The following is a 120,530-nucleotide window of genomic DNA, read 5'->3' as shown; positions in this document are numbered from 1 at the left end:
ACTCACGCAAAGCGCGTCCTGGCCTACCATGACCCAACCATCAGCGCTGTCTGTGTCCGCTCACCACTGTGAACTCCTCAACCCAGCCGATGAGGCACGCAAGCCCGCTCATCTGCAGCCAAAGACCTGCGTCCCAGTGAGTGTGTGTGTGTGTTTGCAGCACACTGTGTGGACTGCAGCTTGTTTTGAAGGGCACAGATCACAGATTGATGGTGACTTCTGGTTATCCAAACAAAAGCTCACAGCAGGCAGCCCAGAGGAGAACCTGTTTACCTGAAGAGCTCTGTTTATTATTCTGGCTTCATTAGTTATCCTGAGTACAGTGAGGCAACAAAAACACACTTTGATTTCATCTTTTTACATCTTCAACTTTTTTAAGTCATCACTGTGAGACTGAAGACTTTGCTGAAAGGTCAGATTACTGAAGTCACACCTCCAGGATGATGATTCTGGTTCTGATTCACACATTTGGCGCCTCTAGCTTAACTCAAGAGTAACTTTTTTTAAAGTAATTTTTAATAGCAAAACATCTTTAAATTTGGACGTTTTTCCTTCAGTCTACAGTATTTCTCCTTATGTAAACCTCCTGAAAGTTTCCTCCACACATCAGCAGATTTAGAATAAAATTTATCTCCTGCTTGCTTCAATCCAGTGTAGTACATTTGTCTCGGTTTAGTTCCATTGTACCGTTGCATGTTTATTTATTTTACTCATAAAATTGATTCATGTTACAAACAGTCAATGATAACTTCTTGGCTATTTCAGCAACACAGTTGATTTTTGATCCAAGCCTCAACTGTAAATTCAGTCATAAATGTGACAAGCGGCACAACAAAGCAGCTCAGTGTTTCAGCAGAGAAGAAACACATTTATAAAACTTTTATGACTTTGTTTTCCACCTGGATGAAAAAAAGATCCTTAAAGTTGAAGAGTGACATTCCTAAATTCTCCTCAGTCTGTCTCTCCTGTTTCTGCCCAGTGGACCCCCCTGCCCCCCACCACCAAACCCCTCTGAATCTGCCTGGTTCACATACACAAGATTAAGTAGCAAAAGTGACATCCAAGACCAATCGGGCCACCCAAGAGAACCGCAACCAGCGGAGCGGCTGTCAGAGCCCCCTTTTGCAACATTAATCTTCAAGCCTCTCCTGCGCTGCCAACTCACATCTCCTTCAAACGGGACAGGGAGGTACGAGACTGAACTTTTCCTTCCCTCAAGGTTTCCTCCTCTCCATCAATTCACCCTTTGGGGGACAATTCATCGTCACCCGCCATGTGCCAGACAACTTCAAACACTGGCACAATGAATTACTTTTCCAGACTTCTCTGAAACTCGCCTTTAATTTAGAAACAAGGAGATTAGCGTGGACGTTAGCTCGATTTGTAATCATGCTAAATGGCTTAAAATGACATGTGAGGCAGAAAAGACCCTAAAAAGAGAGTTATGTCTGAGAGAAATGCATTAAACATGTCTGCTCCTGACATTAATAAGATGTTAACATTCAGCAGTGAATTTATCTTAAATGTCAGAGGGCTGTTAAAATAGACATCCAGGGATCAGCGGGCTAACCGAGGTTCTTCAGCCACCTCAGCTCACCCCTTTGTCTTCCACGCTGACCAAGAGCATCTTTGATCTCTTTCAGGAGGATAACTCTACGCTCCTTATGTGTGTGTGAGAGTGTGTGTGTGTTCAGTGGGGGTTCTCCTGACCTCCTGAGGGGGTGGTGTCACATCCAACCTGATAGCGGTGTGAATGGGAAAACAGCAAAGATGAATACAGCAATTGCTAACTAGCGGAACATGAGTGTGTTATGCTGTGGATGCCTTCAGTCCCAGGAGAGGGCCTTCCTAACCCCGGCCTTTCTTCTCCTCGAGACCTGAGAAGCAAAGGGGGGACGTCGCGCCATCTAACAGTTCTCCTTTGAAGAGAGCAGCGCTGGAATCAAGCGGCATGCCTCGAATACTTTCTGCTGGTTTTCAGGGAGACTTTTCGCACATGGCGGGGAACTTAATCTATCAAAATATGTCCCCTTTAGAGGAGAAGTCTGCTGATATGTTCTGTTTCATTTGTGTCGACATAAAAAGGTCAAAAAGCAATGAATGGATTTGACGATGGAGTAACTTTAGAGTTTCCAAAGCCTGATACAACCTGTCCTTTGACCATTAAATAAATAAAAGAAAACACATCAAGACTGGGAATGGGTGAGAAACGATACCAGGTATCAGTATTAGGCCGATACCAACCTTAATTTAAGGTAACAGTACTAGTCCTCCTCAGTAGTTGGCGCTACATTGCAGCGGTTTGACACCATGGCACATGTGCGCCAGGTCCTGTTCACACAATATGAATAAACCAGGGAGAATTACAGTTAAACAGTTTGATTTTGCTCTTTAGTACATTTTTTAAAACTACTAAAACTCTGACAGCTGTAAGGTTTTATCATAGACTGTATAAAACATGGGCGTAGTCTCGCCGACTTCACCCGTCTGTTTCTGAAACTGAAAATGAAGCACATCGGCTATAGCAGCCATATTGGTAGTGGCAAGGGCTTCGCCTACAGCCATAGGGCGCCTATCAGTCACATGACCCTCAGCTGTGCCTCTTACTAAGGGAGCTCGGGATCTTAATATCCTCTGAACCGCCGAGTTAGAAAAAAATTCACCCCCTTACAGTGGGTGCCGATAGTAAAATTAGCAACTCAGACAGGAGACGTTTTTTGAACCAGGCTGTAAATAGGTTAATTTCTGCTTTGAAAATGGCTTTTTTTGGCTTGTTGTGTATGTGACTTCCAGTACTTCCAGAGCCAGCCTCAAGCGAACACTAGAGAAACAGCAGATATCAGCACTTCTGCATTGTCTCATATTCTTAGACCAGAAGTTGCCGCTTGGGTTTTATGCACCTTTGTTAATTTATCTAAAAATAGAAAAGATCGTAATCTCGGGGACAGTTCTATGTGTTTTATTTTGACTTAATGGCAGAGCAACTGTGCTGCTTTTGCTTAAAACGATCTGTCACTAATATTTAAAACTTTATGTATCAAAAGTATGAGTGGTAACAGTGAATTCTCAAGAGAGGATTCTTGTACTGGCATTGGTCTGAAAAAGTGGTATCAAACATCCCTAGTCAAGACACTAAATTTTCAACATAGAAGCTAAAATGAGTTTAGCCAGTTTTTTTTTTTACTTTGCAGTATGGATAATGTTGTCATTTTAGTGATGTCATTGCTCTGGGTATGGTTACTCTTTTTTTTCAGTATGGTGGCAGGAATTAGAACAAAGGCAGAGCAGAATCTCAGAGTCGGAGCTCAGGTATTTTTGTTGACCGTCACTTTTTACTGTCATGTTCATCTTTTTCACCTTGGTTCTACCATCATTATTTGTTAAGTTTTCATCCAGTGTTATTTTCACATTTTTTCCCTGATTTTCATGTTGACTCGTTTTGGATTTGATTCAAACTGATCACTGGAGTTTTGTTGAACTTTTTTTAACGCGCCACAAAAAGAAGAGCTTCACCCAGCAGCTAAACAATTGCAAGACAGCCGCAGTTATAGTAAATGTGCAATTTGTTAAATAAATACAGCTGAATCTACTGTTAAATTAAAGGTCCTGTGAGGAACTTTTGATATAGTGTTGATTTTGGCGCCCCCAGTGGACAAACGATACCTCAGGTCTCCTCGCTGATTTTTTCAGAGAGTGAGTGATTTTTAAAACTTATAGCTGAAATGTTTCACTGAAAAAAAAATGTGTGTAGAGCGGTCTCTGCAGCCTGCGGCTTATCGGTTTTGTCTGGCACAAACTTCCAAAATACATTTCTGAGGAAACAGAAATAATTCATCTTCATGCTGTTGTTGGTTTTGTGGCCTATTTTTAGCTCCTCCAGAGGCATCTTTCTTAATTCAGCCGGTTTTATAGGCAGCTAAAACCTCCTCACAGGAGCTTTAAAGTCTATTTCAGTCACTGGTCTTCATAGATTTATGTCTTAAGGAGAAACTCTGGCTGTTGAAGCTGACTCACACAGACAGCACAGAGAGGTCAGGAAGCATCAAGAGAAGGACAAACATATTGTTCCTTTCGCTCTCTTTACTGGATTTGTTGAGAACAAGAACAATCTGAAATATCTCGAGCCTGATCCAAACATCTGCTGAAATGCTTCTTCACCCAAATTACTGACAATGTTTGTTTGTTTTTTTATTCATATCTGGCTGAGCAGATGGGTTTCAGTTTTATTTTCCCAGGATGTGTACTGTCACTTCAGCACAACGCAGGTCAAAGGGGTTTTCTTTGTGGTGCTCAAACCTTCAAATAACTTTTTAAAATGCAAAATACATCAGTTTTTTTTTTCTTCCAGACACTGTCCCAAATGTTGGCGGTAATCCTCAGACCTCGCTGTGAACCGTTTCATTGGCACACCAAAGACACTCTGCAAACAAAAACTGTTGGCACTGAGTCATGGAAGTGGGTCGCTTTGTTGTAATGGAGTCTTTAATAACAGAGATAAATGGCAATGATAGGTACTGATGCAGTTTTATTATTTCTGGTTTGATTTGACTGACAGCACAGGTATCATACATCGGAGGGAAGTGATAGTTAACCGTGGTGGAGGCTGAACTAAAACACCCCTTAAATCAGCGAAAAAGTACGGCTTGTTTCCTTTTATAGCTGTGAGTAATTCCTAATTCCACATGTTTCAAGTAAAATTTAAGAAATCAAAGCTGTTTTCTGTTGTTGGTAAAATAATGCTTTAAATCACCTTGAAATCTTTTATTGTAGGAACAAAAATGAAGCCATAATGAATCTTTATTAAAGTCATTTTCTAAAAGATAGTGATCGCTAACGACGGTGTTCAAAGAAGCAGAAACTGATGTTGGGTTTAACTCAAACTTGTTATGACTGCGTGGTTAGACATATTTCCCTCTGCTGGATTTCTCCTATCGGCTAATCCCATTAGAGGATGTTTAGGCCTAATCCTGTGGACGACTGTAAACAGAGAGGAGGGAGCGCCATGTGATCCCAAAACACCAGTCAGGAGGCACTTCACAGCTTAAAACATTGGAGAAGTCTGGTTTTATTTCCACGTTTGTTATCAGGCGGTGGCTTTATTTTGTCCTGTTCACTTTGTTCCAGATTTGAAGAGATGTCTTTAATAAATCTGAGGACAGTCTGTTTTTCTTAAAACATAATCATCCAGACTCTGAATTTACTTCTTAATTTTAAAATATTGGACTAATCTAAATTAAAAACTCATCCCAGCTCAGTTTATTCTTAATCCCCTCAGTATGAAAAGTTAGTGTAAAACTCTCTGGACTCTGGCTGCCAGTAGACCTCTGTAAGCCAATCTAAACTGGTCTCTTTCTTAACCTTTCTGACATTTAACCCTAATCCCCGACACCTTAAACACTATTTCTGTCTCCAGCGCTAAGCTTATTCCCACTACCTCCTCGTGTTTGTGTGTGCAGCCGGCAACTCCTGCAGAGCTGAATCATCTCAGCACCACGCTGTTTACCTTCTCCTCTCCCTCTGATGTTCCCTCTCCTCTTATTTGTGACTGACTTTGCAGTTTCCTGCCTGACTCAGGCTGCGTTTCGTCACAGCAGTAGGGGCAACATCAAATTAGTCCTGAACCAAATATGGCCCCGGCAGTGATCAAACTGATGCGTGCCAGGACTTTGGTAAAACACAGGTGTTCTCTCTCTGCACAGCGCCCGTGTTTACTAGATTGTTCCAGTGAAAGACTCACTTTTTCTCCTCTTTTTGGCTTTCACACGGAACGTTTGTATTTGGAGAGCTGCAAGCTGCCCACATAGTGTCGTCACTGGAGCTGCTTTCCCCGTAAACAGTTTGGATTCAATGAGCTAATCCACCTCCAGAGTTTGGCTCGGTGCCATGCAGCTCACTAAACAGACTCTAATGTCTAAGCGGGCAAATTTATGGGCAACTGTTAAATATTTACTGCAGATTAGCGGCTGATTAATCACCTGTTGCTCCTTAAGGAACATGCACAGTGCCGGCTTGTTGTTGGAGTTTTCAGAGGCTGACACTCATGAAAGCTGCGACTGAAGACGGTCACTGGAGGAACTGTCACTTTTGTTTTGTTGCTGTTGAAGTAACGCCACTTTAGGGAAAGATCTAGTTTAGTATTTCTGCGTGTGTCGTAGAAAACTTCTCCCTGATGCTTGCACCTCATGTTGACATGAGTTGAGTCTGCCTACAGAAAGCCTCAACACCTTCTGAGAAAGCAGCCAAGCCACAGCTGTACTCTGCACATGTCCATAGACTCTCCTGCTGAGAGAGAAGCAGTGCACTCAGAGCCCCCTCCACCCCCGTTATCCCTGTTTTTCTGAGCCGTGACAGTAAATTCTACAAAGTCCACAACAAGGACGGTCAATGCCTCACGTCTGTTGGTCTTCAAAGAGTTATGACGAGAGAGAATAACGAGTAAGAAGGGAAAAGTCTGATAGCCATCAGTAAGACGGGGGACTCTAGTAAACACAGCACTGAGTCTAGACCACTCGAGACGGGCATGTTAAGGTCATGCTCATAAAAGTTCCCATAGACACGGTGCTCCTTACAGGCCTGCAGGGGAAGAGCCGGAGCAGGAGTCACCTGCATGGATGGGTCAGGAACTGCTCCACTGAGAGCTGCTACTGGGCCCCCATCACACGGCTGGACACAGCAATGGGTTTCATATGTGGCACATCGTGAATCAGGCTCAGCTTCAAATAACCCTGCAGACTAAACCAGGCTGTGTGCGGTAGGTGTGTAGAGCGGGCTGGGCTGCGGTGTGACAGAGGTGACGTCATGTAGACAGAGGAGAGGAAACCGTGGCTGGTTTTGTGCCAAACTGAAGATTTTTAGATTCTTAAACTTGCAACCCGCCCCGGCCACCACTAATTGACCTCTGCAAGGAATGCAACGCCTCCTCCATGACTGACATTTGCTTTTAGCGGCTCCTGTGGGATGGGGCGGTGGGCCGGTGGAAGGCGATAGCGGGGGGAGATCCTCTGGAGATAAACCGCCATGCCCCCTGTCCCTCAGACAACAAAGAAAGTGAGTGATGTTTGTCTGAAAACCAAGAGGCTGCGATCTCCCCCCTTGTTTTGATGTGCGGGCCACCTGGGATGCGGGTTTCCATCAGCACTCGGGCCGAGGAGAGAGGAAGAGAAACAGGACTCACACAGATCTCGTCCCCAGGAAAAACAATGTGAGTGACAAGCCGGCTGGAATCCCACGGAAGTCACCCAACAGACGAGGCATTCAAAGACGCAGGAAAAACAAGAGGCGTTTAGGTGGCCACAAAGGGCCCGAGGAGAATCGCACAGCGTGGCCTCCTCACTTTCTCCAGGACAGAAGTGGATGTCATTAACGTCCTGAGAGGAGTTTATAGCTGGTGATGAAACAGACGCAGAAGTAGAGACATGTAGATTGTTATTTTGGATACCTGTGACTGAGCTGGTGTCAGATGAAGTGATTTACAGTAAGAAGAAGGGATGTGCCTTTATTTACAGTTCCAGCTGAAGGGAGTCCTCCTGAGTGATACATGTGATAGAAGACAGAGAGAGGGCTCCTTTCTTCTCAAATACAGCACCCACATGTACGAGGTGGGATCAACAAAGACATAAGAGAAAGTGCTTTTGTCCCCAGCAAAATACATAAAAGTTCTTTAAAGAAGCTTTAAATCTGCAAAATTTAGCTCAATACTCACAAAAATATTGATGATCAACAAATAATCTGGACTATTTCAACCTGCAAATCCTTCAGATTTACCTGCAGTTGATGGTTTTATCGAAAAGTAAGTAGAGTCTGCTCCAGAAACTCAGATTTCCTCATGTTCTGTGTCTTTCCCTGAATAAATTCTGGGTTAAAGGATGAAAATAAAGTCTGAGTGAGAAAGTCTGAGCCTCCAGTCATCCCAGACTCACAGCACTGATTGGAAAGAAATGACTCTAACAGCTGTCTGGTTCACCGTCCAATATCCTCAATGCCCACGTCTGATTACATTACCTCAGTGTACTCAGACTAATTTAATAGACTCAGATTTGCTTGTGTTTCATGATTCTTAAATCTAATGTAATGAAAGTTTGCAGGGTCAAGTAGACATCAAAGGAAGTGAAGGAAATCTAGTTTTAATTCTTGGTTTCAATCTAATTATGCTCTCATCTTCAGGTCTGTAAGAAAAGGAATCAAAGAGACTTTATGGAGTGAATCAAGCTGGAATACATCAGTGAGAATGATGAGGAGAGTATTTTACTGCTAAGTGTATTCATTTCTGCAAAGATGTGACTTTTTTAAGTTCTAAAACATTATTCTTTATATTCATTTTTTCTTTCTTTCTTTCTTTTTTTTTTGCATTAATCAAGAGACCAAGAAGGTTGAGCAGACATTGTGGTTTCCAGAGGATTTACTCAAACGTCTTTGTGATCCCTTTACATCAGCAGTAACAGGTCAAGTCCTCAGTGGGGAAAAAAAAACTCATCAAGAAAAATTTAAAAAACTTGATATGAGCCACATTCAACTGGTCAGTCCAGAAAAATGTCTTGTTTTAAGTTATTCAAAGACAAATATTAGGTCTGAATTGCTTGTAAGTCGAAAAAATCTGCCAATGGAAGAAGAAAAATTTGCTCAAAAATTGGCTTGAAACTAGAATAATGTCTTAATACGAGTAACTTTTCCATTGGCTGATTTTTTAAAAAAAAATTTATGAGCAATTCAGACATCATTTTAGTCTTTAAATAACATAAAATAAGACATTTTCTGGCCTAATCAGATGAATGTGGCGCATATTAAGTCTAAAAAGACGTTTTCTTCGTAAAAGAAGGCAAAAAAAAATAAAAAAACACTTTATGCTGTGAAATTTCTTAACTCAAAGAAACTTGCTGTTTATGACTTTTTCTTACACAGAGGATAAATCATGGTCACTCAGTAGAATAGCTGTGACCACAACAACAGTATAAAGTCTTTATGTTTAACTCCATCTTTGGTTGATCAAGGTTATAATAGTTTTGGATTTGTCGTAATAGTTTAGTTTTAGTTAGTTTTGACATTTTTTTTCCATTACAGTTTAGTTCTAATTAGTTTTAGAGCAGGCATTCCAGTTTTTATTTAGTTTTGATTTTTGCAACAAGGCTTAGTTTGAGTTTAGTTTTAGTTTTTTCATACCTTATTAACCAGGTGCAGGATTCAAAAAGGTCAGAGTAAATATTTTGTCATACTGTTTATTTTCATGTCCAACATAGTGCTCACTGCTCAGTCAATGTTGATACTGAACTGTTGGCTGCTGCCTTAAACACAATAAAATAGTATAAACTTAATATAAAATGTATAGACATAAATTATGTACAAATAATGTTAACATAGATTAAATAAAAATGATATAAACAAAAATTATATAAAACAATATGATATGAGCTTTAATCAGAGACTTGGACTCTGTAACAATAAAGGCAGACTCAAATTAAACTATTACAGATGCTCTGATTCATTGCTCCACTATGTTTCGTCCCAGCACAGCGCACAGCCAGTCAGTGCAGTAAACAAGCACTTGCCAGTATGTCGCTATGATGGTGCCGTACGGCACTGACAACTGCCAAAAACTGTTGTAAAATTGGTTGGGAAAATGTGTCGGAGTAATTTCAATCCTAAAGGCTATTAATCTTGTCAAAAACAATAACTTAAGACATTTTGTTTATAATTTTGGCTAGTTTCAGTTAGTTTTGTGAACACAAGATACAGTTTTAGTTTATTTATCGTTTTTGTTTTCTTTTCTAGTTTTTATTAGTTTGAGTTAACTGCAATGTATTTTAAATTTTAGTTTTCATTTTTAGTTTCGTTTTAGTTAACTATTATAACCTTGTGGTTGATGCAACTGGAATATGTATATGAAATTAAAGCAACTGTAAGGGGTTTTAACTCACTCTTATACTGAAGCTTTTTAAACTGTATACTAAAATGAGGTTGTTGCTAACAGGATTGGTTAATGTTGACTCTGAGTGCCTGTGATCTGATTAGATCTTCAGTGAAAGATTGAGAGCTCAGAGAAGGATATGCAGTGAAGTGCCACTAACCTGCTGCATCACATGAACTACAGACTGCATCCTCTACCTTCTCACCAAGAGTCCTAGGAGCTCAGCTCAAAAGAATCTCCTGCAGCACATATAAAAAAAGGCACAGTTGCAAAAAATTACCACAACAAAACTTTTTCAGATAACTGCATAAATTAAAAAAAAAGTGTTTTTGTGGGGAGAAAAGACATGTGGTGAAACTTTTTATCTTTAAACCTGTTACTCATTAGCTCACTTATTAGCTGTTTATTTGGCTCTATGCAATGTTTTATGAATCACTGGTTCATGCCACAGTCTGTATGACTTTATTTTGAAAGTAACAGGCCTTAACACATACATGAATAATTTACAGACAAAATCCTTATTTTACAATCTTTTACCCGTAGATTATGAAAACAATCGACATTCAAATATTTCTCCATTACTTCAGTGGATTTTTTTGCTTTGTCACTTCGAGTTGAAAATATGCTTCATGGTTAGGTATTTCAAATTCTAGTGTTTGGTAGAAAAAGTATACAAAAGAAGTTCGCTTTTATTTACAATAACCTGCACAAGTCTTTTTTGCTTGAATGGTCTGTTTTAATCACATGCTGCTTCATTGAGAGGAGAAAATAAATTTCATTACTGTTTCACATGCTTTCCATCCAATCCAAATAAAACAGCAACTGAAGAGGCTTGAGTTCTCACACAAATCAAGCTCAGAGAGCAGATCTGTTGAAATAAATCAAAACTTGTTGAGTGACACCTCAGGGTGTCAAAGAGCTAAAGTGGTGTCTCTTTGGAGCCATCACCTCGTGTCTGGAAATGATTACTCGCTCCAGGAAACATTTCCTCACTAGCTTACATCATGTCAATGCATTTCCGTCACTTGTGTTTGTTATTCAAAGGTGTGTGTGCGTGTGTGTGGTTGTGTGTGTGTGTGGGTGAGAGTCATGAAGGCAGCAGAGTGTTGAAACAAAGAGGAAACACCTCGGATGAACCCGGAGGTCACATGTACACACATGAAACATGAATGAAAGCAGCATCTCGGCCGCTCTCAGTGCTGTGTCACTGCTCCAGGAGCCCGACGAGGGGAGCAGCCCCCCGGCTGTGAAGGGCTGGGAATGTGGGGTGTCCTGCGTGGAGCGTCGGCTGTGGGAGGCAGAGCAGGGGTACAAGGCCCAGATGGATGTCTGGGGCAACATCTGTTCTACCTCCCGGCTGGGTCTTATCAGCAGAAAGGCCGCCACGCACTGGACGGGAGAAGAAGACGGAGAGAGAAGGGCATTCTTTGAGGAGTTTAAGAAAACATGCCTGCTTTTGTTTGTCTTGTAAACGAAAGTTAGGTTCCCTGTCGGGTCATGCATTTGCATTTCGCTAAGCTCAGAGGCTTTATTTTGTCATGGGTGAGACCGCATTTGTTTTCACTTCTGATGGGTTGATACATCGTCCTGCTCTCAGAATTATCCTGCAGACGGCAAGATACATTAGTCCAATAAATTCAGTTAACATTCATGTATTAAACCTCAAAGGGTTGGTTAATTCTTATATTATTTATTTTCTAATTCTTATAACTAATTTCTATAGTTTTTCTTGATGCTTTAAATTCAGTCACATTTAAAAAAGTAATGAAATGAAGCCTTAAATGATGTTACCTTTATAAGACTTAATTCAGACTTGAGTTCTGCAAGCTGAAAAAAACAAAAACCTGTCATTATTTCAAGCTAAAGCCTTTATAATCATAATAATCAAGCAAGTTAAAGTGATAGACTCAAAAAATGTAAGAAAAATACTCAAAAAAAAAAAAAAGAGCAGACTCCTTCGTTAATTTTTCCCTTGTCAGTACAATCTTCATTTTCGATGATGTGTGGATTCATCAGACACTGATCGATGTTTCTCTCTTTGATTTTGCAGAAAAAAACACCAACTTGATGCACACAGATCTCTTTCTGTGATCTTAGCAGGAAACAAGTTTGATCAGCTCACTCTGTCAGCTACTGCTTTGAGGTTTGAGGACTCGCGCTGAGGCTGCGGCTGTGGCTGAAAGAAATCAAATGTTTGAAATGGTTGAGAATAATATTTTCAAAAAAACACACATGGTTTCATTCATGATGTGGCCAGTTCACTTCCTCCTCAGTGAAAAAATCACGAGTGTTGATTCACACTCCTTTAGTGTTAAAATAAACGCAGCCTATATTTAAATCAAATCCACACCTGATGGAGGATTTCCTGTTCACAGTCACTGTAACGTGTGTGTACTGAACACGCTGTTACCAGGCTGTGCAAACAGAGACGAGGAGTGCTGACGTGAATGCTTCGCTCTTTTAAAGTAAAAAAATCAAAAACAAAGGACAGATAATTAATAAAGCAGTGATGAACACCATTCTGCTCATGAAGCTCTGTCCTCACTGCATGCTGCGCTCTTTCACACATTGGCTTTAAACTTCTGCTAAAATTCAGACCTGCTTCAGTTGGTTTGAGTTTCCTCCCTTCAAGGCAGCTGTTAATTAGTGTTCAGTTTAGTGAGTTACAGAAATCAACTTGCAGAGACTTGAAAGTTTCTGCAGATACTGTATCCATCTGAGTAAACATCACATTCATGTTATTGTTGCTTGGTAATGCAACCATGAACACAGACTGATTAAAGTCTGGACTGTGTTACCACAAAACAACAACAACCACAAAAAAAAGTCAGCAGCTTTTCTCTGAAAGCCACATCCACGGTCTGCGGTCAGGAAATCAAACTCCTCTAACAGAGGAGGGAGATATGGAGGAGATAAAGAGAGAGCAGGTAAAGGTTCAGAGAGGGAGGAGAGGAGCAGCTGCATCTCTTCAGAGGAGTAAAACCAACTCTTCGACAGAGAAAGTCTTCCTTTTTTTTTTCCTCAGGAGGGCTGCTTCTCTGAGGTCCTGGCCTCTTCCCTTCCTAGATGCCCATGCTGAGGGAGGGCTGCTTTGGCGTGACCAAAGAGAAGCAGAGAGAAGGAGGAGAGGGAGGGAGGGGAAAAGGGAGAACCTGCTAAATGAAAATAAATAAGAAGAGCGAGATGGTGAGGACTCAAAAAAGAAAAAAACAGAGAGAAAGTGAGAGCGACAGGAAGAAGAGGGGGGAGTGCGACGAGCGCAGCAGCCCATGGTGTGTCTCTGGGCTGCAGCAGCTTCCAGAGCCGGTGTGCAGCAGACTGAAGAGAAGCACGTCTGCCCCAGAGGCAGAGACTGGAAAACAGGATCAAAGAGTCGCCAGGGCAACCTGCATGACACACATTGTATTAAAGCCACACGGTTAATTTGAAAGAGATGGAAGAAGGGCAAAAGGAGAAGAAAAGGGGAGGCAGAGGTAGCACAGAGCAGAGTGTATTTATCAGGAACTCCTGTCTCACTCGGTTAACTCTGCTCTCCAAACTTTCTTCAGCGGCTCGCTCTGACTTTTAGAGATTCAACCTTCACTGGCTCATCTGAGTTTTCAACATCAGCATATGGTGTGTCCAATTTCCACGGGTAACCTTGGATCACAAAGAAAAGACATTATAAAAGAATTTATGTTCCCACTGAGAATGTTACCACATGCAAATATCTGATTAACAAAGAGTTAATCAACAAGTTCAGACCTGGCTACATGGAAACAGGACAAACAGGAGCCAAACAATATCCATCCTGTGAGGAGGCAGAAAATATTCATGCTGTCCACACGAGGAGACACATTAAATACAGACATGAGGCACTTCATGTTTCTCTCACAATGACAATCTAATCATTCAATCATTCATAGTCATTCAAATGTAAATAAAGACAAAGACAAAAGTTCAAATTTTAAAACTTTAATTGCCATATCAGACAAGAAGTTTGATTGGAAAAAACAAAAATACAAAACAAACAAAAAACAGACAGACTTCAGTGAAGGTGTGAGCAGATGATATGCAAAAAGCAACATTTGTTTAACCCCTTGTCCTCAGGTTTGTTTTGCATTCATGTGACTGAATGCAGATCCTTCCAGACTGATTAAAGCTACCTGGCAGACCTCAGCCAGGTAAACAAAGTGATTGAAATCTGGACAAAACACTGAACAAAACAACAACAAAAACAAAACAAAATAAAAATGAAGCACAAAGGGAGGCGATTTGATCTTTTTCATTACTGCAAACATCAGGGGAAACCTGCGGCACGATCAATGCGACTCTTTGAGGTGTGGAGTCCACACGGGGGCAGCCGGGATGAAAACCCCAAAGAGCGCTGAGGAGGACGAGTGGAGCTGCAGTGGAGGGGCAGAGTGGGTTGGGGTCTACGATAAACAGCAGACAGGGAGGGGTCTTCACAGACAGTTGGAAGGCATTAGGGTGTCGGACAGGGACTTGTCAGATGCAGCTGTTGCTGCGGCTGATTGATAGAGTTTGTATTCCACCCTGATGGGAGGCTGGAGCTGCTCGCCGGGGCAGAAAGGGATTATGTCAGTTAGAAAGGAAAAAAAATACAGTAAAAATGTAGAAAAAAAAACATAGCATAATGTTTGTTTAACACTGAAAGGAAAATAAATCCATCACATTTTTCTTTCCTGTGGCTGCAGAGCCCGGTCAATCACGGCCGACGTTTTTGTTCTTTTTGATTTTCTTTGATTTAAAAGAATTCATACGTGCGTGTGTGTGTGCGTGTGTGTGATATATAAAAATCTGAAGGTAGCTCTACAAGGTTAACATACAGAGCTGTAAAATAGATCCTAAGTTGCACATTTATAAAAGCATTCAGACTTGTTTCCGCCTCACGTCTCAGTAAAGTAAGCACTTAGTCACATGATTAGTAGTACTGGTGTATGGCTGCACAGGAAGGTACACAGCAATATGCTCGTTTGCATGTACATAATACTCCATGAGATACTCAGACTACACTATTCAGATTAGATATGTAACTACCGTACATAACACAAGCCTTTGGACTACGCACTCCAATCACACAACAACATTTGTTGTTAGCAGGTCAAAGGAGAATCACACCGACAGCCATACAGTACTTCTGAGTGAAAACATCGACAGTGCCCACCCACACATCCTGTAAAGTCATTACTGGAGATGTTAAACATATCTACAGAGGACCCAGGCTCACTTTGTGTGTGTTTGTGTGTGTAAGACTGAGAGAGAGTGTGTGTGTGTGTGTGTGCGTGTGTGTGTGTTAGTGTCCGATGATGACTGAAGGAATGCCATGTGTCCCACATGCCGCTGGTCTAATCCCAATGGCACAGACAGTAGTAAACAAGATTTCCATTTCTGGCAGAGTTCAGTGATTTTCCTGGATAAACTGCTTTACATCAGCTGGTTACATGGCAGCTCTCCTCGCTCAGGTTGTAGTGGCTGACTGCTCGTGCACGATCCCTTCCAGCTTGAAAAATGAGAGCCCAGTGAAAGGTGGAGAACATACAATACACTTCTCAAGGAGAGAGGCCAGCTTCTTGGGCTCTATTATCTTGTGTGTACATGTGTGTGTCTGTGCGTGTGTGTGTGCATGGGCACCAGCAGCATGTGGTGGTCTTCTTTCATCGTCAGCCGCCAACGTCTCCTTGCATTAGCAGCAGAATCGTCATATCCTTGCAGGTTCTGTGTCTTTGTCCTCCAACAGGCAAATGAACTGACCGAAGATCTCTTTCACGGCCTCCATGTTGTCGGTGGAGCTGCCCTCTAAGATCCAGCGCTTCCCTCTGGCCAGCGGCTCCAGCTCAAAGTATTTCTTAATCTGTGGACACAAACAGAGTGTGATCAGTCAAAACATTCAGGTTTTTGGATCCTCTTTAATCATATAAACATCAAAATCTTTTAAATACTGACGTGTAAAGAAAAGGCAGACAAACACAACAGCAGAGGTTTAAATCAAACATTTCCCCACGTGAGAAAAGGAAGCACGTCCTACTTTGAGCTTAGGTAGCTGGCTGTAATAATATTGCCCCTGCACTGCAGAGCTTAGGGATGTTTTCAGACCCTTACACGGTCTGTTTGAGTTAATTTAAAGGAAATCTGACTCCAGTGTATGGAGTATGGGGTTTTATTTTTGAATTTTTGTTTTCAGAGACCACAAAACTTCAGAAAGAAGAAAGCAGGAACCCTTTGTCTCTGACTTCATTTCAATTACATGCCCAATGTGTCTTCTCCACATAATCATGAACATGAAGCTGTGTGCACCCAAAGTTTAGGGGTAAACAAATAAATAAAAAGGAGTACATGTCATGGAGATAAATGAAATAAAACAGGCTTCTTCTTTGAGAAATGTGTGGCTTGTTGGCTTGGCACTGCTCTTCGTAGGAGCTGATTATAAAATTCAGATGCTGGCTTTCTGCAGCTCATGACAGTGGGGGTGCGGTGAGTTTGGTGGTAGAACCAGAACCAGCTGTTGGGTAGAAAAACAAATCCAGCAAAGGGAAACAATGACTTAGACCTCCACCGAGAGTACTGCAGGTTGTTAGGGATCCTGACATTTTCAAGCCGAATGGAAGTAATTTAGTTTGCCCGGTGTGAACGGAGTCCAGCCATCTCCTCCTGTTTGTCTGATAGGCATCGAAGAATTCACACAGACAAATGTGACCTGTCAGCAGCTCTGAGAACCAAACCTCAATAACGCTTTTGTCATAGATTCAATCTGTCTGTCTGTTTTCAGCTAAGTTTCTTTAGTTTTAAAAAGATGGGGTGTTTATCACAAAATCAGTTGCATTTAGTTTCCTGCACGGATTAGTTTGATCTGATTTTTAGCTCTGGTGTTTCTAAAAGGAGCAGACAGGAAAGGAGACGTTCATCAGTCTGCAGGGATACCAAACCTGTGACCCTGACTGAACATAACACACCTTAAAAGGCTTATATCATATTCTTAGTATTCAGATAGCATCTGTTCAGATTCCTGGATGACTAAGCTCTGATTTTAACACAGCAGAAGACTGCAGCATATGAAGAGTCCTTTTTAAATCCAAGAGGAAGAAAAAACATAAAGCACTCCGTAAACGCCGCACAGGTGCCCGTCACAGACTCAAATGACTTTTCAACTTCAAGTGAAATTGCTTTTGTCTAGACCGTGCTGGGCTGTCTAGCTGTGCCATGGTGTGTGGCATGAAGAGGATGGGGAGGAGGAGGAGGAGGAGGAGGAGGAGGAGGAGGGGAGGAGGGGGAGGTGGGGGTATTCTTTGTGTCTGCTCAAATCCAGCCAGCCATGCCAGTGAGTGGGAGAGCGAGCGCTGTCTCTGCCCCTGAGCCGAGTCTCTGTCCGGGTGTAATGTGAGTTTAATGACAGATTAAGTCACCTCAGCCGCGTTTGGCTCAGAGGCCTGGCTAGAAAGCTGAGCGGACCCAAACAGTGTTAACAAATCTGTCTGGGTAACTCGAGCTGCCCTAGTCCAGGCTCTCGCACCAGACCTGGACTGCAGACGTTGCGGCTGGCTGCCTGTCTGGCTGGCTGGCTCACTTGTCTGCCTGTAGCCATGGCCCTCTTCTGGAAGACTCTGGCCCCTGCACTGGCAGACAGTCAAAAGGGCAGCAGTGACCTCTGTGCAAGTGCAGACAGGCTCAAGCTTCTCTCACTTCCCCTCCTTCCCTCTCGGGCCAACAGAACACAACCAGGGGCATCTCACAGTGCGGCAGATGCCTTTAATCGTTTGTAACATCAGACAGCTGATCTCACAAACCCGACACCAGATGACTGATCGAGTTTTCAGTGCGGCATTACAGTTGTGCAGTCATGAAATGCCAAAGAATCCTCCTTTTATTTAATACCTAGTTGGTATGAACACCGACTTAAGATGCCACATTTCATGGACGGGGCACAGAGGTTTTACAAACACACAACAGCAGGCAGCCAGGATACGTCGCCAAAACACCGTCTCAGTGTTACATGACCGAAAGAACCCCATGACCTGCAGTAACAGACGGGCGCATCCACACTGGCAGTCGACAGTGTGGCCCAAACCAGTTTCCCTGAGATTAAGTCCTCCTAAGCACACTTATGCTTGCTTAAGGAATTGCGTGAGGCAGTGGGAAGGGTAAGCCACACAAGACGTGGGTTGCCAGATGGCTTCTAGGATGACCAGTGGGTCACCCAGTCTAGCTTCTTCTAGGTCATACAGACCCAGGGCCTCGCCTTGTGCATTGGAAAAGCGGCTTATACATGCATAAGGTGTCAAAAATCTATAATCACCTGTATGTGTGTAAACTGTCTCCCTGTGGCAGTAACTCAGACACAGAGCTCCTCAGTCACAAGCCTGAGGAGGAGGAGTAATGGTTGGTTGGTGAACTAGTTAGGCAGACTAGAAGGTTCTATGATGGGGTTACATGAGCTTGATTTCAAATTCAAATCTTTGGACAACATTTTATCAACAAAGCAAATCAAGAATTTATTTACACTTGTAGAATTTAAACTGAGACTGTACTCATTAAACAATACTACATGTTCAGCAGGCACTGCTGTAAACTCAGGGGGTTAGACTTCCACTTGATTTATGATGTGACAAATGGTCGAAGAACAGTAACTACTGAAGTCAGATGGTCAGGGTCAACACATCTCTTATGATGCATGTAACCTGTTTCTCACAACACCAATGCACTTTAAATGGCGCATTTCAGTTCAAAAAGTCCCCAAGGTGAGTCAAACCTTAACCTAACCACTTTGTGTCAAACAGAAGAAAAGGATCACCTGAGTACTTCAAGTTTGCACCACCACCTACATGCTTAAGCATACAACAAGAGCACTTCAGTGGAGTGTGTGGATGTGGCTCTTTGGAGCTGTCGCCCACAGACCACGGTGAAGCAGCATTTATTTGAATGACGCATCTAGAAGTTACACGTCATAAGGTCTGATTCATGGCATTTGTTGATTCTCAAATCATGAACTGGTTAGATTTGCTTTATGTTGTTAGGATGAACTTAAAAAGTGTTTTCAAATTAAAAAATAATGGAGTTACAATCAAAATTGAGAGCTCTATAATGTCAGCGTAACACTAAGTAAATGCTTTGGTATTGATCATGAACGATGGCTTAAAGTCATTAATCACTTGAACTAGAAGCATGTTGGTTACATTTAGGGATGGCTACCGAAATAGGTACTAATATAGTTACCGACCGAATCCTTGAAAAGAACCGAGTACCGATTCAGTACCGGAACCTAAATGCATCCTTGTGGCTATGAGGGACTGAAAGAGTAGGTGATTTTCCATGCTGGACATCGAAACAGCATTGCAAGTCTATATATTGAAGAAAAAACATGTTGGATTTAAAAAAAAACGAGATTATATTGTTTTAAAAATGATCAGTACTGTATCGTTTCAAATGTGAAAGGTACCCATCCCTAGTTGCATTTGATGATAAAATGATAGATGGAGCCGACCGAGTCTTCCAGAACGCTATTCATTAGATGACAGATTTAGAGTTGAGGGACAACTTGGACAGGGTAGGAGAATGTATATAGAGGATTTTTTTCTAGGGAGGTTTTTTAATGGCTATTGAGAGTCAGTATCTAAGCTATTTGTGGGACAGAGACCAAAATAAACTTGGCGAGCAGAACTGTATGCTTCCTCTGGAAATACTTCATTCTTTCCAACGTTTTTTGAAATTTCACATGTTGATTAAAGGAGACAATGCACCAATTACTGTTTGGAAAACAGGTCTTGAAGTTATGTGACTTTATAAGTGATAGGCTGTTAGGTTTGACCCTATATGACCCAGTGCCTGCAGGGAGAGGCTGCACAGCTAGTCAGCTAAGCTTAAGCTCCAAACCTGGCAAGCCAACTTCATGCTCTTTAAGATAGCGGACTGGCATGTATGGCACGTGCACCCAGCTGCTCCCTGACCCATCTGCCAGATTACTACATTCGATAGTCACTGTTGGCGTTATGTCAAATCAAGAGGATATCCTGGTAGAATAAGAAGAGCTTTGGCAGCTGTCTGCTGTCGGCAAGGTCCTGCTCTGGCCTCCTGACCAACTAAACACACCAGGGAGGCAGACAGAGGCGAAAGAAAGAGACAGGCTGGACGAGCGGGAGGGAGGGGAGAAAAATGCCTGAAGCCAAGTCTAGTCATGGAGGTGCATAAACTTGGCTGCTGAGAATATATGTGAGAAAAGCCCCTGACAAATTTATGTCCTTCACAAATTTATATCCACTGTTGTGCAGTGGTGTTTGGTTAAAAAATAAAATTGCGGGTCCAAACTAGAAAGCAGCTGGTATTGTGCAGTACATCATTCGGCAGTGACTCTGACTGGGACTTGGAGGGTGGCCCAGTTAGGTCCAGCGCTGATCATCGAATGGAGTGGAAGGAGGAGAGGGTCCAGTTTGTCTCTGGGCACTGGCAAGTTGCCTTTGAGAAAGGCACTGAACGCTGGTTGTAGTGCCAAGTTTGAGGCGTCCCAAACACTCTGGCTCAATAAATGTGTTTCAGCATTTCTGTGTTCATTTTGGGTCCATATGTGAATAATATCAACAATGATGTACAAATAGATTAGATTATCCCAGAAGAGGGACAAACAATGTCATATTTTTCATTCTTTTATTTCTTCCAAACACCTCTCTTCCTCCAACAACTCATTTTTGTTGTCATGAACAAAAATCCAAAAATGAAAAACAGCTTTTTCTTTAAATAGTTTGTGTTTTGGTAATGCAAGAGGAACAACATGCTTGAGAGAAAGTGACTTCATGGTTACATACGCTGAACAAAGTACTTTTGTTAAACAATGTTCCAGTGCACAGGCAGCTGAGAAACAACAGCCTGCAGACTTCATACGAGGCACCTTGGTTGTGTCTGAAACAGCGATTTATCAACTTCACAATTGCTCATTTTTCATGGCGAGTACAGAGTTTTATCTTTATTCTGTGTTTCTCCTGTGGTCATTTTGGCAGTTTGGACTAATTTATTCAAATTAAATGCTTTTCTTAAAGTTGCATTGGATGAGGGCCAAAGCAGCACATTACACTCAGTTCAAAGCCACGTTAAGGATTATCTGATCGTAAGACTTGCTTTGGTTCACTTGTCTTGCGCCTACACAAAGGTTTTTGGGAAATCTCAAGTCAGTTCAAGCACTTTCACAGAAGTTAACAGGAAAGCCAGATGGTACAGACGCAGGTTTTTGGCAAGACTCCTACAGAAAGTTAAACGACCTGCACTGTCAACTCTCAATTTCTCATCTACAGCAAGTTTTTTTGTCAAGTCTGGCTTATGCAGTCGCCTCCGGATCCAAAAGTCTGAGAAAAATATTGAAAGTAAATTCAATAATATCAAATAATGCTAATAATCTCTTACTGTTGAAGTAATTTGATCATAAAGGGAAGAACAGGAAATGTTCATTCGAGAAGAGTTTGCCTTTCAGCCATGTTTACAAAAGCCAAAACCTAAATAGAAGCCGATAAAGACTCACCTAAACAGATAAGTTATCCTTCAAACACTGCTTTCCTGCAGGCAACTATCAAAACTTCTCTGCAGAGCAAGGAGGGCTTTACTTAATAAACTCTGTCAAGAACTGGTGAATTCAGCCTTGAGGTTTTCCTTTGGACAAACTTCAGCAGGGATCCTTTTTCAGCAGGAATAACATCCGTTGATCAAACACTACTTGGGAACATGTGTGCATGAAATGACCACCGGTAGAGGCAGCAGAAGCATCAGACACTTATGGAGGACATTTCCTTTATTACAGGCTTAAAAAAACCTCTCAGCCGCTCAGAGGAGGATATGGCCTCCAATGCCCTTGTGCTGATATATACCATGACCACATGTCTATCCTGCTTCACCGCCTAGTGTCAAACCCTCACCACACAAGCAAGCTGTATAACTGGAGAGGGAAGCATTAGGGGGTCTGTGAACCGGGGAAAGTGGCATACTCAAATATCCAAGACAATCAATTACACCATCCCTTGACATGTTGGCCCCTGTGAAAATATCAGTCACTTGGAAAGTGGCCCACACTGGCGACTGCATTGAAATGGGAGGGTAATGGGAGATCCACTTACCATATAATAGATACGTCTTTGTTTGCTTTTCCGGCTCACCTAAAGAGCCTTAAAGACATGAGAGAGCCTGGAGGTACCAAAGAGAGAACACACTTGCAAAGCCTGTGAAAAAACAAACACTGCACCACAAACTGTGGGAGGTGTCAGATGAGACAACCTGCTGGCCCGTGAGTGAAACCTGAAGGCTATTTAAGCCCGGCTGTGACACCTTGGGCAACGGACCCACGCTTTGGCTAGGGGATTACTGTCCCCAAGCCATACCAAAGGTAGATAATGACCTGATCATCTGTTAAGTGAAAGTATGAGCTGTACACGAGGCACCTGACACAACAATCTCTATTTCCAGAAGATACTGCAGAAGAACTTTGGAACCCCTCTGATTCTTGTTGGGACAACAAACAGACCACCCAGCACAGAAAGAGAACTATGACCTATGCATGGACCCTGAATCCAACACTGCCCATTAAGGATGGACTAACTGACCAATATCAACTTTCAGATCAGAGCCGACTGGCTATAATGCCAGCAGTGGAGTTTGGAGCTGTGGATGCCTGTATGTTTGTGCACATTGAATGTAAATTTTAATAATTTCCTTGAACATTTTTATGATGTGACATATTTTCCGTTACAAAATCCTATGAATTAACTCTGTGCCAAACAAACCCTGGTCATTACATGAAATGACAAATATTCTTGAGAAAGTGAAAATGTTAAAATTAACAAGGAAAGGATGGTTGAACTTATTAATTTGGGAAAACCAGCCCATCTCCATGGTAGAGAATGCATATTTCCACTTATTTGGAGCTTTTAGGTCCACAGTATGTCCTGCCTTCTCAACTGTACGTTTCAGACACAGCCTCCCTAAAATCAGGACAGGATCAGGGGCCAAAAACATGTCAGTAAACTTAATTCCCACTCTTATCTCTTGCAAAGGTGGTGCATGGCGCCACTTTCATTGTGGTACTTTGATGGTTTGTCAGGGAGAATAAAAAACCACAAGGAACATTTAAGCAGTGCTTAGAGCAGAATGCATGTTAACACATATAAAATCAAAAAAGACTAAGGGAGCCATAACCTAAAAGTCCAAGCATCAGAAGAGGGAGTTGCAGAAAAACAGAAGGATATGGACTTTCAGTTTAGTCATTCTTTGCTGTGGAAACGATCCAGGCCGAGCCAGCACGTAAAAGCGTTAAGGCCACCCTGGAACCAGGCCATAGTTGTAGAACTGTTGGACCAGGGGCTTCAACAGGCAACAAATTAAGACTTAAGTCCTTATGTCATGGTACAAAAACTGAGCTGCCTTTAGATTTACTGTCCTGTTCCACTCAGGTGGGACTGTGGGTCTCCCTGAGGCTCAGTGCAGCGCAGGTTCAAAGTGATTCACTCGCGGTGCACTTCTCTTCAAAGCCAACTGACCACTGCCAGATCAGAGCTGTCCTCAGAGGTGCTGTAAATCCAAAGTAAGACTGCACAGGGAACATTCTTCCCAGCCCTTTCAGTTACACAGAGGTATTTATTTTGATTTTTCTTGCAGCAGATCAGATGACTTCCAAAAACACTGGCTGCTGTTACCTGGATAAATGACCCGTGCTTCAAGTCTGGTAGTGGCAACAACAGATGCACAAGTGTTTGCAGAACACAGTCAAGCAATCTTAAACACTGGTGATTAGGGCTGGGCCATAGTTTGATAACGTTAATTCACTATCAACAGAGTTGTAAGATGATAACGAGGAGGATGATGATTAGGATGATATTACGTTAACATCTAGATTACATTCTTATCAGTGTGAAGACAAATGTTTCAAGCAGACAGCTATCTCTACAGAAAACAGACAAAGCAGTATCAAAACAGTCTAGTATCAGAGCAACTGGACTCTTACGCATAAGACAGGCAAACTCAGTCAACATTATTGCCCCTGATAGACGTATAAATGCTTCGAGTTTCTGTTACATCACAGAATCTTTGGTTCTGGTACCTGGAAGAGATCAAGGACTGAAGGTCAGTAAACCTGGTCGTGTTACAGTCCAGGAAGATAAATATCATTTTCTGTGGTTAGAGGGCAAGCTTAAGGCAGAGGGGGGAAAACATCCGTCCTCTTGTATAAGTTAGGAAGTAATTGGCAGGTTCAGTAGCTGGAACATGGCCCCTTCACCAGGGGTTGACCTGCAGGACACTAAGAAAGTCTGTGAGGGCAGAGTATTTGGGCTGTGAGTAGTGGGGGAGCTGGGGTGCCCATGTTTTCCTTGCTTTATTACAGATTTACAGTAACTCAATTTATTAAAGGCCAAGAGCTCCCTGACAAGGAACATCTGGTCTGTGGAACTTGAACGGGTGAGCTGGCATCCTGCCCATGCTCCCTGCTGCAGGGGGCCAATGTGCCAGCACCTTCCCTCGAGCCCGCCCTCCCACTCTCTGAGCTTCTTGTGAAAAGAGCCGCCTTGCTGTAGCAGCCCACACAGAGGGCCCTCAAAGCCCAGGAGGTCCGTTACAAGCCACCCCTCCTCCTGCAGGACCCCCCTATTGGGACCCTCCACCCCTTTCACTTTGGGGGCCCCCTTTCACGCTCCAGTCCTGACAGTTGACCGGCTTTAATGCTGCAGCAGGCCCCCGCTTTAGCACACAGCACGCGGCATTACAATCAAAGTGCTCTCCTTCTGCAAAAGATTTAAACCATGCGTCAAGTTGGAGTCTGCACACACACTCACACACAACACTCTCTCATGTTCACAAACACTCTCACATGCCACCGAGCCATCATCTTTCAAATTACCGGATCCTGGCTTTTCTTATTCCATCTTGGCACACATTCTTCTGCTTATAATCACGACCACATCTTCAGCTCCAGAATGTTTTTGTATGTTATTGCTTATGTACATATTTGTGTGTGTGTGCTCTGTGAATGACTTACAGAAGTTTCTTACAGTTTATGACAACACAAAATGAAATTCAGAAATCAAAATAAACTCTAATATTGAAGAAACACAATGAAACCAAGGTTGGTTTGTGTTAAATGGATATATACTGACACCTTTTCCAGCTGTGCCACATCTGTATCCACAGTATCTTTCACTTCTCTTTAAAGTTGTATCTGAAGTAACAGTGCATCCTGAGCTCAGTACACAATGGTAAATGTGATGTTATTCTAACTGTACAGTGTGTCTATTTTTATTTACTATTAGATTTCTCGTTTGAAGAAATAGTTTGAATCATGAAATCAGGAGAAAATGCTGCAAAACGACTCTAATAAACGCAGTCTGAGCTTGAAAAACACGACTGTGGATTAAAGTTGCGCTCCTTTTCCTGGCAATTGGGCATTTAAATTCAAGAACACTGGGGTATTTAACAGGTGAAGACTGAAGGATAAATTCTTCCCAGCCCCTGAATAGCCTGGATTAAACTTTTCCCGGAGTTCCAGATTTGTAAAACATTGTTGTGCCATCAAGGAAACTTTTAGAAAAAATCATTAGTCATTTGGAGTTTTTTCAAAAGGGTAAGTTTCAATGGATGAAAAACCTCCATGGAGGAGAACCCCCAGAGATTCCCAGCGTTTGATCCCTGTGAGTCAGCAATGGAACCCGGGGGTCAAATCACATGCTGAATAGGCTTTTCGGAAGTCTTGTCCTGGCTAGTGGCGGCCGGTCGTCCGACCCCGCTTGACCAGCAGACAAAGGCAGGGCACTGACCACAATTGGGATGGGTGGGGGGGTTTCTCCTCCAATGGAAAGCCCAGTCCTGAATAGGGTCTGGCTGGCTGAATTGCGTTCCACTCTGATTTTGAGAGTGAGGACCCATTGGGGTCAGGGTTCAGCAGCATTTGACGTGGGCTGTGGGAAAAGCCGAGCACGGTGCCCGCACAACCTGCCGACTGCCCTCTCACCCACGGTGCCCCTTAACCTCCCAAAGGGACGGACCACCAGCCCAGGGATGACAGCACGAGAAAGGCTGTATGGGTGGGAAAAGGAAAGAAAGCAGAGACGAAGGTGGGCGGAGGGCTGGACATACAAAGATGTAAGAGAGATAAACCATCAAAGAAACCCAAAGTTTCTAAGTAGCTTCACATATTGTGCTTCAAGGGTCTAGCACACACTCTCCAGAGGGTAATCAATACGGACTGCTTCAGTGCTTTCCCAGCCCTCGCCTTCAAGGTGGGATGGATGACACACCGAGTAGGTGACTGGAAGATCTCTCCTGACACTGAGGGGCCATAGTCCATGTATGTGCAATCACTCACACACTGTGGGTGCCACGGAAATATATGTTACAGTACCCTAAAGGTGGCATACTGTATATAAAAGAGTCGGATATATTTACCAGCAAAAACATCTGGAGAGAACTTTCTTTGGCATTGCTGTCTGACATGAGGCCACCTAGTAAGACTGCTCAGTAAAAAACATTTCTCTGCCAAATATGTTGCCCCCCCAACACTGTGACTCTATCCTGTTTTCAATTTAATGATCAGTGATGACAGTTACTAACACTTTCTGCTCCCCATCAGGGCAACAAACTACCTTTCTGTTTCTTCATTTAGTTTCACTAACTGTGACGACACACGATAACACTCACTTTGCTCCTCATGCAAAATGCCAAGGTGTCATTCCCTCCCTTCTCCACAGTGAAACTCTTACTTGTCAGAGAGATAGAGACTTTCACACAGATCACACGCTTTGTGGGATGGGAAACTCATTACCTGAGCCTCCACAATCTCTGTGTTTTAACTTCACATGAGCAAGGAATACTCCTGATACCTGTGCCTCAAGGTTACAGAAATTACCAAGGAAACCCAACAGGCTGGAGCAGCTTTCAAACATCTCTGCATCGAGTTACATTATTTAGAGATTAAATCACACAATCAAGAGCAATGACAAGAGTGTAACATAATCAGTACAACAATCTGTGTTGGAAAATTAAGCTGTCAATGTTTTATTTTACCAGGGACGCTGGAGTTGTCTTACTGCACATGGCAGAGTCACTGACAGACTGGAGACACCTCTTAAAAAAATATCACACGCTGCTTTGTATGAATGTCACTTCAGGGCACTCAACAGTACACCTTATTAACTGATAGAAGAGAACTACACTGGATCAATTGTAGGTTGTGTTAATGGTTGGATTAACGTTGGAGATAAATGTAATGTTCGGTTTGATTTGTATGTTTGTATAACTTTCAGTTTGAACAGAAAATATTAATTCCACAGGAACATCTCAGTATATTTTGTTGACAATGTGCTTCATAAATATCCTCATGTTTTGTGTTTATAAAAGAAGCGAGTTAGGGGTTTCAAACTTCTTCAAGCAGATTCACACTGTATGTTTTCTACTAAATGGTTTGTTTGTGCGCTGTGAAAGAAGACAAGTTCCATAATCATGACGAGCGTGCGTTAGGCAAATCAGTAGGTTGCTACCGGCATCCCAATCAGGAAGTTAAAAATTACTCGTAAACCTGAACATCAAAAGAGTAAGAGGGAAGTGCACTCTGGCACTGGCGTTTGTATTGTATTTTATCTGAAGAGTGTAGCCTCATTTAAACCGCTCACACCTTGTAAAGAAAAAAAAAAAAAGGAAAAAAGCTTGAGTAATTTACCATGATGGGGTGTAAACAGTCGCACAATGCTACGCTTCTTAGGTTCATAATCTGTATGATTATTTCATGATTTTAGAGGAGGAGCTGAGCACAGAGAGACATGTAGCGACACATCCACCACCATGTCAAGTGCAGCTTTCAGAGTATTGTTTCTGGTTAGTCAATATGTTTATATAATCTGTCTATAGAGCAGCTTTGCACTTGGTTACAAATGAGGGACAAAGCTCAGCAAGGTCACCTGCTCCTCATCCGTTTTTCCACTGTAGCCAGCGACTCACAAGTCGGGGGCTGGGGAGGGGAGTGGGGGTGGGGAGGGCTGGTTGCTGACCGGCTTCAGTCTAGACGGCTCAATACGCAGTTGACTTTTTAAACCCGCTTGTCTGGAAAAAGAGCAGACGTGAGGTAAGAGGGGGTGAGCTGCAGCAGAGAGGTGGTGGTGCATTTTGACTGGGCTGGGCTCATTGAGAGCAGGCAGAAAGAGAAAGAGGGAGAGGATGGGAGAAAAAAAAAGGGAGGGAGAGAAAAGAGAGAGCTCAGAGAGGGAGGAGAGAGTGAGAGACGCAATCGGAGAGAGCTATCCGAGTTGCTGGCTGTGGCTCCATTGTCAAGGTCAGTGAGCCACGGAGTAAAAAGTCACGCCACCTGACCCCCTCCCTCTCCGCCTGTCTGCTTTCCTGCTGTTCATCCCCTGTCCTCTCCCTCGCTACCTCCGTCAGCCTCGTCTGCACACTCAGCATACACCGGGAGAAAATCTGATCGCAGAGTGCAAAGACATTTACAGCTATAACCAAAGTATACAAGACGTGTCGAGTAATTTTATTTATCAGTGTTGCTTGGAAAAGAAATTACAACATATGCAAACTTAAAGACGACAAATCAGCTGCATTTGATGTTGTAAAACTAAGACGATAGTTTGTTAGTCTTTCTGCTGACAGTGTGTCTACTGTAAACTCTGCACACAAACATTTATGCAGCAGCTGGACCTTTAAAGTTTAGAGCACATTCTTCTTCATTTGGCATCCTACAGAAAGGTTTTAATGGGAAATTAGCAGAATTTGAAAAAGAACGTCTGTTTGAAATGCTGACTGCACTCAATTTGCAGTTTTCATTAGTCCCAATCTTTGGCTGTCTAGCTGATAAAAATTATTTGACACTGCACAATGATCTCATCTTTACAAGACTGGCAATGAGCCCTTTTGGAAGTCCTCTTAATTATTATTCTGCAGAGAGAAGAAGAAAGATTATTTTGGCACACTTCTACTTTTGCAACATTACTTAACGCTCTAAAGGGAAAAGCAAACCGCTGAAGGACACTGACATCTGCTGAATGATTTGACAGGGCTGCAGCAAACGCTTACTGATTGTCTGGTGGCTCTCAGTGCTTACTACTGATGATTAAATCTGGATGGACAGACTAAGAGAGGTTACAGCTCACAGCCTGCTCTCGGGATGATTAAGCATGGACAGGAGCTATGAGGTATGTATGAAAACAAAGGGTTAGCCAACGCAACAGTGACATGCTGTGCAGTGTTAAGCATAGCATCACTACTGTCATGAGCGTCAGTGTCTCCTTACATTGAAATAAAATCGAAATCACCCACTGGAATCAATGAGGGAGGACAGAACACATCCCATCATGACTCTTTGTGATTAAGACGATCAATGAGCAGACGTCTAACATTAGATAACACACTGTAGCATCCCTCACTCATGACTGGATCAAAACCTTTGTGTTCAAAGGGCCGTGCTGGCGTCATATCACAGGCAGCTGTCAGGGTTGTGTGAAAACAACAATTCTTGTGAGAGACTGACATAGATTGTTTTCCTGGGGTGGGGATGTTCTCATTGCTCACACCATGCCGTTCTGCTTCTTTTAAGTTCTCTGTGAGACCCAGCTTTCCTCAAATACGGCAAAAATTTACTGGACATGACTAAATGATAGAATATGATTAAACTGTTATTCTTAATCCCTGCAATGACTCAGACACTGTACCACAGGCTTTTTTTATTCAAAACCCTTAGAGATGTTGTTTCAGAGGCTTTTTGCTTTATTTGCCTTCTTTTCCCTAATTTTATTTCCCAACACAAAGACAACTGTGACCTTACTTAGATTACACTGATAAATCAAAGTCAGAATCAAAACCCAAGTTAATTTTTGACCAAGATTCTTAAAGACAAAAGTCTTGAATTATCACTGACTGCAAAAATGCTTCCAAAATTAAATGAAGGGAAGTGAAAAATAACTCTCCTCTCTGTGAGTGATGTTCTGATTTCATTCCTGTTAATTTCTCTGGATGAGCTGGCAACAAAAGGACATGTACACTCAGTAATGACGCAAGTGCAAGGTACTGCAAGAGTGATCTTAACAAGTTATCTGGAGCCATTTGGTAGTGTTGCTCACACTCTGTAGTTTCCTTCTCCAGGTCCATTGATTGGCCTTTACCTGCGCCTCATCTTCTTCACAGCCAATCAGCAGCCTCTGGGGAATTTAGAGCCACCAGCGTCACAGGCTACAATGACACACACCATGTGCCAGACGTTTGACGAAAGTTTCAGACACTGGGTGCCACATGAGTCAGTGAGCACAGCCACTATCCAATATGTGCCAAGACCTTCAGTTCACGATGTGCAAAATGTGACAGAGGACAGGGGTTGACGAGCCGCTTCCGGCTCCAACTATTCCCGCCATAGATGACCTGTAGTAAGTCTTTACAGTCTGAAATTCCAAATGACTGCTATAGATAAGAAAAAAAAACCTACATAAAAGAAGAAAATGAACAAAGCAGCTTCAAAAAAATTCATTTTGAAAAGCAAGAAAAGGTATTTTTGAAAGCAACATTCAATTTTCTATAGGATCCAAATGCTGTGACATTTAAAACTATAATTCATTGTTTAAATAAACATAGAGATGGGACGCTGATACTGATGAGAGCAGTATTAGATGGTTTGCAAAACCTTAAATTTCACCAATAACTATGCAAATACAAATCATCGAATGTTGAAACTGAAAAAATGTTGTTTCCACATAACATTTTGAAAGTGATATAGACTCTTCTACTACAGAGCCATGCTGTTGCAGTACGCGCTGAACACAGTTTGGCATGGTCTTACTGAAACACCTAAGGTCTTAGCAGTTTTGACCTGAGTTTGTGGATGCAGTGTTGAACTATGTTAGAAGATGATTAGGCCTGTCACGATAACAAATTTTGCTAGACGACAATTTTCTAAAATATTATTGCCGGTAAACGATATTATTGAAAAAAATACATGTCAATGAAAATAATTAATACTAATCAAAAACAATAAAACATAGACCCTGTCTCTAAAGAAAAAATGAAACTCCAAAAAAAACCCCCAAAAAAACAACAATAAAAACTATAGCCTAAATAAAAGGGAGTTTATACAGTTCCTGAATTGTTTGTAACATGTACTTTTTCCCAGTCAATCCGTACTGTCTGTCAAACATTTTTAACATTTCTGGCTTTCAACCGTATTCAAGGGCTGCATTTCTTTGGCAATGTAGCTGTCTTCGAGCGCCCACCACCTAGCGCTTTAATTTCTATTTACTTTGTCGACCAAAAGCCTCAGTAAGAGCGGATTGTCAAAGAACAAGGCTCCACTGCACCTCCCTCTTCTTCTTCGTCGCCACTATTTTCAAATAAATGCGGCATATCAGCTTGTTGGTGTTCCTGAGCTCACACTTTGTTCATTCTGATAAAAACCAAAATATTCCCACACTGGGACTGTGGCAGGCGGCTTAAGAACCGTATCTTTCGTGCCATCACTCATATTAGCGTGTGTTTCCTCCTTGCCCCTCAGGACGCTCGCTTCAGCTCTCTCCGTGTGTACGGGCGAGCAGCCTCGTCGCAAAAGATGCCAAAGATCGCATTTTTGACAGATGCTCACTCTGCTATAAATCCGCTAAATCCGCTATAGAACCTATGCACCCCGATGTTAGGAAAGATAGACGTAGTGGGCCATCTTCTCATTCAGCCTCTTTGGTCGAAAGAGAGGAGGAAAACAAACATGCACGTGTCAGTTTAGCGAGGCTGTCAAACTTACAGAGGACATTTTGATTTATTGTTCGGTTAATCAATTTATTGATTATCATGACAGGCCTAAAGATGATTGTTTCTGTAAGTAATCTTTGAGCCCATGCAGTGATTTCCACAACAGAGTCATATTCAATGCAGTGCTGCCCAAGGTCCCTAAAATCCCAGTCATTCAGTAACACTTTCAGCCTTGTACAGTGATTTTTTCAGATTCTCCATACCTTTTAATGACATGATGTAATGGATGAAATATCTTTATTCTTTATAACGCTTTACAACTGAGAAACACAACTTTTCTGGACTGCCCCTTTTATATCCAGTCATGTTACTAACTTGTTCTAAATTAATTCAGTCAGTTGGGAGATGTTCATCCAGGGCTTTTTTCTTAGTAATACAAAACCTTCCCTGTTTTTTTCTCCTTTCCACCTCTTTTGAAACATTTTTCTTGTAATAAATATAAAATGTTAATGATCAATTAAATTTCTCAGTTTTCTATACATTTGCTTTGTGTCTTTCAGTTTTTTAAAACCCTTTACAACAAACAAACAATTAGAATCTGTTTTATCAACACTAAACACAGCACTCAACTTTATTAGAATGAGAGTTGTAAATATGTCTGATAGGCTATAATAAAAAGATACTTAGGATAACAACCAAACCCCCTCCAGATATAAGTACAAAGCCAGTATTTCCTCTTATGTAAGCAGGTCTACTCAGTGACTTACGTGTCTAAAAGAATTTAATAAATTCCTTCAAGTGCATGGTTATCAAAGCATGACCTATATCTATATTGACTATCATTGCATGAAATTCAACATGAACCATCTTGAAAGGCTCAATATTGACAAATTGCCTGTTTTGATCACACCTGCCAGATCTCATGCCAACACTTATTAGGAACCTTTTCATATTTGGATCACATTAGTCACACTTTACATTGAAGGTATCAAGAGGGCAAGCAAGCTTCAGCATGTGGGAGCTGGGCAATACGGTACATGTAGCAACACCGTACTTAAATGGTAGCATAAATATTTAAGTGCTACGTGTTGTGAGAGCTTATGGAGTAATTAATGGCAAAGAACAAGTAGTTGTATTTAAGTTGCTGCCTGGGTGACTACCAGCTGGAGAGGGTGAGTAATGTAATCGCATGGCTTTGAGATGTGTCATATTTTTGAAAAAATAAGTCATAGTGATTTTGTTTTACTCCATCCACCACATTCATCACAACCATCACTACAGTACATGTTCTCCATTGCTCAGTTAAGGTTAAATCATTTAGTGCACACTAATCATTTCTAATTGTTCAAATTTCTAACACTGAACATTGCTATTAATGCTTGAAATCAGTAATAGGGTACAGGGTATATGCTGAAATTCTGAGGTTAAATTCAATACCTTTTAAAGACTTTTTAAAACTTTTTTTAAAAAACGCTTTCAAAAAGTCTTAAGACCTTATCGCGACTTTAAGCTGTTGTATGCACCTTATCTTTGACAGTTAGAGTTTGCATTTTAACATAAATTAGGTAAACTGAGAAGGAATAAAGCTTGAAAGAATAAATGAAACTAAAGGCACGCTCATTGGAAACCAATTGACGTTCCCATTCCCACAAAAAGTAACAGGTATTCAAGGCCAACTTGCAGAAAAAAAAAAAAATGTCATCATTGTCAAAATTTAGGACATATGCTTGAGATCGTGTTATTTGCTTTCCATCAGCGTTACATACAGACGACTACTGTACGAACAGAGTTTGTTGTCATATTAGCCTATGGATATGTTGGGCTGCTAGAGCTACATATAGCCTGTGCCTCACAAAATTACAACTTTGCTTGTTGTCACATTTAAAACAACAGCACTACATAACTGTATTGGTAAGTACCTTATCTCGTCTCGTTGCATCCAGTAAAACGGTGATTTGAACAAAGAAAATTTGTTCCAAAACAACTGAGATCAGGGGAAACTGGGGGAAGCCTTCTCTAAATCATAAGAATCCAAGATCCCAGGTCGTCAAAAGTCTGAGAAATTTTCTCAAGAGGCTTGAAAAACTCTTATGACCCAGAGAGAAATATTGTTGAGATGCTAAAGCTTTTTCTAGATCCTCACGCTGGTCTGTGATGAGTGTGGTGAGCAGAATGAACGTCCAATCACCAGGTGTGGTTATTTTTAAAGGTTAAGACCCTGAAAACATTTTTGAACCAGATGGACTATTTCCGTGGCAGATATATGGAACTGTCCCTTTGGCGTGTCAGGTTAGTTTGTAGCAGACGCAAGGAGGTAAATAAACATTCATGGATACTTTTGGAGTCAAAGCTTGAATACCAATCAAATTTAATACCGCATAACATTAGGATTAAGACTTTTCAATACTTTTTAGGGCCTTAATTTCTTCTAAGACCCCGCGGACACCCTGCTCTATATAATAGCAACAAGCCTGTTAATGGTGTTTGTATTCTTCTCTATTTATGGATCATTGAGCCAAACTAATGTCTAAGCCAAATGAGATGATTATTCTATCACTTCATTGAGATCTCTGCTAGGAACACAAACTGTCACTGGCTGTCAGAGCTATACAGGGAAGCTCAAACTCATTATCATCAAGCCCCAGGATCCTAGAAACCCGTTTAAACAAACGTCCTGGTGTACTAAACAAGAGAAAACAGGGGAGGTGTTTGGGACATATTGAATTTCGTCTGTGAAACTATCTTGTGTCTGTACATAGTGTTTTCATTTTACAAAGTGTACAACAGAGTTATTGATTGACTCTTGTCAGATTAATCAGGCAGTCATGAAAGTTGAGAAAGAGCTCTTCTCTGGTGTTGTAGGAAAAGTACATCTAAGTGATTAAGCGACGCCTTCACTGTGGGGAGTAAATGAGCACATTCTGGATGACAGTCAAAGGAAATAAAATAATCAATCAAAGATAAATAAAATTAAAGCAGATAAGGCATAGTTTGCTGAGTGAGCATTGTTGTGGTAGCTGGATCTGTGCCAAAATGTGGCAGCGGCTTGTTAGGCTGCACAAAGAGCTGTTCATCTGGCTGCTTTTAGAATGCTTTCATCTCTCTTTATCCTCTGGGTCTATTTATCTAAAACAATTTAAAAGAAATTATGAGTATATAAAATACAGTGTTTTCCTATGGTGCATGCTGACATATATAAAGGAGTATTTTATCTTTTAAACCCAGAGTGTGTATTCCTTCTTACGCATGCATGTGTACTAAAGTGAGATCATGTTTGAAGTGCTTTTTTTTTCTTTCTTTTAATTAAGAGATCCAACTTTTCTCCCACTGGTGTTTCTGTGGTAAAATGACTCCACTAGAGGTGTGACAACAGTTTGGTGTGCATGTCAAGTCAACAATGACGGCCCCTCAGCACCCATGCATCACTTCAAAAGACCTCAATTACACAAGATTATTACACATAAATGTTTCCGTTAAACATGTCATTGTCCGGATGTATACAGTTTTCAGCTGTAATTGTGAGACGTGGAATGCCATCCTCTCCATTGTCAGTGACAGCCAGAGTGTTGCCACAGGTGAATACAGGTTTTATCTTTCCACAGGCTAGGATTACCAAAGACAGAGGAAACAATATCGTAAATTTTGTTTAGCGGAAAGCCCCTTTAGCACAACAGACACTAAAGAAGTTATTTAAACAGGGCAGGAAGGAGGGTAAGAGCTTTTAATGTCTTTCTCCACATATTCTCTGAATAAAAGCAAAGAGCAGGTTTCCTGCTCGACTGTCCGCATCCTTAGAAAGCAGAGCTGCATGAAGCAGCCTTGTGACACAGCTGCTTCTCAAAAGAAACCCAGAATCATTTGATTCACTGCCAGTCATTGGCGAAATCTAATCAGCAGAAGCAGAGTGGAGGACCAGCCACGCTGCAGGGTGCACGCATTAGGCAGACGTTGTGCAAGCTTACCCACGCAGGGTTGTTCTCCTCATATGATGACAGGGACCTTTAACATTTTACCATCTTAGCTGGCTTAGTCATGTCCCTGGACATTTTGAGCATTTCCCTCAAACACTGGTGACACCTGAGGGCGGGCGACGTGAGATGTCAAGACTCCCATCACATGCCACGTGCAAGGAGAATGCATGCAGGGATGGAGATTTACAGATCTCATGAACTGCTTTTTAAACATGGTGTTGAATAAAAATTAACTTTTTGTGTTACAAAACATAAAGAGTTTCCACATCTATGTGTCTGCTTCCAAAACTGCCTTGACTCTGCCAACAAACACCAAAAACCAGCCATATTATCAGCCCACAGCTCCTTCATGGTATAATACAACATGGCACGATGGGGGAGATGCTTTAAATCTGTGCTCACGTATCCACAACGATTAGAACAGGATGAATAGGTGGTTTTCCAAATCTGGTACATGTTGGTGGTACAGAGACAATTACGTGCTTTGCCCACAGTTTAAGAAGCAGAATTGACAACAATCACAACCACCCACTTTGGGACTGGAAAGAATAATGTTGTGTGTGGGAAACAGGACAAAATGCATGTCGGGCATGAAAAAACATCTGCTACCAAAAACAAACTCTGGTGTTTCATTACAGCGGGCTAAAAATACTTTGATACTTTCATGGGATGAGGGGAAAATATTCAGCACAGTAAAGCAGATGTGTCATAGCAACATCTGCACACTTTCAGCAAATCAGTGCGCAGTGATTTAGCATGTAAAGGTTTGTCCGAAATAAGTGCAGTAAGAAAGAGATTGAGTGATGTCTTTTTTAACTGTGGGAAAAGATCATGACGTTGAAAAGTCCTGCTTTCAAGTCGGCTATTACAATTTCAAACCAATCTCTGAGGAACAGGATAAATAAACTTTACTTTGCTTGGCTAAACAAACTGAGCAAGCTCCATGTCAAAACTTGGTTATAATAGACTTTTCCACAGCTTTTCAAGTCTGCAGCGAGGAGACCTTTGCAAAGAGTGGAGCTAAGGTTCAGGTGTAGGCCCCCAGGCTCAACTAATCCTGCTTGAAGTGCCCATCCCATTAGACCATGTAATCAGGAATGTGCTGCAAAGCAGGTGTGTTAATAATGCTTATTAAACAAACGGCGTTTACTGCTGTCTGCTTTGGATACCTGATGTTGGTGATGTCATGACAGACATGAGCTGGGAGGGAGAGAGGAGGAGATAAAGTTAGTGAGGAGTATTTTCACAGACTGGCGAGTCCAGACAGAGAGACAGAGCGAAAATAGCTCTAGGGGCAAACAAGGTAACCTTTTTGAAAAGACGCTTCAGGGGGTGTCTGCCAAGTCCCACACAATACTGTCTGCAGTCAATGTCTGTGGTGCAGTTGTATTGCACTGCAGAACAAAACGTCCTAAAACGTCTGGGTGCATCTTCTTGCTGCAGATCAAATCTACTGAAGCAGTCGAAAGCTGCTCTGCTGAGTGCCAAGAATGCATCTAAGCCTGATGTGTCACTGAATATGTTGCTAGCGATAGCATTTTTTGTGCAACACTGTGACCTTGTTAAGAGCTCTACATCTGGAATGACCTCTGAATCCACGCTGGCCTTGCAGTGAACCCAACCTGGGATTATCTTCTGCATCTGACTTTGTGTAGCTTCCTTCTTTAAAATAACCACTAACTGTTAAGTACACAACAGATCAGTGGACCATCCTTTAAGAAGATGATGGATAATGCTACTTTTGCATGCAATGATGAAAAGATATTAAAGGTGCAAAGCATTACTCTGTGACCTAATAGTGCCTTATAACAGCAATTACACTTGTGTAATATGTATTCACAACCAAACTCATTTTGACTATGACTCGCCATCATAATATCAATCATTTAGCTGCATTGTGGCTTCCCATGCAACTTTTTTTAAGTAGGTCATGGATTCTAATACTCTTTCATTAAAGTGCAGAATCGCTCTCAAGTTGTAGTCCACCCCTGGTACTTAAACTTTTATCTTTACTACCATGTCTCCTCTTTCTAATGTGCACTATTTTGAACCTGTTAAATAACCTGTAATGATACACTTCAGGGGCAAACCAATGAAACTTGAATCAGTGTCACCATCCTGTCATAATAAACACACAGAAGAGTGCAGAAGCCACGCTCTCTTGTGGTGCCCTGGATCAGGCTGGCCCATAAACATGTTGCACTGAGGTCATGGACATGTCTTGACACTCATGACATCATAGCCAGGGAATAAGCCATGAACAAACCCAGTGGGTGGCTATAATCAAAAGTCCTACATGGTACCTGTTGATAAAAATAAGCAGCAGACGATAACAGTGCCAGATTTATTGGAAAGATGATCTTGGGCAACTCCATGATTCAGGGGAGGCCCCTTCTTGTTTGGAGGACTTGGAAGATGGGGGAGGTCTAATGTTGTATGACAAGTCTGGACACACCCATGCCAGCCGGGACATCCCCATCAAGGGGCCACTTAGTTCTAAAAGTGGAGTGAGATGGAGTATGGGGGATCGAATGACCTGTTGTTTACTAGGTGTTTGTCCAATAACACAGATAAGAAGTCAAAGCAGAACAGAACAGAGTCGCTTGATGCTTCGTTAAGATAAGAGGCCAGAGATGTAAAAATTAAAAAAATAGTTTGGGGGTTGGCAAGCTCCAAAGTTATCCAAAAGTTATCCAAAAATACTAAAGACTTAATCCTTGATCCCTTCAAGTACCAGCTTTGACCGAGCCAAGGGTCACACGTTGTTGCAGATATGATGTAGGTTCAAAAAACAAAACAAAAAAGGAAAAAAAAACCCACCTCAGAGTTGACTGAAGTGAATGACGTGTGGAAACAGGAGCGGTGGATTTAAGTGCTACAAAGTGACTGGCCGTGCCCTTTCTTTGTCTCTGAAGGCCAGAGTGCATCCTCGATGAGTCCCCTGACGTGCTCAGGCCTCATTCAGAGGTAATGTACCAGACAGAGCAGATTACTCCCCTTTCTTCATTCTCTCCTCTCAGCTGAGGAAGCGCTCTCTGAACAAACCTTTTCACCCACTTTCTCTGTTTTATATTTGTCAACTAACCAGATTGCGGACATGATCATTTGGAAATCCGGTCTAGAGAGATGTAACATTAAAGAGGTGTTTATTTCACCAAAAGTTCATTTGACCTAAACTTTTAAACATTAGGGTTGCTTGGGATAGTATGTTTAATGCTTTTAAGGCTTTAAGGGATGTGTAAGAAATGCAGTTGTTAAAGAAGTTGTAGCCGTATCAGTACAATCTGTTTATCCTCTCTTTAAAATCTTGACACTGTGTTCTTATGAGCATCTCTGAAGGCAAACTTTTACGAAGCAATTGTTAGAATCAAATCTCTGAAAGTGATAAATGGGTTTAGTGCCTGTGTGTCTTCAAGCCCTTCAAGAGCAGTCTGAGAGTTTTCAAGTCGGTTCTGGTCTGTGAGCGGAGCTGGGACACTGTGCAGTGTTTACATTCACTCACTCATCCATCTCACACAACGGTGATGGACGAGTGTTTGGCAATGAGGCATTGATGTCTCATCCATGGCTTATTGGTTTCCAATGAGCAGTGGCTGCTGGGTTGGAAATAGCTGAAAAAATAAGATTCATTTTTTGTTGCTAGAGCTCTGACAAAAGAAAATAAACTTGATGCTTTTCCAAAGATGATGACTTGTAAAAGATTAAATGTCACATTAAATTTGTAATTTTTTTATGGAATTAAATAAATCATCAACACTTGAAATATACTATGAATTTAAACCTTTAGGTGCACAGTAGTATAGGTGAATTATGATTGAATAAAAACAAGAATGTCATACTTTTACAGCTAGCATACAATGAAAGAATATGAAGAAAACTGTGTAGAACTGAATTTTGAGGATAAAATCTGTACACATGGAAATAATACATGCCTGCATAGTACTCCTTATCTCATCTTTACCCAGGACAATATAAATTCACCCAAAAGACAAAAAAAAAAAAACCTTTACAAGCCGTAACATTCAAAAGTAAACTAATGAGAAACTTTTCTGATTCACTGTAAATTTGTGTGAACCAAGAAGTGCTTGAATCAATAGTGTGAACAAACCACAGTTCTGTTTTTGTCTCTGATGGTTAAACTGACTGGTAGGTTCCTTAAGCTTTCATTCACACCCAGAGAAGAAGGTTTTGTCATTCAGTGACATCTGCTCAGAGTGTGGCGAGCATTGTGCAGTACCCTGACTGTCACGTGACCACGCGGACAGTTCCTTCTCAGGACCCTTCAGCACTGACTGGGACACTGGCACTGCCACAGACTGAGGCAGACAGAGTGAAAGAAAGAAAAGAAGGAGAAGAGCTGGCATATGAGTAAGGTCCACAGGTTTGGCACCCAGCAGGGCTGGCAGAAACACAGCTAAAGATGGCTGAGTGCACTCCCAGCCCTGGCAAAACAAATGGAACTGTTGTTTGGGTTCAGAGGAGCTGGCCCTCAGAAAGGACACCGCGGCAGGGAGGTGGAGGGGCGGGCAGGCCAGACGGGGACAGGCGAGGACACTGGAGCAGGGTGGCAGGGTTGCATGGCTCACATCACCCGCATCAGTTCCAACAAACAGCAGTGAGCAGTTCCCAGAGGATAAAGTTTTTGGAAGAAAATAAAAGGAAGTCATGGCTTACATAAAATACATGTTCGACTGTAGGTGAGGTAAGAATTTGCATTGAATCAGAGAGAGGGAGAGAGGCACAGATATGATGAGGAGACATGCTCCAACCTGTTGCTTTCTACAGGCGTAAAGCTGCCATCAAAGACTTTTTTGCAGCTTTTTTGTTTTCTGAATGAAACACACTGTAGAGCTTGATTGATCAATCAGTTTGATGAAAAAAAAAATGTGTGGACACCATTAATTTAAACAGTTCCCTATTAGGGTAACTGTGCTATAATAATTTCCTTCCTCCTTTGAAACTTCTCTCATGCCCTTTGGGAGGGAAACCCAGATCACAAGAAGCCGAGGAGGAGCGTCTCATGTGGCCCAGACAGCCCAGGGGACTCGTCTGTCATTCAGTGTGATTAAGACACAGCTCAGGCTGGAACCATGAAACTGCCCCATGCAGCACACACCACGGTGACGGTTAGCTTTTTCAATGTGTGTGGGATGACTTGGGGGAGGAAGATAGACAGAAGCTGCTGAGGCTGGCAGTAACTTTCTCTGTAAGCTGCCCAAACACTTTCCATTAGGGTTGTTTTGGTCAAATACCTGTTAAACTCAAACAGGTCAGCACCTCTGGGAGTCTTTAGCATCTTTTGAGCAGTTTAGACAGATGATGGATAGAGATTTATCATCCTTGCTTGAGATCCTGTTTTTTCTTTGTAGAATGGTGCAAAAGAAGTTATTTTCTTATTTTATCCAGTGAGCTAAGATTTATTTTACTCTTTATTGAACTTTAAGTTACAACACACTGTATGTCTCTGCTAATTCTCCAAAACACCATGTGTCGTAACTTTCACTCTTCATTTTTCCTCTCTGGTCTGCACACTGAGGACAGCATGCAAACAACACACTGCAAGAATAATGTGTGTAAACACACATGGTTTGGTTGGATTAATGATTACACAAATAGACTATCCAGATACTGATCACATTGTAGTCTCTCGGGTGTGTGGGGTCCATGTGTCCTAGCCAGATGGAAACAAAAAACACATGGAGGAAGACCACAGTGAAAGATTTTCAGAAAATAGGTGCTGTAGGTTTTTTTTTTTTTGACCAAAAACTGCATATTCTAACCAAACAAGACATGATGTAACAACTGCTTATTGGTGTACACACTCTATAAGTAGAAAGGAGCACTGGTTGGGTAAGCTTCTTGAGCATGATACGTTATCACACATAAAGAAAGCCTGAGAGAATGTTGAGGCTTTAATCATACCCCGACAGGCCTGTGGTGTTCAGGAAACCTGACATCCAAATCCTGTCACATCTCCATTTTTGGTAGACATTTTTTAGAGCCATTAAATGTGGCTCGTGTGCGTCTGCAGACAGGGTGGTCATGGCTGTTTACCAGCTTTGGCTGAGGTACCACAACAAAAGAATGCTGTTGTTAACAAAAGGCTGAATTTTATCAGAGCTCCCGGTGATGCATGCAGAGGAGGTACAAACATTACTGTGATGAACCCATGATAAATGATATGTTGCTACTTTATGAGTAAATGTAAAGTGTTATTTCTTTACAGTCTAACTTTCCTGTACTCAACCTGCTCTGTGAAGTCAATCAGCAGATTAGACGTGTTTATACTATTAGAAACTTTTCGGCCAACAGTGCCATTAAAAAACACTCAGGAGAGGTTTCTTTTCATGTTCTAAACACTGGCTTTAAATTCTGGGTAACATCAGACTTCACAGCTCGTATTTTCATAGGGAAATAAAATTTGAGTAGGTGACGCTGTGTAAGACTATATCAAAGTATTTCTGCATTTCTTACTGTTTACTCACAGGAAAGAAATATTAATTTAAAAAAAATAATCAATTTCAACCTGTGGCTGATAAAATGCCTTTTAATGATGCTCTTTTGCAGACACATTTTGTCAGAGGTCCCTGTCTCTTTGAAATATACTAACTTGGTGTGTAACATCAGGAAAAACTTCAACAAGAGCAGCTTCTGCCTGACACACCTCCGTGCTCCTTGGTTATCCATTGAAAGGGCAGCTCACTGAGTGATCGTTTATATGAATTACAGTGGTGTTACATTACAAGTTTTCTTCAGGAGCTGTTCTCTTTCTTTCCCTATGCTTCTGCTCACATTTGCTTCAACAGCACTGAAAAAAATCATGAAACAGGTGTTTCCTCTGACATGTGCTTCACATGTACACACACATTTAAAGAAAGCGACAGGAAGTTGCTGTAATTATTTCTGCCACTTGATCCATCGATGATGTATAAAAACATACGAAGCTCATCATCATCATAGATAAAGGATTTCTGTACAAGCTCTGATTGGATTAGGTATTCTTTCAACAGCTCTGTCCTTCACCTCCTCCAGACAGAAAAGATAAAAACCAAATCTCACTGACACGTGTCCCCACTGTGTGGCACAATTCAGTGCTGACAGATGTGCATATAACTTTGTGAATCCCAAAAATGTACAGGTGTGCAAATATGCACACAAGTCTTAACATCTCCACACCCAACTCCACAAACAACTTCTTCTAGCTTTGACAGATACAACAGGTAAAGCCCTATAACGCTCTCTTGGAAGACAATGCTTGCAGATGCAGATGAGCACCTCCCACGCAACTACCTCACTCCCCACCTTCCACTTGGCAGAGCACACAGATTTCCACCTGGATGGGCTTCAACTATGTGCCAGGAGGATATCACGGCAGCTCCATATCCTCTGTGTGACAGTGTAATTCCCTTTGCCCTGCAGCCATGTCTGCAAAACTCAGACAGTTTACATGTTCATGTAGCTACATTGCACTGGGGAAGAGTGACGTGCCAAGTATTCTGTGCATTCATTTGATTTCTGGCGCACACGGTTTAACCCCTCCAACAAGAGCTGTCACAGGTGAAACAAAGTAAAGGGGAGATATGTTTGATCTTTCTTTCCAGTCAATAAATGGCAACCAAACCCACCGCCTTTTGACTGATTGATGACTCTTCTGCTTTACTGCCTTTTCATATAACACCAGTGCCAATCAGGTTGAGTGAAAATATTACACTTTAGTGCAGACCTGATATGGAAACAGGTATGTATCAAGTTCCAGACATTAAACAAAAGCATGCAGGAAAAATTCAGCAGTCATTAGGTAATGTATTGTATGTCACACCTGATTAAAGTACAAAGGAAAGTAGTAAAATTCATTTCAAACATTTGGTTTCAAAACGTAATTAAACCCTCTAAAACCCAAGGCAAAAAGTCAGAGCACAGACTGGTGAGGCTGTTTGAATCTTTGATAAAATGTTAGATATTTTCAATCAAACACAAGAGAGATCACTGAACCACCCATTATAATGTCAGATACTGAAACCCTCTGGCTATATCCAAAATATTACAATAGGTCACACTTCTACATTTTCTTTAAAAGGAGAGATTTTATGAGTTGATCTCAAATTCATACAACAACCCAAAACCATGCATTATAATTAAGTGGAGTTACTCAATATTAGGGTGCTGGACTGCCCCCTATCGGGAATGAAAAAATAAACAACCCAAAAGATCTGTGGGTTTGTAAAAAATGATAAGGAATCAAAGAGTTAAATTATCCTTGTTTGCATGTTGACATCATGAACTTTTACCTCTTCTCTTCTTTTTATCCTATCTTGAACATTGTTTTTCTTAGGTACTTATTGGGCTTAAAAACAGAATCTTGAGGGTAAAACTTAATACTAGAGTTGTGTGTAAACATTACTTGTATAATCAGAATAAGAATCAGAATCTCCTTTATTTGCTAAGTATCTTCATGGATACAAAAAGTTTGACTCTGCTTTAAACCGTACTCCCTCAGTACATTTGGGATTAAAAAAACACTAAATATTAAAAAAGTAGAAAAAATAGGGCTTAAGTAGTAGGATTAAGAATAGTGATAAAAATAGCAATAATATATATTAAAAAAAATAAAAAATATAAAAAATAAAAAATAAATAGTCATAATACTAATAAATAAAAAAAACTGTACAGAGTAGGAAAAAATATATATACATTAAAGTTAAAATTCAACAATATATAGTATGAGTTTCTTAAATCTTGAATTTACTAAATCAAATTTTAATTATATGGCTGAATAAGAGCTTCATGCTGTCCATTAACAACATAGTCATGTAAATACGCATTTTTATCTATTTGTCTCAATCAATGTGTCAAATCAATTTGATCTAAAAGTTTTAACCCAGAAAATCCTAAAATGCTTTAGAGATATATTAAAACTTTATTGGGATTAAAGCTCTACAGGCTAATTTATTTTACCAACTGAATGTAATCTTTATATTTCTTAAATATCTACCCAAATCTTGAATTTCATCCCTTTATGTGTCTATGTGTTTTTGTCTTTTGAGCCTACAGTAATATTCTCTACATTTTCATCGCAGACTGCATTTATCTGATCATCAAAGTCTTACTCTTGAGATAAAACAATGCTCCACCAGTCCCTGTCTGATACGTGAAAACTCATCACACAGCCTTTGACAGTATGAGATTTGAATTTGGAGATTTAAAAAACGATCTTATATCTGTAAAAAGAGCTGAGGGAACAAACAGACAGTGTATGTACATCATTGTGTTTAAACCGCTCCCCATCTGTAGACAGTCAACACTGAACACCCCCCACCGTCCACCCCTTGCTAAGGCTATCAGACGACTAAAGCTGCAAAAGTAAAATGACCTGGTGACTGTTAAAGCCCTTGGGAGAGTTTTCTGTCTGGTTTCTGTGCTCATCTATCAATCCTGAGATTGGATTATATATACTCCACTGTTCTTCACAGCTTGGCCCTGACTTCAGATGCACACAACTCACAAAATGACCTGTTCCTTTAACCAACTTCCTGTCAAGATTGATAAACGGTGATAAACATTTTAATATCAAATTATTTTTTTTAAAAACTGGATACTACAATATTGTAAAGTGCTGTATGGTAAAACTAAACCAAATCTAAAACTTTTTCTTAATTTTATGTTTCCAGTTTCATGAAGATGGATTTGAGGTGAGTTTAAGTGTATCAGACACCAGCTTTAATGATGTCATTTAATCTCCAGACTGTGAGGTCTGGGAAGACTCACTGAACGAGTTCTCCAGTTCATGTCCTATATGTCATCCTCACACACTGACTGAACACAGCACTGTGGTCCTGCCCTCCTGGCCTGCAGGTCAGTGGATGCACTGATTACCCACAAGTCCTTGACACAAGACAAATCTGAGCGCTTTCATCTGTGTCGGTGGGTCGCCTCTCAAAGCCTTGTTACAGGATTGGCGCTCGCCAATTAGCACAATTAGCTTTTGGCAAGCCGTCGGAGGCGTCACATGGCACCAGCTTTGCACTGATGGTACCTGACAAGCCCGCAGATCAGTCATGTCTGCCATCACAGGGGGTAAGGTGGTTGTGGGATAGGGAGAAAACAATGAGGTAATTTAGATAAAACATTGGAAGGAGTGTGCGTTTTTGATTCCTGCTTTTTGAAACTGTGGAGCGGGAGACGAAAGAGGGGGCAGGTAATATCAGTCGCTACATAATGACTGATGCATTTTTGTGCATGTTCTCTGTGCGGAGTACGATAACAGAACACTTTAACTTCCACTTGGTGTTGTAAACTTGTTCCTGTCTTGACCAAAAACCACTCAGTCTTATATTTGAAGCTATCATTTGTCTTCAAGGACAGTCAGAGAGTTTGTGAGGCCTTGTCCCCCTGATCTTTTATCCAGAATGCACTGCTGAGGGGCTCCCTTGTTGAAGTCTTTGAAGGGATGTATAACATTGGCAAATAAAACGGCTTTATGAGGGGAAATCCAACCCAAGCCAGGGTTCCCTGCCTTTTTAGAAAAAAGGGTTGTCTATGGGTACAGTGAAGGAGGAGAACATCTGGAGCTGGTTGTGCCAAAATGGAATGCAGAGGCTTTTGATGGAGCACAGAGCATCCCCATATCGACGTGAGTGTGGTGACTTTGTGTGAGTATAGCATGCATGAAAAATCAGCTTGGAGAGCAAAACGCCAACATCCAGAGACTGAAAGAGGTAAAAAAAAAAAACAGATTTTCTCTGGCAGCAACAATAATCGTAGAAACAAGGTGCTTCTGTGGCAATCGGGGCACCAAAATAAAAAAAAAATCTCTCTAGGGAGAAAAAGGTTATCTAAGTAATGTTTCATTGTTGGACACAGACGTGATGCTGTCTTAATAATGTGTTCCACTGCACCAACCAACCAATCAGGGCTCGGTACAAAGGCACAAGCGTTCTCTGTGGCCTGGGTGCATTTGGTGCGCTGATAAAGGAGTCCCAGACGATGGGCAGAGAGATAAGCAGGAGGGGAGGTCAGCTTTGTGTTTCCACTGCGCTCTAGCTTGAGAGCAAACTTGGAGCGTAGGGAAATTCTAAGGTAACACTGCTGAGATCAGTATCTTCCCTCAGAACAAGAAGCCAGGAAGTGTCTCGTCTGTCATATCACGATTCACGCAGCACTGTGGTTTTCCTCTTCACATCAAATCCATTCTTTATGGTTTCCTTCCCAGGGATTTTGTGTAAGTTAGTTTTCTAAACCTTTCCAGCTGAGGACAGTAAAGGAGAGGGAGACCACAGCGCTTGTGAGTGTTTGTGTGTGTGTGAGTGTGCGGTGTAGACCTAGTGCAGCTGCATTCCTGAGGGTGAGCAGTGAATTGACCGCACAACACCGCAGTGTGTGTGTGTGGGAGTATGACACAACAAGAAAGGAGATTACGGCGGAAAGGTTTGTTGACGTAAAACACAACAGTTTGATTTCCACGGGTGCGCGCACAAATGAGCACATCCGCACAGCTGCTTGTGGATGGACGTGTCAGAGCGACACACCTTGTCTGACAACACTCAAGCACATCTGGAGGTCTTGAAGAGGAGACAAGTTAAAAGAGCTACTTAATTATCTGGCCTGAATACCAAAGACACTCAAATGAAAACATTCCCATCTTTTCTTCCCCTCACTCTTCCTGTCATGGTTTTTCTCCTCACAAAACAGTTAAGAGCTTGCAATCCACATGAAAGCTTTGAAATACAGACCGTACCAAAACACCTTATCATCAGCTGTTAATTGCGCTAGGAAGGAGCCAATCCAAAGACAGGAAAACATAGTGACCTCAGTAAACTGTATTGCAACACTATGATTTATGTGAGCACAACAAAAATCAAAGACAGGTGGCTGAAAGTTTCTGCTTTTCTCAGAAGTCCCACGCATAATTTGTTTCCAAACAACTTTGTGTAAGTTATTCCCTCTAATCAAATCAAACGCACCACTTGAATGACTCAGTCAACCTCTGGGTGTTGTGGATGTTAATCTGCTGAAGTGATCTTAAACCAAAGAGACTGCTTGGGAAACAAATCCCACACAGTGACCTCATCCAGGTAGAGGGAAACTGTGGTCAAATTACTCTGGAGTAATTGCCCTTGATCCCTGCTACTGGATTGCCCTCTGCTTATCAAAGTTCTACTTGACTTTCTACAGCTGTTTTTTAAAGCTGCTATCTAAAAGGTCTCATGTCCCGGTAAAGAACAAGATAAGTAGTTGTGTGCAGAATTAAAACCATTTCCTGACACTCCTGTTTTCTCTTGTAAAGGTTCAGTCTGATTTTTGGCGGTGGTTTGGTTTTGCTTTGGATTGTGTTTGAAGTGTGTAATAATAACTTTTATTTAACTTGGTTGTTGATTTATCTTTGCCCAAGCATATCTAAACTGCCACCACACAGCTTTGATTTACTCACTCATTTACACACTCTGCTGTTAAGTCCAAATAAAACCCTAACAACTCTCTCTGAGTTAAGGATTTTTTTGATAAATACCAAAAAAAAAAAATACTAAAAGTGCACATTATAACTAACAACTGTCACAGTTTGAGTATTTTTTTAAAGTAAACTGAAGTGCAAAACAAAACAGTTTAACTGTTACTCTCCCTGGTTCATTCATGTTGTCTGATCAGGACCTGACGCACATTTGCTGTGGTGTTAAACCAATTAGAAGCAACTAGTGGCGAGGAGGACTTGCTCAACGTAAGACTTATTTTGCCTAGAGTATCTGCAGCTGCTATCTGCAGCCTTCACAAGTACCGATACCTTGATAAAAGGCTGGTATCGACCCAGTACCAATACTTGGTATCAGTACTCGCCCATCCCTCCTGAACACAGAACTAAGGGCAGAGCAGTTAGAGAATGAACACCTGAGTCCATATGTGTGGCAATGTTTTTATGAGAAAAAGGTGTTTCCATTGCGCTTTTGGGATAAACTTCAGTATAGAAACCTCTGAAAAACCACCTCATGAGAGCGTTTAAACTTTTTATCGAAATTTGAAAGGTTTTCCAAATTTTACTGTTTCCATTACTACTTTTTTATTGCAATGTTAAGGTTTTGAAAATTTGAGGTGTAACTGAAATGCAGTTTCTGCTACGAAATGAAACCAAAGCATTAATGTGCAAAGTCAAAAAGAATGAATTTTATTCCATCACTGTAGGAAAATTAAAAATCCTTAAGTTGCCATGAAGAGAAGGGCCCGGCAGAGACCCGAGGCCCTGACTGAAGGAGATGCAGCCTTTAAATGCTGTGTTGATGATCAAGTTGTAAATCTGTGAGTGGCAGAAACATCCATATGAACTGTTTGCTTTTTTAATCAGGCAGCATTGCTTTACTATGAGGATAACAGCTAATACAACTACTACTACTAAACATCTAAAAGCACTGTAAAAGGAGGAGAGTATTTGTTTGTGCAACTGTCCAATAAACACTTTGCAGAGAAAGGCATGTTTGTGCTTCACTTCAAACATTTGTCTCCTGTATCTCTTATCGTGCGTGCGGCTGAGTCAGGCCTGTGTAAACTTTTATGGTGAAATTTAGTGAGGTGTGACCACACACACTTTAGTAGTAGTGAGATACTCAAAAGCTGCAAGTTCCATATCAAGGACTTGCATACACTTGTGTGGCTGTGTATCCACATGCCTACTGGGCTCATTACACCCCTGTATCCCCCCACTACCAATCACTTTCTCCACTGCATCTCTCCTGATGGTCCCCAGCCAACATCCAGCCCGTCACCCTTCCTCAAAAAAATCCTCAAGGAGGTCAACTGAGAGATTAAGACCCTTCAAATGGGGTCATGGAGATCACTGATCAAACAGAGAAAGAGTGGCCCAGCCCCCAAACCCCCCACTCCACCCACTTTATTTCAGGAAGCATGATAATGGAGACAAAAAGGTTGGCTAACTACTTCCCTACGCCATGACCCGTCCACCCTCTTAATCTGTGGTGGTGGCCCTGCCCACAGCTGTCACAGACGGTTCTACCTCTCAATGATCACAACATCTCCATTATGTGGGAGTGCATCTCTCCATGAGAGCTTTAATATCAGTTTGGTCTGGTTGGTAAAACGAATAGATAACAAACAAAAAAAACATATGTAATGAATATGCTTTCTTTAAGATAATGATTTTATATCAAGTGTCACATTTACAGTGCTTGGGCCAGTGTACATTTTGACTCAACAAGAAATTATCAAACAAGCACAGACTTGGAAAGCAAAAAAAACAACCTTGTTGAATTACAACCCAACACTCTGTGGATCCATTAATAATAAGTCTTTGCAAAACCATGCAATCACACCTGTCAGCCAGTGATCTATTTCATCTCCCCGCTGTGCAAATGTTCTCTGGCTTCTATTGTGCACATCCAGAAGAAGCACAACGGCACTGGTCAAATGAGACCACTAAGATTGGAAAAAACTATTGGGTGGTTGTGGGTTTTCTATGATTGTGTGAGCCACATTCCTGCAGACCACAGGAGAACAGAGTAGGCTGTGGAGAAACCCTCTCAGCTGTAAGGTTAGTGAGACTGTTCCCTGCAGAAAACACGCCTTCCAATGAGTTATAGCGTTTCGCATGCTGGAGGAGGTTCAACAATTTAAGAAGTCAAAGATACATAATTTTGATTTGGAGGAACGAGAAAGGAGGACATGGAAGAAGATGAAAGAAAACATGACACAAAGCTTGACAGATGATTAAATAACTGCTTTTGGGCAGCATCTCTTTAATAAAGGTACATATACTGTACGAACACAATGTACTGACTTGTACCATTAGTCACTGGTGCTATATATTTTCAGGAGGTTCTCTGAATGTGGAAACAGTTATACTTAAAGTCTGAACACTCAGAGGAAGCCTCAAAGAACTCCCCAGGTGAACCCTGAGACCTGCTACTTTAAAGGTCTCTGAAGGAACCTTTAATAGTCCTATGAGTACTCCAGGAATTTTTTCCTTTTTCACAAATGTTTCTTTTTTTAGCCTACTTATTTAGAAAGTGAGCAACATCATTTAGTTTAAATTTGGGATTAAATAATACATTTAGAAAACTGCATGCCACAAACAATACGAAATAGAAATGTAATGAGAATCTGATCTGTGTAACCGTGACTCATATTTATTACTCTGACCCAAAAATAAGATTTTTTTTTCTTCAAACTACACCTGGAAGAAAGTGTGGTTGTCTTCAGGTGAAGCAATTCTATCAATGCCAGTATTCTTTAAAACAATGTACTGGGCCAGTTATCTTTACTGTTCACAATTGAAGCCTCTGTTTTGCCTGATCTGGTGGTTAAAGTCAAAATCCCCTAAATGCCAAATAAAAAAACAGGAACATTTGATTGGGCCGTCATCCAAAGATATAAACCGCAGGTATTTGAATTATAATGGTATTTAATCACCAACACCAAATAAACTTTTTCCTTTAATTTTTAATAATGTGGGTTGTGTCCCCCATCCAGTGTGATATTGCCTAAATCCTGTTATACTTGGCAGTACCGTTAAAATGAAACTGTCGGGTGTAGGGAAAATGGTGTAGCAGTTTTTTTCTTTGGTTTCAAAAGTTTCTGGCAAATGTAATTATGATGATGTTGCTCTTTATTGAGTTAGAGACTTTTGCATTGGCAGACTGAACAGGCCAGGGAGGAAACTGGGAGACATGAAGAGGAAGTAACCAGCCTCAGGTGTCACTGGGACAAGATGCAGACTGACCCCATTCTGTCCTTTCTTTAAGACAAAACGGACCAGACAAGGGTAAAGTACAGAGAGTACTTGGAAAAATGTTCCACTTTAGAGTCACTTGAGGAGTGTCCTCTGATTTCCAGTAACAGTAAGTTGGGTTATTTCCCTTTTCATGTGCAGAGCTCATGAAAGATGTCATAATAATGTTCCAAACTCAACTGTATCTTACATTCAAATGAAAAAAGCTAAAAGAGGTTTGGGGAGGAGTCACACAGAGTTAAAGTTAGGGCAGGCTTTGGCAAACATCTGGACTACACACATCCTCCCCCATCAGGTTCATGACATCACTAAGAGACTGTGGGACTAAATGTGTGTTTATTTTGTTTGTGACATCTGCTAACACGTGATCAAAAACTCCTTTTTTCATTTAAAATACCTCATGGTTAATGCACCAATGGAACAACCTCACTGGGAAACCACTTCTACCAAGGAGTCCTGTGGCTGTGGCACATGTGTGGTGGAGATGGCGAGACAAATGAACTAACATGTAAAGAGGAAAAAAAAAAGAAAGTGTGATAAAGCAAAAGGGGGTGGAGGATTAAAATCCTCATCTTTAGTGCTACATGATAGAAATATTGGTATTCTGAAACACACTTTTGGTGTAAGCAGTGAGAAAGTGAAAATCAGTGAAGTCAATACGTCCTCATTTCTCCAAACGTAAGGATCTCATAAAACCCTTCAAGGTAACCTCTTTTGATTTCAGTCAACACGGCAAAATGTGAATACAAATAGAAGTGCACGAGGTGCTGAGAATAAAGAGTTAAATCTAAGGCAACCGGCCAACAGTGACTTCACTGATGCAGTGCAGATGCAAAGTGTTCACTCCACTCATCAGATGGCATTTCAGCGTATGTGTAATGCTTTCTCTCACTGTCTGTCACCCTCCGTTGGTGTGTGTCTCTGACATATTCATACATTAACAGTATGTAAGTGTTACAATGTTTAAATTAGTCACTCTGAGGTGTACACTAGCCTTCAGAGACAGATTGGGACTGCCACGCTATGCTCTTTTGAAATTACAACATTGAGTCCTTAGGGAGTGTTATGTATCACGTTTTCTTTGAAATTCAGTCATACTATAACCAAGACATGGAGCTTTTAAATGAAACCTAACCCCTTATTAGGAATATGCAGTACCAAAAGACTTTTAGGGAGATCTTGACAATAAATGTAAATAAGCTGTTGATAGTAGCTCAAAAGTAGCTGAGAGAAAATGTTCTTTTTTGGAGAGATCGTTCCGTCTAGGATCAGCTGTAGAGGAAGACACGGCAGACAATAAACAAACATCATCTGCGTCAATGTGCCCGCGTGTGTCTGAGTGTAAGTGTGTGTCTGCCTGTCTGTTTTTGTCAAAACAAAGCAAAATGATGATTAATGATTGTTTGCATGCTGGTTGGTGAGGAGGTGAAACTCCGTCACTGTCTCCAGTCTGCTTCTGAGTACAGTTGTCCTATTTTTTACACAAATTGAGAGAGTCGGAACAATGTTTAAAAAACAATTAACACCAACATGCTGCAAATTACTCTATGGTTTCCACTGGCGGGCCACACAAAATGCCCCCAAAGTGGATGACGCATACGAATGGCTGCTTGTCTGTGTGGTGTAATTTTGTCACAATGCATAAGCAACATCAGATTTAGCTCTGGTACACTGAAAACAGATGTGCCTCAATTCATTCCAGGCTCTGTTTTCCTCACGGTGGACCAACGCATAAAAGGGAACGTTCGGAGGGGGATTGTCTTAAGTGTGTGAGTCTGTGTGTGTGAATGAGTGAAGCACTGAGAGTGTGCGCTGAAGAATGAAGAGAATGGTGGAGTATGCGGAGGTGTCTTTCCTGTTGAGTCATTCTGAAATTTTGATTGTTTCAATGCTTTCGTTTTGGAAGAGTCATCGTCACGGTGCTTAAGGTTGGATATTACAGCCGTCCTTTTTTTTGTCTGTTCTTAATATTTTTCTTATCTTCGTCTGACAATATTCTCTTCCTGTTTAAGACAGTTCTGTCCCCTGTTTGGCCCTTCATCTTCCTCTCCTCTTCATGACTCATTTCTGCTCTTCATTGTTTTTTGAACTCTTGTGCTTCATCAGCTTCATTCTGGACTCTCTCATCTTCAGTTGACACAAGCACCAATAGAACCCAAAAAAGGCTCTGCCCACTAACGCTGTCAGTGTTTTCTAAAACAAGAGTCTCTCGTGGACGCAGTCCATTAGGCCCATCCGTCCAAACAGGCCTGCTTTGTTGAGGTGTTATATCAACAGGGTGACCTCCCCTCCACTCCTCCCCAGCTTCCTTGGGCCCCCCAACAGCAGGAGATTGATGTCAACAAGGAATTTTGTCCCACATTTCCTTCGACCTCCTCCAGACCCACCCTGCCCCTGAAAAACACTTGCACCAGCACAGAGGGCCCCAGTGAGGCTTTAACAGGCCCACTGAGCAGCGCTGCCCCACAGCCACCCTCTCTCACCCCGAGCTTTAGTAGTGTTAGAAACACCCTAAGTCACCAACATGACACCATAAACAAGGAGCGCCCCTGAAAACAGCCCCAGCAAATGAAAGTGTGTAAGGAAATGAGCCACCTTGTTCTGTCAACAGAGTGGTTATGGTGTGAAGAGGGTCAACCTGGAGAGTCATTTCTGTATGCTGTCATTCCAAGCAGGGCCGCCAATAGCAGTCAGGCCAACTTGTTTCATGGGTGGTTCCTGTCAAACATTCACAAGAAGCGAGAACCTGTAACACAGCTGTTGTCTGTGGAGGTTTGTGGAGGTCAGATGAAAATCAGCCGCAGAATTCAAGGTCCTGCCGCAGGACGTTTGCACAAAACTCCATCTGTGAGCCTAATCTAATTCTGCAATCTAGATCACGTCCAGTCCTTCAGCGACTGACTCACTGCAAGGCTTTTTTACAGGCTTACATCCATGGCTGTAACACTATACACCATGTAATGACTGTCCAAGGGAATGTGTGCTTTCATACTTACATACACACAAACTCTTTTCACTTCCATATGGGAAGTTCAACACAATTTACAGAGGAAAGCTTCAAAGCAGGTCCCTGGAGACTGAGGCTTAGGGGTTCTAAAATGTCAGAACGATCAAAACAAATTATGGGACAAAGAGTTAAAATGAAAATGTTGTGCTTTTGAATATTCCTGCATTGATCCACTTTGTTAAGTAGCTTATTATCCTATTCATAAAACTAAAATTCTAACTCTAAATTCACATTTAATACATAAAAGGCACTAAATATACAAAATGTATAAAACCCTAAATCTGTGAGACATAATGGCTCTCTAAGGTGTAATCCCAGCTGAACAGAATTTAATTTAATTTGTCCATATGCTTCAGGGTCAAACCAGCTCAGTAGTAAGACATGCAGCATTGTATCCATGCATTACATGTGCTATATACAAAACCTTAACCATGACTTGGTGCTTTAATGTAGAGTGACCTGTCTAATAAACATTTGGACATGCTTGAATCACTTAAACATTTCAAAGGGATTACTGAGGATGTAAACTGGCGAAGTTTACCAGAGCAAATTATTTTAGAGGATCAGAGGTTACGACTCCAGTTGAAAAGGTCATTTTCAAAGTGTTACAGATTATGGAAAGCACAGACATTACTACACACTTTCCTCTGATGTGCATTGTTATTTAAACAATCAGGTTATACTCATGTAAACAGTTTGCTTTGAGATGACTGCAGAATATATAATTAAGATGTTTCTAGCTATTTCAGTTTATCTTTAACTACAGCTCAAACTTTTTCAGGCAGAGACACATGAAAATGAAAATCCACCTTCAAATCTATACAGCGTTACTCTACTGACCTGCGGATGACCTCACAGCGTCTGAAGCAAGAGTTTTACTGAAGGATCTCCACTGGCCTAAAACATCTCAAAGTGCACTGACCCTAAAGAGACTTGTTTACTTAAGGAAAATCTGATGAATAATGAAAAGATACATAACATTCTGAGTACATATGGCTTATAGACCTTTACTGGATGCATGTGAGATTGAGTCCTGCAGTAACGGACGAGGCTTTGGCTGATGTAGAGAGGATGAAGCTGTGGCTGTTCAGTGTAACAGATGAAGGTTTGTATGACTTAAAATAACTATAAAATAGCGCTCTATCTTTACTCTGCTTAATGCTTTAACACTGGAGATTTGTTATGTGTCACTACACTGAAAACCTGATTTTGAGCAAGTGTCTTCTTCACACACACACTGAGACACAATACATCCCTTCAGAGCAATGAGTTAAAGCAGCAGCTGTTCAAATCTGAAGATGATTCACTTGACATATACATTTTCTATGGAAAACCTAAATACATGAGTGAAAGTGTATAAGAGTGTTTTTAGAAGTGCCACGAGACGACCAACACTCTGTAGGGTTCACCCCGAGGCCTCGGCCCCTGCTGCTGAGGGTGAGGAAATCTTTGAAGCAGGAAGTGGCATATCTTTAATTGTGCTTTTATCCTGAGCTGAGGAGACACACTGCACTTACACCGCACCAGCCAGGCCAGTGCTCAGAGTGGTTTGCCACCTGTTTCCTGACGTGTACCTCGGTACTTTTAGTGTAACTTTCATTTAATATTAAGCAACTCCTGCCGAGAGCAGAGCATTTTGACAAGCTTTATCAATAAGTAATGTGAACGCATAAATATTCCCAAACTTCCTGAAGTCTAACCATTCACAAGTTAAGGGCCCAACAAATACTGTACGTTACCAGCTGGCACAAACAGCACACACATCTTTAAAGCGTTAGTTCTTACAAAAGAAAATCTTAATAACTAGACTGCAGCTATTTTTAGAGCAGATGTTTGTGGTTTCTTTTAATGGTCTGCAAAGAGGCACTGGTTGTTGTAATGGAGTCAGACCAGTCTTAGAGCCACCCCGTGAGCCTCTTGATAAGCACTCATCAGTTAGCTGCTTGGACTTTCTAAATAAGGATCAGTACCTGTTTTTCATTTTTGTCGGCATGCTGCTTAAACATGTTTTATTACAGAGCATATGGCCCATTTCTTGTTTTGTTTCAAGATGTCCCGTAACTGAAGCGAAAGCTGCTCTGAAGTGAACTAAAAGGAAAAGCATGGGAACCTGGGGACATCTGAAAATAAACTCCAGGAAGAGACCCCTGTGGATGCTGAACAAATGTTTGCTCAACGTATGGAGGGTTTGCCCACGTGCACTCTCCGGTGGCTCAGATGGCTATTTCTAATGATTTTCAGTTTTACCTTTAAAAGACAAATGATATTACCAAAAGTTCACCTTTCATACATGGGAAAAGTAAGAGTTGTTGTTCGGCTCAAGAGCTGAGCACACAGTTTAGAAGCGAAAAGACGAGATGGAAAAGAAGAGGTGGAGCTCATGACTAATTTTTTTTGTTGGCCTGAAATTTCGCCTCATCCTGAGGATTACTCATGGGTCAATGAACACTAAGCTCCTTTGGTGACACAGCCATGAGTCAGACGATAATATGCACACACTGTCATTACAATATCATTTGGAGCACACAAATACCTCACAAAGAATAAAATCCCACATATTGCACCATGCCAAACTAAAGTTTGTCTTGTGGATCTGATATGAGTTTAGTGCTATGAAAAAAATTCCATTAAATCACCTGTTAATGGTCAATATTAGGCTTATAGTTGAATTTTACTTTATGGAGAAAAGCATCTACCCAAGGTGATTTTGTAAGCTGTAAAGTAAGAATAAGTGGGAAAATTCAGCATTTCTGGAAAGAAGGATGAATAAACTAATGTTAAAGTGTAGAAATGACCACAATTTCCTTTTGTCTCTGTCAATGCAGCATGGAAGACAAACAGAGGTGGTTGTTTTTATATTGACAGACAGACTGTAGAAGAGACAGTGTAAAAACAGCTGCATCAGTGCTCACATGAGCACCCTGGTCCTCTAATTCTGTGTCACCCATTCATTATGAACTGAAATGGCCTGATGCATAAAAAGGCCCTTCAGGCGACATCTATCTCATGCCCCCGTCCCCATCAGCCAGTCTCACGTGTCCCCAGTGTTTGCAAACAGTTCAGGAAAGTCAATACATCCTGAGATTGATGCAATGATGGGTCAAATATGGCAGAGGACACATCACGCTAAGACCGGCGGGCAAATGTGGCTCAGACTGAATTAATCGGCCACGTTATGAGGGCCAACAAAGAGACCAGTGTTGTCGGGCTTATGGCAAGCAGCGGCCATTTAAAATATCAATAAGATTAGTGGGTTTACGTGACTGTAGTGGCTGGTGCTCAAGTGCAACCAGTCCATACTAATTACTTAAACTAAGTTAAATTGATTGAAGTTATAGGTTTTTCTCAGATGCATTCAGTCTGGGTCACAGCAGAATCTGGTTTAGAACTTTTCTCTTTCCCACTACAGATGTAACATCAATGACACGCTGCAACACTGGTGGTCTCTGCTAGAAAATACAGATGGTTCTCTCTCTAAGCATCCATCTTTGTTAGCCCTCAGACAGTAAATCGGCCTCAGCACAGGCTTGTGTATGAGTGCCTGAGTGTGTGCTGCAAAGTGAGCCTTCAAGACTTGGAAACACTAGCGAGCAATGTGCTGGGAATTCTGTATGCATATTACATATAGCTTCTACTCAAAGACACTCCTGTTAAAGAGGAAGAGTGGCACACATTGCTTGCAAAAAAGGAAGACAGAGAAAGAGAGACAGAGGTAGGACATACCCCAGAAGTTGTGCTGTATATCTTCTCTGCCTCCTCCAGGGGTGATGAATTCTGCCCTGAGCTGAGGTGATGACATGACACACCACTTTGGCTACATATGATATTTCTACTATCTGCTTTAAAGACAAAGATTACTACTGCCAGAAACTGTACTCATGAGGCTTGGTGCTGGAAGAGGATGGAAGGGCAGTTATCAAAAGAACACTGACTGAAGATGCAGAGAGGGTTAGAAGAGCAAAACCTGCCCAGATCATTAAGAAGTCTGTAGTCGAACCAACCAAAACGAAAGTGGACTACAGACTGGAATCTGTGTCCTCTAAAACAACCTATACACAGCTTTCATACACCGATCAAATATAGAAAGTTAGAATCTGACATAAGTCTCCCACATTGAGACATTTAAACTCAACGTCAACAAAGTTATACCCCTGATTAATCATATTTTCAGTCTGAAGATGAAATGCCTGCCAAACAGCAAACACTGGAAATCTTTTACTTTAATAAGGGGAAAAACATAAAGGCAAACACAAAAATTTAAAGGATCTGTGTTCCACTGCCAAAAAGCTGTTTCGTGGTCCATTTACTTACAAAGATAAAAAGCAAGCATCTTGGAAGCACATGCCCCTCATGTTCTGTAACCTGTGAAACAGATGAATGTTTCACAAAAAGAAAGATCAGAGAGATGTAACATTTGAAAAAAATGATCACTAATAATGGCTGATTGTCATGCTGCATATAAATCTTCATGTTCATACTACCGTTATAATTAAGAAAAGGCTGAAAGAAAATTGCTGGAACTAATGTAGACATCAAGGACAGACAACTCTGAAAGATCATTCGTAATGTGAACTCTTACATTACAGAAGTGCAGCCCAACAGTAAAGCCGATGTCAATGAAGAAATTTATTTACAGATCCTGAGCATGGCAGCAGGAGACATGTTCTGTTCTCCTGTTCTTCTGTGTTCTTGTTCTTAAACTGAGCTGCACAGTGAAGGATTGTGGAGCAGAAGCTTTTGTCTGCTGAATGAATGTGATTAACTTCATATTTTTGGATTTTCCTCTTTAACAACCAACGCCTCTACAAAAAAAACAAGTCCTGCCAGTTTTGAAGCACCCTGGTGTGTCCCTTAAGGTGAGCCACTGGCCACGCAACAGAGGTGCGTTTCAGCATCTTATTTCCTCTGGTTTGTCTGACTTTGTACTGTATGAATCCAAAGCTGATATTTTGTAACTAAATAGCCTGTAAAGGTACAGGAGGGAACCAAGCAGCAACCTCCAGTCTAAGAATATGAGACGATGCAGAAGTGCTAAAATCTGCTGTTCGTCGAGAGTCAGCTTGAGACTGGCTCTGAAAGTAGCAGAAGTCACATTCACACCAAGCCAAAAAAAGCCGTTTTCAAAGCAGAAATTAACCTATCAACAGCCTGGTTCAAAAAACGTCTCCTGTCTGAGTCACTAATTTCACTAACGGCACCCACTGTACGGGGGGTGAATTTTTTTCAAACTCGGCGGTTTAGAGGATATTAAGATTGCAAGCTTGCCCAATCAGAGGCACAGCTCAGGGTCACGTGACGGTCAAGGCGCACTATAGCTGTAGGCGAAGCCCCTGCCACTACCAATATGGCCACTATAGCCGATGTGCTTCATTTTCCGTTTCAGAAAGAGACGGGTGACGTCGGCTGGACTACATCCATTTTTTATACAGACTATGGAGGCAACTTTGTGTAGCGCTGTCAACACTCGTGTTTTACCTGGTTTGGCGTCCTTGCAGCAGGCTTGTCCTGGTGGTTGGCGAGGATGAGAAAAGGCAGTGTGCAAAGCTGCGGGTGCTGAAGGGCCGAGTGGAGCTCATTGCGTGCTGCCTCGAGGTCCTCATCTGAGGAGGCACTGTCCAGTACGAAGATTACACCCTGTGAGCCCTGGTAGTAACGACTCCAGTATTTCTTGATGTTGTCTGCTCCTGCGGACAGAGGTCATTACGTGTTATCAAAAAAACTGATTTTACCGATGTTGCTTTCATGTGAAACTTGCTAGAGACAGAAAAAAACATTCTCTGGAAAAGCATTGCCAAAAATAAATTTGATCTCATGATCTCAAAACAAATAAATTTTTTTAATAATAAAATGAATTGTTTGGTAATCCAAACTAAGCTCAAAATATGAAACAAGAAGCCCTTCCTATATGTAGGGATGCACGATATTATCGGCACAATATCGGTATCGGCTGATAAAAGCTTAAAAACACGTTTATATATTGGTATTGGCAGAAATGAAAATTTCTGCCGATATGCACAGCCGATAAGGTGCTATTCAGTTAGGATTATTATTATTTACCATTTGAAAAATAAGCTCCTTAAATAAAATGTAGCACTTCATTTATTTGCACCGCAGAGCTCTGTCTCTGTCACCAGGTTGTTACAGTAGCTCTAAAATAATCAAATGCAACTTGGATATGTTTAAAAATGCATTGTACATTTAAAGTTAATGTGATCTAAAGGAATTATTTTTCTGTATTTCAATACTGAATGTCTTGAGTTTGAAAAAATAATACATTTCTTATTTATGGTAAAATCAATTTTTTTTTGTCTTGTTTTATGTGTGTTTCTAAAACAAATAAGACCGTCACAATAAGAGTTACATATAAATTCCAGTATAGGATAGACTTAACTTTCTTTACAGTGAAAAAACAAACAAACTTGTGATTATCGGTATCGGCCAAAAGGGGTTTTGATATATCGGCATATCGGATATCGGCAAAAATCCAATATCGTGCATCCCTATATGAAATAAAAAAGTGGAAAATATCAAGAAAAAACACAATCAATGGTCATTAGTCAGCAGTTTTCAATTCTGAAGTTTATATTCAACATCTTTGCATGTACTGAAGAATCTAATCAGGAGCACTAACACCTTACAGGATAAAAGTTTTACCAAAATGATCTCAGATAGATTGTTGCTGTTTTCTTTTTATGGCATTTGGTTTCTTGAGGGAAAATAGTCATGTAAAGTAACATTTTCAAAGTCAAAAATTACCCAACCCGTGGTTTGTCTGTTTTCTGTTTTTCAACAGCTGCACAAGTCGTTGCTCAAACAAAGAAGTGAACCCCAGACTCCTTGAAGTACACACATATTCACTTGATCATTTCAATGGAGTCTGGGCTAATTTTCAAGGCCACACTGACATTGAGTTTGCTGTTAAAAACACATGTTTCTATTTGTGTGTTAATTTGGAACACAAACCTCTGCCCGTAGTGGTTAAGTTCAAGGAGCTTTGTTTGTTGATGTAAGTCATTTGAAAGAGACACAAAGTCACAATGTGAGCCAGTCGTGTCTTTTTTCCCATCATCTCCTCTCATCTCCATAACAGCCTGTCCCTCAGCGTGTTGACAGCGTGATGTTTCTGAACAGTAAATACATTTTCATTGTGAAAAGCAACCCTCAAAACATCCGGTGCTATTATCCTTAAAACATGTGCACTTCTTAAACCGAAAAGCACTTGCTCAGGGTCAGTCTGACCTCCCTGTAACCTTATCAATACCTCAGCAGAAAAAGAACATAATCACATGATTAGGAGAGCTTGAAGCGCCTTGTTGCAGTGCTTGCTGGTTTACCCACAATACTTTGCTGCATCATCCTCCACTCTCCGCCTCCTGCACTTCCTGTCTTACTTCAAATTTCTTCTCCAATAAAAGCAAAATACCAGAAAAAGAGCTTGAAAATAATTAATGAAAATTCACAACATGCTAGTCACATCCTCTGCTGTTACTCATGCTCCCTCGGCACCAGAGCATCTTGAATCTTGTATAAGTTGGAATTAATTGTGAGTGACTTGTAACAACTGGACCACAGATGTTGATCTTCTTCACTGAAGAAGCTACAAACTTCAAGCCAACAGAAGGTGTGATGGAAGAAGCGAGGAGTGTCAACACACGGATGGTATGCAGGAAACACACGCAAGAAAAAAAAAAGAAAAAAGTGTTTTTTTATTTTGGAAATCACAGTGATGCATCTGAAACTGAACACTGAGGCGTTTCAATAATCAAGATGCTCATCACGTCAGCATTTATGTGCTGTTATCATTTTACAATTCACATCCAAGTTATTTTACAGGGTAAAGATGACTGCTGCTTCCTCTTCCTGCCTTGTTATTTTGATGGTTTTACGCTCTCACTAAACTTATTAGCACAAAACAGATACAAAAGGTCCTCACCCTGCATACGCAAGTCCATTTGTTTTTACACGGTTGTACTTTGTGTGGTTAAATGATCCTCCTCCGTCTGCTGAGGTTTCCTTTCCAATCTTGTCAGCTGTTGTTCTGTTATTGTTGCTCATAGTAAAATAAGTGACAAAGCAGTGACAAACTGTGAGGCTGGACAATGTTGAAACATCACGAAGTGCTCTCAGTGACATTTACCTCCCTTCCCTCTCGCTCATGCTCTCCCCTCCCTCCCTCCCTTCTCTATTCCTCTCTCCCTTCTCTCTTCCTCCCTCCTCTCTTCCTCCTCACACCTCTCGATGGAGTGGAAAGCTATCAGACAAAGTGGCACTTGAGAGATTGACTAGGAAGTTTCCCTCATCTTTGCCTGGAAATGGTGGAATGTCCGTCACGTTTCATTGGGTCTCGTTGGCGACTCCTGCCACCTATTGGTCTGAAGGGAGGACTTCCAAACATGACGTCATGACTCTTTGGGATGCTGGCAGCCTTCCTACATATAATAAATCAAAAAGTTCTTGCACCTCCTGATTTTCCCCTTGCTCTCTAGTTTCCCTCACACTTTTGTTGAACTTGCACTTTAAGACTTTATGCACATGCACGAGCACTGAGATCAACAGTGCAGCAGGATAGCTGCACATTAAATGCCTTTCAAATTTGCGTGTTTTTTTTTCCTGAGCCTGTACAGCACTGACTCATCACTTGGCAGACTTTTTGACTCATTTATTCACAGTTTGAGTTTTGACTGTACAAATTAAATAATGGATGGCTCTGGCGAAATCCATGCTCTGGATCATGATCTAAGTCTGAGGAACAACATGAAAGCTACACCAATGGGTTCTCTGGAGACACATTTCCAGTGTATCCACGGTCCCTTAACATCATGTCTTTTTGTAACTTAATACATGAGGTGGACTTTCCAAAAAGTGTTCTGTCTGTCACTTGTTGGGGCTGCACTGATACAGCTGTTTTCTAGAAACGGGAATTTCAAGATGGCACTACAGATGATGTAATGACACTGAAGACAAAACAAGTGTGTGATGTAGGCCTGTGATGTCAAATAGATAGAAATGTAATATGAGGAAAGCGCTTACCCAGCCCACACATCTCCCACTCAAACTATTTTTTTCTTCTAGTAACAGTGAGCGCTGCACAGGATGTATGAACACACCAGAGTTACAAATCAAGGTAACTCTTCTTGAATGTTGTTACAGTTGTTGCTTTTTTTGTTTTGTAACATTGTTGTTATTAGAAAAAAAACAGGTTTTCAATCATACCTTAAGTTTTAAATTTAAATGGACCGGGCTCAGTTTCTTGCTCCAAAGTTTTGAGCTGAAATGATCAAACAAGTAATCAAGAAATTACATTGCACTGACTGTAGCAATGAGTTTTAATCCATAAATCTGACTTAAAAGGTCTTGTCTGTTTTTTCCCTCCAAGTTTATAATTTGTAAGTTTTCAAAATCTGTTTAACATTTTTCAATTGGATAAACAGTTGGTTAGTAAATCAAAATAACAATAAAAAGGTTCATAAATAATGGAAAAAAATGTCTGTGCTGATTAAATTGAATATTAAAATTTTGAAACATGCAGTGTAGCACATTCTGCATTTTATGTACTGCAAAATATTGTGAGGAAACCACAATGTGTTCACTTTGCAAAGACTAAACTATGACACACTCTGTGGAAATACGCATCATGAAAGGAAGGCTAACAGAGGAGTCGGCCCAGAAGCTGGGTGGGATATTGGCTGTTTTTTTGATTAGGTCTAGTTAGGCAGAGTTCCTTTCTGTTGAGTGATGGAGGACGAAAAGTGAGCCATATTATGAAACTTCTGAACAGTGCAAATGAGTTTTCTGTGGATGTGATGGTGCTAATGATGCGCCAGGAGAGAACAGGAACACACAATTACTTCTTCATCAAATCCAGCGGCCAACAATGTTTTAGAGATCATATTACTTATTCTTCAGCTACGTGTGATTCTGAGTTCATAAATCAAACTGAAGACGCAAATGCCAGTAAAACACAAGCAAGCTGTTAGAGAGGGAGAATGAAAACAGATTGTCCCCAGATTTAATTCAATCATTCTTTCAGCTGTGTTTACAGGCTGGTGTTTGTGAATTCATTCAAAGATTCAAACAGCTTGTAATGCTCTACATTTCAAAGTGAGTCATCGCAGAAGAAACCTACTACCCTATATTGTTTCAGCTAGGCTACTGTTGAGGCTTGTGGTGTTTGTTGTTGGTCAGAGATGCAGGTAGGGTTTCACATTCACAGGCAGCTTCAACAACACTGCCTCGTCGATTTCTGCCCCGAATCATTCACGCTTTTTGCCAGCTTTTATCTTTTACCAAACACAAATGTGTTGCTAATCGGGTCTTTTTTCACTCTTGAAAGTTTAAAAACAGAAAGCTACCCTCTTTGAAGTGCACCTAACGAAAAACAGACAGTTCTCTGAACAAAACAGCTACAATACGGTGAAGGGAGGGAGTAAGGGGACTGGTGAGGGAGGCCTCTCGTCATAAAGTTTGCTTACTTGGTCGAGGAATGAGCCGGGGCGAGAGCTGGAGGAAAGGTGGAAAACACTTCAGCTGTTGATACACCCATCAACCTGCAGCATCAGCACTGTCTGTTTTCAAGTAAACAGTTCCTGTGTGCGGCCTGGACCGCAACCCACGTCAGTCCTTCTCATCTATGCACATTATTAACAGAGCTGTTAATAATGTTTGGTTTGGTTTGAATTCTCCAACAGCTGTTTTATAGAAACTCACCATTTTTAATATTTGGAATAACAGAATTTGTGTTACGGTAAATTTTTGCTTTGATTCTACCGATTTTATTATCAATTCTTCACCACACCTTCAATGAGTCCACTTCACTGCCTCGCCATTATTAGGAAATCAGATGCACATTAACATGTCCTTGTAATGATCTCCAGAGGATACATTTCTATCTTTTTACATCTTACTGCAAAATCTCCCCCCAACAATGAATGAATGAATAAATAAATAAAAAAGAAATAAAAATAGCATATTAACCTCAGGCATCAGATTCAACAATGTATTCCAAAGGTGCATCCAGGCCTATATGGTGTTGATGATTACATCCATCGGGTACCACAAAAAACAGCATCAAATCAGGTCATTTACTACCACATGGTGACATATCTTCCTTCAAATTTCTCAAATCAGAACAGTCTGCCACTTGCACATCTGCTCTAAACCCAAACAAAAATTTACAAATTATTTCAGACTCTGGTCCGCTCTTTCCTAAATGCAAACAAAAAGCCTCCCTGCTGGCTAAAGTAACACACACTGTGGTCCTGTTTGATAGTAACAAGAACCACATTGGGTCTGTGATGACTAACATGTAGTGGTTTTGCTCTTGGATGTGCTCACATACTTCCTCTGGCTGCTGGTGGGCAGAGACACGGGTAAATGTGCTGTGATGTTTTCGAGCCCTGCTTGTCTCATACTCAGTATGTAAATAAGGTGAGTAAAGAGTTGGTGATTGCATGGACTATAAACACACAGCATGCTTATTTGTCATTCATCAGCAGTCTGTGGGGAACTCACACATTCTACATTGAAAGCTCTGTAGCTGACACACAGGGGGAAATCTCTGTACTGTATGTCGTCTGATAATTGATTGAACTTAGAAAAGCATTGGTTTGAAGGAGAGCGCTGCAGGTGATGATACCCAACACTCCACTTTCAAACCAAAGCAACAACGAGTGCTGATTATTAGGACCACCTCTTCATCAGCTGTCATTGCGTGGCATGAACACACTGTGAAATGGCTCGTCTAGACTTGACGTCATGTCACTTTCCAGACATATACACACACTCCTACACACACTAAATAGATTCCTCCTCGTGTCCCCGGAGGTGACCTTCCCACCTAATCCCCATACCTGCACCAGCTGGGAAACAAAGATTAAAGATTGCCTGATGCTAAAATCTCATTGTTTTCTGAGTGAAAAGACTTTCTTGCACTTTATTCAGATAAGTACAAAGAGTTCTCCTCTTGACGTGTCAACGCCCAGTTCTGCTGCAGTGTTGCTGCACACTGATTTAAATATCCATCTCCCCAAGCTGGCAGTCTTACCACACAGAGGTATTCTGGATATGCTGGATTCCTTATTACAATTTTAACATTGTTTCAAACAATTTAAGACCATCTTAGTTAAACGTGAGTTATACAAGGTGCCACTTGAGATATTTTGTTTTCAGTATTTTTCATCGGCCATGATAGACACATACAGATTCACCACCTTTTTAACACTATATGCAAGCATTCTGAAGGTGTAGTACAGTTGTCCCTCACTATAACGTGGTTCACCTTTCGCTGCCTTTTTGCAGATTTAATTTTAGTGCTATTTTGCAAGTTTTTTTTTTTTACATCGTATGAACGTACATTGTGCTCTATGTCCTGATTGGCAAAGAGACTGTAGACCATTACCAATCAATCTCCTCTGAGCTGTGTCCTCTGTACAGTGTGTATTGCTAAAAGTGTGACTCTGAAGTGCTTAATGTTTGAAAGTTTTCCAACAAAACCCACAATGTTGACGAAACATTCTGCACCAACAAAAGCACCTGCGGTCGCACCCAAAAGGCAGAGGAAGATGCTAACCATCGCACAAAAATTTGGACTCCTGGACATGCTAAAAGAAGGTAAAAGTTACGCAGCTGTTGGACACCATTAAGGAATGTACGAATCTTCAGTTTGTTACATTAAGAAGGAGGAAAATAACATAAGGATGACAGCAGCAACAAGTTTTAACAAGGATGTAAAAAGGGTTGTAACCATTAAGTGGTAATGCATTAGGCATTAAGTGGAACTGTGAAATACGCGCGAGTCACTATTAATATTATCTTATATGTACAACCTTGTAGGTTAATGATTAAAGTTAAATTTGTTATTTCTAAAAGCTATGTATAGGAAAATGTTTATGTTTTTATTTCTCGAACAATTGTTTGGGCCTGACTACAGGTTTTGATCTTTGGTTCAGTTTTTTTATGCTGTACTTATTTTATAAAATCTACGAAAGTTTGAACTTCAAGTGTTTAAAGAGAAATGTGAGAAAATGTTAATGCCTGTCTGAGAAAAGTGTATGTAGTGTGTAGTGAGGGGTTTTAGAACTTAACCCCTACAATTAACGAGGGACCACCAAACTTAACGAAGGTTATATGGATAAAGTAAAGTAATGGTATGTGGTGCTGCAGACTGATGATTATTTTTCTGTCTCATTTGAAAAGCCCACACAGTTTGTCTTTCAGCATCCACATGTGCGTGATTAACACAGTCTGCATCTCAGCTTTGGAAACCAATTTGGTTTTGATTTACTGACTTTCTAATTAGTCATGTTTTGCTTTCATCCCACCAAACTCTGCCTGTTCAGTTTTTTTAATGAACATGAACACAGAAACCAAATGGAGAACTTGTTATTGTTATAAATAACCCCCCAAAAATCAAGTTCCTTTCATACTTTCTGGGTTTCAGCTCATCCATTCAGGAAATGTGCTCTTCACTTCTAGAAATAAGAAAACTGCAGAAGGCTGCAAATAACGAGATGATTTACAAACACGTTAAAGCTTTTAGAGACAAGACAATTCATGACTGATAATGACTGTAAGGCAGTGAGCTTTATCAAGGCCAGGCCCTGTGCTCAAATCAATAAGCGAGAAGAGCTTGACAGGACCAAAGATTAAAAGAAGCGAAAAGAGACAAAGATGGAACAAATAACACGACCCAGAAGGGACGGTTAAGAGAAGAAAGGATGGAAGTCAGACGGGAGAGGAGAAAAAATGAAAACATGGAAACCAGAGTTTAAGAGGAGGAAGAGAAGAAAGAAAAACAGGACAGCCGGGACCTCAATGATGGATGCAGGAGTGAGATAAACCTATATCCCAGTCTGAATCACTGCCGGCTCCATACATCACAGTTACACAGAAGCTGCTTTGGGCCTTTTGTCTAAAGAACAGCTTGTGCTTACGACTGTCTGGCCCTGTGCACTCAAGGAAAGGAGAGTTTTAAAATGCATTATCAGGCTTAGCAACAAAACAATTCACTGTTATGAGTCAAACACACCATCAGGGATTCATGGTCTGCAACATTTTAATGGCTTGGCTCCTAAACCAACTCCAAGTGACACCTTAGGGTCATTTTCTGATCTTTGCTCTCTGCAAGATTTCTGTGTACCAAAGGTGTTGACCTTAACATTTGCTTGTTTCCCTTTTCCGCCCCTCTCTGCTAAACCTGAACCATGTTTGGCTCACAGATGAAGTGGGTTGAGCAACAATCAGACTGAGTCCTCCAAGTTTTTTAATCATGCTGCTGGCATCAAATTCAAGATGAGCATAGATTTTCCATAAAACAATGGAAAAGATTCTTTATGCTGTCATTGCACCATGTTTGGATGAGCTACAAACCATCAAATTCAGTTTTTAGCAACATCTTCCACAGCATTCCAGCTGTTTTGGAACTGGGGTTGAATTTCTTATTATTTAAAGAGCTTCCTAGAGAGAAGGAGGAGGAAATACATAGAAAGTGCTTCTTCCCTTCATGCTTTGCAAAATGGGCTTCCATCCTTGCTTTCGTCAATGCTGAATGAAGAGTCTGCCACAAAGGTATTGTGCAAAAACAAGCGTGCAAGCGTGCGTCACGTATTGTATCATCTTTCTGCACCACTGATGCTGTGCAAAATAACATAAAACTTAACCGGGCATGTTTGCTTGTTTTACAGCCATGGGGAAAGGGAACGGAAACTGACAGAAAGTGGAAGTGTTGAGTAAGATACTAATAGTGCGAAAAAGGGCTGTACCAATCACAAAATGATCTGAGAGGCTTATTACAACCATTTTGCAAGAGCACCAACTCTCCTGACTCCATATCTACGTCATATGAATCTGGAGCTAGAGGCGTGGAACTTTATCCACCCAAACAAAAAGGTTTACCTCAGACTGAAACCTACATCTGATCCTGCTCAAAATAAGAAGTCAGACGAGGTGTCAGCGTATCATGTGTTTGTTTATTACCATCTCAGACCAATTCATAGTGGAAGACACCACAAATCCCTCTGTGTATTTACGAGAAATGAAGGGAAGGGTCTCCACAGTTAGGGGAAGGGAGGAAGAGAACTGATTTCATCATCCTTTGCTGTGGTGGCAGCCTATACTAACCTATCTAAATCAAACGTGTCATCCGTGGGACCACCGTTTTTTTTCCAACCACAATAATGTCCCACTAGACTGGCTTTCAACCAATCCAGAGAAAACCTCTTTTGAAAAACCCCCTAATGCGCTCTGTCCAAATTTGGTAGCACCCTCGTTGGTGGTCCCCCGGTGCCTCTTTGTGGTGCGTGTGTGTGTGAGTCTGTGTGTTGGTGGCTGCGAGTGTATGTTTTTCATCTTTTCAGGAGACTAGGCTGGGCGAGCCGCGAAAACATGCACTGCACCTGTCATGTGCCTATAGTGTGCCGAAAACAACATAAATTATTTTAACAACTCAACACAACGATGAATTTTCCTGTGTGACTCAGCGGCGTGTGGGAGAGGGGAAGCACTGATTTATCTCTCTCTTATGCCTCCCTTTAAGGACTGGAAGTCTCCCATTGCATTTGTTTTGTTTACATGTTTCCACCTCCAGACCCCTCATCTGTGCTTACTAAACCACTTCCTTGAATGCCGTGGATTTCCAGGAATAACAGGGTGCAGGTTGTAGGACTACTTCCAAACTCACTAGAGGGTCTGATGTCTGTACACAAGTGTCAGTCTGTGACTGAAAGTTGTGATGTCACCGCTGCATCCCTTGCATTTATGATTTAGAGTGAGAGATGAGTTCTTCTTGTACTAGATGAAGTATAATGGGAAAGATGACACAAAAAACACATGTGATATTTGTGATTGTAGATTTGGATTTCTAGAAAAGCTTTTTGTACAAGATCAAACTCTTTACACGGGAACTTTGAAGGGAAGATAGGGTGAAGATTTGGTGGTGTGAGGGTTAACTATTTAAACGGGCTGGGAGGAGTTTGAAAGTAAGCTTGAAAAAGTCTCCCTTCTCTATATGTGCCTGATTGTAATCTACACTTTAACATGGGATTATCAACCCCAACATTACTGGTTACAGGTTATTTTAAGTTGCTTTTTCCTAGCTTCCTGATCAGGTAGAGCAGGACCATGATGATTTACGGCACATCTAGGTCTCTAAGGCAACACCACGCCTGCTAACAATATTTAGCAGTGAGAAGAAAGATCTGTGTTTTTCTCTGCTGAAAACAATTTCTGTGATTAATTTTGTAGTGATGGTGGACACAGGAGCCTAACTGTCAGACAGAAAAAGGACAGAAGAGCAGAAGAAAACTAAACGGGAGAGTGACAGAGCATGAGCTAAAGGCTAATTAACCTTGCGCTCAGGCTGTGTCACTCTATAACACAGGGGTTCAACTGTTTGTGATAATGTCTATTCCAACCCACATGCAGCAGTAATTCTGCAGTGGTCTGTTCAAACTTGAGAGTCTATCAATAAAATGAAGAGTGAGGTTACGTTAGCTCTGCTTGGTAGATGACTGGCAGGACATAGCTAACCAGGATTCACTAACGTTACACATTACGGACATATCTTAGAGCACCGGACTACCAGCTGCGTTAAATATAGACAGCTACTAAACTACATACAAACTGACAGTGATGACTTGTTTTCACGTTAGCCTACAGATACATTGTAGCACCAGGCTGTCAATGTTGCTACATATAGCCGGCTGCTACAATGTTTGCTTGATGTCACGTTTCAAATCGTAGCACTATGTAACTGTGCAGATAAAAACCTAACCTTGGCACATTGTATTCAGTATAAAGTTGTCTTGAACAAAGAAAGTTTGTTTAGATCCGATCTCCATTTAAATCCAAAACAAACACACCTTGCTAAAAGTTAGTTACGACAGTGTGTGTGCGTGAGACGCTGGGACAAAAGGTGGCGAGGCAGTCCATTTAAAACAGATCCTCCTCATAGCATCTTTAACAGTGTAACGAAAACAATATAAGCTTGACCGTATTATGATAACAATAAATAAGGCTAGTAAAACCTCTTTTTGGGATTAGTTTGTTCAAGAGATGTTATCTCAGCACACAGCCATTGAACCAGCTTATGAGTGGTTTAAGCCCCCAAAAAACCCAAATAGCTTGAGTACCTTATTTCACAAAGAAAGATTCACACACAGACTGGGTAAGACATGCATATCTTACCTCCAAGTTCTTTTACATTCAAGATGGCATTTGGGAATGGCACTGCTTTGATGCTGAAACCTGGATGGGGAATAGGAAAAACAAATAAGTGTAATAATGCTGAGAAACTGTGCAAAAATAAGAGCAAACCTCAAGAAACGTTAACTGGACATCTTTTCAACAGAGTGAAAGTCTAATTTAAAACACTTCAATTTATCTTTTAGACTCCTGAGGATATTTGGTTTATCTTTTCCAAACAAAAAGGAGTGAAAACATATTTGCGTTACAAAATATGAAAAAAAAAGGACCCAAAAGACGAAAAAGAAAAAAAAAACACTTTGTGTGGTCCGTGTTAGCAAAACAGGAAAACAAGAGAAGCCAAAACTTGACATTTCTGTTCTATGCTGGAGCTTTCACAGAAGAGAACTTAGTGCTACCATATTTATTATGTGGTGTGTTTCTGCGGTTGCATACGGTGGGAAATAGTAAAGAAGGAAGAGATTTAATGTTGCACAAATTACGCTAAATTGTCAGTGTGGGAATTCCTTTCCTGGAAACATTCACAAACAGGAGGAGAGATGGCAGCGACAACAGATTATGATTTATACATGTATGAATTATCTGCTAAATGTGGTTTTTAAGCCCATTACAACAGAGCAAAATCATGAAGTAAAAAGTGGGGGAGAAGTCTTCCCCCTCATTGCTCTTCATTATCCTCCCTCTCTGGATGTTGGCAGATGCAGATGGTGCTGACAGCTAAATCTCTTTTCAGATAGCTACGCTGAAATTATTCTGCCAAGGTAAGTATTCAACTTTTTTTTTCCATCTTTTGAGGCCTGTTCAGTGGCACACAGGTGTTACTCCCTTAAACCATCTCTGCCAAAGCCACATACACACTCAGAGTTACAGACAGCACCTTTGGGAATCAAATTATATTAAGAGCTTACACTGGTAAAAGTACACAATTACTAAATCTAAAACTGGATTTCTGCAAGAGCTCAAAACTGACTGCTGACAAAGCCAAGGGAGGAAAGAGGAATGTCCGTTTCCTAGAGGGATTGCATTACGTATATGGAAAGCAAAGCGTTGACTACCTAGAGAATGATGAACTAGCCCTGAAGCTGCCTCTTCTGGACATACTTAACACCAGCCTCCCTCTTGACCAGAAGAAAGAAGCTGAGTGTTAGCTGCTGAGATACAGCAGAGTGTTTCTGGCATGAGTGCTGGGACTTTTGAGGATATTCTGAAGACATGCTTCCCCCTATTGGACAGCAGTAATACCTGGATAACATTATCTATCCATGATTCTAATCCAGAGGACAGTGTGTTCTTGATACATGAAAGTGCAGGTGAAGTGCATGCTTCTATTTAAGTGCATACGCTCCTTTCTCCACATGTGGTGGGAACATACCTGTTGTGGGTACAATGCCGTCGCTGCCCTCACTACAGAGGCGTGAGAGCAGGCTGGTTTTTCCAGCACCTGTCAGGCCAATGCACACCACATCGTACTCTGGTCTCGGCGGCGGAGGTCCTTTACAGCACAGTGCCCGAAAACACTGAAATAAACAAGCAGAGAGCAAAAATACAACATCAGAAAAGACACGAAAACGCCCTGAGACAAATGAGGCAGTGATCAAGATTTGGTATTCAAAACAAAAACAAAAAATTCAGCCTGTGGGTGAAACATTCTCTGTCTTAACTTATGTGTCTCTCTAACTCTGCAAGAAGACTTTCAAGGCATGACAGCTTTCTTAGTACGATGAACGAGGACACCTTGACGCACGTCATAGATGGAACCGGGCTATGAAACACTTCCAAACTGTCTTGTTGATGTGAGAAATGTTCAGGCCCATTCCAGCACCCAAAAAAAATCAAACTTAAAGAGCAACAATAAAGGATAAAACCACAAGATGTCTCACCTTCATGATTTCATATATTCATGTTTCACATGGTTAAAATCAACATGACAAAATACGTGACAGGACCAGGAGATGCATGTTTTTGTCCGCAGTGTGTGCGTGTGCGTTCACATGTGGGCCCTGTCTGACTGGGCCCTTATGGCAGCCAGAAGCAGACCTGTCACTCCATGAATCACGGCCTGAGACTGAGGACCTGCTGTGAGACATTAAGGGGCAAATGCAGTGTGAACCGTGAATGAGGTCTTTAAACTTGTGTGGAGAGATCAGTATCCAAAACTAAAAGAAGATCTCTTTTATTAGCAAGACAGGAACCAGTCTGGACAAGGTAGGGCAGACATACACATACACATACACACACACTCTCCAAACCACTGGATCACATTTCAGGAGGAAGAACATCAACAGAAGATTGCTTACTGCTCTTGTCAGGGGATGACCCCATTCAACGTGCTGCTACTCTGTTCAATCAAAGCCTCTGACAGCGAAGAAAACACACACACACACACACACACACACACACACACACACACACACAGACACAAAAGTGAACGTAAACTGCTTCACATCTGTGCCCACATTCTCCAGGTGTGTTTAGGCACAACACTGATAAGAGACTAAACAAATGTTTCATATCTACGCTAAAGTATGTTTGGATTAGATGTGTTATCTCCTTTTTTTCAATTTAACTTCAGCTGAATTCTCATCTGAGGGTAAAATAACAGAATAAAATAACAGACAACAGAGAAATATTTTCATCAGACAAGCTGCAATTACTGTAAGATACAACCACTGCAGTGCTGCAGCCTTGATTCCTCAGCATACCCCCAGACTTCAGTGACCACCAGGGTCAGTTTTCAGAGCCGTGCCAAAACAGAGCTGTTGTTTGATGGAGATGTGGGGAATCTGCTTCAACAGAACCAGACGCCGCCTGAGCAACCCTACCCCCCCGACTCCTCAGTGAACCCACCGGTCTACTCAAACAGGAAACATTCTCCTCTTCCAGAAAAACGCTAAGATCAGAAACACACGTGCGTCAGATGGGGAAACACATGTAAAAACTTGGTTTGATGAGGTCATCCTATTCTCTTTCTTGCTTTTCTCTCCCCTTGCCGCCTCTGCCCCCCCACCTACCTGCCCCCTAAGCCGCATGTAAAGGTTTCTGCAGAAGGTAAAATCTGCCCTGCAGCTGTCAATCCCTTGAGCTGACTGTTGGCCTTACAGAGGAAGTGAGAGGTTGAGATGAGGTGAGATGGAAGAAGTGGAGTGGCTTTGAAGTTTCTACATGTTGGATGATTGCTGTTTTCTCACATCCTTATGAAACAGTAACAAGACCAAATGACAAGAAGGCAGATTTCTTTCCTGGCTTTGAGGGAGCAGAAAGACAGGACAACTCTCAACACCTCTCCTAGTACAGTGCAGATATTACAACAGTGAAAGGAGCATCCAGGGCCTGACCCTGGGGTCCTTGTGTACACAGTGGGCTCTGTGAGTTCGTGTGGGATGGGAGCTCCCACCTCTGGCCCTTCTCTGACAGCGCAAGATTGACGAGGAGAGTTTGCTCAAAAGGCTCACAGGAGAAAAATAAATATGCTCACCTCGAGACATGCCCCTCCCTGTGAAACCCCACAGTCAATGATCTGAGAGTCAGTGTGCTCTGTCACTGAGACCCAGAGCTCAAATGTGAGCGCTGTATGATGATCGCTTCCATAAATCTAAAAGGCATCCAGACAAACAGCTGAGATTAAAACTGGAAATTGAGTTCAATGTACACGGGCAACAGATCTCTGAATGTCGTTTGACTGATTGACGTTATGTTCCAGAGGTAACTTTTAATATTCTCTCGTGTACGGTCACACAGAAAAGATAGGTTTAAATAGAGGTTAATGATCTGTTTCTTCTGTTTAAGATAACCATTAAACAGCAACATGTGCATTAAATAGAGGGCAATCTTTAAGAAAAACCAATAAAACCTATCAACTCTGTGCCAAAACAATCTCCATAAAAAGTCTGCCATTCCTAGACTTTATTGATCAGCTGCCTCTTATGGGATTGGACATGTTTTAATTGTGCTGCCCTGAAAGACCTGCGCCCAGACATTACCTCACTGATGTTTCTGAAAGATGATTAGCTATGCTTTATGTAAATGAGAAATACTGTTGAGTACAAACATCGTGTAAGGCTACAGATGAAAGTATCCGATAAGAGACTGTTATTTATTACCACAGAAAGAAGGAGGGGACAGGTCCCCTATAGGCTTTAATTTGAAAAAGATGTGAGGACACTTAATGGGTGACATAACTGGGCCTCCTGGAAGCGGACCACGGCTCTAACAGGAACAGAAGCTGAGGCCACCACTGCTGGTGTAGCACTGGTTGTATAAGAAGAGGTCAGGGCAGCTCCAGTAGGGATGGGTACCCACTTAAGTACTTTTATACCAACCGAATCCCATCTGTAGTACCAAGTACCAATTTACTTAAAATCAAAAGGTACCATGTTTAGGTACCTAAACACATCCTTGTGAGTGGAAGAATAGACAATTTTCCATGCTGAGCATGAACACAACATTGCAAAATTTATACACTGAAGACTAAATATGTCAAATTGAAAAACTTGGAGATTGTATCATTTAAGAAAGTAATATATATTAGGGCTGAGCAATCAATCGATTTTAAACTGACATTGCAATGTAATAGAATGCAATTTTCAAATCGCAAAGGCTGTAATTTAAAATAATAAAAAAAAAATCATGTACACAGACCTGGAGGGAATAAAGTAACTTGTACTTGTTTTCCCTTAAAACCAGCAAAAGTCAAAATGCTGTTTTTTTTTTCTGGCAAAAAAAACCTGTGGGCTACAAAGATCCATCCAGTAGATCGTAGAGCCAACCCCCTTGATCACTTTATTCTGTATGGTTTGTAACTCTTACTGACAACTGGAGGTCAGTAAAATTTCACTGTGTTCCTTTTTCTTTTTCAATTAAGAAATGCAAAAAAGACTTGTTTAAATGCTAACAGTATCTTTTGTTGGTTAGTCATACTATAAAATGACTTAAAACTTGTGTTAAGTAAACAATGCAGAAGATAAACTTTCCCCAAAAAAAATTGTTTGCTAAATCTCAATCGCAATATTGGTCTAAAAAAATCGCAATTAGATTATTTTCCAAAATCGTTCAGCCCTAATATATATCACTACATAAACACACAAAAGTAATAAAAATTGGTACCGTTGTGTACTGATGCCAATTGCCAAGCATCAATACCGTATTGTTTAAAATGTGAAAGGTACCCATCCCTAAGCTCCAGTGATCTAAAGAGGCTGAGAAGGTACTCAAAGATCAGTCACTTTGGTAATTGTTTCATCTTCAATGTTTTTTCTATGAGAGCAAACTCAAAGTTATACCACATGCTTTAAAATCACCACCATGGAGCCTGCTGAGCTCACGTGACCTCCTGTTAGTTTGCATACTATTAACTCATGACCCACCCAGGGATGTTTGAACAGTACATAAATGGAAATGGTCTGAGGCACAGGGTTCAACCACTTCAAACTGACAAGTTCAGTCCGAGGTGAAGAATTTTATGGAAAACTGTTTTGTCAATGAGTCATAACCCATCATGTTAAAGATTCACCTGACACAGTCGGACAGAGCAGGAGCCAGGCTCTTTTTAGAAAACCGCTTTTTATTTTTAGAAGTAATAAATGTGAGTGAGAGGGAAGCCACTAACACCGCAGCAGACTAGTTCGTGTTTCACTCCCGTACTCTCTGACGACTGTTGAGACACCACAGGACAAGAGAACATGACAGCAAGATACTTATTGAGGCACCCCAACATGATCTAGTGTATGGTTTTCTGCTTCAGTTGTGAAATAAATACTAAACACTGAGGTCAACATAGGATACATGTGGACTACACATGCTCTTGCTGTGTTATTCTTTGCATTATCTGCAAGAATAACACACCGCATGACTGTGCATTTTGATTATCCGCTTAGGAACAAAATACTTAATACTTCAGGCCACAGAGCTCTGGTTCCGCGCAACAGCTACACAGATGTGCAGCATCAACTCATGTTTTTGCTGGAACACTCAGGACAAGATGTTTTGCCCAGAAAAGGTTAGCAGTCTTATGTTTCATTAAGATCATTAGTCCGTTGTGTCTTTTCACATGTTTGCTTAACATTTACAAACTTAGATTCCACACTGACTAAACATAAATAACCTACAAAATGACTTGAGTTACAACAATTTCACTTAGTAAGAGGTGCTAACACTCATCTCCATGGTCCTTTAGGGAGGTGAATTATTGCAAATATCTCCAAAAATACCAAATTTGACAGGCTGAGTCATAGAGAAAACTAGTATAATCATGATGGACGTGACATAAAAATTTCCATTTGTACTAACAGTGCAGCCACAAAAAACACATCAGATAGTTCGAGGTCTGGAGCCAGGAAACAGAAAACTCTTTATGCATGATCTGTTCAAATCAAGCATGAGAAAAATATGATTTTTACGGAACGATCGTGTTGAAATTTTGAGGAGATGGTTTGAAAATGATCATTACTGAATGACTTCTTTCAACACTATCTTGAAAAGGCCGGAAAATTCCAGAAACAAGACAGGCACATCGACTGTTGGATTCAGTGGGTGAAATGGCTGTTGAAAACAATCCACTCAAGGATTTCACCAGAAATTCCTAAAAGACAAAAAAGTAGTGCTTTGGTTTATAGACAATGACTCAGTTACCACGCTGTGCATACTTGACCACATTTTGCGTTTTGTCATAAAAAGGGGTGTTAATCCGGAAACTATGGCTTAGGAAATCTGTCAACATGTTTCAGATGTCGACTGGTTGACTAACTCTAGACTTATGTGTCACACACTTCCAGCACACACCTGAGACACACAGCTCACTGCCCTTTAACAGACCAGTCATGTCCCTCCCTCTTAAAGTAGGAAACACATCAACTGATGTGTTTGAACCGTTTGAACTAATCGCAGCAGTGATGCCAAGGAGAGAAATAAGACCTGATTCAAACTCTCCTTTAATGTAACTTCAGTCATCTCTGACAGCCAGACACGAGAATATGTAAACATGACTTCCTCTTTGCCTGCCAGTTTACACAGGATGAGTATGTTTAGTTCCCAACAACAGTGGAGCTTAGAAAAGAAAGAAGAGAGGAGGAGAAAGGGAAAGGACATCTGAGACACTCACTTCTGGGACAGACAGACACAGGACGTGGACGGGCAAGCTGGCCGTTTTTATTTTTCCAGACCAAGTGTCGGGACAACACTTGTGTTCAGGGCTCACTCGTGACCTTTGGAAATGACAGTCCTTTATATGGGCGTCCCAACGGAGGAGTGGCGCTAACAGATATGTGTGTAATACACACCAGCCTCAGTCATAACACAGGACTGCAGGAGCGAGGGTAAGCAGAGGGCGGGAGCGGGGAAGGGCATGCAGGAAGGCAGTCTGTCATAGAGGAGAGGAAGGCTGGAGGGGGGCATGGGTGGAGGGGCTGCACAGCCTACGGGGGGATGGAAGGGGCACATTCATTCATCCTCATTCATCTTCTCCCCCCTTCAGTTGTTGTTGTTATTTGCCGCTTTGAAGCAGGATGGGGGGTGCACGGTGGGACACAGAGTGGCTCAGTACAGTGAGGGAGAGGGGGTGTGTGGGGCGCACTGCATGCCATTCTCGTTAAGGGGTGAGGGAGACATGCTAGACATACAAGGCAGCTCACTGGACTCTTCCCATGCTTAGTTGTTGGAGCGCCGACCACAGATGGTTTCAGGCCTGGGACGACAGTACACCTTGCCAAACCCCACAGCGCTTTTCATTCTGCTTTGTGACACCACACATATCCAGACCTTCGATTGCTCAGGTCCTCCTGACGTTTTGGGAGCACTTCCTCAAACTCTCAATACCACAGCATCTCAACTCAACTCCTGAGGCTTGGAGACGCCAGAGGCATGATGCTTGTCACTACAGGAAAGATGGAGGTGTTTCTTCAAACCTTTAATGGCATGATAAAACAAACAAAACATGCATTTGGTGGTGAGACACTCAGACTGTGACAAGCTTTCAACTGTATAGCTGCAGGTGATGAAATTCAAGATTTACTGCACTTCAAAAATGATCGCCAACTGAGGACACTAAACAGGTGCCGTTCATTACCCCTGCATCGGAAATAGATCCCAGTACAAACACAGACACCTACACACATACTCGTATATGAAATGAGAACACTGTCCCACCCCACACCTTAACAATACACACCTCGCTTCCGGGCGTGTTTTTGATGCAGTGAATGTTAACTGTGTCATCTGTTAATTCCAGCGTCTTCAAACATAATATCTCAGACCTACTGGACTGAGATGACAGACGTACAGCAATAACAAGATGACCCTGTCTGCACCAGCTCAACATCCAGTCTGGTGAAGTAGACCGTGTCTTACTTAAGTCGACAAAACAACCCACAACCCATTATGCCCGTGTGTCTGTGTGTGTACGGGGAGGCCCTGTTTTAAAGCTGATTTGCTTGTCACTGTTTTGCAGGCACATCATCCCCTAATTCTGAAGCAAAAACACCCGCTCTTTCACTCTCCCTCTCGCCTATCACCCCTGCTACCCAATTCATTCATCCCACTTCTGTCTGTCTGGCCCTCGTTTCAGAGCTCGAACACTATTGCCCTGATGCTAAGGTGTCTGGACAAGGAGACAAGCTGGGACACACACACATGCACACACCCCACACAGAGAGAAACAGCCACAGACTGAAGTTAGAGCGCCCTCCAGCTTCCTGTTGGAACACTCTGCATGAATCACACTGCCAAGGGAGAAGCTATGCACTGCAGTGTCTGTTACTGTACCTCAGGTTAGAGTCCTTTCAGGTGTTTCACCAGAAACAGAAGTCAAAATAAGTCATCAGAGTTTCAGTAAGAATGCAAATCCTTGACATTCTCACAAGAATAAGTTCCCACATTAAGCACAAAGTTCTAAAACCGAGCAGGGAAATGAGCACCATCTGCCCTGAAGAAGTAAGGTGCAAGGTGGAGTGTTATCTGACTGAACGAGGTGAAGTAACTCACCAACCATCTGGAGCGTAAAGTCCAATTTCTAACAGACAAACATGGCATGTCTAGACTATGGCGTAAGGTTTCTGTACAGCCTGAACAGCCTTGAGCAACCCCCCTTCTTCTTCAGTCAGCAGCTCCACTGTTGGCCTTCTCCTATCTGGCCTGACATGGTAGCTTGTGACCCTGCGTGTTTGAGGAGGAGGTCAGATCAAAGGCGGTGGAGCAGCCTTGGAAAAACATTTGGGCTGAGAACGGACGGGATATCTGTCAGGAAGCCTTTCCCACTGGGCTCACTTGTGCAAGGGCCCAGGGATCGAGTTACCACCCAAAAACGCCAACATGAAAGAGGAGGCGACGCTAATCCACATACATGGGGCATGCTGTCCGTCCTTCACTCGCACTGCACCACCGACACCACCTCTAATGTATCCCTTCTTCTAAACTCTCATCGCTGAGGATCTCTGGGTCACCCCCAGACTACGCCAGCCTAGGCTGCCCTAACCCCCCTGCAGGCTTCCATGCACCACCACCTCACCCTCCTCCCCAACCCCTTCACCCCAAAAACACTCAAGCTTCATCACAGAGGATTAACAGGAAACCCTGACACAAGCCATTGTTCGGGAAGCAGAGGGGGCCTGGGTGGTTTTGCCACCCCGAGTGGGTCTTTTTTCCCCTGGGGTTTGTGGTGCCTTTAGAGAAGGAGACTGTGGAACTTCATGGCCTAACCTCCTAATGTACACACACAACAACATCCCCAACTTCTCCAAGTTGAAAAGACAAGGCCCGGTAATGTGTAGTTGGTTAGCGGCAGCGAGTGGGCCCTAAGAAATGAGGGATGGAGCATGGAAGGGCATATCAGTAGGGGCCAGTCGGATAAAGAGAGCTCGGAATGAGGATTGTGTAAATGTGTATGTGTGTATTTGTGCAGCAGGGGGGTTGGGGATGGGTGTCAGTGCTGTAAATCTCAATGTCACTGACAGGAAGACTGTTGCGGACCATTACCATAAATCTGACAAACGCTAATTTGATGGGAGGCTGTATCTGTCTGGTCAGGGACCAGTCTAGACGCTCCTATTGAGGGGTCCTACAGCGTAGCCCTGTTTGTTTCAGCACCATCTGGATGTGGCAGTAAGTGCCCGCTGATGCGGTTCACATGCGCACACACATTCCGACACACAAACAGATGCATTTCTTTGGTCCAACATGTATCACTGCAGACAAAAGCCAGAACAACAGGTTGTTGATGAAATCTAATATAGATACCACTGACTTTAAGTTAATCATATCATGCCAGATATGAATGTCTCTCCAGAATATTAATATTATTGTTGTTGATGTTACAGTTACTTGTATGTCAGTAAATTTAATGTAGAGAAGCCAATTTTAAACAAATTCTGCCCTATATCCTGCCCAGGCAATCTGATTCTTCACGCACTCTTGTGCTATTTTTTGTTCAGGGCTAGAAAATACCTCTAAAGGCAACAAAAGATCTTGCAGAATATGCCTATTCCTGAAGAAGCACACCACTGACTGCCCTTTTGGCCTTCATAATTCCATAACTCTCTTTAAAACATTTTTAGCTGGATGTGTGTTTTCAGTAGAGTACTTAAGCCGGTGTTTATCTTCATTTTTCACATTTATAACCTAAAAGTAAACTTTTAAAAACAGATAATATCTACACTTCAAATTAAGTTAACATTATAAATTTTCTTTGAGTTATTACTGTTTTATTGGAAAGAACATGTTCCCTCTCTCAAAAAGCAGGACCAGAGTTCACCTGAGGAAATCCTGGGACAGATCCAAGTGCTCCAGCGAGTTCAGCCAGTACTACACGAGCTCCACTTTTGTCCCATTCAGAGGGGCCCAGAGTGGGCCACAGCACAGACTGAGGGTGAATAGTGTTTCCCTATAGCTTGCTACTTGCGCTTTGTTGGTGAGGGGACATTTGTTCGTTTGTAAGAAACTAAGTTCATAAGCTTGGTTTCCCAAAAACACCATTTGAATTTAAATTCTAAAAGCTTGAAAGAAAGGGAGGCAAGGATCAGAAGACTTAATGAAGATGGGTTTTTAAAGTATTAAATCAGTCAAGCTGCTGAAGCTTGCTTGTGTGTGACTGGTAGAGGAAATCGTAAAAGTAGTAATAAGATACAGCAAAAAAAGAATCCAAGCAGCAAGTCCACTTGACATGCTGAGGGGACTGAGGGGCCACAGCTTCTCCCCCCCCAACACATTTATCTGTCTGGAGTCCACCTTGGAGCTCCTGTGTGTTTCATGACATTTACTGGAAAAGTACATTAGGCAGAGAATAAGAGGGGCAGCATTAAGGGGCCCACCCACAGGACTGTTTTCACGACACTCTCTTTTTGTAAAAGAAAGCAAGAGGCTGAGGTGGTGGCAAGGCAGCTGCATTCACAGACAGAGGACACCTTTGCTCCATGGGACATCCGGAGGCTAGATAAGGGGCCACAGAAATGAGGGGGTACCACTGGGCGCCATTATGGTATATAAATCTTGTAACTGGGAAGGGTGATTAGCTTGGCTACATTAGCATACGGCGGCGGTAAAAACTTTGGTTTCCTGGGCACAGTGTAGGGCAAAAAGATGTTTTTCCGCACCCATGTAGAGGATCAAAGCTTGAGGGGCCCCCTTTTGAAGGCCCTAAACCAGTGTGCAAGAACCAAGGGGGGTGGGGGGCGCCCCATCTCATAGACATAAAAAGGGTGGGTGGATGGGGAGGGCACTTGTCCCACTTACATCAGTTATGGCACATTTTCATACAACATCTATCTATCGACGACAAACCCGATTTTCGATAAAAACAAATCAAAGGGCCCCAATTGTCCCTGAAACAAGTGTGGGAAAGTTTCCAGCTTAAGGACGTTGTCGTTAAATGTAAAGACCCCCTCCCATCATTTGGTTCCCAGCCTCTTAAAAAAAACCTGTCGGGACCAACCCAACAATAAATCTGTTTTTATACATAGTCAACGATTTGGCTGATGAGTAAACGGGGGCAGGGTGGAAAACTCTTTAGTAAAAATGGATTCTCCCAGGACTAAGCAATGTATGATTCATTTTAGCGAACTATTCATCAGATAAACAAGGCCTGGCCATGATGCTCATTCACAACATCCCTGATGACCTTGTTGTACACGTCAAAGCGCGCAGATTAAGAGGGACAATAGAGAAACATCTTTTTAAGGGCATTAGATGACAAACAGACAGAAGAAGGGAATCCCTCTGCTCTCCAAATGGTGAACAGGGATGGTAGATGGGTGTCTGGAGGCTTTTTAGACCAACAAAATGGAAAAGCCATTAATAGGAGTGCCGCAAACAGTGACGTCAAAACGAGAACAGAGGGACACTTCAGGAAGAGCAGAATCTTGACCCTTGAGTACCTCTGGATGTTAAGGGAGCACCCGGTTGTGTCAGCAGCATGAGGAGAAATTAGTCATAACGCATCAAAGACAGATGGGTTCAAGAGAAGTGACAACGTAACAGCCCTCTAAGGTTAGACAACTTCTTTCAGCAGATGGCTTTTATTTCCTTACAACTGAAAATGTGAAAGAGTATAAAAACATTATCTCCGTTTACTGTGACATAATGTGTGCCAATCATTTTTACTGTGCATATCGTTTTCATGAAGACAATTACAGTTAGGAGGAATGCTTCCAGGCCAAGGGACCTTTTCAGAATCCTATATCCAGATGGACTGCCTGGATCCAGTTGAACCCAAGGTTACAATAATTAACTAAAACAAAACTAAAAACGATAACTAAAATTAAAAAAACACTGCCGTTAACTCAAACTAATAAAAACTAGAAAAGAAAAGAAAACGATAAGTAAGCTAAAACTGTATCTTGTGTTCACAAAACTAACTGAAACTAACCAAAATTATAGACAAAATGTCCTTAGTTATAGTTTCTGACAATATTAATAGGTCTTCTGGATTTAAATTAATCTGACACATTTTCCAAACCAATTTTACAACAGTTTGAGGCAGTTGTCAGCGCCGTACAGCACCATCATAGGGGCGTACTGGCAAGTGCTTGTTTACTGCACTGACTGGCTGTGCGCTGTGCTGCAACGAAACGTAGAGGAGCAATGAATCAGAGCATCTGTAATAGTTTAATTGTATGTGAGTCTGACTTTATTGTTACAGAGTCCAAGTTTGTAATTATTTAAGCTCATATTATATTGTTTTATATAATTTATGTTTATATTTTTTTATGTTATGTATGTTAACATTTTTTATATAATTAATAGTTTTATTTTTTATATTAAGTTTATATTATTTTCTTGTGTTTAAGGCAGCAGCCAACAGTTCAGTATCAGCATTGACTGAGCAGTGAGCACTATGTTGGACTTGAAAATGAACAGTATTACAAAATATTTACTCCAACCTTTTTGAATCCTGCACCTGGTTGATAAAGTATGATAAAACTAAAACTAAACTAAACTTAACTAAAACTAAACTAAAACTAAGCCGTGTTGCAAAAATCAAAACTAAATAAAATCTAGAATGCCTGCTCTAAAAAAAATTAAAACTTAACTGCAATGGGGAAAAAAATGTCAAAATTAACTAAAACTAAACTATAATGACAAATCCAAAACTATTATAACCTTGGTTGAAACAGATCCTGGCACACACCTGGAATCGGACTGTCTCAAATGAATAAGATAGATCCAGTGTTCAACGATATTGGGAACTTTGGTAGTTTCAAAGTAGCAAAAACAATTGGGTTTTGTGACTTTAAATTTAAGCAAGTGACATTTATCCTTGGGGGATTTTTGCAGAGATCTGTTCAGTTTATTTTAAAAAGGCCATCTGAGTAGTTTTTTAATGTATTTGAGGACACTGGAATTCACATGATGGAATGCCATGCATCTCCCTCTAATTTAAAAAGTCTGTTTCCAGTGTTTGCTTTGCTGTGAAAATGTGTGATAAGTCTGAAACACCAGTGACAAATTCTACTGCATGTGTGAATTGTGGTTAACAGGACAAGATCAATGATGTTTGTTTAGCGGTCACATTTCACTGACACTTCATAAAGGCTTACACTTAAAAAGAATAACTTAAACAATGTAAAACCAGTTTCTTGATTCCTGTTGCATAGATGTAGCTCAGTTTGATTGCTCTTACCTTTGTCCAGAAACACAGAGCAGTGGATGAGGCTGTTTACAAGGCTGTTTATAAAGAGATCACAGCTGTATACTAAGTGGTCCTTCAGTGTTTTAGTGTGATTTCAACAACAGAACCACAGGCCATGGCACTCTCTGACCACACACCTCTACTTTACACACTGTTGGCTTTCACTTGATGTCTGGTGTTTTAATGGCCAAAAAGTGGCGGGTGCCACCCTCTCTAATGGGTTTACATGCCAAACCAAAAACAGCAGACACCAAACAAAGCACTGCATCATATACTGATTCCCAGAGCACCCTCCATTTTAGAACTTAATAGATTATCTTTATTGGCATTGTAACATGTTCAACAAAATAAAGTGCAATCCTAAGAGACAAGGTTTCACACAGCCAAGGGCCTCAAAGAAGAGCATATATAGGAAAAGCATGTGTATTCACTTTGTCCAGTGTTGAAAACTGCTGCTAGATTCCTCACTCATGCTTTAAGAAATGATCAGTGTTTGAAAAGTAAATACTGCTGTATGCCTTCAATCTTGAAAGTGAAACAAGTCCCAGACAAATGAAACATGAAGACATCAACAGTCTTTAACTAGGAGGTCAAACACTTTCCAATAGAGACCATTCCTCTACTTGGAAGGGCTGAAAATTGTGGTATGGAAAAATATTCAAATGGTAATGTAAATTACTTACACCAAGCTGTTTCTTTGTAACCATGTAAACAAAGTCGAAGACGATGTGTGCAACACTCTCTGGAACAGAATCTTAATCTAAAATTCACGACTTGGTACTGTTACACAATCCTCTTGACACACAAACTTGGGTATTAGAAAGGAAACTGTGTGATTGAGTAAATACTGCAAAACAAAAATTATAATGAGGGCTGAGACAGCAAAGCCAAACATCTGGTGATATTTGAGGGCTGGGAAATCGTAGGTTGTTCTGTGCCATAACCTCTTCCATTTAGCATGAATCTTTGAGACTTCAGGGCGTTTCGGCGCGTTTGTCGGAAGTTAACCAGACACATTGTTTTAACCTTTGCCGGAGGAGCCTCTCATTCCCAGGGGCTGGCTGTGTAAAAGGGTCAATGACTTCAATAGGCCTTCATTAAGCACAGTTAGTGTCAACAGTTAATTATGCAAATAAGGAGACCCCTCATGTGGTTTGTGGGTCCCTGGCCTCCTCCTTTCATTGCAGACACACACAAAAAGTACCACCCTACAGACACACATGGTGCATACAGCACATACACTCACTTACACACACTGTATGCCTTTCATACGTTACTTTTCCTCCTCGCCCATTTCTTGTCAGGAATCAGAAATGGAGTGTTATGGTGCCGATACATAAATGGAGGCCGAGGAGGCCCCTGAGATCTCCAGTGGCTTTTCTTGCCATCAAAGAACCTCCGGAAGGTTCTTGCTGGGTGAGGCTGAAAGCCCACCAAGTTCTCCTCATCAAGACTGGGGAGTGGGGGTCATCAGTGCCCCCTCAAAAACAAAATGGAGAAAAAAAAACCTGCATCAAAACAGTCAATTAGGCAAAAATGCATGACAGCCAAATTCGAACATTGTTTCTGTGATGGTAATGACAGGCCTTTCGCTCCTCTGCCTCTTCCACACATCTGATGTCTGCGGCCCCCTGATTTCAAAGGCTGGGAAGCCATCAGTAATTAATAATCACACGCTTTGGGCCCCTCAGTTGTGACTGGCGGATTCTTTGTAGGCCAAGCCTCAAAAACCTCAAATCCACTTTCACCTACCTCTGCTCACCCCATCAGGGCTCGTTTGTTTCCCCTACGCCTCGGCTAACGCCTCTATCACTGCCTGCTGCTGTTTGCTTCAGGTATATTGTTTACCCACCATTTGGGGGGGGTCGTCTTCATTGTAGGAAGACTGTTTTGGCACCAATTTTAACCAGCTCCCCCCTCAACCCTCCATCTAAACCCGTTAACCTCCAGCTAGTTGTGGAGACGGGCTTGTTGGGGGATGGATGGAGGAAACGGCCCCAGTTGTGAGTGAAAACCAATCAAACACCACCCAGAGAACTGTTTACATCCTGCATTTGCTTTTGGAACTCTTCGCCTGTTTGTTATTTTATTTTCCTAAGTTCTTTTCCCCACAAAGCAAACTTTTTCAAAAACAACACTCTCAAAGCACTTATGTAATGGTAAATCAGGACCAGATTGTTGCCTCCACCGTCTAAACCCACCCAAGAAAAGCTCTGGGAGCAGGACTGCATTTCTTCACTGTGGGATACAGGTGCTTTATGTTCTTTTGATACATATGAGAACATCTTGCAACAATGTCTAAACGCTGAAGAATTCGACTCCTGATTCATGGTATGGAAATGCTCTTATGTCCCACTGAGTGATGATGCCTGTATGACTGTTTTTCTTTAGAAAAATGCTAAACAGGTGTTGGAAAGCTGTCTTCAAGTAGCAGAGGGGGAACTTCACTCGTCCCAGTGCGTAATAAAGGTTGGTGTAGTTCAGCTGCACCAAACTGACTGTGTGCCCACATGCAGAGTGGATGATGACAGAGTCTTAGATGAGTACTACAGGAATCTTTATTTAAAATATAAACAAATATAAGGTGAACTTTATGTCTTAGATGTCAGGTCAGGGTCTTCCAGTTTCAGGACACTGATCATAAAGAGACAGATCAACACAGCATCGCACCAGAAAAGACACCAAGTACCACAAGGCATCTGTAAGCACTACTCAACACAATAATATTTTATGTCCCCATCATTCAGTGACGATAGTATGAGAAGTGCCGTGGCCACACACGGCCTGTAAACGTCCTTAGATTAAAAATGAAAGTCAGCACTTTAACCTCAAAGTCGTCGTTTCATTTCAAACGCATGGCGCTGGAGTGCGAGGCCGACACCACAAAACATTTGTCGCTGACCTAATACTCTCTGGCTGAACGGTACATGTGTGTGAAAGATGGTGAAGATAGAAAGGGCCATGGGCTGAAGCACAGAAACACGTGTGCGCTGGCTACCACTACACAAACTGTACGACTAAATCCCACACAGGGAGCGCTTGACTCTAAAACCAATGGACTCCACATGTCTTTCCAACTTCAAAGGGATGAAAATGTAACACATCACTCAAGCCCATCCTCCTTCCTAACAGGGACAAGGATAAGAGTCAGTTTATAGTACAAGTATCACGCTAATAACTTATTTAGCTTCTCACACACATGCTGATCATCTAATTTTCTTCAAGAAATCACAGATTTAATACAGAGGTACGCTGAGGGGTATTCTGGGTCTGAAAATGATAAAATCATAATTATTTAGGAATTGCAAATCCCTTCTTTACAAAGTCCATCCCTGTGTTTGCTCTGTATCACTCTGACCCCTACTGGATGGCTAAACATTGTCTTACTGTCAGAGTTTTTGACGCTTTCATAAAACTCCATCACAGACAACCAACCATGGTAACATCTTGTATTCTTGATCACACTGACATAAACACACAGTCATCAGTGTCAAGGCAGGTCGTCAGAATGAACAATATCAGTAATTTACCTAGGGATGGGTACCTTTCACATTTGAAACGATACAGTACTGATGCCCGGTACCTGGCAATCGGTACCAGTACTCAACGGTACCAATTTTGGGTACTTTTTTGTGTTTATGTGGTAAAAAATATCCATTTGTTCAATATAAAAATATATATATTTTTTACAATTTAACAAATATATTCTTATATATATAACCTTGAAATGCTGTGTTCATGTCAAGCATGGAAAATCGCCTACTCTTCCACTCCCTCACAGTCACAAGGATGTGTTTAGGTACTTAAACATGGTACCTTTTAATTTTACACAAATCGGTACCTGGTACTTTTGACAGAATTCGGTCGGTACCTAAAAAAGTACCCAAGTAATTCGGTACCCATCCCTAATTCTACCTCAATTGACTCAGCTTTACAATGTGACTGCTGCCAATTATTAAATAATTTCGCAAACAATACTTTTGGATTTGCTGCTGATGAACTGGAGAATAAATGATCAAATAAAAACAGAGCAGATTAACACCATGTGCAGCAGCCTGCACTGATCCAGAACAAGAGACAGCCCCGCATTACAAATTCATACTTTACTGGAAGAGATGGACATCAGACATGTAGGAGAAAGGTGTGCACACACATACACACACACACACACACACTGAGAGTGTAAGAGCCAAGGCTGATGGATAGATGTGCCTATGGCAGTATTGCGCAAAGGAGCTTTCATACACGGCTGAGCACAGAGGGAAACGTTTACTTAGACAGAGACAGGAAAGAACAGACAGAGGCCAACTGTGCCATGATCCATCACAGGCCTACCTATGACATTACACAGTGCAACCTGATTCTGAGCTTGTCTTGGAGGCTTGCCTCCCAAGAGAGAGAGCATCCAGTCTGCCAGTTATGGTTCTTTGTCACTGAAAGGTGAACGGGGAAAGGTCGGGAGTGTGCCACGGAGATCTGGAGAAATGTAACTTGGAAAGAGAATGTGATGTTCAACTCTTTAAAAAGCTGTTGTTACAAATTGAGAGGAAAGTGTAATCTGTTTCTTTGGCAGATCCTGAACTGGTGTTGAGCCTAGTGTTGAGGATCGCTGAGCAAACACAGGTTTTGAATAACAGCCCAATATGAACTTAAATGACTTGATCTGGATTTATGAAAGTTTAGGGGGAAATGTGGTTATTTTCAAAGTCATAATCAAAGACCACTGTTTTTAAAACCTCATGTAAAGTCAATCAGGTTTTATAAAACTAATGTGAAAATGGATCAGGGCCCAGGGAAAAAAGGCTTATTAAAAAAAAACCTGAGGGTTACAGGTTTTATTGCAATACTTCCAGTGCATACTCATGGATGACACAAAGGAAACTTTTCAAATGTTTTTGTAGCCTTTCACTCTCACTTTACAAGAGTGAAAATGATTGCACATCATAAACAGGCCAGAACAAAAGAAAGCAAACTTTCACCAGACAAAACCTTTTAAACTGTGAACGTCTTTGATGTGGCTTCTGCCTGCTATTACACATGGCCTCAGATACCACAAAGGATCCTCTACTTTCACATAGCCAATAACTGCCCAGAGGTTTTTCATATATGGTCCTGTGACCACCATAGTTAATGTATCTTAAAACAAACCACAGTTATGTTTGTGATATTATATACTACCAAAAGACTGATGGAATTTCCTTCACAGAGTTCAGTAACATTAGTTAACCCCAGAATACAACAGGATACCATTTACTCTGCAGGGTGCATATGAAGTTAATGAAATTCAATAAAACACCGTAAAGTCTGTAATGATAAAGTTCATATCACAACTATTTGTGCAGTGGGTTATGTTTGTTTTCTGTGAGTATCTAAGAGATGATCAAACTAGTTCACTTTGAAAAGAGATGGTCTGAAAACTTTGGTAGGTGGTAGTAAGTTTTGCAGCTGAGTCAATGAGCTGATCAGTGACTATATGGCTCCACCCTGAGGACACTGGAGGGAGTGGTATAATTTTAATATTTACTTTCAATATTATAAATTTGTTTGAAACTTATTTTGTTGTCAAAACATCCTTCTTTAAAGCTGGTGCATAGTTTTTCAACATTCTGCTTAATAAAAATTATTTCAAAAAACAAAGGCAAAATCAAATCACTGCCTTAGTGGTTTTAAGTGGCTGAGCAGAAATGGAAAATCAAATTCTGACCTCTCTACTAAAAAAAAGGATGACAAAAATACCAACACTGTGCAGGCGTCTTTCAAATCTGAGTTTGTATTGGTATTCTGCCATTCACGTGTCAATCTGCATCTATTAAAACAATGCACTGTTCTTTAAATTCAGTCTATATGACAGATAGGGAGGAGGGTTGGAAACCACATGTTTAAAAGTATAAAAGGAACTTAATGAGTGAAAAAAAAATGAGGATTACACTTGATGCTATATTTTGCAGAGCAACCAAAAATGACTGATGGAAATCCTTCTTCTTCTTTTCCACTGTCTGAGGTGATTTTGAACTATCTAAGCTACTGTAATTCAATGGATTTCAGAAGTGACAATTTTTGGTAGCTTTTTTGAGTGTTCACTTCAGATATGATCTTTATTTCTGTTTCTGTATCATTTGCATCTTTACATACTAAGATTTCATTAAGGGGAGTCATAAACACACAACTTCCACAAAATATACAGAGAAATAATTCCCATCAGTTCACTTAAAGGGGACATATCATGTTGATCCCCGATTTAATACTTACATATAATATAATAAACAAGACCTTACACCCCCTGAATTTTCAAAAATTGAGATATTGTATTTTTTCTGATATCCAAGAACGAGATTTGATGCCTCTGAAAATAGGTTATTGCCAGTTGGCCGCGAGATTTCGACTGTCGTGACGACACAAGGATCCTTTCTTTTTATTGGAGTAATCTGATAAAGCAGCTCCTCCTCTGTGATGTCAGTCACACAACCGCCACCGAGGAATACACCCACCAAGAGCCGAGTGTAAACGTATAAACTATACATGTTACAGTACCGGTTTGACTCACCACACTGAAGCGTCCTGAGATGATCTGTGTCGAGCTGGACTGTCTGACTCGGGGTCCAGTACAAAAGGACGTATCCTACACTCTGCCATTTTATAAGTGTTATCAATGCCTTACGGTGAAGTTTTGGCAAACAGCAAACTTGCTCGGTCTGCCTCATCCAATGTGGCGATTTTGTAAATACTGCCATGCTGCAAAAACCACCCCCTGGCTGTACCCCCTCCGCCCCTCTGATAGAACTGACCAATCAGAGCACAAAGGGCTGTGAAGTTGCGAGGTTACTGGAGGTTATTCTCGAAACGGAGCGTTTCAACAAGATCTTCAGAATGGCCTAAACTGAGGATATTGATACGCTATTGTGGGGCAATGAGGGAACTAAATGACTTGTACTGAGGGCAGAAATGCTTTACATGCATCCTAGTCTGGCATAGTGAAAAGGAGAAACAAGCATGATATCTCCTCTTTAAACTTGTTTGTGATTGTTTGTACTTATAGCTACCCATTTGTGTTCCAATAACTAAAAACCACATGTTGATAGAAGTTCGAAACAGCTCCAGAGTTGCACTTTTATCAATTCCCCTTGTTCGTGTTGAGCTGATTTGACTTGAGGACTGTCAGAAGTCTTTACACAGTAAGAATCATTCTAATAAAGCATTACATGTGATATGCCTGGATACCTATCTTTTTAAAACAGGGAGCTAAGATGATGATTACTGAATGCTGTATCTAACATTCCCTTGTTACCTGCATTTCGTTACATAAAAGAAACAGCTGAAAGGTTCTTAGTGGAATAGGCCATTGGAGTCAACTGGAACAAACCACATGATGGTATGCAGTGTATATTATACAGAATGCCACAGAAGCCTGGAGTAAAAGCTATATAATAGATTAGCTGGCTCAGAGCGGCCTCTTCCCAACTTTAAAACACAAGTGTCCATCTAACAACAGCAGAGGGCGCCATTACACTTTCCTAAAGCCAGCAGCTCACTCAAACAAAGCAGTTCAGACAATCCTTTCCTCACTTTCGCAATGCTGTTGTTAAACATGTCTCAAGTATATAAAAACATTAGAAGTGATATTTTGTAAAACATGTTTGGTTTGCAGATCCCTGTGAGGACAGACAAAATGTTAATTCACTGCCACCACTGCAACTACAAAAGAGGATATACAAATGAAAGGGGTTTGTTTTGGTTTGTTATTGTCTGTTTCTCTTGTTTTAAGCGTGAAACTTTGTTTTTACTGTTGTCATGACCAGGACTGCCTTGGAAATAGATTTTGTTCATCAATGGAAACATTCCTGGTTGAACAAGTATCAAAGAAAAATGAACTAAAAGATAGTTATCAATAATTACCTTAACATTTTCAGCACTGGTCACAAATATACATGTCATTTTGGACGGCTTGTAATCGTTTGTTGTGTTTGGAGACGCTGATTTGACAGACACGACTGTATTCCTAAAATTCCTATCCTATTTAAGAAAATCTGACAAAAAAACTGTTTTTCTTAAGATTCAATATAAGCACTCCAAAATTGACAAAAAATATAAACAAACTTCTAAAATCTGATTAAAGCACCAGAAAATAACAGTCTGAATAGTTCAAACATCAGTGTAGAACACTTCTCTAATCTTGATACTTTACATAGACTTAAGCATCAATCCTCCTCATTCTGACCACAAATATCCGTGTAAAATTGGGCCTGCAGCATGACCATACAGACTACTGAGAAGACTTCATACTGTCAGTGTTGGGCTTATTTTTAACACTAAGTTAAATATACATCCAGAAGGAAGCTTACAGTTCATAAATGATTGAATGTGGGCGTATGCATCTGGGCATGTCCTTGCAGAGATCAGCAGCACAGCTGCTAACATCACATCTTGCCACACTTCCTACACATAAAGCCAAAAATATTCGCTGTCATAGAAAATTAAAAAAAATTGGAAGAGGAAACCCTCTTTTCTTTTTTTTTACAGGATTGGGTCTTGCTCTCATCACTCATATCAAAGAGGATTACATCTGGGGGTTGGAACAGGCTCAACACTGATGTAGCCACAAAGTGTTATCTAATCAGTTCATCTCACAGTCAAGACAGAAAATACGACAAATAGATGCTTACACTCAACTACTGTGTCTCCAGGAATTACATTAGTATAAAAGCATGGTTTAACATGCTCATTAGATCTGATTTAACTCTTAAAATAAATCAGAGAGTCATTTTATTGCTTGTGCTGAACAGGTTGAAATGCCTTTTATATGCTGCTGTGAAATAGAGCTGTCAGGAATAGTAACTGGAGCACAATCTGCCACAGCTCCATTGTCACAATTAGAGTCCCTTAGAGACTGCATAGACTGTGGGGCTGACTGTCAGTGTCAAGCATCAGGTGGAAAATTGTTCTCTGCAGAGGGAATTAAAGTAAAGTCTCTATCAAAACGACTGCTACAGACAGAACAAGCCAACATTTGCATCTGTGGTTTTTCACATGACGAACAGCTCGATGCACAAAGAGGCAAATGTTCATCTATACAGAGAACAGATGCTACAACCAAATGTGTGGCTAAAAAAAGGTACAAAAACAGCAAGACTGGTTCTCATGTGCTGGTTAAAACGACAATCTAACAACAGATGAAATACTTTGATGAATCATGATCCACCTTAGAGAGTAAAAAACACAAACAAGAATATCAACATTTACACAGAAAGTGCCCATTTTTAATCATTTTTCTAAGTCTTCAAAACAAGTTGTTTTCCTAACTGATGAATCTTTGGAGCAGTTTCTGGGCTGTGATAATAACCAGCTGTTTTTTATGAATAAAAAAAATATTATTTCAATTCGTAGCTCCAGCTGTTTTGGGATTAATGAACTAGACTCATCAATGCTATTTGTTGCATTAAAAATTCAACTGTGTTCAGTTAAGACATCAACAAACTTAGGTAGAACAGAAATAAAAGCAATGAGCCATCAATAATTAGAATAGTTGCCATGTTTTCTTAGATGTCCATAAGGATGGGTACCTTTCACTTTTGAAACGATACAATACCGATGCCCGGTACCTGCCAGCTGGTATGGGTACTCAACGGTACCAATTGCCAGTACTTTTGTGTGTTTATGTGGTAATAGATACTTGTTTAACAAAATCAACCTTTTTCAATTTATCATATTTATTCTCAATGTATAAACTTGCAGTGCTGTGTTCACACTGCAAAAAACAAAATTTTATCAAGTGTTTTTGTCATAATTTATGTAAAAATTGCCTTGTTATACTTGATGAGCCATATTTACCTTGTAGGTCCAGAAAAGTGTCTTGTTTCCAGTTATTTTAAGACAATAATGAGGTTTGAATTGCTTGGAACAAGTTTAAAAAACTGCCAACAGAATAAGAAAAATTTGCTCAAAAATTTGCTTAAAACTAGAAAAATGTCTTAATACAAGAAACGTTTCTCTTGGTCAACTGGCAGATTTTTTCTCGACTTGTTACAAGAAATTTAGATCTCCTTTTTGTCTTGAGTAACTTGAAACAAGACACTTTTCTTGACTGGTCAGGTGAATGTGGCTCACACTCAGTCTAAAAAGATTTTTTTTTTACCGAAAAAAAAAAAAAAAAAAAACCACTTGATAAGAGTTCAGTTTTTTCAAGTGCATGTCCAGTATGGTAAATCACCTACTCTTCCACACCCTCACAGTCACAAGGATGCATTAAGGTACCAAAAAATGGTACCATTTGGTTTTATGTGAATCCATACTCAGCACTACAGACAGAATTTGGTTGGTGCCTATAAAAGTACATAATTCGGTACCCATCCTTAGATATCCACTAACAGACATAGCCAAAGACTGCCTTTAAACATTTAATATCACTTGGTTTCTGGACCAACCCTGCCTGGCGGCTAAAAAAAATTTGGTAGTTAAAAGAGGGAGGCCCTCTGGCTCAAAGGATTACTAAAGGAGATGCAGCCCACTCATGTATTACAATGTGTTGTGGATAAGCATATTAAACATGTGCGTCAGGCCTCTGCTCTGTGTGAAGATGGGTCCTTGTCGTGTCACGGGGACAAAGACTATTGTACAACTGAAGACGCTTTGAGGCGTCACAAGACAAAAGACTAACAGGAGAGGTTTCACATTCAAGGGCAGTGTGAAGGAGGACAACAGAACACATTCATGTTATATAAACAGCAAACATATATGAAAGCGTGCGAACTGTCAGAACTGAGAGGAAAAGCAGAGATCTGTGTTACAGACTGTGGACACTCTGGTTTTTAACACTCCAGTTGTCCAGTGTTTCTGTGTCTAGCCATCACTGTTAGCTTGCTGCACCACCTCTCTATCTCCCTCCTTTCTAATTGTAGTTTACCGTCTCTGGCTGCTTTCTTTGTTTCAGTTACAGTTTTTCTCTCGTATCCCTTTACAACAGTTGCCGCTTCCTTTGAAATGTCTCTAATTGCTTTGTTCTTTTTCTGTACATTTGCTTGCCTCAGCTATACTTCTCTTCATTCCCTGCGTGTGAAGAACAGAGGCATATTTAGACAGCTGAAATTTGGCAAAAGCTTCCCTTCATAGAAATAAAACTATAAAAACAATCGCTCAAGGCTACTACGTGCACCAAAATTCGCAAAGCATAACTACTGCATAAACATGTGATGGAAAAGGATGCAGTCCTGGACAAAATCAGCCTAAAGTTTCTTTTACACGGGTGCATAAAGGCCAAATGTGACGTCTGTCTGCCAATACATCCTGAACAGGAAGTTATTCTTTGTTGTTTCCAAACAACTAGAGCCAAATTCCTACCCAAAATGGCCTTGACGTGTCTAAAAAAAAAACAGGTAGGAACTGGCACCAGGCTTTAGGAAATAGTACTTGGTAGTGAGTGGATGACCCTTGGCGATCTCTCACTCATCATCAGGTCTTGTGGTTATTTTAAAGTGTGGGATATTCACAGCCCAGGATGGGGGAATGGCTGCTCCCATCCTGCCTTTCAAAAGCACGGAAGCAGGTTGGAAATTTATGTGGCTCGCACACTGTGGGAAGAAAGCTTTATTTACTGTGCAGAAACTTTCTGACATAATAGGGAAAAAACTCTTTAGGATTTATGAGTTCCACTAGCAGAAAACTTTTTAGGCACAAATTTCAGTGAATTCTGACACACAAAGATAATATTTAAAAAAAAATGAATCTGTGTAAATCATTTAAGTCCAGCAGTTCCTGTACTTTGTTCTGTGTCAGTGATAAGTCCGCTGTATGTGTTTAACAGTTAAGTACACACTCTGGGTTATGATCAGTGAGATAAAGTCTTAACATAATGAGAGGATTACATCCTGTGTGTGAGCTATCTCGAGATAAGAAAGCTAAAAATACTTCCGCCTGAAAACAAGAAGACGTGTCAGCCAGTTAATAGAAGTAAGGTGTTTTGTTGCTTAAAAATATCAATTTATCTGCTGGACATCAGCCAATACCTTTCAAAGACAATGTTATTAAGTTTTTGTTTTGATTGATTGATTGCAGGGTATACATTAACCTTTTTTCAGTGTTTTTATAATAGAAGTGTGTACGTGCGTGTGTTTTTGACTACTATATTTTGACTAGTTTAACAGTATGCTATTTTTTCTGTAATAAAAAATAAAATAGTACATCTTAAGAAACAGGGGTGTATTATTGTGATAAGAGCTTTAATAGCTGGCGTTCTGACTGAAATGTACTGCATTGTTTTGTTTTGTTTTTTTAAATTTAACTGAAAATAAGTTATGAACCATTTTAATCCAAAACCAGTTTTTTGTTGACAGCAGAATGAAATGAAAATGTACTCCCACCAATTTGAACACACACAAAGCAGTACTTGGTTAATGTTTTGATGCTCTACCAGGTAAATATGTGTCTTTCCTGCTGCTTCTGCCAATATCTCGGCCATTGACACCTAATGCATTTAATCCATTACATTTAGACAAGTTATTGCAGTTTAAAACTGATATTACAAACTTAAATAGCAACCTGACACCATGAAACGGCACTGAGCTTCATGGTCAATCATTTCCGTTTCCTCTGACTGTCTTTCACCGTGCCGTCTTCTGAACTTTGAAGCCTTTTAGCTATGTGTAGCAGTTATCTATTCAAAAACAGTAACACGGTGCAAAGGTTTTACACTTATTACGCTGTGAAGCTGAGGTTTTACAAGACCAACTCTATAAGGATCCTTTCTTTGAAATCAAATGTATTTGATAGTTTTCTATGTTTTTTAGGCTTTTTTTATTGTTTTTATTGATTTCACATTGTTTTTCTGCTTGCTTTTCAGAACTTGCTTCTTGTCTGCAGCCTGTGTGCCTTGTCGAGCACTTTTGGTTGCCTTAGGGTGGGATGTGTTCTATATAAATAAATTTGCTCGCCTGCCTTATCTCTCAACAAAGATGAAAATCCCAAATCAGGCTCTGTGACTAAAGTTCAGCTGGATTTAAAAACAAGTGTGCAGAGTGAAAGATAACTGCAGCAGTTATGAGGTGTGGTTGATCAGGGATTAAAGCTTGGTGACATGCTGAGGTTACTGGAAATGATGAAGAATATGACTCTGAACCGATGTCGACATGTAACAGGAGGAGGTGGCAGCTCACAGCTGATGCTGGGGACTAACACTTCTCAAGCTGGTGGTAAGAAGAAAAGGGTAAAATCGAGCACAGAAACCCAGGAGACAGAGGGAACAAAACATCCTCACAGGCTCTGCCTACTCAGGTGTTAAATACAGCCTTCAGCAAGTGACTGACAAATGGACTAAGTAAAATGACACAGACAGATTGCTGTTCTACTCGTCTTGTGAAAGGAAAAATGTGAACAGCAGTCTTGTCTACCTTGACCCAAATGTTAAGCATTGTTGCCTTGTAATACATGAACACAAAACATTTTTTTCCTAACAACATGGGACTGTTTTTGTCCATCCTAGTGCTTCTGTTGGAATGAAGATTTAAAAAAATATGTTCAAGGATGTGAACTGTAAAAACTGAAAAAAGATAGTAATAAATTACTAAAACAATGTTTCTGAACATTTAGTAAACAGGCTGCAAAAAACCCAACTGCAATGTTCAATCTGGCTGTGATTTGCATTTTAATTTCAATCATTCTCCTAGACGCACACTCTGAGGTGTTTCTTTCTGATTCAAGCGTGAACCAGATTTCAGTGCCGCTCTGAATGATTTGGCCTCGCCCTGGGGGTCAGAGCCGTATTCATGGAGCAGCCATTTTACACTCCATTAATAACATAATGAGGTGACCATGTAGTGCCCAACATGATCACTTAAACCCCTTAATGGTCAAGATTCCCAGCACAGATAGAGACTAGAAAGCAGCAGCTACGGCTTCACACTCATGGTCATTTGCACTTCTGTCACATGGCACCTGCTGCAGCCAAGAACTTAACCAAAGAGATCTCACAGGCGTTTTAGCTGGATTTATACTTAGAGAAGGACTCTGGGTGCTGGAGGAACCTAATACTGGGGTTTAAAGGTCAGTATATGAAGACAGGGTTGAGAATTATTAGACTAGCCTGTGCAGTTGCTGTATTTACATTACACGCTGACGTAGGCAGCTCTGAGTCGGAGTGGCTTCAACAAGTGATCATGGATAGAAGAATACAACTGAGATTTGAGACTGTGCAGGGTTCATGTTGTCTTTCATCTCAAAACTAGCATCGGTGACTAAAAAGAGACTAAACTAGTGACCAATCACAGTTGTTGCTGTCCCTATGTGGCATCTCTATGCATTGCTGTCGTCACCCTGAGGTGTACTTAGAATTTTGGGATGACACGTGCCGGCCACAGAGCAGCTTACAGTTCAGTGGACTGTGATTTGTCGAGGTCAGTCTATCAAAAACGGAATCACTCCCAGACTATTCAGGGTATATGCTAAAATCCTGGGGTTGATTTCAATAACTTTTAAAAACTTTTTCAAAAACCTTTAAAAAAGTTTTAAGACTTCATCGCAACTTTCAGTTGTTGTTGGCATCCACTTTTTAACAGTTGTAGTTTACATTTTTACAGAAATGATGTAAGCTACAGAGGAATAAAGCTTGAAAGAACAAATTAAACTAAAGGCAGGTTTATCGACACTCCCACAACATACAGGATACAGGAGTTATTCAAGGCCAACTTGCTGAAGAAAATGAGAAATTATTTAATCATTTTTAAAATTTAAGACATGTGCCGGAGATTGTGTGATTTGCTTTAATGTTGTATCTAATTTATCTTTATCAAACTAGAAATGACATTAATTTATAGCTGGTGTTTATACCGCTTACAATCGTTATTGTTGTATTTTATTGTCACTAGAGTCTTTATGTTTTTTTTTGTTTTTTTTTATTCTTTTTATTTCTGTATTTTTCTACTGACTCCATCTATTTCTGCTGTTAACACAACAATTTTCCAGTTTGGGATCAATAAAGTAACTCTATTCTTTTCAATTCTAGTCTATTCTATTTTAGAACTTAATCGGCTGAATGTTGAATGTCCCAATCAGGGGACAGTTGCAAGGAGGAAAATAAATATTCATGGATATTTTTTGGGTCAAAGCTTGAATACCTATGAAACTTAATACCTCATAAAACCACAATTAAGACTTTTTAATACTTTTTAAGGGCCTTAATTTTACCAAAATTGATTTATCAACTTTTAATACTTTTTAAGACCCTGCGGACACCCTGCTATTGGAAGGACTCTTTTGGGAACAAGTATCTCACTATTTTGACATTTGACTCAAGTCTAATGAGAATCCACACATAAATATAGAGTGAAGAAGCTCAGAAATTTTTAAGCCAAGTCAGAGTCTGAACCTGTATTAATAATAGAACAATGTCTAAATTTCTCTCCAATAAAAAATATTTTCAGGGTCCACCATGACATGTCACTAAAGCGTATATTAAACTCAGAAGGAGTCCAAAGCTTTAAAAGTACAAATTATTTTCAGACAAAGAATAGTTTGCTGTTGTCTGGTTCAGAGTCAAAGACAAAAAGTATCAACAGATACTTTTGGTGTAAAATGAAGCAAAAGCAAGTAATTTAGCTAAAATAAGATTCTTCATCATCAGCACTACAGTCGATAAAACCGTCACATACCAAATGTTGGCTTATTTCATTTCATCATAACTCAGTCTTACATTTTTACAGCTGACAAGCAAACACACTTGGGATAGGGTCCCATCAGTGGTCCAAGCTGGGGTTTGATGTACAGGATACTGTGGTGACTCGGTCAGCAGGGGGTTGGATGTCAGTGGTCACACCAGCCAATAAAAACAACCATTCGTCTGAACTTTGTGGTAGCCCTGATACTAAAACTGATCCTCTGTTTCAGCACTCAGTGATCCGGCAGTCGCTTTTATCCAAGTGAGGAGCCGAAAACCAGCCAACGTGATAAAGGGGATCTAACTTTGAGCACATGTGTGTCAAAGTGTCAGTGAGTTGAGTGGTGACCAGCATTTGTTTTTTCTGAGATTTCAGTTTATCTGTTTTACACCACGGTAGGATAAGTCAATGCTGAATCCCATGATCTTTTTCATTTATCGATTTATCTACTGTTGCATATTTCCCTGAATTAAATCTGGAAACATTTACTCACCATGGAGTTGAGCTGGATACCTACTTGTTCTTTCAAGCAAGTGCATTCATAGACACAAGCCTAACCTAATACACTGACTTAAAATGTCACAACAGCCCTCTAATCAAAGCACCACTAATTACACCTTACGGTAAGACAATCTTTAAAGGAAATGTCTCTACATTACCTGAGCTGCGTTCTGTGTTTTCAGGTTATTTTCTTTCTTCAGTAGCATGGCTCTGGCTATATTGCTGGTATTGTTTGGATAAACACTGTCCTCAGGAGAGCTAGCAGGGATTAATAGCTAGATTTTACTCTCACCTGCAACTATTATTATTCCTCCTCAGTCCTTACAATCAGGTGTTTTTGTACTTTTTCCCATGATCCTGCCAAGACTGCCATATGCTGGATAAGCCTTGTGTTAAATATTCAAAAAGCCTCCCTGTTAATGTTCTTTGAGAGAGATGAGCTGGTAAGGGAATAACAGAGGATCTGAGCACTGGCAACATGAGTCACCAGCAGTAGTTAAAATACAACTACATCTAAATGTGTTTTTTGTGAGACTTTGAATCACTAAAAAAAATGCACTTCATGCGCACACTGTTCAATTTTAACTGTACACTTAAGATAAATATCACTGCGCATACTACAAGCTTAGAGGGCACTTATTTTTTTTACCTCTCTGTTGTGTCACTGCAGGAACACAGACAGAACAACTTCAGCTCTATTTTCACCATATCCTTACAGCATGATATTTATTAATCCATTCATAACTGCTCAGGTCTCAAGGCAGCTTGATCTACAACCGCTGACCGAGCCAGTTGCTAGGAGCTACAGGAAAAAGATAATCTCTTTATCTATATGTTCTGAAGGAAACTAGTACTCATAACAGCTTGTTCTCTGCAGGTTTCATCTCCAGCTCAAAGAACACACATCCACCTGTTCCACCTTAACATTACGTGAACACCCACCAAAATGAAACCAGAGCACTCTCTCCATTTAGTGACCAGGCAACAGTGAAGCAGCAGCCGCTGTTACATGGACAGAATCAAAACATGTCAAGGAAAGATTAAAGCACAGTGAAAGTGACAGAAATCAATCCAGACACACACACGCACACACACTTCAAACACAGCACATCCCTGCCGTTCCCTGCACAACAGATAGCAGCGTGTGTTTCCTTACCGTGTAAAACCCAATCCTGCACAAGGCAAGGGAGAGCTGCATGTGCTCCGACATTGTGCTCAGCAACAAGCGTAACCCCCAGCAACAAACAAGCCAAGCCTCTGGAGTAAGTGAATGGATGGAGGAGGATCAGAAGCAAAACAGCGTCAGGTCATCAACATGGGTCCAGCCCTTTGTCATCTCACTGTCAGCAGCTCAAAAGGTCCATTTCTTTGGTGAGCAGAGCTTTACAGCAGGGTTTTATGAGGACGTAGAGGAGCAAGACCAGCAGGAAGGTGGTTTTTTGTTTACTCCTCAAATTCTTCAAAGATAAAAAAAACTACAGCCACGAGGATCAGTCGACAGACACAAGCTTGAGATTAGTTTGTGAGAATCTCTACAAAGAGATTAAGCGCTCAGTGACAACTAGGGATCGAGAATAAGACTACAAATTGGATTAGTCACCATTACCCGCCCACACACTACTGTACGCACAGTTTCATGAGGTATGAAACCCTTGCTCTCGATGTACATGGAGGGAGGAAGACTTGGACCACTTGAGTTCACAGTGGCCAAGGGGATTTAAACAACTGTTGTGGGAAGCTTTGTCTGGAGTTGGTCTGTTCATGCAGAAAGGTGAGTCACGTTCAGATCGGCTGCTTTGGTCTGACCACCTGTCTAGTAATAGTTGCTGACACACTGCACATACACACTCACACACAATACTGTAACATAATAGGGCTGCTTTAAAACTTATAACATCAACAGGTAGCTAAGATTTAAAGTCAAATACAGCTTTTCAAGACTGAAGGCATCACTGAACTGTGCGCAACACCAAATAATGTTTTGAGGGGCAGTTGTAGCAACTGGTTTAAAGTTGGATTCCTTATGGTGTGTTTGCAGCAACTAAAGTTTGAAAATAGAGAATCAACACAAGGACAGGTCCCTTCTGTCACTTGCCATTTCCTCACAAAATATAGTTTTACATACCAGTTTCAACATGTGGTCCACCGACTTTTTAGGAACTAAGCCGTATGCAAATAATTCCAGAGCAAGTCAGCCAGTGGCTATATATAGTACATTGTAGCTCTGTTTTTTACCAATTGATGAAATACAACAAATTTTAGATAATGAAGAATGAGATTTTTAAAAATCTGAATGTATGTTTCATATTAAAAATGTGGACAAAAAATGTTTGGCTCTGTAGAAATGGCCCAGAAGATACATCATTTTTCTGTCCAGCTATTTTGTACTTTTTTAAACTGGAAACAAAAAGGATGAGACACTCATCTGCTATCTAAGCGTAAAAGAAAAAGAACATTGGCTTATGCTGTGAGACAAACATTGCGTCAGGAGCAAGGTTATAATAGTTAACAAAACTAAAAAGGAAAACTAAAATTTAAAATACATTGTAGTTAACTCAAACTAATAAAAACTAGAAAAGAAAACAAAAATGATAAGTAAACTAAAACTGTATCTTGTGTTCACAAAACTAACTGAAAATAACCAGAATTAAAGACAAAATGTCCTTAGTTATAGTTTTTGACAATATTAATAGCCTTTAGGATTTAAATTAATCCAACGCACTTTCCCAACCAATTTTACGACAGTTTTCAGCAGTTGTCAGCGCCATACGGCACCATCACAGCGACGTACTAGGACGTGCTTGTTTACTGCACTTACTGGCTGTGTGCTGTCCTGCAACAAAACGTAGAGGAGCAATGAATCAGAGCATCTGTAATAGTTTAATTTCATGTGAGTCTGACTTTATTGTTACAGAGTCCAAGTTTCTAATTATTAAAGCTCATATTAAATTGTTTTATATAATTTATGTATTTATTATTTCTATTTAATTCATGTTAAAATTATTTTATATAATTCATGTTTATATTTTTATATTAAGTTTATATTATTTTCTCGTGTTTAAGGCAGCAGCCAACAGTTCAGTATCAGCATTGACTGAGCAGTGAGCACTATGTTGGACATGAAAATAAACAATATGACAAAATATTTACTCTGACCTTTTTGAATCCTGCCCCTGGTTAATAAGGTATGAAAAAACTAAAACTAAACTAAATCTAAGCCTTGTTGCAAAAATTAAACTAAATAAAAACTAAAATGCTCGCTCCAAAACTAACTAAAACTAAACTGTAATGGGAAAAAAAAATCAAACCTAACTAAAACTAAACTATAATGAAAAATCCAAAACTATTTAAACCTTGGTCAGGAGCAAAATGGAGCTGCATTAGACTCTACATCATAACAGAATTCATATTCAACACTTGTAGGAAGTAATTCTTTAAGAATTATTGTATGTTATGGTTGAACCTATTATCATCACAAAAAAATGATGGTGACTCATATTTGTTGTGCTGCTTGGATTTTATCACATATACACTGTACGACAGTATAATGAAATAATGTAGAACTGTTCACACTGATTCATGTTTTCAATCCCATAAGTGATGTAGTTTTTCATTTTACAAAACATTTCTGTTAAAAAAAAAAAACATTTTAGTTAAAAAAACTGCTGAAAAAAAATAAAATGTAGGGATGCAAGATGTTATCGGCACAATATCGGTATCGGCTGATAAAAGCTTAAAAACACATTTATCGGTATCGGCAGATATGAAAATTTCTGCCGATATGCACAGCCGATAAGGTGCTATTCAGTTAGCATTATTATTATTTTCCATCTGGAAAATAAGCTCCTTTAATGAAATGTAGCACTTCATTTATTTGCACTGCAGAGCTCTGTGTCTGTCACCAGGTTGTTACAGTAGCTCTAAAATAATCAAATGCAACTTGGTTATGTTTAAAAATGCATTGTACATTTAAAGTTCATGTGATCTAAAGAAATTATTTTTCTGTATTTCAATACTGAATGTCTTGAGTTTGAAAAAATAATACATTTCTTATTTATGGTAAAATCAAATTTTTTTTGTCTTGTTTTATGTGTGTTTCTTACAAATAAGACCTTCACAATAAGAGTTACATATAAATTTCAGTACAGGATAGACTTAGCTTTCTTTACAGTGAAAAAAAAACAAACTTTTGATTATCGGTATCGGTCAAAAGGGGTTTCGATATATTGGCATATCGGATATCGGTAAAAATCCATTATCGTGCATATTTGAAATCAAGATTTTATTTAAAACTCAAAAACTCCAACTTGATGCCCCCCAAGTTGTCACTCCCAAATCAAAAGCTCTTGTTTGTTAACAGGTTAAAAACCAGAGCATTTGAGTGACTTTGTGGCATATTTGTTAGACATTATCTTTTTTTAAAAAGAAAGTTAAAAACAAAATAAGGAAGGGAGTGTTATAAATAAAAAAACAGTTAAAACGTGAATATATTCTCGTGAAATTAAATAAGAGAGAAACTACAAGTCCAGCTCTAGAGGAGTACATTCATTCCACAATGGGTTTAGATAATATACTTTGCTGTGAAAGCATTAAGACGCTGATAAAGCTCTGCTTATCAAGCCACGCCTGCTTATAGCTTTTATAGATGCACAACTATTCAAATAAAACAACCTAGGGATGTTTTGTATTCTTTTATATTTGATCATCCAGTCTGGAAATGCAATGAGAGTGGAAAGCAAAGGAAATGAAATGCAATAAAAAATGGGAAAACAGTCCACTAATGCCTCCTTTAAGTGGTGGTCCATAAAGCTATGTGGACGCTGATACAAAAGGAGCTTAAAGTGCCTGTGCCTGATCATGATAACAGCTTTATAAAATCCCATAAATACTCCCTTATCTCCCACTGTAACACTGATGTAGCTCCAGCACAAGATGCTGACTCACTAGCACTCTCCACAGACACCAGGGAATCACTGCAATGAGCCAGCAAGCAGACAAAAACATGGCTGACCTGCTGCTAGCAGGTTCACATCAGGGGCTTGGGTTCAGGAATGCAGTAGTGCTCAGAAAGGTATTTCACCTTACAGCTTGGGGCCAAACTCCTCAATAAAAAAGGCCAGTTTGAGAAACCAGACCAGCTTGACCAAACTCGAGGTTAATATCAAATCACATCCATTCAAACTGCAACCTGAGTAAACCTGCTAAAGGAGAAAGTCAATGATTAACCTATATCCTTCCACATATAAAAGTACACGCTGATTGTTTGTGGGATTGGTGGTTGTGTTCATACAATAGGTTATTTTTGGAGACCAGCAGCAGTGAGGTGTGGAACACGGTCAGGTAGGGGACACCACTGAGAGGAAAAGTACACCAGCCTTGTATCCCATATAAGCTAACAAGCTGTATTCAGATGCTGCCAAGAACTTCCCATCAGCTCTCTTCCTCTGTGTTCAGTGGTGAGAAGTCGATCTGCTACTGCCTGCTGTGAGTGTCCTTGAAAGGGAGATCTGCTCTGAAGTCAGCTGAAAGCACATGCAAGCTTTGGCTGGAACCACTTCTTCTCATAAAGTACAGATCTTTTCTGCATTATGTGTTCACAATGAGAGGCTGGATGGCCAAATAGTTTATAGATACACAACATGACAGCAGCATCTCTGGTTTGATTCAGGCTGGGGACTTTTGTCACATGCCAGGCCTCTCTTCTTTCCCTTCATTTCCTGTCTGTCTCTCTGCTGTCTGCCACAAAAGAAGCAGAGAGATCCAGCTAAAAAAATGTACTTGGAAATGCACAGCCTATTGTAAGATAGCGTCACCAGGTGTTAAAATGCTTTCACTTTAGTTTTACATATAGGCTAATCAGGGGAACTATCACATTACATTTACAGTTTCATGATTTTTGCACTTGAGGCTACTTTTTTATAGAGAAGATGTCAAGCTAACAAACTGCAGATAAAAAATTGAGAAGTTTTAATCATTTTTAACTGTTCTTTACAAGATCTGTGTCCCAAGAATTCTACATTTTCATAAATTTCTTAAACAACCCCTTTGAAAAGATTTCAAAAGGAGGTGCAAATGTATATTTAACCCTTTGTAAACAGTTAACAGGTGCCAGGCTACCAGGGGGAAAGCAGGTGTTTAGTCAGCCATTTAGGTGAAACTATTTATAGTCATGCAAGCTGAATTACTGTCATCTTACTTGATGCCTGCTGTATGTATTCTAGGGCTGCAGCTATGGAATATTTTAGTATTCGAGTACCCACTGAAAATCCCATCGATCACTCGAGTAATCAGATAAAATACATTTTTATTTAGTTAAAGAGCAGTTATTTTCATATGAAAATTTTTCTCTTTAAGAAATAGAATTTTCTGATAGAGCATGTCAGTAAGAGCACTTGCTTTGGTAGCTCCAAAATTTGCAAACACACTTTGACACATTTTTTGTGCCTTGTACATCTCATCAAATGTTGCGGACCCAAATGAATGACCCATTAGTCTCCAAACTCCAGCAAAGAAGCTAGATTTGTTGCTAGTTGCTATTTTGTATAAGAGGTAGCTTGAGGGGTCTGAAAACACTCTTAATATGGCCTCAGCTCTATTTGAAATACCACTCTTTGATCTTTTTTGAAATTAAACGATTCCTCAAGGCAGAGAAAATTACTTGAGTACTTTTTTGTAATCTAGTACCTCGAATCATTCGAGAAATCGTTTCAGCTCTAATGTATTCTTTTTAGAAATATTGTGAATCTTGGATCATCTTGGATAAAATGTTACTATTAGCATGCAAGTAATGTTAGCAACACTTAAGCATCATCATGGACAATACAGAAGATAGGTAAGGGGTTGAGGATAATGTGCATCAGCTGTGAAGTATCCAGCATCCAAGCTGGAAAGTGTTTGAAGAGATGGAACTGTTTGACTGAAAAGATAACAAAATTTAAGGTGTAAAAGTTAAACTGTTTCAGAAAATTACCTTTTATTTGTGACATTTCATCATAGCAGGTTAAATGGAGGTGTGGTCCAGTTTGTTAGCAAAAGAGACGTGTCCCACACCCATCACACCACACAACCCTTTCACGGTCTGTGGCTGGTAGTCGATGTTTGATATAAAAATCGAGCACAGTTGTTGTTCTATATCTGTGAAAGTCTGTCATGAAGACATATACACAGCACATACCTATTTAAAAATGGCATACTGTTCATAAGACCAAAACAAGTTAGGGTCAAAGAGTTGGCCACACGATGCATTTGTAATTTGGGAAGATTGTTTCATGGCTACAGCTAACCTAGCACTAAATTCCTCTGTAGTGCAGCCCTGTGTGGCTGTTTTTAACACCATGCTGACTGTTCAGGAAGACAGTCCTTCAACACACAGCAGCTCCTGGTTGAATCCGTCTCCAGTGGCAGCCAAACAGTCATAATTTAAACCACAGTTATTACCGAGCTGTGCAATAATGATATGCTTTCATTCCTGCTTAACCCAAATACTCTTTTACCTCTTAGTTGATCTCAAACCTTACCCAGCAGGAAGAGCAAGAGAAAAACCAAGAGCATTTTTTTAATTAAGGAGAAAAGTTTTTATTAATTCATATAAAGAGGGAAGACAAAGTTTTGGGTTGTGTTTTGTGCCAGGTCTCCAGTGTTTCACAGCATGTAAGGAGGCCTTGCGCCTGTTGAGAGTGTGACCTAAAAGCACAGGGCTCCAGCAGTCTGCGGAGTTACAGCTGTGCTTTCCACAGAAAACTATTTGTCACACAAAGTCTTAAATCCTCCTGCAGGTTAGTTAGATTTATTTCCTACTCAGAATGCAGAGGGACTAAATATGGTCAAAAACTAAACCAAACATGTGAGTGATGTGCACGCAGATTATGGAAAAGAAAAGAGCTCAGAGAATGACATTGTTTTCTAACATCTTGAGTCACAAGTGTCCTCCTTTAGACAACAACCCCTCATGTGTTTACCTTTGATACCAGAAACTGTGTACTAACATTGGCTGGGATTACACAATTAGTCATGTACTCTATGAATGCACCACTTTGTTTTCCTTTTGTTCCACATAGGATTTGTGACTCCAAGGCAGGAAGTCAAAGACTATCTCAACTTACATCAGTCTGTAAAAGTATAACACAACTATTCTGGTGCCAATTGAAGGAAAGGACCTTGTTAGTCGATCCAAGAACTGTCCTGAAGAAGCCAAAGTTCGAAGTTCTTCTTAGGTCTCACATCTTGGGAGGCCCACTGTAAACAAGCTGATAACACTGGGTGGGCAAGTCCCTCTTCATTTCACACTGTCACTCTGTCCCCCCTACCAGAAATGACCAGCACAATGTCTGTGAACTATTTTTTCCTCTGGCTTTATAAATTCCCAGGGAAAGCTTTCAGTTACAGCTTCCTCTCTATTGTTACACTTTTTCAGCAGCACCCATCCCATCCCTACAATGTGGGCAAAGGCCCAAAAGCCATAATCTCCCAGACCAAAACTGGTGCAGTTGCCTGGACAGCAATGATTCTTTCTCGTCACAATTATTAATAAAAGCATAAACAAAGTAGTGCAGTTGTATAGTCTCACGTCAGAGTAGCCTCGACAGCACACAGTACAGCTTGAATCAGAGTAAACAGCAGTGAGTTTGGAGAAGTAATAATGAATTGCCACATAACACAGCTGACATGGTGTAGCTAGATGGCTAGCTGTTTCACATATAAACAGAGGGGGGTCTGGGTCAACCAGTTAGACCTTGTTCACACAACACTGATAGGCAAATGCTACAGGCTAGAGCTGACACATTAGCACAAAACAACAACCGATACTTCAGCTGGTTTATTGTAAATAATAACACACCCGAAAGACTGGTTAGGAGTCCAAACGGTAACAAAACACACGTTAAAAGTAGTCTTTAATAAGAATAGGCTACACAACAGGACTTTGTTCATTTACTCACCAGATAATCCATGTACTATCGCTGACCAGTCACTGCAGCACGAACTGGCTTTGTAGTAATCCCGTTTTTGCTTCAATGTGTCCAAAATTCACTGAATTTGACCACACGTCGCTTTGTATTCCCCGCCTTCGTCAGCCACAGCAACATAAAAAGCAGCCTTTGGTTGGGTTTAAAAGCAGGATTTTTCGCCGTCTTCTTCGCCAGTACGACCAGCCTGAGTGCACCAACGACTGAATTTGTTTGTAACGGCAGGGGCAACAGGTTTCGTGTATATTTTCTGAATACAGAAGCCCCTCGTCCACCGGCTGACTTCCAGTTTTATCAGACAATTATCAGTTGAGTGTTTGGTTGAGGAAACTGGCGAAGCCTACAACGCTACGTCACGCACGTCGTCGTGCGCACGTAGCGTGGTCACATGACCAAACACATGGTGGCTATTTTCATTCTTAGTGGATTCCTTTCTCAAACGGGATTTTAGTTTGGTTCGAGTTTTAGACGATTTAATGTATTTTTTATCTTCAATAATAGAAACGATCAAGGGGTCTAATATGTTAAAAAAAATGTTATCCATAGCAAAAGCACATGTTTAGTCTCAGATTGCAGTAATAATGAGTTAAGTACATCTGTGTATCAATTGTGTAACACAAAACAGATCAAAAAATTGAAACCCTAACATATCCCAGGGCTTGGATGGACACAGATTTTTAGGAGAAGAAAAAATACCAGAACATTCTATCTAATTCCAATTCAATATATCTCAAGCTTTACATTTTATGAAAATTAAACCTAAGTTGTCCCTTGAAGGAAGTTGTTAATATTATTTCAAAATTATGTCATATTCGTGAAGGATTCTGAAATTAGGATTTAACAATATATTTAGGATTGTACTAGTTGTTTCAAATTGTATTGCATCTTGATAACTCTGTTAAACCCATACTAATTCTGTTTGACTCCTTGAATTAGTAAACCAACACCAGACTGAGATTAAGACCACAAGCCCCCATGCACATGCATTTTTCCACATTATAAAGCTTGCAGCAGCTCAAAATGCAGCTGCCTCTGACGTAATCCATTACACAATACATAATGAATGAAAGTGGATGACACAGTTTGTACAAACACATTTCAAAGTCAAAGCCTAGTTCCTCTGAAGCACGAAGGCCTGACCACACATGTTACAAATACAAGAATCTGGATGAGGAAGAGATATGCATTTTTTTCTTCTTCTCTCTGAAAAGGGGCTCTAAAAAGACATTTTAACTGACACTGACAAGCCTTTGAGTATATTATTAGTAATGCAGCACCAAGGAAAAAAGCTAGTTTGTGTAATATGACTTCAAGTCTGCACAGGCAACCATCAATTTAATTTAGAGCCACACATGATGAGACCAACTTAACAAGACAACATATAACATGTTAGACATCAAAAGGGAACCCAGACAAAACAATAAAAAGAATATCATCTTCCTGATTGGAGAAAGTGTATGAATCACAAATCTGCTAATGTGATGCAAGCTGCACACTGAAGTAATCCTGCTCCCTGGAGACCACACTCCTCTTTAATATTTCATATGCCGTGCTATAAAGGAATCTCCCTGAACGCTGTGAAGAGGAGGATGAACTGGATGTTCTCTGCAGAGCTGTGACAGGTATGGAGGATGCTGAGAAGACATTGGAGGACTTATTGCATTTACCAGTGGTATGCAGAAAATTCAAGCGTGTATGAACTGAATATGGTAGTGTTTACCTCCTTCAGGCTCAAGCCTCCTCCAAGTCCAATGTGAGAGGGGAGACCTCTGGTGGCCTTGAGTAAAATTCCAAAGTGTTTTTTTTTCCAAGCAGATGAAAAAAATGAAAAAGATGCTCTTTCCAAAGTTCCTTACGTTTATTTCCATACACACATATCATATTTGTAGTTTTTCAAGGAAATTGAAAAATGCGTAGAGGGAGTCAGGGACCACCTGAGCCTTGTTTGCTGTATCAACTGCACCTGTGGTTTATATGAGTCACAGGTTATAATTACATTGGAAGCAAGCACAAAAATAAATAGATAAATAAATAAATAAAATTCCTGCACACATTAAAGTCGTTAAAGCTTCAGATGCTCATTTCCCTTTCTGTAAATGAAGTCCTAACTACAACCACAAGGGGGCAGTATGTACCAGACAAAATAGGGCAGCATAATGAAAAGGCCATGCTGTTTTCCAGTTTACATATTTCCCATAGGAAATATCTTGTTGATTTCATAGCATGACACCTAAACCCGTTGTGGGTGGTTGCTAGTCTGCGTCAGAGTAAATAACTTTGATTACAATAACTTATAATAAGCGTAGGAGTCTAACTTCTTTGTGAATGTTCCTTTCTTTTTAAGAGGGGGTGGAAGTCTAGAATAAGGAAAAATATATGCAAAGCCTTTCCATATATTTATGTGAAGGGATCAGTTTCTTTGACAGACATAATCCCCTCAGAGAAAATAAACTATGTAGATAGCAGGACATCTGTGTCTTAAGGTAGAATTCATTGCATATTTTATTGGCAAAAGCCTAAGGCTTTTGAAATATGTTTATCCCTACTGCATCAGTTCAACAATAAAATCAATAACTTACTCTGACTTAAATCTTTTTTCAACTATATGAAACAATACTCAGATGAACTGTGATGTTGTGATAAGTGAACAAACTGCTTTTTACTGAGAATTTTAACCAACAGTTGAGGATATGATATGAATCTTACAAATAAAAAAAATCATTATTGTTGTTGAATAATATGTTTTTCAAATGACCAACATTCTCCTTAAAAGGGTCATTTTCGATGTTTAATGTATCAAAGTTATCACACATAAGCAAGAGTTATTAATAAGGTGTTCTTGGTAGCTGCAGATAATACACTGAAAAACAAGTAAACCAGCATGGACACTCAACTGTTCATGTCCAATTGATGGTTTAATGGATCTGTTATTATGGGATATAACTTATATAATACTGGGTAGTTAAAAGAAACAATGAACTGAATCATTCAGAAGTTCAAACAGTTTAAGGGTTGAACCATCATGCTGTGCATTAGTCAGCATGATATCAGCATGTTTTGGATGACATTCCTTTCAGGTGACGGAAGATGACAAAGGCTGGCAGGAATCCAGGTTAACCTGACATTCTGACTTCAATCAGCAGCTGTTGTAGTATTTTTAAACTAGGTGGGGCTTGGATAAAGTTTTTTGGGTCTCTGCTCTAAATAACTGTCAAAATGTATTTCCCTGTCTTTGGTAAAGGTCCTCTAACACATTTTTAATTCTTGACCTCTTTCTCAGAGTGTCAATTTTTGTAATAAAGAAGTTGGAGCAGGAAAAGAAATTAAATCAACTGAATGGAAAGAGTATTATTTCATTTTATTAATACTGCTTGTTGTTTCCAGATTTACTGTGTCTTAACGTAAGATATGGTTACTCATTGCAATTTCCAAAATCATTCAATTAAAACAACCATTATTTCAAGGAAAACTGAAAGAACAACACCAAGTTTTTAAGATAAATTTGAGTTTCAGTTTGCTGGAAGGAAAGCTGACTCTATTGCATTTTTTTCCATCAACGACCTCCCAGTACAAGTCATCCTGGTGACGACAAAACGTCCGTACAAGCTGGTGAGGCTGGTCTGTAGTATGTTTGGTGTTATGAAGCACTCAACAAGTGTAGGAGAAGCTTTGTTGCAGCCCTTGGAGGCGGTTGATTTGTGCTGTCTGGGTGGACTGCAGCATCTTGTAGCTCCGCCCTCGATTATTCAGCCTGGTGGACGTGCGGTTGCTGCGCAGCGCGTGAAGGCAGAAGCGTCCGACTCGGCTCGGAGGGAGAGTGAAGGGCTCGGATTAATGTTGTTGTAGAGGAAAATACCTACGCAGCGAATTCACACACTGCCACCGCTGGATTCAAAACAACCGTGGTGTTCTTCAAGGTTCGGTACACGGAATAACAGCCGCGCAGAAAGGGATATAAACAGAATTTCCCACACTAAGAGAAGTTTGTACGCGGAGTTTCAGGAGGAGTTTGGGGCTGTGGGCTGACTGGAGCTAGCCTGGCTTGCCCGCTGCTCTTCCCTCCTGCCCCGGTCAGCCAGCCGTAAATTAGCCCGCTGTTCTGGTCTGCGTCCAGCTGTGGACAATAATGGCGCTCAGAGCCAAGGCGCTGTACGACTTCAACTCTGAAAACCCCGGAGAGGTGTCCGTGAGGGAGAACGAAATCTTAACTTTGTACACCGAGCAGGACATTGATGGCTGGTTTGAGGGGGCTAACAGTAAAGGGGAGAGGGGTCTGTTCCCCGCTTCGTACGTGGAGATACTGAGAAACGACGCCGCCTCCACGTTGAACAACAACAGCTGCAGCACATCTGGGGACACTTACCCGGACTCACGATACGCCAACATCCCATCCGGAGGTTTTGACGGCTCAAACAAGCCTCAGAATAACTTTTCCAAACCGTCTCCGCCTGCTTTCGCCACTTTCTCTTCACCACCACCAGCACAGCAGCATTCACATCAGCCCCAAATCTACCAGCCCAGTCCAGGCAGTGATGATGACTGGGATGATGACTGGGATGACAGCTCCACTGTTGCAGACGAGCCAGGGACTGTTGGAGGAAGGTATCATGACTATGAAGGAAATGGACCCTCCACTTACAGAGTCACAACATCCTCCATGTCCAGAGGTAATGCACAGCAAGCCAAGAGCTCAGCCACAGTCAGCAGGAACCTGAACAGGTTCTCAACCTTTGTGAAGTCAGGAGGAGAAGCCTTTGTGCTCGGGGAGGCTGCAGGATTTGTGAAGGACGGGGACAAAATCTGCGTGGTGATGGGTCAGTATGGTCCTGAGTGGCAGGAGAACCCCTACCCTTTTTCTTGTACTATTGATGACCCCACTAAGCAGACCAAGTTTAAAGGCATGAAAAGCTACATCTCCTACAAGCTAACCCCCACCCACACACAGAACCAGGTGAACAGGAGGTATAAGCACTTTGACTGGCTGTACGCTCGGCTGGTGGAGAAGTTCCCTGTCATCTCGGTGCCGCACATCCCTGAGAAGCAGGCCACAGGGCGCTTTGAGGAGGACTTCATCTCCAAGAGGAGGAAAGGTCTCATATGGTGGATGAACCACATGACCAGCCATCCAGTCCTGGCTCGGTGTGATGTTTTCCAGCACTTCCTGACCTGCAACAGCACTGATGAAAAGTCCTGGAAGCAGGGCAAGAGGAAGGCGGAGAAGGACGAGATGGTGGGAGCCAACTTTTTCCTCACTATCAGCACCCCTGCTGCTCCGCTGGACTTCCAGGAGGTGGAGAGCAAAATCGATGGATTCAAGACTTTCACTAAAAGGATGGACGACAGCACCTTACAGTTAAACGCTACTGTCAGTGAGTTTGCCCGTAAGCAGATCAGTGGCTTTAAGAAGGAGTATCAGAAAGTGGGGCTTTCATTTAAACTCCTGAGCCAAGCCTTCGAAATGGACCAGCAGGTGTACTCAGCTGGACTCAACCAGGCCATCTCCTTCACAGGGGACACATATGAATCCATCGGGGAGTATTTTGCTGAGCAGCCTGGCAAGGATCTAGACCCCATTATGGATTTGATGGCTCTCTACCAAGGACATCTGGCAAACTACCCTGACATCATCCATGTCCAGAAAGGTAAAAACAACAACGCTGGGTTACACATTTTTACACACCTATTTGTTGTTCTTAACAGGTGTGGATCCTCTGATAGAAGCAAAATTAGTACTTTTCTTATGGTCTTCATGACATCCTGTAGAAAAATCGTTGCCTGCTTAATTTTTACATTATTATTATTATTAAAAGGTAATCAAAGACCACATTTGTGATAAAATCAGCAGGAGAATCTCACAGTCATTTAAAAAACACATTCAAACTAAAATAATATTGAACCTGTGGGTTCATAAATCCACTCTCTGAAGCCTCCTTTCTTTCACCAATTAGGCTTGGATACAATCAACAGGTCTTAAAGTAAAGAATTAAGGGTGTCCCCCGGCCATAAAAAGATAAACAGCCTTGTTTGTGTTGCTTGTTTAGCCAGCAGCACACAGCAATCGGTTTCAGCTCATGCGACTTTGCAAAACAAATAAGTCGTGTTTGCATTTGGAAATTGGTCCACGCACTCCTGCCCCCGATTGTCCACCTGCTGAATCCAACAAGCAGCTCCCGCCTGGCTCTGTTTGATTTTCCATTACAGAGGAAGAACACCACGTCAATGATTTCATACCTGGTTTTTCAATCACAACACTGATGCAAAATAGCAGACACCTGCCCAAATATCTCTCCACAGACGGTCAATGTTACACTAATCTAGGCCACCCTCTTACGTGACCCCGTCCCAAAGATTGCTCTCATTGTGTGGCAGAATGTCATCTCATGAGAGCCCACACTGTTGTGCAAGATTTCCTACATGATCGCTGCAGGAGGAAGCTCTCGCTTCTGTTTACCATACGTAAAAATGTGGCACAATCACTTCCTGCTGACGGGAGGAGACATCATTTATACAAATTGCAGCTGAAAATCTTCTTTCATGTGTAATACACCTGGCTGCACTACTTCCTGGAAATGTTTGCACCACCATGAGATAACTCTTTTATACTATAACTCTATCTGTGCCTTTCAGATAAGATCTGTCTGAGAATTACATGAAACTAAAAGATTACAGACAAACATGGGTATACATACACACAATGCTGAAGGATGATATGAACTAATCCTTTTCAGTCCATGCATCACGAACAGTCCCAGTGCTCTAACCTTCTGACCTCACATCTCTCAGATCAGGCTGGGTAAACAGCTTGTTCAGCCACCATCAGAGCCCCTCTTTAATGTATGCCTGTGTTTAAAGAGGGGGTATTATTCTCATTTTTAAGCCTCATATATCATGATATCATGTAGCTTTGTGTGATTTACAGCTCAATTTCAATTTGGATGGGCCTTAAATTACAAAAGTTAGTAAATAACTAGTACTATACAGAAAAAGCACCGTTACTATTTGTTTAAAATCAGATTTGCTTGCTTTTTGATCCTTAAAAATTTTAGTGCATCAGGCGGCAATAGCTCTCAATGGTTTCGGCCAAAGAGCAGTGCTTTACCGCACCAATAGGTTGTGCTGCCTCAACTTTTCATGTATTGTAGGCTTTAAGAGCAGCAGCATTGACTACAATTAAATAAAAGATGAAAATCTACAGTCTTTTCCAAAATCATTCCCTAGTCCTATTGGCATAACACAAGGCTGTATTATTTATAACTTTTTTACCAACAGGCTAGAAGATTGCCAAACTTTGCTCATTTATTAAACACAGGGCATCTAACAATAACAGAATGAGCGAAAAGTGACTAAGCTGTATAATATTCCTCTTCAAAACCAATTTTAAAAAAGATAAATAACTAAAAAGAAAATAAAGGAAATATATATTTTTAAAGAAAAGTTTGAGGTGGGCCTGTCAGAAAGTGGGTGGGCCTTAGGACCCTTGGGCCCACCCATGATGCCACCCTTGCTTTTTACTTATATCTCAGTCCAGCATCTTTGAAACCACTTGTGTCAACTTCTGTCTGAATTTCTTCATTGTAGCCACTGCCTCTTTAAAACCTTAGCACTACATAATCCTTCATTCTTGAAGCCTCCTTCACTGTTGCCATGCAAAAGTGGTCGTGTTCTCTCTCAGATTTTTTCATAATGTCAATTTTTTCTTTAATGCTGATTCACCAACTGCTAATGTCACATTTTGAGCAAATCTCGTGTTGTCTTGCTAAATTCTCAAAAACTGTGGTCTCCTCCAAGAGTAACTCCTACACATGTTCACCTCGCAATATGAAATTTGGTCCTAGCCAAGTGTTTACATCCAACATTTTAACTTTATTATTGTTAAAAAAGAAAAATGGGTAACTTTGCTGCAGGGAGAGGTGCTGCTTTTGCCACAATGGAGCACAATGCTTTAAGATTTGGTGGCCTGAGTATCTTTTAGTGGCCTAAAATGTAGCTTGTATGAAAACATTTGGACAGAGTAAACACATGCAACTAAAAAAAGGCCTTTCTTAACTTTGACACTCAGATTAAGGAAGATGGAGAATGCCTGATTGTACATTGATACACAAGGTCTGTTTCAGCCTGTGGTGAAAAAAAGCTTTTTCACGCTTAAAAAGGTCAAGAGTTAGATGTGACTTTTATCTGACAAGCCAATAAAGTGTATTTTTGTTGGCTAGGTCGATGGTGTAAAGATAAAACTTTGTGACAGCATAGAGCGACTTATATGTCCTGTTTTGGTGTCACAACATTTGGTGAAATGTCATCGGCTTTAAACACTTTAAAAGTGAACAAACAAGACTAATCTTTTTATGACAAAAAAATTAACATATTACACTTTTAGTCCCTGGCCTCAGGAGACAACAGCAAGGGAAACAGGACAGACTGTGTTTAGGCTGCACTGGGACTCAAACTTCCCAGTCAGCTCAAATCCAGCCTGCACCACGGGCCACACACAGCCCAAATAAGGTGACGCAGCCAGTGTGGTGTGATAAGCCTGGCCTAATTCCACAGATAAGAAACTCTGATTTGGTACCGCGCATGGAAGACCTTGCTGCAGGCGTAGTGGAAAGATGACAGAGAGCAGTGAAACACGGTAACACCACAGTGGGAGACTGGGAACAAAGCTGATGGGAAAGCTGGAATCATGTAACAGATGAAAGAAGAGCTGTGAGCGGAATACTGAATGTGCAGGGACTTTGATGTCATCCTGTTTTAGGTGAGCTGAGGCTGCTCTGATTATTCTGATTCAGGTTGAGTCACATTATTTTTTCATACAGTCATAACTGCGAAGGAATCAAACCTTTCCTTGTTTCCTTACGGAGAAACTAAAAAAATAAAAACACACTCAATATGATACGGTAAAATAGGACACAACATGATACAATGCACCTTATTGTCCCAGTGGAGAAATTTTCCTTAGAGTCAAATGCTGCACACACTCAGCTGCCTCCAAAAAAATATTACTAAATAAAAACATCAAAAAGAAAATGCAAACAAAAGATCTGCATAAGACATAAATCTGCGAGGAGGAGGAGGAGAGGAAGTTCAGGACAGCATGACGCTAACGCACAAGTTGTACAGTCTCAAGAAACATGGACACTGAATGGCAACGGCCTGTCCTCATGTGAAGTCTGGGTTGTGTCAGTACCAACAAGGCCCCGTTATGCAGCGTGGCAGTGACAGTGATATATCTGCACCCTTAATGTGCATGCAGTACATTAAATACAGCAGCTCTCTCCTTCATGTCAGCTGAATGGCTGCTTGTTGCTCAAGTCACCCTCATGTTGCCAGGGAGCGTTCAATGCAAACATCCACTGCAAGGTTACGTGACATTTAAAGTCTATACATCCTACAACCATCCAGACTTTTATAACAGTTCGAAACTGCAGTGAAATTACTTAAATGGCAACAAACCAACTTAATGAAAATATAAACATGGATAACTTCAGTTTTAATGGCACTTCTGTGTCAAGACAGCGCTGTGGAACTCAAACTAACTTTCTACTCGTTCTGCATTTTTTCTGCTCAGTGTTTTGTCCACTTTGGCTGTATTGCACAGTTCCTCACACAAAATCACCTGCAACCATCTCGCTGTACTTCCTCAAAGTTCAGGTCAGAACTGGATGGTTCTCCATCTGTTTGTTAGTGTAGCTGGAGGAAGATTTGAAGTTGGATAATAATCATGTAGCACATTTAAAAAGCACTGTTTGAGACGGAAGTGGCTCATTATATTATTTGGAATTATTATTATTATTATTATTATTATTATTATTATTATTATTATTATTATTATTATTAT

General features: G+C 40.8%; 2 protein-coding genes across 3 annotated transcripts in view; one reads left to right on the top strand and one right to left on the bottom strand.

The window, feature by feature from the left end:
* Positions 1-13,890: 13,890 nt before the first annotated feature.
* LOC141790338 (ADP-ribosylation factor-like protein 15) lies at positions 13,891-111,055 on the bottom strand. 2 transcript variants are annotated; one of them, XM_074670158.1, is made up of 5 exons: positions 110,672-111,055; positions 72,859-73,003; positions 71,469-71,528; positions 59,763-59,971; positions 13,891-15,755 (listed from the first exon to the last, which is right to left on the bottom strand). In XM_074670158.1, exons 1-5 carry the CDS (start codon positions 110,681-110,683, stop codon positions 15,603-15,605), a joined length of 579 nt encoding a protein of 192 aa, XP_074526259.1. In that variant the 5' UTR covers positions 110,684-111,055; the 3' UTR covers positions 13,891-15,602. The 2 variants fall into 2 exon arrangements, with proteins under 2 accessions (XP_074526259.1, XP_074526258.1); XM_074670157.1 differs by lacking the exon at positions 110,672-111,055 and adding an exon at positions 102,892-103,092.
* A 3,408-nt stretch (positions 111,056-114,463) lies between these two features.
* Positions 114,464-120,530, top strand: part of snx18a (sorting nexin 18a) — a 15,475-nt gene continuing 9,408 nt past the window's right edge. Inside the window, exon 1 of the mRNA XM_074670156.1 lies at positions 114,464-116,340. Within this exon, the coding sequence (XP_074526257.1) occupies positions 114,825-116,340 (1,516 nt within the window). The 5' untranslated portion in view covers positions 114,464-114,824. The remainder of the gene's footprint in view (positions 116,341-120,530) is intronic.

The sequence above is a fragment of the Halichoeres trimaculatus genome, unplaced genomic scaffold (genome assembly GCF_033239565.1).
Source record: "Halichoeres trimaculatus isolate MK-OKI-2021-1 unplaced genomic scaffold, fHalTri1.1 fHalTri1_scaffold_5, whole genome shotgun sequence".
Taxonomy (NCBI): Eukaryota; Metazoa; Chordata; class Actinopteri; order Labriformes; family Labridae; genus Halichoeres; species Halichoeres trimaculatus.
The sequence above is the reverse complement of the archived record's forward strand: the minus strand, read 5'-3'. Positions and strand labels throughout refer to the sequence as shown.

Coding starts and splice junctions, on each gene's coding strand:
- LOC141790338 (XM_074670157.1), bottom strand. CDS start 102,945: ATGTCGGAGCACATGCAGCTCTCCCTTGCCTTGTGCAGGATTGGGTTT. Junction 73,004..102,891: donor GCAGGATTGGGTTTTACACG/GTAAGGAAACAC, acceptor TGTTTATTTCAG/TGTTTTCGGGCACTGTGCTG. Junction 59,972..71,468: donor GAATGTAAAAGAACTTGGAG/GTAAGATATGCA, acceptor CTCTGTCCGCAG/GAGCAGACAACATCAAGAAA.